This window comes from Ambystoma mexicanum, chromosome 3q (assembly GCF_040938575.1).
Source record: "Ambystoma mexicanum isolate Mex_15411 chromosome 3q, UKY_AmexF1_1, whole genome shotgun sequence".
NCBI lineage: Eukaryota > Metazoa > Chordata > Amphibia > Caudata > Ambystomatidae > Ambystoma > Ambystoma mexicanum.
The window spans coordinates 412,002,126-412,146,304 of record NC_090926.1 but is presented as its reverse complement, the minus strand read 5'-3'; positions in this window follow the sequence as shown (position 1 = coordinate 412,146,304).

Genomic DNA, 144,179 nt, shown 5'->3' with positions numbered 1-144,179 from the left:
GGTGAAAACAGTACCTCACATTTGTGGGTGCACCTACCTGATCGCCAAGGGGAAAGCCTAAAACACAAGTAACACCAAGTCTGTTTTCAGACCGGAATTTCAGACGCTCTGCGGACCGGCACAACATACAGATAAGGGCCTCGGGTGTCCAAAGCACCAAGGAAAACAGGGAACCCCATCCATTTCCGAAAAGAGGACAGCCGTGGGAATCCGTAGAGGTATGATTTGCGCAAATCGCCCCAGAAATTATTACCCAGACACCCCCGCAAATTCCAAAATGTGGGGAAAAAAATGCATTTTCCACACACTTCGCTCGGCTTACCCATCGAAACACACCCCAACAAAACATGGCCTACCGTCCCGCGTTTCCACAGGTGTCCTGATGAAAACGGTACCTCACATGTGTGGGTGCACCTACATGGCCGCCAAGGGGAAAGCCTAAAACACAAGTCACCCCAAGTCTGTTTTCAGACCCGAATTTCAGACTCTCTGCCGACCGGCACACCATACAGATATGGGCTTCGGGTGTCCAAGCCACAAAAGAAAACCGGGAACCCATACATTTCCCAAAAGAGGATACCCGTGGGAATCGGCAGAGGTATGATTTTCCCAAATTGCCCCAGAATTTATTACACAGACACCCCTGCTAAGTCCAAAATGTGGGTAAAAAAATGCACTTTCCGCACATTTCGCTCGGCTCACCCATCGAAACACGCCCCCAACAACACATGGCCTACCGTCCCGCATTCCCACAGGTGTCCCGATGAAAACAGTACCACACATGTGTGGGTGCACCTACATGGCCGCCAAGGGGAAAGCCTAAAACACAAGTAACCCCAAGTCTGTTTTCAGACCGGAATTTCAGACGCTCTGCCACCGGCACAACATACAGATACTGGCCTCGGGTGTCCAAGCCACCAAGGAAAACAAGAAACCCCAGGCATTTCTGAAAAAAGGACACCTGTGGGAATCCGTAGAGGTATGATTTGCCTAAATCGGCCCATAATTTATTACCCAGACACCCCCGCAAAGTCTGAAATGTGGGGAAACAAACTCATTTTCCGCACATTTTGCTCGGCTCACCCATGGAAACATGCCCCCAACAACACGTGGCCTACCGTCCCGCGTTCCCACACGTGTCCCGATGAAAACAGTACCTCACATGTGTGGGTGCAGCTACCTGAGCGCCAAGGGGAAAGCCTAAAACACAAGTAACCCCAAGTCTGTTTTCAGGCCGGAATTTCAGACGCACTGCTGACCGGCCCAACATAAAGATAAGGGACTCGGGTGTCCAAGCCACCAAGGAAAACAGGTAATCCCATCCATTTCCGAAAAGAGGACACCCGTGGGAATCCGCAGAGATATGATTCGCGCAAATTGCCCCAGAATTTATTACCCAGACACCCCTGCAAAGTTTGAAATGTGGGGGGAAAAACACATTTTCCGCACATTTCGCTCGGCTCACCCATCAAAACACGCCCCCAACAACACATGGCCTACCGTCCCGCATTCCCACAGGTGTCCCGATGAAAACAGTACCTCACATGTGTGGGTGCACCTACATGGCCGCCAAGGGGAAAGCCTAAAACACAAGTAACCCCAAGTCTGTTTTCAGACCGGAATTTCAGACGCTCTGCTACCGGCACAACATACAGATACTGGCCTTGGGTGTCCAAGCCACCAAGGAAAACAGGGAACCCCATGCATTTCTAAAAAGAGGACACCCGTGGGAATCTGCAGAGGTATGATTTGCCCAAATCGCCCCAGAATGCATTACCCAGACACCCCTGCTAAATCCAAAATAAGGGTAAAAAAAATGCACTTTCCGCACATTTCGCTCGGCTCACCCATCGAAACACACCCCCAACAACACATGGCCTACTGTACCGCATTCCCACAGGTGTCCCGATGAAAACAGTACCTCACATGTGTGGGTGCACCTACCTGGCTGCCAAGGGGAAAGCCTAAAACACAATTAACCCCAAGTCTGTTTTTAGACCGGAATTTCAAACGCTTTGCCGACCGGCACAACATACAGATATGGGCCTCGGGTGTCCAAGCCACCAAGGAAAACAGGGAACCCCATGCACTTTGGAAAAGAGGACACCCGTGCGAATCCACAGAGGTATGATTTGCTCAAATCGCCCCAGAATTTATTACCCAGGCACCCCTGCAAAGGCTGAAAAGTGGGAAAAAAAACACATTTTCTGCACATTTCGCTAGGCTAACCCATCCAAACACGCCCCCAACAACACATGGCCTACCGTCCCGCATTCCCACAGGTGTTCCGATGAAAACAGTACCTCACATGTTTGGGTGCACCTACATGGCCGCCAAGGGGAAAGCCTAAAACACAAGTAACCCCAAGTCTGTTTTCAGACCGGAATTTCAGACGCTCTGCCACCGGCACAACATACAGATACTGGCCTTGGGTGTCCAAGCCACCAAGGAAAACAGGGAACCCCATGCATTTCTAAAAAGAGGACACCCGTGGGAATATGCAGACGTATGATTTGCCCAAATCGCCCCAGAATGCATTACCCAGACACCCCTGCTAAATCCAAAATGTGGGTAAAAAAAATGCACTTTCCGCACATTTCGCTCGGCTCACCCATCGAAACACACCCCCAACAACACATGGCCTACTGTACCGCATTCCCACAGGTGTCCCGATGAAAACAGTACCTCACATGTGTGGGTGCACCTACCTGGCTGCCAAGGGGAAAGCCTAAAACACAAGTAACCCCAAGTCTGTTTTTAGACCGGAATTTCAGACGCTTTGCCGACCGGCACAACATACAGATATGGGCCTCGGGTGTCCAAGCCACCAAGGAAAACAGGGAACCCCATGCACTTTGGAAAAGAGGACACCCGTGCGAATCCACAGAGGTATGATTTGCTCAAATCGCCCCAGAATTTATTACCCAGACACCCCTGCAAAGGCTGAAAAGTGGGAAAAAAAACACATTTTCTGCACATTTCGCTAGGCTAACCCATCCAAACACGCCCCCAACAACACATGGCCTACCGTCCTGCGTTCTCACAGGTGTCCCAATGAAAACGGTACCTCACATGTTTGGGTGCACCTACCTGGCCTCCAAGGGGAAAGCCTAAAACACAAGTAACCCCAAGTCTGTTATCAGACCGGAATTTCAGACGCTCTGCCGACCGGTACAACATACAGATATGGGCCTTGGGTGTCCAAGCCACCAAGGAAAACAAGAAACCCCAGGCATTTCCAAAAAAAGGACACCTGTGGGAATCCGTAGAGGTATGATTTGCCTAAATCGGCCTATAATTTATTACCCAGACACCCCCGCAAAGTCTGAAATGTGGGGAAACAAACTCATTTTCCGCACATTTTGCTCGGCTCACCCATCAAATCACGCCCCCAACAACACATGGCCTACCGTCCCGCATTCCCACAGGTGTCCCGATGAAAACGGTACCTCACATGTGTGGGTGCACCTACCGGGGACCAAGTGGAAAGCCTAAAACACAAGTAACCCCAAGTCTGTTTTCAGACAGTAATTTCAAACGCTCTGCCGACCGGCACAACATACAGATATGGGCTTTGGGTGTCCAAACCACCAAGGAAAACAGGGAACCCCATGCATTTCCGAAAAGAGGACACCCGTGGGAATCTTCAGAGGTATTATTTGCCTAAATCGCCCCAGAATTTATTACCCAGACACCCCGCAAAGTCTGAAATGTGGGGAAAAAAACGCACATTCCACACATTTCGCTCGGCTCACCCATCGAAACACGCCCCCAACAGCACATGGCCTACCGTCCCGCATTCCCACAGGTGTCCCGATGAAAACAGTACCTCACATGTGTGGGTGCACCTACCTGAGCACCAAGGGCAAAGCCTAAAACACAAGTAACCCCAAGTCTGTTTTCAGACCGGAATTTCAGACGCTCTGCTGACCGGCCCAACATAAAGATAAGGGACTCGGGTGTCCAAGCCACCAAGGAAAACAGGTAATCCCATCCATTTCCGAAAAAAGGACACCCGTGGGAATCCGCAGAGGTATGATTTGCGCAAATCGCCCCAGAATTTATTACCCAGACACCCCTGCAAAGTTTGAAATGTGGTGGAAAAAAACACATTTTCCGCACATTTCGCTTGGCTCACCCATCAAAACACGCCCCCAACAAGACATGGCCTACCGTCCCGCGTTACCACAGGTGTCCCGATGAAAACGGTACCTCACATGTGTCGATGCACCTACCTGGGCGCCAAGGGGAAAGCCTAAAACACAAGTAACCCCAAGTCTGTTTTCAGACCGGAATTTCAGACTCTCTGCCAACCGGCACTACTTACAGATATGGGCCTCGGGTGTCCAAGCCACAAAAGAAAACCGGGAACCCATACATTTCATAAAAGAGGACACCCGTGGGAATCGGCAGAGGTATGATTTTCCCAAATCGCCCCAGAATGCATTACCCAGACAACCCCGTAAAGTCAGAAATGTGGGGAAACAAAGGCATTTTCCACACATTTTGCTCGGCTCACCCATCGAAACACGCCCCCAACAACACATGGCCTACCGTCCCGCGTTCCCACAGGTGTCCCGATGAAAACAGTACCTCACATTTGTGGGTGCACCTACCTGATCGCCAAGGGGAAAGCCTAAAACACAAGTAACACCAAGTCTGTTTTCAGACCGGAATATCAGACGCTCTGCCGACCGGCACAACATACAGATAAGGGCCTCGGGTGTCCAAAGCACCAAGGAAAACAGGGAACCCCATCCATTTCCGAAAAGAGGACAGCCGTGGGAATCCGTAGAGGTATGATTTGCGCAGACACCCCCGCAAATTCCAAAATGTGGGGAAAAAAATGCATTTTCCACACACTTCGCTCGGCTTACCCATCGAAACACACCCCAACAAAACCTGGCCTACCGTCCCGCGTTTCCACAGGTGTCCCGATGAAAACGGTACCTCACATGTGTGGGTGCACCTACATGGCCGCCAAGGGGAAAGCCTAAAACACAAGTCACCCCAAGTCTGTTTTCAGACCGGAATTTCAGACTCTCTGCCGACCGGCAGACCATACAGATATGGGCTTCGGGTGTCCAAGCCACAAAAGAAAACCGGGAACCCATACATTTCCCAAAAGAGGACACCCGTGGGAATCGGCAGAGGTATGATTTTCCCAAATTGCCCCAGAATTTATTACACAGACACCCCTGCTAAGTCCAAAATGTGGGTAAAAAAATGCACTTTCCGCACATTTCGCTCGGCTCACCCATCGAAACACGCCCCCAACAACACATGGCCTAACGTCCCGCATTCCCACAGGTGTCCCGATGAAAACAGTGCCTCACATGTGTGGGTGCACCTACATGGCCGCGAAGGGGAAAGCCTAAAACACAAGTAACCCCAAGTCTGTTTTCAGACCGGAATTTCAGACGCTCTGCCACCGGCACAACATACAGATACTGGCCTCGGGTGTCCAAGCCACCAAAGAAAACAGGGAACCCCATGTATTTCCAAAAAGAGGACACCCGTGGGAATCCGCAGAGGTATGATTTGCCCAAATCGCCCCAGAATGCATTACCCAGACACCCCTGCTAAATCCAAAATGTGGGTAAAAAAAATGCACTTTCCGCACATTTCGCTCGGCTCACACATTGAAACACGCCCCCAACAACACATGGCCTACTGTACCACATTCCCACAGGTGTCCCGATGAAAACGGTACCTCACATGTGTGGGTGCACCTACCCGGCCGCCAAGGGGAAAACCTAAAACACAAGTAACCCCAAGTCTCTTTTCAGACCGGAATTTCAGACGCTCTGCCGACCGGCACAACATACAGATATGGGCCTCGGGTGTCCAAGCCACCAAGGAAAACAGGGAACCCCATGCATTTTGGAAAAGAGGACACCCGTGCGAATCCACAGAGGTATGATTTGCTCAAATCGCCCCAGAATTTATTACCCAGACACCCCTGCAAAGGCTGAAAAGTGGGAAAAAAACACATTTTCTGCACATTTCGCTCGGCTAACCCATCCAAACACGCCCCCAACAACACATGGCCTACCGTCCTGCGTTCCCACAAGTGTCCAGATGAAAACGGTACCTCACATGTGTGGGTGCACCTACCTGGCCTCCAAGGGGAAAGCCTAAAACACAAGTAACCCCAAGTCTGTTTTCAGACCGGAATTTCAGACGCTCTGCCGACCGGCAAAACATACAGATATGGGCCTCGGGTGTCCAAGCCACCAAGGAAAACAAGAAACCCCAGGCATTTCTGAAAAAAGGACACCTGTGGGAATCCGTAGAGGTATGATTTGCCTAAATCGGCCCATAATTTATTACCCAGACACCCCCGCAAAGTCTGAAATGTGGGGAAACAAACTCATTTTCCGCACATTTTGCTCGGCTCACCCATCGAAACACGCCCCCAACAACACGTGGCCTACCGTCCCGCGTTCCCACACGTGTCCCAATGAAAACAGTACCTCACATGTGTGGGTGCAGCTACCTGAGCGCCAAGGGGAAAGCCTAAAACACAAGTAACCCCAAGTCTGTTTTCAGGCCGGAATTTCAGACGCTCTGCTGACCGGCCCAACATAAAGATAAGGGACTCGGGTGTCCAAGCCACCAAGGAAAACAGGTAATCCCATCCATTTCCGAAAAGAGGACACCCGTGGGAATCTGCAGAGGTATGATTCGCGCAAATTGCCCCAGAATTTGTTACCCAGACACCCCTGCAAAGTTTGAAATGTGGGGGGAAAAACACATTTTCCGCACATTTCGCTCTGCTCACCCATCAAAACACACCCCCAACAACACATGGCCTACCGTCCCGCATTCCCACAGGTGTCCCGATGAAAACAGTACCTCACATGTGTGGGTGCACCTACATGGCCGCCAAGGGGAAAGCCTAAAACACAAGTAACCCCAAGTCTGTTTTCAGACCGGAATTTCAGACGCTCTGCCACCGGCACAACATACAGATACTGGCCTTGGGTGTCCAAGCCACCAAGGAAAACAGGGAACCCCATGCATTTCTAAAAAGAGGCCACCCGTGGGAATCTGCAGAGGTATGATTTGCCCAAATCGCCCCAGAATGCATTACCCAGACACCCCTGCTAAGTCCAAAATGTGGGTAAAAAAAATGCACTTTCCGCACATTTCGCTCAGCTCACCCATCGAAACACGCCCCCAACAACACATGGCCTACTGTACTGCATTCCCACAGGTGTCCCGATGAAAACAGTACCTCACATGTGTGGGTGCACCTACCTGGCTGCCAAGGGGAAAGCCTAAAACACAAGTAACCCCAAGTCTGTTTTTAGACCGGAATTTCAGACGCTTTGCCGACCGGCACAACATACAGATATGGGCCTCGGGTGTCCAATCCACCAAGGAAAACAGGGAACCCCATGCACTTTGGAAAAGAGGACACCCGTGCGAATCCACAGAGGTATGATTTGCTCAAATCGCCCCAGAATTTATTACCCAGACACCCCTGCAAAGGCTGAAAAGTGGGAAAAAAAACACATTTTCTGCACATTTCGCTAGGCTAACCCATCCAAACACGCCCCCAACAACACATGGCCTACCGTCCTGCATTCCCACAAGTGTTCCGATGAAAACGGTACCTCACATGTTTGGGTGCACCTACCTGGCCTCCAAGGGGAAAGCCTAAAACACAAGTAACCCCAAGTCTGTTTTCAGACCGGAATTTCAGACGCTCTGCCGACCGGTACAACATACAGATATGGGCCTTGGGTGTCCAAGCCACCAAGGAAAACAAGAAACCCCAGGCATTTCCAAAAAAGGACACCTGTGGGAATCCGTAGAGGTATGATTTGCCTAAATCGGCCCATAATTTATTACCCAGACACCCCCGCAAAGTCTGAAATGTGGGGAAACAAACTCATTTTCCGCACATTTTGCTCGGCTCACCCATCAAAACACGCCCCCAACAACACATGGCCTACCGTCCCGCATTCCCACAGGTGTCCCGATGAAAACGGTACCTCACATGTGTGGGTGCAGCTACCGGGGACCAAGTGGAAAGCCTAAAACACAAGTAACCCCAAGTCTGTTTTCAGACCGTAATTTCAAACGCTCTGCCGACCGGCACAACATACAGATATGGGCCTTGGGTGTCCAAGCCACCAAGTAAAACAGGGAACCCCATGCATTTCCGAAAAGAGGACACCCGTGGGAATCGGCAGAGGTATGATTTTCCCAAATCGCCCCAGAATGCATTACCCAGACAACCCCGTAAAGTCAGAAATGTGGGGAAACAAAGGCATTTTCCACACATTTCGCTGGGCTCACCCATCGAAACACGCCCCCAACAACACATGGCCTACCGTCCCGCATTCCCACAGGTGTCCCGATGAAAACAGTACCTCACATGTGGGGGTGCACCTACCTGAGCACCAAGGGGAAAGCCTAAAACACAAGTCACCCCAAGTCTGTTTTCAGACCGGAATTTCAGACTCTCTGCCGACCGGCACACCATACAGATATGGGCTTCGGGTGTCCAAGCCACAAAAGAAAACTGGGAACCCATACATTTCCCAAAAGAGGACACCCGTGGGAATCGGCAGAGGTATGATTTTCCCAAATTGCCCCAGAATTTATTACACAGACACCCCTGCTAAGTCCAAAATGTGGGTAAAAAAATGCACTTTCCGCACATTTCGCTCGGCTCACCCATCGAAACACGCCCCCAACAACACATGGCCTACCGTCCCGCATTCCCACAGGTGTCCCGATGAAAACAGTACCTCACATGTGTGGGTGCACCTACATGGCCGCCAAGGGGAAAGCCTAAAACACAAGTAACCTCAAGTCTGTTTTCACACCGGAATTTCAGACGCTCTGCCACCGGCACAACATACAGATACTAGCCTCGGGTGTCCAAGCCACCAAGGAAAACAGGGAACCCCATGCATTTCCAAAAAGAGGACACCTGTGGGAATCCGCAGAGGTATGATTTGCCCAAATCGCCCCAGAATGCATTACCCAGACACCCCTGCTAAATCCAAAATGTGGGTAAAAAAAATGCACTTTCCGCACATTTCGCTCGGCTCACACATCGAAACACGCCCCCAACAACACATGGCCTACTGTACCACATTCCCACAGGTGTCCCGATGAAAACGGTACCTCACATGTGTGGGTGCACCTACCCAGCCGCCAAGGGGAAAGCCTAAAACACAAGTAACCCCAAGTCTGTTTTCAGACCGGAATTTCAGACGCTCTGCCGACCGGCACAACATACAGATATGGGCCTCAGGTGTCCAAGCCACCAAGGAAAACAGGGAACCCCATGCATTTTGGAAAAGAGGACACCCGTGCGAATCCACAGAGGTATGATTTGCTCAAATCGCCCCAGAATTTATTACCCAGACACCCCTGCAAAGGCTGAAAAGTGGGAAAAAAACACATTTTCTGCACATTTCGCTCGGCTAACCCATCCAAACACGCCCCCAACAACACATAGCCTACCGTCCTGCGTTCCCACAGGTGTCCAGATGAAAACGGTACCTCACATGTGTGGGTGCACCTACCTGGCCTCCAAGGGGAAAGCCTAAAACACAAGTAACCCCAAGTCTGTTTTCAGACCGGAATTTCAGATGCTCTGCCGACCGGCACAACATACAGATATGGGCCTCGGGTGTCCAAGCCACCAAGGAAAACAAGAAACCCCAGGCATTTCTGAAAAAAAGGACACCTGTGGGAATCCGTAGAGGTATGATTTGCCTAAATCGGCCCATAATTTATTACCCAGACACCCCCGCAAAGTCTGAAATGTGGGGAAACAAACTCATTTTCCGCACATTTTGCTCGGCTCACCCATCGAAACACGCCCCCAACAACACGTGGCCTACCGTCCCGCGTTCCCACACGTGTCCCGATGAAAACAGTACCTCACATGTGTGGGTGCAGCTACCTGAGCGCCAAGGGGAAAGCCTAAAACACAAGTAACCCCAAGTCTGTTTTCAGGCCGGAATTTCAGACGCTCTGCTGACCGGCCCAACATAAAGATAAGGGACTCGGGTGTCCAAGCCACCAAGGAAAACAGGTAATCCCATCCATTTCCGAAAAGAGGACACCTGTGGGAATCTGCAGAGGTATGATTCACGCAAATTGCCCCAGAATTTATTACCCAGACACCCCTGCAAAGTTTGAAATGTGGGGGGAAAAACACATTTTCCGCACATTTCGCTCTGCTCACCCATCAAAACACGCCCCCAACAACACATGGCCTACCGTCCCGCATTCCCACAGGTGTCCCGATGAAAACAGTACCTCACATGTGTGGGTGCACCTACATGGCCGCCAAGGGGAAAGCCTAAAACACAAGTAACCCCAAGTCTGTTTTCAGACCGGAATTTCAGACGCTCTGCCACCGGCACAACATACAGATACTGGCCTTGGGTGTCCAAGCCACCAAGGAAAACAGTGAACCCCATGCATTTCTAAAAAGAGGACACCCGTGGGAATCTGCAGAGGTATGATTTGCCCAAATCGCCCCAGAATGCATTACCCAGACACCCCTGCTAAGTCCAAAATGTGGGTAAAAAAAATGCACTTTCCGCACATTTCGCTCGGCTCACACATCGAAACACGCCCCCAACAACACATGGCCTACTGTACCACATTCCCACAGGTGTCCCGATGAAAACGGTACCTCACATGTGTGGGTGCACCTACCCAGCCGCCAAGGGGAAAGCCTAAAACACAAGTAACCCCAAGTCTGTTTTCAGACCGGAATTTCAGACGCTCTGCCGACCGGCACAACATACAGATATGGGCCTCAGGTGTCCAAGTCACCAAGGAAAACAGGGAACCCCATGCATTTTGGAAAAGAGGACACCCGTGCGAATCCACAGAGGTATGATTTGCTCAAATCGCCCCAGAATTTATTACCCAGACACCCCTGCAAAGGCTGAAAAGTGGGAAAAAAACACATTTTCTGCACATTTCGCTCGGCTAACCCATCCAAACACGCCCCCAACAACACATGGCCTACCGTCCTGCGTTCCCACAGGTGTCCAGATGAAAACGGTACCTCACATGTGTGGGTGCACCTACCTGGCCTCCAAGGGGAAAGCCTAAAACACAAGTAACCCCAAGTCTGTTTTCAGACCGGAATTTCAGATGCTCTGCCGACCGGCACAACATACAGATATGGGCCTCGGGTGTCCAAGCCACCAAGGAAAACAAGAAACCCCAGGCATTTCTGAAAAAAGGACACCTGTGGGAATCCGTAGAGGTATGATTTGCCTAAATCGGCCCATAATTTATTACCCAGACACCCCCGCAAAATCTGAAATGTGGGGAAACAAACTCATTTTCCGCACATTTTGCTCGGCTCACCCATCGAAACACGCCCCCAACAACACGTGGCCTACCATCCCGCGTTCCCACACGTGTCCCGATGAAAACAGTACCTCACATGTGTGGGTGCAGCTACCTGAGCGCCAAGGGGAAAGCCTAAAACACAAGTAACCCCAAGTCTGTTTTCAGGCCGGAATTTCAGACGCTCTGCTGACCGGCCCAACATAAAGATAAGGGACTCGGGTGTCCAAGCCACCAAGGAAAACAGGTAATCCCATCCATTTCCGAAAAGAGGACACCTGTGGGAATCTGCAGAGGTATGATTCGCGCAAATTGCCCCAGAATTTATTACCCAGACACCCCTGCAAAGTTTGAAATGTGGGGGGAAAAACACATTTTCCGCACATTTCGCTCTGCTCACCCATCAAAACACGCCCCCAACAACACATGGCCTACCGTCCCGCATTCCCACAGGTGTCCCGATGAAAACAGTACCTCACATGTGTGGGTGCACCTACATGGCCGCCAAGGGGAAAGCCTAAAACACAAGTAACCCCAAGTCTGTTTTCAGACCGGAATTTCAGACGCTCTGCCACCGGCACAACATACAGATACTGGCCTTGGGTGTCCAAGCCACCAAGGAAAGCAGGGAACCCCATGCATTTCTAAAAAGAGGACACCCGTGGGAATCTGCAGAGGTATGATTTGCCCAAATCGCCCCAGAATGCATTACCAAGACACCCCTGCTAAGTCCAAAATGTGGGTAAAAAAAATGCACTTTCCGCACATTTCGCTCGGCTCACCAATCGAAACACGCCCCCAACAACACAAGGCCTACTGTACCGCATTCCCACAGGTGTCCCGATGAAAACAGTACCTCACATGTGTGGGTGCACCTACCTGGCTGCCAAGGGGAAAGCCTAAAACACAAGTAACCCCAAGTCTGTTTTTAGACCGGAATTTCAGACGCTTTGCCGACCGGCACAACATACAGATATGGGCCTCGGGTGTCCAAGCCACCAAGGAAAACAGGGAACCCCATGCACTTTGGAAAAGAGGACACCCGTGCGAATCCACAGAGGTATGATTTGCTCAAATCGCCCCAGAATTTATTACCCAGACACCCCTGCAAAGGCTGAAAAGTGGAAAAAAACACATTTTCGGCACATTTCGCTCGGCTAACCCATCCAAACACGCCCCCAACAACACATGGCCTACCGTCCTGCGTTCCCACAGGTGTCCAGATGAAAACGGTACCTCACATGTGTGGGTGCACCTACCTGGCCTCCAAGGGGAAAGCCTAAAACACAAGTAACCCCAAGTCTGTTTTCAGACCGGAATTTCAGATGCTCTGCCGACCGGCACAACATACAGATATGGGCCTCGGGTGTCCAAGCCACCAAGGAAAACAAGAAACCCCAGGCATTTCTGAAAAAAGGACACCTGTGGGAATCCGTAGAGGTATGATTTGCCTAAATCAGCCCATAATTTATTACCCAGACACCCCCGCAAAGTCTGAAATGTGGGGAAACAAACTCATTTTCCGCACATTTTGCTCGGCTCACCCATGGAAACACGCCCCCAACAACACGTGGCCTACCGTCCCGCGTTCCCACACGTGTCCCGATGAAAACAGTACCTCACATGTGTGGGTGCAGCTACCTGAGCGCCAAGGGGAAAGCCTAAAACACAAGTAACCCCAAGTCTGTTTTCAGGCCGGAATTTCAGACGCTCTGCTGACCGGCCCAACATAAAGATAAGGGACTCGGGTGTCCAAGCCACCAAGGAAAACAGGTAATCCCATCCATTTCCGAAAAGAGGACACCTGTGGGAATCCGCAGAGGTATGATTCGCGCAAATTGCCCCAGAATTTATTACCCAGACACCCCTGCAAAGTTTGAAATGTGGGGGGAAAAACACATTTTCCGCACATTTCGCTCTGCTCACCCATCAAAACACGCCCCCAACAACACATGGCCTACCGTCCCGCATTCCCACAGGTGTCCCGATGAAAACAGTACCTCACATGTGTGGGTGCACCTACATGGCCGCCAAGGGGAAAGCCTAAAACACAAGTAACCCCAAGTCTGTTTTCAGACCGGAATTTCAGACGCTCTGCCACCGGCACAACATACAGATACTGGCCTTGGGTGTCCAAGCCACCAAGGAAAACAGGGAACCCCATGCATTTCTAAAAAGAGGACACCCGTGGGAATCTGCAGAGGTATGATTTGCCCAAATCGCCCCAGAATGCATTACCCAGACACCCCTGCTAAGTCCAAAATGTGGGTAAAAAAAATGCACTTTCCGCACATTTCGCTCGGCTCACCCATCGAAACACGCCCCCAACAACACATGGCCTACTGTACCGCATTCCCACAGGTGTCCCGATGAAAACAGTACCTCACATGTGTGGATGCACCTACCTGGCTGCCAAGGGGAAAGCCTAAAACACAAGTAACCCCAAGTATGTTTTTAGACCGGAATTTCAGAGGCTTTGCCGACCGGCACAACATACAGATATGGGCCTCGGGTGTCCAAGCCACCAAGGAAAACAGGGAACCCCATGCACTTCGGAAAAGAGGACACCCGTGCGAATCCACAGAGGTATGATTTGCTCAAATCGCCCCAGAATTTATTACCCAGACACCCCTGCAAAGGCTGAAAAGTGGGAAAAAAAACACATTTTCTGCACATTTCGCTAGGCTAACCCATCCAAACACACCCCCAACAACACATGGCCTACCGTCCTGCGTTCCCACAGGTGTCCCAATGAAAACGGTACCTCACATGTTTGGATGCACCTACCTGGCCTCCAAGGGGAAAGCCTAAAACACAAGTAACCCCAAGTCTGTTTTCAGACCGGAATTTCAGACGCTCTGCCGACCGGTACAACATACAGATATGGGCCTTGGGTGTCCAAGCCACCAAGGAAAACAAGAAACCCCAGGCATTTCCAAAAAAAAAAAGGACACCTGTGGGAATCCGTAGAGGTATGATTTGCCTAAATCGGCCCATAATTTATTACCCAGACACCCCCGCAAAGTCTGAAATGTGGGGAAACAAACTCATTTTCCGCACATTTTGCTCGGCTCACCCATCAAAACACACCCCCAACAAAACATGGCCTACCGTCCCGCATTCCCACAGGTGTCCCGATGAAAACGGTACCTCACATGTGTGGGTGCACCTACCGGGGACCAAGTGGAAAGCCTAAAACACAAGTAACCCCAAGTCTGTTTTCAGACCGTAATTTCAAACGCTCTGCCGACCTGCACAACATACAGATATGGGCCTTGGGTGTCCAAGCCACCAAGGAAAACAGGGAACCCCATGCATTTCCGAAAAGAGGACACCCGTGGGAATCTTCAGAGGTATTAGTTGCCTAAATCGCCCCAGAATTTATTACCCAGACACCCCGCAAAGTCTGAAATGTGGGGAAAAAAATGCACTTTCCACACATTTTGCTCGGCTCACCCATCGAAACACGCCCCCAACAGCACATGGCCTACCGTCCCGCATTCCCACAGGTGTCCCGATGAAAACAGTACCTCACATGTGTGGGTGCACATACCTGAGCACCAAGGGGAAAGCCTAAAACACAAGTAACCCCAAGTCTGTTTTCAGACCGGAATTTCAGACGCTCTGCTGACCGGCCCAACATAAAGATAAGGGACTCGGGTGTCCAAGCCACCAAGGAAAACAGGTAATCCCATCCATTTCCGAAAAGAGGACACCCGTGGGAATCCGCAGAGGTATGATTTGCGCAAATCGCCCCAGAATTTATTACCCAGACACCCCTGCAAAGTTTGAAATGTGGGTGAAAAAAACCACATTTTCCGCACATTTCGCTCGGCTCACCCATCAAAACACGCCCCCAACAAGACATGGCCTACCGTCCCGCGTTACCACAGGTGTCCCGATGAAAACGGTACCTCACATGTGTCGGTGCGCCTACCTGGGCGCCAAGGGGAAAGCCTAAAACACAAGTAACCCCAAGTCTGTTTTCAGACCGGAATTTCAGACTCTCTGCCAACCGGCACAACTTACAGATATGGGCCTCGGGTGTCCAAGCCACAAAAGAAAACCGGGAACCCATACATTTCATAAAAGAGGACACCCGTGGGAATCGGCAGAGGTATGATTTTCCCAAATCGCCCCAGAATGCATTACCCAGACAACCCCGTAAAGTCAGAAATGTGGGGAAACAAAGGCATTTTCCACACATTTCGCTCGGCTCACCCATCGAAACACGCCCCCAACAACACATGGCCTACCGTCCCGCGTTCCCACAGGTGTCCCGGTGAAAACAGTACCTCACATTTGTGGGTGCACCTACCTGATCGCCAAGGGGAAAGCCTAAAACACATGTAACACCAAGTCTGTTTTCAGACCGGAATTTCAGACGCTCTGCTGACCGGCCCAACATAAAGATAAGGGACTCGGGTGTCCAAGCCACCAAGGAAAACAGGTAATCCCATCCATTTCCGAAAAGAGGACACCCGTGGGAATCCGCAGAGGTATGATTTGCGCAAATCGCCCCAGAAATTATTACCCAGACACCCCCGCAAATTCCAAAATGTGGGGAAAAAAATGCATTTTCCACACACTTCGCTCGGCTTACCCATCGAAACACACCCCAACAAAACATGGCCTACCGTCCCACGTTTCCACAGGTGTCCCGATGAAAACGGTACCTCACATGTGTGGGTGCACCTACATGGCCGCCAAGGGGAAAGCCTAAAACACAAGTCACCCCAAGTCTGTTTTCAGACCAGAATTTCAGACGCTTTGCCGACCGGCACAACATACAGATATGGGCCTCGGGTGTCCAAGCCACCAAGGAAAACAAGAAACCCCAGGCATTTCTGAAAAAGGACACCTGTGGGAATCCGTAGAGGTATGATTTGCCTAAATCGGCCCATAATTTATTACCCAGACACCCCTGCAAATTCTGAAATGTGGGGAAACAAACTCATTTTCCGCACATTTTGCTCGGCTCACCCATCGGAACACGCCCCCAACAACACATGGCCTACCGTCCCGCGTTCCCACACGTGTCCCGATGAAAACAGTACCTCACATGTGTGGGTGCAGCTACCTGAGCGCCAAGGGGAAAGCCTAAAACACAAGTAACCCCAAGTCTGTTTTCAGGCCGGAATTTCAGACGCTGTGCTGACCAGCCCAACATAAAGATAAGGGACTCGGGTGTCCAAGCCACCAAGGAAAACAGGTAATCCCATCCATTTCCGAAAAGAGGACATCCGTGGGAATCCGCAGAGGTATGATTCGAGCAAATTGCCCCAGAATTTATTACCCAGACACCCCTGCAAAGTTTGAAATGTGGGGGGAAAAACACATTTTCCGCACATTTCGTTCGGCTCACCCATCGAAACACGGCCCCAACAAGACATGGCCTACCGTCCCGCGTTACCACAGGTGTCCCGATGAAAACGGAACCTCACATGTGTGGGTGCACCTACCTGGGCGACAAGGGGAAAGCCTAAAACACAAGTAACCCCAAGTCTGTTTTCAGACCGGAATTTCAGACTCTCTGCCGACCGGCACACCATACAGATATAGGCCTCGGGTGTCCAAGCCACCAAGGAAAACAGGGAACCCCATGCATTTCCGAAAAGAGAACACCCGTGGGAATCCGCAGAGGTATGATTTGCCCAAATCGCTCCAGAATGTATTACCCAGACACCCCTGCAAAGTCCGCAATGTGGGGAAAAAAATGCATTTTCTGCACATTTCACTTGGCTCACCAATCAAAACACGCCCCCAAAAACACATGGCCTATCGTCTCGCGTTCCCACAGGTTTCCTGATAATAACGGTACCTCACATGTGTGGGTGAACCTACCTGGCCGCCAAGGGGAAAGTCTAAAACACAAGTAACCCCAAGTCTGCTTTCAGACCGGAATTTCAGATGCTCTGCCGACCAGCACAACATACATATATGGGCCTCGGGTGTCCAAGCCATAAAAGGAAAATAGGGAACCCCATGCATTTCCGAAAAGAGGACACACGTGGGGATCCGCAGAGGTACGATTTGGGCAAATCGCCCCAGAATTTAGTACCCAGACACCCCTGCAAAGTCCGAAATGTGGGGGGAAAAAACGAATTTTCTTCACATTTCGCTCGGCACACCCATCGAAACATGCCCCCAACAACACATGGCCTACCGTCCTGCGTTCCCACAGGTGTCCCGATGAAAACAGTACCTCAGATGTGTGGGTGCACCTACCTAGGCGCCAATGGGGAAAGCCTAAAACACAAGTAACCCCAAGTCTGTTTTCAGTCCGGAATTTAAGACACTCTGCCAACCGGCACAACATACAGATATGGGCCTTGGTGTCCAAGCAATCAAGGAATGTGTGGGTGCACCTACCTGGGCGCCAAGGGGAAAGCCTAAAACACAAGTCACCTCAAGTCTGTTTTCAGACCGGATTTTCAGACTCTCTGCCGACCGGCACACCATACATATATGGGCCTCGGGTGTCCAAGCCACCAAGGAAAACAGGGAACCCCATACATTTCCCAAAAGAGGACACCCCTGGGAATCCGCAGAGGTATGATTTGCCCAAATCGCCCCAGAATTTATTACCCAGACTCCCCCGCAAAGTCCGAAGTGTGGCTAAAAAATGCATTTTCTGCACATTTCGCTTGGCTCACCCATCGAAAAACGCCCCCAACAACACATGGCCTACATGGCATACTGTCCCGCGTTCCCACAGGTGTCCCGATGAAAGCGGTACCTGACATGTGTGGGTGTACCTACCTGGCCGCCAAGGGGAAAGCCTAAAACACAAGTAACCCCAAGTCTGTTTTTAGACCGGAATTTCAGACGCTCTGCCGATCGGCACAACATACAGATATGGGCCATGGTTGTCCAAGCCACCAAGGAAAACAGGGAACCCCATGCATTTCCAAAAAGAGGACACCCGTGGGAATCCGCAGAGGTATGATTCGCGCAAATTGCCCCAGAATTTATTACCCAGACACCCCTGCAAAGTTTGAAATGTGGGGGGAAAAACACATTTTCCGCACATTTCGGCTCACCCATCGAAACACGCCCCCAACAAGACATGGCCTACCGTCCCGCGTTACCACAGGTGTCCCGATGAAAACGGAACCTCACATGTGTGGGTGCACCTACCTGGGCGCCAAGGGGAAAGCCTAAAACACAAGTAACCCCAAGTCTGTTTTCAGACCGGAATTTCAGACTCTCTGCCGACCGGCACACCATACAGATATAGGCCTCGGGTGTCCAAGCCACCAAGGAAAACAGGGAACCCCATGCATTTCCGGAAAGAGAACACCCGTGGGAATCCGCAGAGGTATGAATTGCCCAAATCGCTCCAGAATGTATTACCCAGACACCCCTGCAAAGTCCGCAATGTGGGGAAAAAAATGCATTTTCTGCACATTACACTCGGCTCACCAATCAAAACACGCCCCCAAAAACACATGGCCTATCGTCTCGCGTTCCCACAGGTTTCCTGATAATAACGGTACCTCACATGTGTGGGTGAACCTACCTGGCCGCCAAGGGGAAAGTCTAAAACACAAGTAACCCCAAGTCTGTTTTCAGACCGGAATTTCAGATGCTCTGCCGACCAGCACAACATACATATATGGGCCTCGGGTGTCCAAGCCACCAAGGAAAACAGGGAACCCCATGCATTTCCGAAAAGAGGACACCCGTGGGGATCCGCAGAGGTACGATTTGGGCAAATCGCCCCAGAATTTAGTACCCAGACACCCCTGCAAAGTCTGAAATGTGGGGGGAAAAAAATGCATTTTCTTCACATTTCGCTCGGTACACCCATCGAAACACGCCCCCAACAACACATGGCCTACTGTCCTGCGTTCCCACAGGTGTCCCGATGAAAACAGTACCTCAGATGTGTGGGTGCACCTACCTAGGCGCCAATGGGGAAAGCCTAAAACACAAGTAACCCCAAGTCTGTTTTCAGTCCGGAATTTAAGACACTCTGCCAACCGGCACAACATACAGATATGGGCCTTGGTGTCCAAGCAATTAAGGAATGTGTGGGTGCACCTACCTGGGCACCAAGGGGAAAGCCTAAAACACAAGTCACCCCAAGTCTGTTTTCAGACCGGATTTTCAGACTCTCTGCCGACCGGCACACCATACATATATGGGCCTCGGGTGTCCAAGCCACCAAGGAAAACAGGGAACCCCATACATTTCCCAAAAGAGGACACCCGTGGGAATCCGCAGAGGTATGATTTGCCCAAATCGCCCCAGAATTTATTACCCAGACACCCCTGCAAATTTTGAAATGTGGGGGGAAAAACACATTTTCCGCACATTTCGCTCGGCTCACCCATCGAAACACGCCCCCAACAAGACATGGCCTACCGTCCCGCGTTACCACAGGTGTCCCGATGAAAATGGAACCTCACATGTGTGGGTGCACCTACCTGGCTACCTGGGCGCCAAGGGGAAAGCCTAAAACACAAGTAACCCCAAGTCTGTTTTCAGACCGGAATTTCAGACTCTCTGCCGACCGGCACACCATACAGATATAGGCCTCGGGTTTCCAAGCCACCAAGGAAAACAGGGAACCCCATGCATTTCCGAAAAGAGAACACCCGTGGGAATCCGCAGAGGTATGATTTGCCCAAATCGCCCCAGAATTTATTACCCAGACTCCCCCGCAAAGGCCAAAATAAGGGGAAAAAACCCATTTTCTGCACATTTCGCTCGGCACACCCATCGAAACACGCTCCCAACAACACATGGCCTATTGTCCCGCGTTCCCATAGGTGTCCCGATGAAAACGGTACCTCACATCTGTGGGTGTACCTACCTGACCGCCAAGGGGAAAGCCTAAAACACAAGTAACCCCAATCTGTTTTTAGACCGGAATTTCAGATGCTCTGCCGACCGGCACAACAACCAGATATGGGCCTCGGGTGTCCAAGCCACCAAGGAAAACAGGGAACCCGATGCATTTCCGAAAAGAGGACACCCGTGGGGATCCGCAGAGGTACAATTTGGGCAAATTTCCCCAGAATTTAGTACCCAGACACCCCCGCAAAGTCCAAAATGTGGGGGAAAAAAACGCATTTTCTGCACATTTCGCTCGGCACACCCATCGAAACACGCCCCCAACAACACATGGCCTACCGTCCTGCCTTCCCACAGGTGTCCCGATGAAAACAGTACCTCAGATGTGTGGGCGCACCTACTTCTGCGCCAATGGGGAAAGCCTAAAACACAAGTAACCCCAAGTCTGTTTTCAGTCCGGAATTTCAGACGCTCTGCCAACCGGCACAACTTACAGATATGGGCCTCGGGTGTCCAAGCCTTCAAGGAAAACAGGGAACCCCATGTATTTCCAAAAAGAGGACACCTGTGGGAATCCACAGAGGTATGATTTGCTGAAATCGCCCCAGAATGTATTACCCAGACACCCCGCAAAGTCAGAAATGTGGGGAAACAAAGGCATTTTCCACACATTTCGCTCGGCTCACCCATCGAAACACGCCCCCAACAACACATGGCCTACGGTCGCGCGTTCCCACAGGTGTCCCGATGAAAACAATAGCTCACAATTGTGGGTGCACCTACCTGATCGCCAAGGGGAAAGCCTATAACACAAGTAACACCAAGTCTGTTTTCAGACCGGAATTTTAGACGCTCTGCCGACCGGCACAACATACAGATAAGGTCCTCGGGTGTCCAAGCCACCAAGGAAAACAGGGAACCCCATCCATTTCCGAAAAGAGGACACCCGTGGGAAACCGCAGAGGTATGATTTGCGCAAATCGCCCCAGAAATTATTACCCAGACACCCCTGCAAAGTTTGAAATGTGGGGGAAAAAAACACATTTTCCGCACATTTCGCTCAGCTCACCCATCGGAACACGCCCCCAACAACACATGGCCTACCGTCCCGCGTTCCCGCAGGTGTCCGGATGAAAACGGTACCTTTCATGTGTGGGTGCACTACCTGGGCGCCAAGGGGAAAGCCTAAAACACAAGTAACCCCAAGTCTGTTTTCAGACCGGAATTTCAGACGCTCTGCCACCGGCACAACATACAGATACTGGCCTTGGGTGTCCAAGCCACCAAGGAAAACAGGGAACCCCATGCATTTCTAAAAAGGGGACACCCGTGGGAATCTGCAGAGGTATGATTTGCCCAAATCGCCCCAGAATGCATTACCCAGACACCCCGTAAAGTCAGAAATGTGGGGAAACAAAGGCATTTTCCACACAAATCCCATGCACTTTGGAAAAGAGGACACCCGTGCAAATCCACAGAGGTATGATTTGCTCAAATCGCCCCAGAATTTATTACCCAGACACCCCTGCAAAGGCTGAAAAGTGGGAAAAAAAACACATTTTCTGCACATTTCGCTCGGCTAACCCATCCTAACATGCCCCCAACAACACATGGCCTACCGTCCTGTGTTGCCACAGGTGTCCCGATGAAAACGGTACCTCACATGTTTGGGTGCACCTACCTGGCCTCCAAGGGGAAAGCCTAAAACACAAGTAACCCCAAGTCTGTTTTCAGACCGGAATTTCAGACGCTCTGCCGACCGGTACAACATACAGATATGGGCCTTGGGTGTCCAAGCCACCAAGGAAAACAAGAAACCCCAGGCATTTCCAAAGAAAGGACACCTGTGGGAATCCGTAGAGGTATGATATGCCTAAATCGGCCCATAATTTATTACCCAGACACCCCCGCAAAGTCTGAAATGTGGGGAAACGAACTCATTTTCCGCACATTTTGCTCGGCTCACCCATCAAAACACGCCACCAACAACACATGGCCTACCGTCCCGCATTCCCACAGGTTTCCCGAAGAAAACGGTACCTCACATGTGTGGGTGCACCTACCGGGGACCAAGGGGAATGCCTAAAACACAAGTAACCCCAAGTCTGTTTTCAGACCGTAATTTCAAACGCTCTGCCGACCGGCACAACATACAGATATGGGCCTTGGTTGTCCAAGCCACCAAGGAAAACAGGGAACCCCATGCATTTCCGAAAAGAGGACACCCGTGGGAATCTTCAGAGGTATTATTTGCCTAAATCGCCCCAGAATTTATTCCCCAGACACCCCGCAAAGTCTGAAATGTGGGGAAAAAAACGCACTTTCCACACATTTCGCTCGGCTCACCCATCGAAACACGCCCCCAACAGCACATGGCCTACCGTCCCGCATTCCCACAGGTGTCCTGATGAAAACAGTACCTCACATGTGTGGGTGCACCTACCTGTGCACCAAGGGGAAAGCCTAAAACACAAGTAATCCCAAGTCTGTTTTCAGACCGGAATTTCAGACGTTCTGCTGACCGGCCCAACATAAAGATAAGGGACTCGGGTGTCCAAGCCACCAAGGAAAACAGGTAATCCCATCCATTTCCGAAAAGAGGACACCCGTGGGAATCCGCAGAGGTATGATTTGCGCAAATCGCCCCAGAATGCATTACCCAGACACCCCGTAAAGTCAGAAATGTGGGGAAACAAAGGCATTTTCCACACATTTCGCTCGGCTCACCCATCGAAACACGCCCCCAACAACACATGGCCTACATGGCCTACTGTCCCGCGTTCCCACAGGTGTCCAGATGAAAGTGGTACCTGACATGTGTGGGTGTACCTACCTGGCCGCCAAGGGGAAAGCCTAAAACACAAGTAACCCCAAGTCTGTTTTTAGACCGGAATTTCAGACGCTCTGCCGACCGGCACAACATACAGATAAGGGCCTCGGGTGTCCAAGCCACCAAGGAAAACAGGGAACCCCATGCATTTCCGAAAAGAGGACACCCGTGGGGATCCGCAGAGGTACGATTTGGGCAAATCGCCCCAGAATTTAGTACCCAGACACCCCTGCAAAGTCTGAAATGTGGGGGGAAAAAAATGCATTTTCTTCACATTTCGCTCGGTACACCCATCGAAACACGCCCCCAACAACACATGGCCTACTGTCCTGCGTTCCCACAGGTGTCCCGATGAAAACAGTACCTCAGATGTGTGGGTGCACCTACCTAGGCGCCAATGGGGAAAGCCTAAAACACAAGTAACCCCAAGTCTGTTTTCAGTCCGGAATTTAAGACACTCTGCCAACCGGCACAACATACAGATATGGGCCTTGGTGTCCAAGCAATTAAGGAATGTGTGGGTGCACCTACCTGGGCGCCAAGGGGAAAGCCTAAAACACAAGTCACCCCAAGTCTGTTTTCAGACCGGATTTTCAGACTCTCTGCCGACCGGCACACCATACATATATGGGCCTCGGGTGTCCAAGCCACCAAGGAAAACAGGGAACCCCATACATTTCCCAAAAGAGGACACCCGTGGGAATCCGCAGAGGTATGATTTGCCCAAATCGCCCCAGAATTTATTACCCAGACTCCCCCGCAAAGTCCGAAGTGTGGGGAAAAAATGCATTTTCTGCACATTTCGCTCGGCTCACCTATCGAAACACGCCCCCAACAACACATGGCCTACATGGCCTACTGTCCCGCGTTCCCACAGGTGTCCCGATGAAAGCGGTACCTGACATGTGTTGGTGTACCTACCTGGCCGCCAAGGGGAAAGCCTAAAACACAAGTAACCCCAAGTCTGTTTTTAGACCGGAATTTCAGACGCTCTGCCTGTTGGAATCGAAATAATATTATACCTCCACACACATTGTTTGAATGTGTGTTGGCCTACGCCAAGTTGTCTAAAACATTGTGTAAATAGATTCCGCGGCAAGGTCTTGACCTTAACAAAAACAGGGTAAATCGCCATCTTGGATTTAGCCGCCATTTTAGGTTCTCTTGTAATGTGGAAGTCACCCTGAACACCAAAATGGAGGCCGAATGACATTTCGAGTGAGATTCTGGCCGTTGTGTCCTCCGCACACATGAATAAGTAATATGCCTGCAGGCCACTTGTTGGGGTCACGAACTGAGACCTTGTCCTATCCCTGACCTATGTGTAAATGAACAACTGTATCAACGGAACTGATCAAAATGCATACATTATGGGATTGACCTGGCAAGGAACCCTAGGCCTGGTCCTAAGAATGGTTAACCCGCGAGGGGGTTGGCCAGAGCAGGATAAAGAGTATAAAAACACAAGTATCCCAATGTACGGTCTCTCACACTAACGCAGTGAACTCTCGTTGAAGTTCGTTCTGTTACTCTGAGAGCCGAATAGCTATCCGTTTGTCAATTGACTTTTTGGTAACTGTTGTAGCTTTTGAATAAAGCACTTTGTATGTTCTTTGTAACCTGTGTTGGTGTGTTTCCTTTGGGCTTCCCGGCCTCATATCAATTTCTTTGTTTTCACATGCCGATCGGCACAACATACAGATATGGGCCTTGGGTGTCCAAGCCACCAAGGAAAACAGGGAACCCCATGCATTTCCAAAAAGAGGACACCCGTGGGAATCCGCAGAGGTACAATTTGGGAAAATCGCCCCAGAATTTAGTACCCAGACACCCCCACAAAGGCCAAAATGAGGGGAAAAAAACACATTTTCTGCACATTTCGCTCGGCACACCCATCGAAACAAGCCCCCAACAACACATGGCCTACCGTCCCGCGTTCCCACAGGTGTCCTGATGAAAACAGTACCTCAGATGTGTGGGTGCACCTAACTGGGTGCCAATGGGGAAAGCCTAAAACACAAGTAACCCCAAGTCTGTTTTCAGTCCGGAATTTTAGACGCTCTGCCGACCGGCACAACATACAGATATGGGCCTCGGGTGTCCAAGCCACCAAGGAAAACAGGGAACCCCATACATTTCCAAAAAGAGGACACCCGTGGGAATACAGAGGTCTGCCTTGTGAAAATTGCCCCAGTTTTTATTAGCCACAATCCCCGACAAAGTGTGATATTTGGTGGGGAAAAAACGCAATGTTCATTTTGTCTGGGGTCCTGGGTAATAAATTCTGGGCCGCTTCGCGCAGGTCAGACCTCTGCGCATTCCCACGGGTGTCCTTTTTTTTGGGAAATGCATGTGGTTCCCTGTTTTCCTTGCTGGCTCCGACACCCTAGGCCCAAATCTGTAGGTTGCCTACATGAACAAAATGGGATGTGCCGAAAGGCTTGGGGCTACCGGTGGGTTAGCCTTTTCCTTTTGCACTCCCGGTAGGTGCACCCACACATGTGAGGTACCTTTTTCGTCGGGACACCTTTGGGAACGCGAAAAGGTATGACATCTGTTGTTGGCGACATGTTTCGGTGAGTGGACACAGAGAAATGTCTCTGAAATTGGCTGGAAATGAAGACAATTCTCAGACATTTCACTCTGGCCACCCACCGAAACACACTGCCAACAACACACGGCCTACCTTCCCACGTCCCCACACATGTCCCGATGAAAATGGTACCTCGCATGTGTGGGTGCACCTACCGGGGGTGCAAAAGGAAAAGGGTAACCCACTGGTAACCCCAAGACTTTCGCCACTGCCCATTTTGTTCATGTGGGCAACCTACAGATTTGGGCCTAGGGTGTCGAAGCCAGCAAGGGAAACAGGGAACCCCATGCATTTCCCAAAAGAGGACACCCATGGGAATCCACACATGGCCAAAGTGGAGGGGAGGCCCATCTCATGTAGCCCTCCCCAGGGGCAGATAATGGGGGGGGCTGTCCTGCACTCCTCCCTGGGCTCAGGCGTCCGTCCCTAGGAGCAGATATCTGGTCCCAGGGAGGGCTGCATGACATGGCACCCACTCCATTGCGGGTGGGGAGACGGGGTCACCGCCCCATCCCATTAGAAAATTCTCTGTCCCTTTGGGGTGCCCCACAGCCCCCCTAAAATGCGTTCCACCATTTTCCATTTTTTTCTTTGTTTACAAAACTTGCCTTGGCGCAGAGGGGCACATTGGTGTGCCAATCTGGCGCCGGGGTGCCCAAACCTTACTGCCCCACCCACTGGGGGGCCTGTCCCACCATTTTTGTTGGCCCTCTCCTCACCCACACCGAACAGAGGTGTCCCCCCTCTGATCGGTGTGGGTGAGGTGAGGGCCACCACAAATGGTGTGACAGGCCCCCCGATAGATGGGGCAGTAGGGTTTGGGCACCCTTGGGGCGGATTGGCACACTAATGTGGCCATCTGCGCCAAGCGAACTTGGGTAAACAAAAAAAATAATACAAAATAGTAGGCTGCTTTTTAGGGTGGGTTCAGGGCACCCTACATTGCCGGCAAATGTTCTACTGGAATGGGGGGTGGCCCTCTCCCCCCCAACCCAAATGGAGGGCCCCACCTCATGCATCCCTCCATGGCGTCAGATAGGGGGTCCCCACCTCATGCATCCCTGCCTGGGGTCAGATGCCCCTTCCTAGGAGCAGATATCTGCCCCCAGGGAGAGTTACAAGGGGTGCCCCCTTTCTACTTCAGTTGGGGGGAGGGCCACCCCTCCTTTCATTCAGTAAAAAATCCATGGTGGCTAGTGGCCCCCCACCCTCACCCACACCCCCACACCCTTTTCCCATCATTTCTTTTTTTTTTACATTCCCTGGGGGCAGATGGTCAGCCATATGCCCCAGGGTTCACATGCATGGCTGTGAGGGGGGAGAGGGCTGTGTACTTGAAGCAGCCCCCCTACCCCCAACTCACAAACGGATTGAAGCTGGTCCAGTGGGTTGCTGGTCACGGATCGAGCGCTCTGCGCCGATCCGTGACCAGCAATGCCTCATGTAGATGGTGTCCTTGGAAAGGGGAGAACCTCCCCTTTTTTTTATAATTCCCTGGGGGCAGATGGTCAGCCATCTGCCCCTGGGTTCACATGCATGTGCCCCCATGCTTTGGGGGTAGGGGGAGAGAGCTGCATACTTGAAGCAGCCTCCCTCCCCCCAACTCACAAATGGATCCATGGTGGTCCAGTGTGTTGCTGGTCACGGATCAGCGCAGAGCTGATGTAGATGCCTCATGTAGATGGTGTCCTTGGAAAGGGGAGAACCTCCCCTTTCCAAGGACACCACTTTTTGCCATATCCCTGGTGGTCTAGTGGGTCCCAAGGCCCCAAACCCCCTTCCCCCTTCCCTCGATTATTTTTTCTTTTCACCCCTGGGGGCAGTGATCATCTGCCCCCAGGGGTCTCTAGTGCTGAGGCCCCATGCTTGGGGGCCACGGGGGGAAGGGGGCTGTTTACCTAGTAAGCAGTCCCCCCGCATCACAAACGGATCTGCATTGATCCGGTGACATTGCTGCCCACGGATCGCGTGCCCTGCGCCCGATCCGCGGGCAGCAATGCCACACAATGGGTATCGTTGGAAAGTGGAGGATCTCTCCTTTCCAACAATACCCGCCTCGATCTCCGGCTTGAAATACAGCCGGAGATCGACGCGGAGAAAGAAGGGCTCTTACCTTCTTTCTTTCACTGCTGCAGTGATTTTACTTTGGGTTTCATGCCGACGTGCTTTACGCACGCCGACGTGTAACTGAAGGTAATCCAGCCCCCTGGCAGTGAGTGGGGACCTCCCCCTCACATAGCCCGGGGGTTGGATTACAGTTTACAGAGTGCCTGAAAGGACAAGCTATCTCGCCCTTGGCAACAGGGAGGTAATCCCAAGGACGAGATAACTTGTCCTTGGCACTAAAGAGGTTAACTTCTGTAAGTTTGTCAAAGTGAATGTTGACAAACTGAATGTTGTTGTCATGTGGAAATGCTTGGAATTCAACAACTGTACCAATTGCTCAATTTATTAAACCTGGTTTTACGTCGAGGTTACATTTTAGAATTACTCTGCAGTTTAGACACAGAGTTGATAGTTTTTCTAATCCAGCTGTGTTAGAGATACAATTCTCTAAGCTATTTAGTTGTGTTGTTGCTTGTTGACACATACGGAGTGTCATTCCGTGCAATACTAGTTTGCCTGTGGAGCTGATATGCACTGTGGGTAGCGTTTCTTTTTTCAACATGGTATCGCTGAATTGGCTACAGCTTGCAAGTCTTGGCATTAAGCACATGCATTTTATATTTTGTTCAGTTAATTGTTCCATGACATCAGGGATAGATGCCTTTTGTCCAAAAAGCTCATGGATTGTTCTAGTTTCTAAGATGGATTTTATATCTTTAGTAAGCAGAACATTTCTAATGCTTTTTAAAATGTTATCATAGTTTAGATATGCAGTTTGTGGCATGCTTTGAGTTAGTTCTCTGTAGCGAAAATGTTGCCAGTGATTTATATTTCCAATGCTGCCGAGTGTATAACAGCATTATTTGTGTCCTAATGATTTGAAAATGAGATTACCTTTTACTGGTGTTAACTATCGGAGGTCTCCAAATGCAGTAACATGTTTTCATCCAAACAGTTCTCGGTAGTCAGTTTTTAGGATTTCTTGCATTCTGAGATGAATTAAAGCAAGCATGAAGTAGTTGGAAATCAACCTTCCTTCATCAATCAGGTGGACTTTGATCTATTTCAGAATTCTGCCTACTTTAGTAGCAGCTCCTGTTGATAATTTCTAGTATTCTAATTTGTTTTGGTGTTATAGAAGTAGTCAGTGTAAAGTTATACCTTCTATGTCTTAGGCAGCTAGACCTGTGGGAGCTGTTACAACAGCTGAAAGGTCGTTGTTTGTTAAGTCTTATAGAAATGTGCTGATCATTTTAATTTAGAACGTTTTGCTAGAACCAGCATGACCAAAGGTTTATCATGTTTACAATTACAAGTTTTAGTTTCATATTTAATTACATGTTCAATTTCTTCAGTGACTTCTACATACATGGAGAGTTAGCTCAGTCATGGCTATTTCTGCTTCATTTATAATGAGTGGTTTTCTGGGTGGTTCTAGGTTTACTGTAAGAGAAGGTTGACTGCCATCAGGAGTGCCTTCATCTAGTACAGCTTCAGAATTTCCTCTAGTTGGCGGTCATTGCCCAACATTTGTTTGTATTGTTTAAAATGGACATTTGTTATACTGCTTTCATTTGCCTTGGATGCAGCTTTAAATGAGACATGGTCATCAAATAATAATTCTTTGTTTCTCCAAGGTCTGAAAAGTTGTAGTAGGGCCATGTGATAAAGTTCTCTCTGTTGTGGAGTTTAAATGATAACTTTATATGATTAATTAGGCTGGGCTTGGTAATGCAAAAAATATATTGAAATGAGAAAAAGGTTTACTCAAATGCACCAACTCGAGGTTTAAAGTATATGTCGGTGAGCCAAATGAACTTCCAGTAACCAAATTTATGGTCATGTTCTTGTTTGAAAAAGAAATATCTTCTTTCCATATAGATGATGATTTTCAAAGTTCTTTAATTTAGTATGTAGTCATAGAAAACAAGCTAAATATTTCTACCCTGGTGTTATCTTCACATCTGGTAGTGGTAGTTAAAGAAGCAAACACATTTTGTCTGCCCAAGTGTTATTATCACACCTGGTAACTTATAAGTAGATTCTCACTCAACACGTGTTTCCCCATTGAAAGTGTCAATGTTTCATCAGGAGAGAGAATAATTTCTAACAGAAAGGAATAAAGAAAGAGAAAGAAGTGCAGTTATTACAGTTTTCCTGATTTTTATACATGTTGTTTTTGTCAGATTTAATAATAGGTAAACAGTGGTGTCATATTCAACAATCTGACTCACCCTTTATTATTTTGAAGTACAGTTTTAGATGTCTTGGGTATTTCCAATTTGGTTTATCTTGACAACTTCAATAATATTCATTTGGTTTTACTTTGTTGCTTCAATACTGTTTTCCAAATATTTGTTTGTTAAACTCACTCAAGATTTAAGCAACTGTTGGAAAGAGAAGACTGGATAAAGTTTCTGTTATGGTTTTAAAAAACTTGGAGACAAGTGTAATTTTTAGTTAAACAAATGGAGCTACTGGAGAAAGTCATTATTGCTTACCTGTTGGTTAATCTGAGTCCAGGATGGGGCATAATATGTCTTTTATGCCTTTAAAAGCAGAAGGCCAAGCAGCTGGGCTGGTTGCGTGGCATTTGCATTTGTAACTGGGCTATTTATAGCCAGAACAGTGCGCAGTGACGTCATCACGCCGCACGCAATGTATTTTGGTGCATTGCGATTATGTCATCGCGTTTACAAGGCGTTCAGCGGCCATTTTTGAGCAAAATGCTTTAAGACAGATTACTTTTGGTGGAGATGTTTATATTGTCCTGTCAAGAGATATTTCAGTTAACTATAGATCCAATATCCAAGGTATTGTTAAATTAGATTTAATAATTAGTTTGCAATTATTGGTTTCTCCCATTTCTTGATATTTAGTGAATTGATCATTAAGAAATTAGAGTGCGAGGGGTGACAAAAAAGGTCAAATTTAACTTATTAGAGATAGATGTACAGGATAAAATTGTGCGACTTCTGATAAGGAACAAAATGGATTGTATATAGATGAAAATAGATTACTTCTGATAATGAACAAGAAAGGGATGTATTTTTGTATACAAAATACATAATTTTCATTCTAATTTCTGCAAAGCAAACATGTGTGTACTTAGAAAAATGGTTTCATTTGATTAAGCATACCTGTATCAAATTACAAAAAATTCAATTACAACCAATTATACATTTCTGTGTCACAATTCAAACCTGAAACACGTGTCCATGATGCAAATCCATCTGCATTCCTGTTTGTGTAACAGTTCTTCCTAGTTACCTCCTCTGGGGGGTAAATTAACTTTCTCCAAGCCAAACATTTTTAGATTAGAAATTTCAAAAGGTGGGTGATCTTCAATCATGTGTACTGATATGGGGGATCTAAGGTCCTTGTTTCGGATGGCTCTTAGGTGTTCAAAGATTCTCACCTTAAGTTTTCTTATTGTGCTGCCAATATGCAGCTTACCACAGACACATTCCATTCCATAAACAACATATGTTGAGTTGCAATTTATTAATTGATTGATTTGTTTTGTTTTTCCATTTGGAAGTTTGATTTCCCTTTTTCCTTGATTTAAGAATGGGCATAATTTGCAATGTACACATTTATAAGTACCCTTGATAGAGGTTTGAAGGGGGGCGTGGCCTGATGTCCGAGGAGTGAGGACGCAGGCTCCCTGAGCTCCGGCTAAGCCACAGCAGTCCGATCCTTTTCTGGGTGCTTCTGCCCACAGACACCATATACACTGCAAACCACCGACGACTGAGGCGAAGAACCGTGCTTTCCACCCTACTCTGACAAAAATCGGAGCCTGAGAAGCCTCTGCCGCGATCCGGCCTGGCTCCCCCTCCTCCCCGTGCGAGGCGCACAAGATGGCGGCCGCCTCGCGCTGACGGACCCGTGGCGCATATCGGGGCCGGGAACCAGCGACCACAGACCCAGGCAGACCAAGGCTGCTTTCGAGTGCCCCCCTGCTGATGTCCTTCCCCGGGGGCACGGGGTGAACCCACGGGCCGGCCACTAGAGCCCACAAGGACGCCATCGGGAACCGGAGGGTGCCCCTCCCCCCATGACCAGAGCGCCCCAGATAACGGCTGAGGGCCCGCGCTACGGAAGATCATTGTGCGGCTGGCACACACAAAGACGACGGAGCCGGCGGCGCCTGGGGACCGATTCAGACGGACCACACCGACTGCGCGCCGAGGAGCGGCGCCGACCCCCATCTGGGAGGCGGCGCCCCACCAACGCATCTGGTGAGTGTCCCCCCGATCCACGACCCGAGAGCCCGGTGCACCTGTTGGGGGGCGACGCCGCTCCGCGCCAAGGCGGCGCGTGAACACACGGTGACGGACCCCACCAGGACCACCCACCCCACCATCCGACAGCCACCTCAACATCGGGGAGCCGCTCCCCGGGACGGAGCCTCCTCCATCGGCGGTGCAAGTGGCCGTCGACCAGCTGCCTCACGTCACTGCATCATGATACCGGGTTCCAGGACGGTCACCTCGGCATAGGGGAGCCGAGCATCCGCTCCCTGAAGAAGATCCTGCTTTACCGATGGGGCCGGGGTCACCATCCAACCACCCAGCCCCACAGCACCAGAACATTGGAGCCCATCCGCGGCGCTCACGGACAATCCCCCTTGGGGCCTGCGCAGGTCCCATTGCCAATCCCCTCTCCCTGACAAGTGAGCCCACAGCCGTCAAGGATTACGGCCACTCCATAGAGGACGAATTAATCAACCGGACCCCGTGGACCCACGCTAAGGAGCGCCCCCACCGCTCCAACCGTATATCACACCACTTGAACAGTGTCATTTCAAGACCCCCACAGAGGCCCTTCAGCAGCATACACCACCCCAGAAGGGGCATGTCCATGGTCCCTGATGCCGCTCCTGCCACTGACGCAAGACGCTACCACGCCTTAAGGTCCAGACCATCACGGTGAACGGCAGAACCATACAATCGTACACTGGGCCGAAGCAAGCTCTGAGAGTCCACACACGCTACTTCTCTCAAGGGGAGCTACAGACACGCCGCATTACCTAGCGCGACCAGGCAAAGGAGAGATGGCCGCCGCAAGGAACAAAGCCAAGAACGCCACCCTAGACCCCTTCATAACAGCCAAGCCTCACCCCACTGCCCAACCCACCCCAAAGAGCTCAGCAAATCACGATGGCCCAGAGGAAGAGGTCAGGCATAACCAACTGCTTGAGGCGATTGCAGCCCTGAGAACATTCATCGACACAAAAATAGGGGAGGTTACGGCCGATATCCAACTCATAAGGCAAGACGCCCGCAACTTAACAGGGCGCGTCACCATCATTGAATCCTCCCAGAAAGACATTTCGGACGAGACGTCGTCGCTGCAGAAAGAGGTTGCAGACCTCAAACGTAAAGTGAGCTCCCTGGAGGCGAGGTCCGAGGAAGCAGAAGGTCGGGCCAGACGAAATAATATTAGGATTCTGGGCGTACCGGACGGGACAGAGAATATGGACCCGACAGCCTATGTAGAATCCCTAATACAGCAGGAAATAGGGGCATCGAACCTCTCACAGGGTTTTGCCATAGAGAGAGCTCACAGATCTCTTCAGAAGAGGCCTCCTCCTGGATCCTATCCCCGCCCCATCATCGCTAAGGTCCTAAATTTCGGCGACCGCGAGGTGATCCTGAAATTCTCAAGAGATGGAGGAGAAATAGAGCGGGGCAACTCAAAGATCACCATATACCCTGACTATACCCAATCGGTGCAGAGAGCAAGAAATTCCTTCGTCCCCATCAAGGCCAGGTTGAGGAAACTAAACCTGAAATACATGCTCCTATACCCCTCACGATTGAAAATAATCCACAAAGGGCGTGCGATATTCTTAGAGTCACCAGAAGCAGCTACCATGGGGATGGAACACAACAACCTGGCTGAGGTCCTCACAGAATCCACATCTCAGAAACATAATGAAAGCAGCCAAGGTTGATCGCTTACTGACATGGCTAGGGCACCCATGCCCCTTGCATCGCACCCTAAACCAGATCGAAGCTACACTTCTACTGAAGCAAAACTACTACGTGAGAATGCTAAATGACTGCAGGGCTCACCTGACCTCCCGCCCATGGACACAGACCACAGACCCGCCGATGACCAGTGCAGGCCAGTTGCCTGCACGCAACCACTCGCGCCAGAGACCCGGACTAGGTCAGACAGCGCGAGAGCCCCCGAGCACTGCACCCCGGTGACAGAAGCTGGGTGCGTTAGTTATAGTTACTTTTTTCAAGTTGTTATTGTTTCGACTGTTCCACCTCAGATGAACAGTAGATGGTCTGGTCTGGACTTCGGACCAGAGGCTAGGTCTGCCCATCCCACACAGGCGGAACAACATGTATCATATGATGCGACACATGTAACATAGGAGGAAGGGGAGGTGCTCCCCGCAACAAGGAACCCACTCATGCAATGGCAGCAAGACTCAAGTTAATCACATGGAATGTCAGAGGGATGGAAACATACATACGGAGAAACCGAATATATTCATACCTGAAGAGGAAAAGAATATCACTGGCCCTCCTTCAAGAAACACACCTCACCATAGAGGCCACAGACAAGATGGTGAACTACTGGGGGGGCCAGGGCAACGGCGCATCCTTCTCAAAGTACGCAAAAGGAGTCTACACGTGGGTGAGTCCAGAAACAGCGTTTCAACAAATGGGGACGGAACTGGACAAAGAGGGCAGGTATGTAATAGTGTGGGGCATGCTTGAGAACTCCCCACTGTGCATAGTAAACTCATACTTCCCTCAACACAACATACCCTCTCACATCAAGGAGCTATGTGCCAGATTGCTGCACTACAGAGAATACACGTTCATATGGGGGGGAGACTTCAATTCCGTCATGAATGCTGAGCTAGACAGATCAGTAATGCCACGCATACCTAACAGCGCTTCTCCAGGGCCCCTCTCCAGGATGGTGGCAGACCTACACTTAACCGACATTTGGAGAGACCTCCACCCCTTCGACAGATCATACTCATTCTACTCGGCTCCCCATAACCTCCACACCAGGCTAGACTATTTCTTCATCGCCAATGAGCTAACCCCACAAGTAGAATCGGCAGAATACATGGGCAGATCAATATCGGACCACTCCCCCTTACTGCTGCAGCTCTGCTTCAAGGGCCCTCACCCACCTATCCCGATGTGGCGCATGCCAGTAGACGCCCTGACCGACCCCGCATTCAAGGAAACCTTAGGAGAAAGGCTAGAAGAATACTTAATGATAAACAAGGGCTCGGTCGGGAAGTGGAGTACACTCTGGGAGGCGTTGAAAGTAGTGACAAGGGGAGAGATAATCGCTGATGCAGGCGGGATCAGGAGGCAACTAAGAAAGGAACTGGAGGCAGTGGAGGAGAAAATCAAACAACTCGAAAGCGACGGCCCATTGACCACTGAAAAGGAATCAGAACTGAAATCGATCAGGGAAGACTGCAGGGCGGCATGGGAAAGACTCTCAAAGTTCGACTTCTCTGTGCGCACCCTGAAGGCCCACAGGGAAGCAGACAAGCCGGGCAGAATACTCGCATGGTTATGCAGAAAGGAACACCCGAGACAAGCCCTCAAGAAGATCAAAGACAGGAACGATATGACCCGCAGGACACAACAAGAGATCAATGATACCTTCACGGATTTCTATAATGAGCTATACGCTCACAAGATCGAGATTCCCACGGCAGATATAAAAGACACGCTGGCCGAAGTAGGACTACCCAGGCTGAATCAAGAACAAAGGGACAAACTGGGAGAACCCATCACTGAGGACATCACGGATGCGATCAGATCCCTCTCCACAGGCAAGTGCCCCGGGACAGATGGCCTCATCCCAGAATTCTACAAGGCCTATGAGGAGACCTTGTCCCCTGTTCTACATGCAGTATAAACGGAGGCATATGAGTCGGGCACTCTCCCCAATACCATGAGAGAAACCCTTATCGTCCCAATGCTCAAGCCAGGCAAACCAGCCGACAAGTGCGATTCGTATCGCCCACTGGCGCTCCTAAACTACGACGGCAAAATATTAACAACCATATTGGCCAAGAGGCTCTCGAGGGTGATCGGATCTCTGGTGCATGAGGATCAGAATGGTTTCGTTCCGGGACAAAACACCTTCGCCAACCTCAGGAGGCTCCAACACATAATAGCACAGACGACCGAAAGCGAGGAAGACCTAGCAGTACTCTCACTGGATGCCATAAAAGCCTTCAATTCTATTTATTGGGAATGGCTGGGTGAGACTCTGAGGGAGTTCGGGCTCGGAGAACACTTCATCCGTTGGATCAAGGTCCTCTATAGTGACCCAGTAGCAAGAGTAAAAACAGGCGCCGTGGTATCGAGGGCCTGGCCCATCCAGAGGGGTACCAGACAAGGATGTCCGCTCTCACCAATGCTATATATCCTAGGTCTGGAACCAGTGGCAATATACTTTAGGAAGCAGTTTTTCGACGCTGGCATTAGCATTGGTGGGTCGGACAACATTATCTCTCTATACGCAGATGACGTCCTCCTATATCTGCGTGACCCCCTGGAAAACGCCCTGATTGTACTTGATGTCTTAGATAACTTCGCGAAATACTTGGGGATAAGATTCAGTAGGCAGAAGTCATGCTCGTTCCCACTTGCAAGACTAAGGGGTAAACCTGTGGAGGAGCTCCCTGAGGTCGGGATCCGTTGGCAGGTGGACGCCTTTCGATACCTAGGCCTTGACATCACACACACACCAATATCCACCCACAAGTCCAACACGGAGGCTGCAATGAGCGGAGTGCGTAGATCCATACAATTCTGGTCAAAGCTCCCGCTCTCCATGATGGGCAGAGCTGCAATATCCAAAATGATAATTCTCCCCAGGTTCCTCTACTACTTCACCAATGTGACATACTACATTCCTCCATCCTTCTTCAGGAAGCTGGAATTCCTGATTAGAGACTTTCTCTGGGGACGAGCTAGGCACAGACTCACACTAAATGTCCTCACACTCACCCACGCTGAGGGTGGCATCCAACTCCCGGATTTCCAGAGGTATTTCTTGGCGGCTCAATCGACACATCTAGTAAAATGGCTTTCAGACGAACCTACAGCAGAGTTGAATCTTCTATCCGAATTCTCTGCACCGCTACACCACAAGGAGTTAATTTGGAACACCTGAGTAGGGCCGCCCAACCCACCCATGATACTAGAGGTGGGGAGACGGGTATGGAGCAAGGTGAGATCCATAGTAGGACTGCAGCACTCATACACACCCGACATTCCCATGCTGGCGGACGTTTGCTTAACCCCAAGCGACCTAGCAACAATGAGGAGATGGGAGAGTCATGGCCTCTTCACATGGGGGGACATGTTCTGCGACGGACTCTTCAGGGACTTTGAATCACTCCAAGAAAGGGACGGACTTCCACCGGGTCAATTCCTCTGGTACCAAAAAGTGAAACATGTAGCCAAAGAGAACTGGGTCGAATGGCCCGAGGAGCCAGAGACACATCCCCTCCTGAGGGAAACATATGAACTCAGCGACGGCTGGAGACCGACATCAAGGTTGTACACCCAAATAAACAACAGAACCAACCCAAGGAGCGCACGGCTGAAGGAAAAATGGGAGACAGACCTGCGGATCGAAATCACAGAGGGCGAATGGTCGAGTGCCCTGATATACCCAAAGGAGATATCTAGGAATGCCAGGTTTAGACTGATCCAACTGAACATACTCTACAGAACATACATGACCCCACACAGGATATCCACGTTCAACAACACAGTCGACCCAAAATGTCCCTGGTGCTCCTCAGACCTGGCAGACATGATCCACATGTTCTGGACCTGTCCCAAATCTCAGAAACTCTGGCATGCCACTGAACAAACCTGCAGGAACGCTGGCCTAGAGACATACGAGTGGACACCCAAGGAGTGCCTATTGGGCACCTAGCCAAGACTAAATAAAATCAAGCACCTGGCGAAGCTTATGGACATGGCCTGCGTGTTAACCAAGAGGACAATTGCCATGGCCTGGAAATCCCCAGCAGGCCCCAGGTATGAGCCCTGGATTAAAGAGATGGAGAGGTGGACCACGGCTGAAACCAGAGCCTGGGAGGAGGGGAACAGACGGGGAGGCGACGACGTGAGCAACGCGCTAGAGGCTTGGAGGTCCCTTCTGAGAAACATGATCTTTTCAACGAGCTATAAACCTCCCTGAACCTGTCCCCCTCGAACACCAGAAGACAACAAGCAGAAGAGAGCAGCCCATCACACCTATGCGCTTCACTATGTCTCCGCCCTGAGTGGGCAAACGCAGAGAACTGGCTCCGGACCCGCGCCCCTAACCTGGAAACATGGAACACGAGGCCCTAGTAAATGGTGGGACAGTCAATGTTGTTACTTTGTTTATTTATTTGTTATTACTTTTTTTTTTTTTTTTTTGCAAATTAATTGGCACACAATATGTGCATCAGATGATACAACCCAAGGTAGTTGCCCAACAGTTTTTTCTGTATATGCATATTTATAAATGCCAATAAAAACATTTAAATATAAATTGATAGAGGTTTGAAAGAAAAGGTTTCTTGCATTTGGTATTGGGTTACGAAAGCTTGGGCTAATAAGGTTTTTTATGGTTGGTGCTCTCCGAAAGCAGATACTTGGAGAGTTATCCATCTGTGAGAAGAATATTCCACTTTTCTGACAATATCCGTTTAATTTTCTTTGCTTCAGTGCTGTAGGTAGTGATGAATTGAGTTTTGTGTTTGGTGGTATCAGTTTTTGGTTTATCAATGAGTAGGGATTCTCTAGAAACTTTCTCTGCTTTATTTATGGCTGTTTTTATGGTCCTTGAACCATTGCCTCTTTGTTTAAATATTAAGAAAGCTTTCTTGAGATTATCTTGAAAGGTGAGAGGTGTTCTGCAATTTCGTTTTATCCTGAGGATCTCCCCATACGGAATGTTTTGAATGGTATGTCTTGGATGATTGGATGTGGCAAAGAGGAGACTATTGCCCGCCGATGGTTTTGTAAAGAGTTTTGTTTGAATTTGTGCATTTTCCACAAATCGTTCCAAGTCTAAAAATTCTATATTGGTAACACTGACCAATTTTGTGAAAGAAAGGTTGTATTCATTGTTGTTTAAATGAGTGACATAAGTGTCCAGATGTTGGGTGTCGCCATTCCAGATTATCAAGATGTCATCAATAAAGCGACCCCAAAATGTGCCATTTTTACAGAGAAGTGGATGTTTCCAGGCATGCTGCAGTTTGAAGAAACCCATAAAAAGATTTGCATAGGCAGGGCAAATTTTGACCCAGTTGCGGTGCCATGAAGTTGTTTATATAGAATGTTGTTGAAAGTAAAGATGTTGTTGTGAAGACAAAAATGAAGCATCTCCATAATCATTTTGTTTTGTTCTAGAAAGGAGACTGATCTGGTGTTCAGAAAGAATGACGTGCTTTCCAAACCTTTGTTGTGCTGTATGCTGGTGTATAGTTGGACTAGATCTAGGGTCACAAAAAAATAATTTTCTTCCCATGGGATGAGGTTGATTTGTTGAATTATATGCTTTGAGTCTTTTACAAAAGAAGCTAAGTTGGTTGTCAGAGGCTGAAGATGTGTGTCAATATATTGTGAGATGTTTTCCTTGATAGATCCAATTCCATTGATTATTGGTCGGAGTGTTGGAAAATATTTGTATGCCTTATATACCTTAGGCAAAAAGTACATTGCTGCTTTGATGGAATTTCTGCTTAATAGTCCATAATATTCTTTTTCACTGAGAAGATCTTGTTCATGCCAAGTTTTTACTTTGTCGTTCTATTCATTTTCCAAGTCTGATAAGGGGTTATGCACTTATTCCTCATAACAGTCTACCATGCTTAAATGTTTTAGAACTTCCTTGATGTAGTCTGTTCTGTTGAATAAGACCATTTTCCTCCTTTGTCAGCCGCCTTTGTTAACACAGATTTGTCCTCTGCCAGTTTGTTTATAGCTTATCTCTCTGAAAGGTTTCAATTGCATTCTCAGAAGAGAAAGTATGTGTGACTACTGATTTAGGTTTAAGATTGGTTTCTACTGATAGGCAAGTTGATATCCCTTGCTCTTCCAAAAATATTTCTTTAGTATAATATTGATCTTCGTCAATGTTTAGTAGTTTTTCTAGGCTTCCTTCACAAGTTGAGAATGAATATTTGCCAGTAGTCTCATCTGGCATAACATTGTTTTTATAGGAGTAGCTTTGGGCTATGTCATACAGGCAAAGGTTTTCCAAAATAGTAGTTCTGTTTGGATAGTATGTGTCAATTACATTGTTTTTTAAAACATCCTGGCTGTTGGGACCATTTGTGGCTATTGTTTCTATTTCTGGCAGCAGCCTTTGTTATGATGCAACTGGACAAAGGTTTAGCCAGACAATGTTTTCAGATTTTCTGTATAAGGGTGTACCTTTTAAACGATCTACAGCTATTCTGTTTGTGACAAAATTTTCATACCAAAGCTGTACAATATTTGTGACAATATTTTGTGAGATGATATGTCAACCCAAAGGTCTTTTAGCTCTGTCTTTTCCAGCTTTGGTGTGACAAATTGTGCAACTGTAATGAAATTGTCTGCAAAGCATTGTATGTCTATATTTGCATTCCAAAAGAGGGCAATGATTGCATTGTAATCATTCATGTACTTGGATGTATCGTCTCTTTTAATGTTTTATACGTTTTTAGGGCATTTCCCTATAACACTGTGTCTAACAGAAGACATCAAGCTAGTTACTTGTCCTTTGGTGGAAACTCATCTTGAGAAGCCAAAGTAATATTTGGTATAGTATTTACCTCTGTTTTTTTATCGCTGTTGGCAGTATTTACTACACTTATGTTTTAGGAAGTGTAAGATGTACGTAGGACACTATGGGCCTCACTACACGGTAGGCGGTAAACCATGGTGCTATCAGCACCATGGTTGCCGCCGGTACCATACTGGTACCACCATGGAGGAAAGGGGAATTACCACCCCATTCCAAAGTTGGCGGGGCGGTAATTCCCCCTTTCTCCATGGCCCTTCCCCATTCCCATTTTTGCCCCATAGGGCATAATGGGAATGGGGAAGGAGCTAATTACGGTACCGCAAATTGTGGTACTATAATTAGCACTAAGGTCCCTTTGCGGGTCCCAACTTTAACGGCTGGTCTACACCAGCCGTTAAGGTCGGGTCCCGCAAAGGGACCTCATAGTAAGGCGGTAAGGGTTAATGGTCACCGGCACCCTTACCGTTAACACTTACCGCCTTCCATGTAATGAGGCCCTATGTGTGGTTTCTGAAGGGTTGTCACAGGTAATACATTTTTGAATAAATACTAAAACAGTTAGCATCACTGTCATGGCCACATTTGGGAGATTCCTTTACCCATAAAAGCATATGGTTCTGTTGGCTCCTCTGGATTGATAATCTTTTCTCCAAGTGGAGGGGTAGTTTTATTGCAAATGAAGTGCAGCAAGGTAATGAAGTGATGGTGAAAGCATCTTGGAAGATTGACAGGGTCAAAGGAACAGAGTTCTCCTGGTGTTTTATATCTATTCCCTCTTATTTAGGCTTGCAGTGCGTAAGAAGTCATGCAAGTCATCTCACGCATAATCTGCACAATTTAAAGAAACAAACCATTGTTTAATCCATTTTAGAAACTAGACCTAGCATTCAACGTACATCAGCATGATGCTGGAACAAGTATTCTTTTGTACCATGCATGTTTGCCAAGAGATTTGTGATACTTGACTGAAAAACATCATCTTTGTCTTTTATCTTATGAAGCATTTGGGGGCTGACATGTTTAAGAAATGAGAGCCTGTTTTTAATGTTCGTGCAACTCCATAACATAGAGTTGCTAGTTTGCTTTGAAACAGGAGGTGGAAAATGTATTCTACATGTTGTCTGAATCTTAACGTGATATTATGATGCTCTAATGTGTGTGGATCTTTAATCATATATTCCTCCTCTTCCTGTAGGAAAGAGTAGAGGAAAATAATGTGCTTCTACACTTTTCTCCCATTTTCTCATTGAGCATTATTTGGCTTGAAGCAGTTGATACGTTTTGAATGCATCTTATATGGTGTCTTTGAAATTGAGTGGGCGTCTTGTAAACTGATCTAAAATGTTGGCTACAGTAACAGGATCCACATGTTCAAATTGTTCAGTATGCAGAGATTTCTCAATTATTTGGGTGGTTTCTCTTAAGTTTTCCTCTATATTTATATCTCTGTATTATTCATTGTTTTCTTTAACATATTGAAGTGCTTGTCTAACATTTTTTAAGTCGACTAGTTCTTGCCAAATTCTGTTTACTTTTGTTGGTACACCATTAACCAGTACAATCAAAGACTCCTTTATTTGCCGTTGTACTCCTAGAGTTTATACATTTTCTTTAAGATCTAATTGCAAATATACTACTTTGACAGAAATGCCTTTTAGCAACTCGGATGGAGTAAATTTGGCAGTTTTGGTTTGAAGGCGTATTATATCTTAAAATGTGTGTACTGTTTGGATTATAGTGTTCCCATACAAGTTAAATTGTTGGAGAACTTTTGGAAGTGTGAATATTTGTAAGTTATTAGTGATAGCCTGTGATGACATTTGGTTATATCAAGCTTTGTATTGCAGTATGTACAAACTAATGAGGGGTCTGTTATTTTGTTTGCATGTGCTGCTGTTAGATATAAAGCTAATTTGAACAATTGGAATTCCTCATTGTATTGTATTTTGTAGGATGAATCCTTTTTTGGGCTCTTTTTATAAAATGTTACGTGACAACAGACACATACTTTGTAAGGTATTTCAGCAGATGTGTTTTGAAACGTTGCTATTTCTGTTTTGTATGTGTTTGTAAGGAGGTTGGTGTTTGTGAGGTTTCCGTTAATGTTTTCTAGAGTTACTGAATTTTATAAGTCAACTTCAGTTCCAAAATATTTACTTTGGATGTGTTCTATTTCTCAAATGAGTTCTTTGGATCTTCCATGTAGGAGAATTGTATTTAATTTTTGCAGTTCTGGAGCTGGTCTTTTTGCACATCTATGGATAAGGATTCATATAGCAGAATGGTGTGTTGCTAACATTTTGATGTGATGGAAGGAGCTTTTGCAAGCAGTTCCTAAAATTCAAGCTAATGAATGTCCTTGCAGTCCAGTGTGGATGTGTTCTGGGCGGGAGTCCATGGTTTGTAAAGTTTTTATTCTACTTTTGTCTTTTAGTTTCACATAGTGATTGATGAATTGTCGTAAATATTGAAGGGATTGTTGGTGTGTGATACATATTGAGCTGCATGTCTATTTGTAAAATGATAAGTTTGTTTGGGCAAAGGGAACATTTTGGTTGAATGATTATTGGGAACTTTTTTATTTAAGATTTATTTTGCCATAATGGTGTTTCCTACTACTTCATTGCCTCACCCATTATTCTTTATTGGAATTAGGTTTATTTTTTCTTATTTATAAACCTCTTCATTTAAATGTGGTTTTGTGCTGCTTGTGTGTAACCATTCACCTTCACAGAAGTTTAAAAAGGTATATATATATATTGACATTGACATTGTGCACATTTATAAGTACTTTTTGTAATTTAGTAAGTGTTTTTATTCTGTTTAAAATTAATAAGAACATCATTTTCATTAGTATAAATGCACTGTCAATAAGAGCTTCCAGGATTAGTTTTCTGTGGAAGTTTTTAATGGTAGAACGTGACTTTTCAGATGTCATTATGAGATTGTTAAGAACTCTACGGTGGAAATCTTTTTGTAAAATTAATTTTCTTGTATGTTTTACTCTGGCTACTATATTCACATTGGTGAACAGTGTTAGGTTCATTTTTAGGTCTGCTTTTATCTGTACATCTTTTTTTACTTTACATTTTTGCAAGAGGGGGCTGCCTTTTTTTTAGTGCTGGCTGGTTTACCTTCGTTGAGTGAGGTTACTAGCAGTTCTGTTTTAATGTCCATATATATATATATTCAGTGAAAAAACTTTGTCAAAGGGACGTTATGGTTCCAAGTAAAACCGAAAAACCCTTGAAATTCGCCAGTTATGGTAAGCTAAGCAACTCGCGCCACCACCATGCACTGCTAAGACTAACACCCAGGACATCAAAGATGGCATCACAAATGTCATTGATGACATCACTGATGACATCACATGTGTATGTACTTTTCATGAAATATGTGTACAAGGGATTCTTATTATAATGTTGCGAAACAAGTGTCAAGGATCATTGCAATAAATATCATACCCTAATTAGTGCATTGAATGATGCATTGAAATAAATAGCATTCTATTATGGGGTTCTATCTAGTACACTAAGCTACTCATACAGAAACATAACATTGTGTGCAGTGTACAAGATGAAGGTATACTATTCGTAATGTTCATATGTTGAATAATGAAATGATAATTGTTTTCTTAATAGATTTTTGTGTACTGTGAAATATGTAATAAGTAGCTAATAAAACACATGTATTACATAATTGCATTACTATAGACAAAACACAAAGACACAAGAACACATACCAATATGGGTATATACAAGGAAAGTGAAGTTAGCAAAAAAGCACAAGTAGTAGCAGAAACAATTAATAATTTAACTGATTATTTTCATGCAAATAAATGATTGCTCTGTTTCAAAGCTGCTATTTACCTCAGGTATATGTATCACTTGATGTGATTGGACCCTAAGGAAAGTAGTGTGAGTACAATGTATACAAATATGACCATATACAGGGAAAGTACAGCCATAAAAAAAAAAACAACAGAACTATCAGAAAGTGCTGATAAGTCTATTGATTATCTTTATGCACAAAAAGGATTGCTGTCTTTCAAGCTTGTGTCTTCCCGTATGTATATGTTTCATATGATGTGACTGGACTCTAAGGGAATTACTGTAAGAACCTACTTGAAGGATACGTCTACAAATAAAATAAAATGTTTAGTTTCTGACTGTTACTGAAGAAAACCATGTGGCCTAGATATGTCAGAAAAAGAAAAAAGAGTGAGCCAGACATGTGATGTCATCAGTGATGTCATCAATGACATTTGTGATGTCATCTTTGATGTTGTGGGTGTTAGTTTTAGCAGTGCACGGTGGTGGCACGAGTTATGGTTGCTTATCTTACCATAACTGGCGAATTTCAAGGGTTTTTCGGTTTTACTTGGAACCATAACGTCCCTTTGACAACGTTTTTTCACTGAATTTCATAGGTTTTTAGTAGCGCAACTTAACCATAACGTCCCTTTAACAAAGTGTTTTCATTGAATTTCATAGGTTTTTATTAGTGCAACTTAACCATAACGTCCCTGTAACATTTTTTTTAACTAAATTTTAAAGGTTTTTATTAGTGCAACATCACCATAACATCCTTTTCAATAGATGAAGACCACTAACATCTTATGTCCTCAAAGTGGGAACGCCGGGTGGTAAAAAAAACAAAAAGATTTTCCTACTGTAGGAAGGAAAATCTTTTACCAAGATGGCCGCCATGAAAAGGGAAGGCAGGGTGTATAAAGAACACAAAAGGGCATGAACGGGGCTTTGGGGTGAACAGGGGAGACACATGGGCATGAGCGGGGGGTGAGAGGGAACATGGTACAAACGGGGCATGAGCAGGGGGCGGGGGGAAAAGGAAGGAAACACGGGGCATGAGCAGTGGTGGGAGGAACATGAGAGAGACACGGGGCATGAGCAGCGGGTGGGCAGGAACATGAGGGAGACACGGGGTATGAGCGGGGGGTGGGGAGGAACACGAGGGAGACACGGGGCATGAGCGGGGGGTACAGGGCACACACGGGACATGAGCGGGGGTGAGGGGAAAGGAGAGAAACAAGGGGCATGAGCGGGGCTGGGGGTAACATGAGGGAAATGCGGGGCATGAGCGGGGTTTGGGGGGAGCACGAGGGAGACACGGGGCATGAGCGGGGGGTGAGGGGCAACAGGAGACAGACACGGGGCATGAGCGGGGGGTGGGGCCAACAGGAGAGAGACACGGGGCATGAGCGCGGGGGGTGGGGAGAACAGGAGACAGACACGGGGTGGGGAGAACAGGAGACAGACAGAGGCATGAGCGGGGGGTGGGCGGGATGGGAGAGACACACGGGGCATGAGCGGGGGTGGAGGAAAGGGAGAGAGACGCGGGGGGAGGGAGAGAGACACACGGAGCATGAGCGGGGGTGGGGGGGAGGGAGAGAGACACACGGGGTATGAGCGGGGGTGGAGGGGAGGGAGAGAGACACACGGAGCATGAGCAGGGGTTGGGCGGGAGGGGGCGAGACACACAGGGCATGAGCGGGTTTGGATGGGAGGGAGAGAGACACACGAGGCATGAGCGGGGGATGGGGGAAGGGGAGAGAGACACGGGGCATGAGCGGGAGTGGAGGGGAGGGAGAGAGACACACGGGGCATGAGTGGGGGTGGGGGGAGGGAGAGAGACACATGGGGCATGAGCGGGGGTGGGCGGAGGGGGAGAGACACACGGGCATGAGCGGGGGTGGGGGAGGGAGAGAGACACACAGGGCATGAGCGGGGGGTGGGGGGCAACAGAGGAGAGAGACACGGGGCATGAGCGGGGGGGTGGAGGGGACAGGAGACAGACACGGGGCATGAGCGGGGGGTGGGGGGCAACAGGAGAGAGACACGGGGCATGAGCGGGTGGGGGGAACAGGAGACAGACACGGGGCATGAGTGGGGGGAAACAGGAGAGAGACACACGGGGCATGAGCGGGGGGTGGGGGGCAACAGAGGAGAGAGACACGGGGCATGAGCGGGGGGGTGGGGGGGTCTAGGAGACAGACACGGGGCATGAGCGGGGGGTGGGGGGCAACAGGAGAGAGGCACGGGGCATGAGCGGGGGGTGGGGGGAACAGGGCAGGAGAGACACACGGGGCATGAGCGGGGGTGGAGGTGAGGGGGAGAGACATACGGGGCATGAGCGGGGGTGGGGTGGAGGGAGAGAGACACACGGGGCATGAGTGGGTGGTGGGCGGGAGGGGGAGAGACACACGGGGCATGAGCGGGGGTGGGTGGGAGGGAGAGAGACACATGAGGCATGAGCGGGGGGTGGGGGGAAGAGGAGAGAGACACGGAGCATGAGCAGGGGTCGAGGGGAGGGAGAGAGACAAACGGGGCATGAGTGTGGGTGGGGGGGACGGAGAGAGACACATGGGGCATGAGCGGGGGTGGGCAGAGGGGGAGAGACACATGGGCATGAGCGGGGGTGGGGGAGGGAGAGAGACACACGGGGCATGAGCGGGGGGCAACAGGAGACAGACACGGGGCATGAGCGGGGGGCAACAGGAGAGAGACACGGGGCATGAGCGGGTGGGGGGAACAGGAGACAGACACGGGGCATGAGCGGGGGGCAACAGGAGACAGACACTGGGCATGAGCGGGTGGGGGAACAGGAGACAGACACAGGGCATGAGCGGGGTGTGGGGGGCAACACTAGACAGACACGGGGCATGAGCGGGGGCTGGGGGGCAACAGGAGACAGACACGGGGCATGAGCAGGGGGTGGGGGCAAATGGAGACAGACACGGGGCATGAGCGGGGGGTGGGGGGCAACAGGAGACAGACACAGGGCATGAGCGGGGGGTAGGGAGAACAGGAGCCAGACACGGGGCATGAGCGGTTGGTGGGGGGCAACAGGAGTCAGACACGGGGCATGTGTGGGGGATGGGGGGCAACAGGAGAGACACGGGGCATGAGCAGGGTGTGGGGGAACAGGAGACAGACACGGGGCATGAGCGAGTGGTGGGGGAACAGGAGACAGACACGGGGCATGAGCGGGGGGTGGGGGGAACAACAGACACAGGGCATGAGCGGGGGTGGGGAGAACAGACGCGGGGCATGAGCGGGGGGCAACAGGAGACAGCCACAGGGCATGAGCGGGGGGTAGGAGGAACAGGAGACAGACACGGGGCATGAGCAGGGGGTGGGGAGAACAGGACACACACACGGGGCATGAGCAGGGGGTGGGGGGCGACAAAAGAGAGAGACACAGGGCAGGAGCAGGTGGGGGAACAGGAGACAGACACGGGGCATGAGTGGGTGGGGGGAACAGGAGACAGACACGGGGCATGAGCAGGGGGTGGGGGCAACATGAGATAGACACGGGGCATGAGCGGGGGGTGGGGGGAAGAGAACACAGACACGGGGCATGAGCGGGGGGTGGGGGGCAACAGGAGACAGATACGGCACATGAGGGGAACAGGAGACAGATACGGGGCATGAGCGGGGGGTGGGGAGAACAGGAGACAGACACGGGGCATGAGCGGGGGAAGAGGAGAGAGACACAACGGGCATGAGCGGGGGTGGGGGGAGGGAGAGAGACACACGGGGCATGAGCGGGGGGGTGGAGGAGGGAGAGAGACACACGGGGCATGAGCGGGGGTAGGCGGGAGGGGGAGAGACACGGGGCATGAACGGGGGGTGATGGGAAGGGGAGAGACACACGGGGCATGAGCGGGGTGGGAGGAAGGGGAGAGAGACACACTGGGCATGAGCGGGGGATGGGGGAACAGGAGAAAGATACGAGACATGAGCGGGGGTGGGGAGAACAGGAGACAGACACGGGGCATGAGTGGGGGGTGGGGGGCAACAGGAGAGAGACACGGGGCATGAGCGTGGAGTGGGGGTACAAGAGACAGACACGGGGCATGAGCGGGGGGTGGGGGGAAACAGGAGACTGACACGGGGCATGTGTGGGGGGTGGGGGGCAACAGGAGAGACATGGGGCATGAGCAGGGTGTGGGGGGAACAGGAGACAGACACGGGGCATGAGCGAGTGGTGGGGGAACAGGAGACAGACACGGGGCATGAGCGGGGGGGTGGGGGGAACAACAGACACAGGGCATGAGCGGGGGTGGGGAGAACAGACACGGGGCATGAGCGGGGGGCAACAGGAGACAGCCACAGGGCATGAGCGGGGGGTAGGAGGAACAGGAGACAGACACGGGGCATGAGCAGGGGGTGGGGAGAACAGGACACACACACGGGGCATGAGCAGGGGGTGGGGGGCGACAAAAGAGAGAGACACAGGGCAGGAGCAGGTGGGGGAACAGGAGACAGACACGGGGCATGAGTGGGTGGGGGGAACAGGAGACAGACACGGGGCATGAGCAAGGGGTGGGGGCAACATGAGATAGACACGGGGCATGAGCGGGGGGTGGGGGGAACAGAACACAGACACGGGGCATGAGCGGGGGGTGGGGGGCAACAGGAGACAGATACGGCACATGAGGGGAACAGGAGACAGATACGGGGCATGAGCAGGGGGTGGGGAGAACAGGAGACAGACATGGGGCATGAGCGGGGGGAAGAGGAGAGAGACACAAGGGGCATGAGCGGGGGTGGGGGGATGGAGAGAGACACACGGGGCATGAGCGGGGGGTGGGGGAGGGAGAGAGACACACGGGGCATGAGCGGGGGTAGGCGGGAGGGGGAGAGACACGGGGCATGAACGGGGGTGATGGGAAGGGGAGAGACACACGGGGCATGAGCGGGGTGGGAGGAAGGGGAGAGAGACACACTGGCATGAGCGGGGGATGGGGGAACAGGAGACAGATACGAGGCATCAGCGGGGGTGGGGAGAACAGGAGACAGACATGGGGCATGACGGGGGGGTGGGGGGCAACAGGAGACTGACACGGGGCATGAGTGGGGGGGTGGGGGGCAACAGGAGAGAGACACGGGGCATGAGCGTGGAGTGAGGGTACAGGAGACAGACACGGGGCATGAGCTGGGGGTGGGGGGAACAGAAGACAGACACGGGGCATGAGCAGGGGTGGGGGGCAACAGGAGAGAGACACGGGGCATGAGCGGGGGGTGGGAGGGTACAGGAGAGAGACACGGGGCATGAGCGGGGGGTAGGGGTGTACAGGAGGCAGACACGGGGCATGAGGGGGGGTGGGGTGCAACAGGAGAGAGACGCGGGGCATGAGCGGGTCGGGGGAACAGGAGACAGACATGGGGCATGAGCGGGGGGCAACAGGAGAGAGACACGGGGCATGAACGGGTGGGGTAACAGGGACAGACACGGGGCATGAGCGGGGGCAGGGGGCAACAGGAGAGAGACAGGGCGCATGAGCGGGGGGTGGAGGGAACAGGAGACAGAAACGGGGCATGAGCGGGGGTGGGGGGAACACAGAGATTGACACGGGGCATGAGCGGGGCGGTGGGGGGCAACAGGAGAGAGGCATGGGGCATGAGCGGGGGTGGGGGGAACAGGGCAGGAGAGACACACGGGGCATGAGCGGGGTTGGAGGGGAGGGAGAGAGACATACGGGGCATGAGCGGGGGTGGCGTGGAGGGAGAGAGACACACGGGGCACGAGCGGGTGGTGGGCGGGAGGGGTAGAGACACACGGGCATGAGCGGGGGTGGGTGGGAGGGAGAGAGACACATGAGGCATGAGCGGGGTGTGGGGGGAAGGGGAGAGAGACACGGAGCATGAGCAGGGGTGGAGGGGAGGGAGAGAGACACACGGGGCATGAGTGTGGGTGGGGGGGACGGAGAGAGACACATGGGGCATGAGCGGGGGTGGGCAGAGGGGGAGAGACACATGGGCATGAGCGGGGATGGGGGAGGGAGAGAGACACACGGGGCATGAGCGGGGGGCAACAGGAGAGAGACACGGGGCATGAGTGGTGGCGTGGGGGGGTACAGGAGACAGACACAGGGCATGAGCGGGGGGCAACAGGAGAGAGACACGGGGCATGAGCGGGTGGGGGGAACAGGAGACAGACACGGGGCATGAGCAGGGGGCAACAGGAGACAGACACTGGGCATGAGCGGGTGGGGGAACAGGAGACAGACATGGGGCATGAGCGGGGGGTGGGGGGTATAGGAGACAGACACGGGGCATGAGAGGGGGGTGGGAGGCAACAGGAGAGAGACATGGGGCATGAGCAGGGGGTGGGGGAACAGGAGACAGACACGGGGCATTATCAGGGGGTGGGGGAACAACAGAGATAGACACGGGGCATGAGCGGGGGGTGGGGGGCAACAGTAGACAGACACGGGGCATGAGCGGGGGGTGGGGGGCAACAGGAGACAGACACGGGGCATGAGCAGGGGGTGGGGGGCAAATGGAGACAGACACGGGGCATGAGCGGGGGGGTCAGGGGCAACAGGAGACAGACACAGGGCATGAGCGGGGGGTAGGGAGAACAGGAGCCAGACACGGGGCATGAGCGGTTGGTGGGGGGCAACAGGAGTCAGACACGGGGCATGAGTTGGGGGTGGGGGGCAACAGGAGAGACACGGGGCATGAGCAGAGGGTGGGGGGAACAGGAGACAGACATGGGGCATGAGCGAGTTTTGGGGGAACAGGAGACACACACGGGGCATGAGCGGTGGTGGGGGGAACAACAGACACAGCGCATGAGCGGGGGTGGGGAGAACAGACACGGGGCATGAGCGGGGGGCAACAGGAGACAGCCACAGGGCATGAGCGGGGGGTAGGAGGAACAGGAGACAGACACGGGGCATGAGCAGGGGGTGGGGAGAACAGGACAGACACACGGGGCATGAGCGGGGGTGGGAGGCAACAAAAGAGAGAGACACAGGGCAGGAGCAGGTGGGGGAACAGGAGACAGACACGGGGCATGAGTGGGTGGGGGGAACAGGAGACAGACATGGGGCATGAGCGGGGGGTGGGGGGTATAGGAGACAGACACGGGGCATGAGAGGGGGTGGGGGGCAACAGGAGAGAGACATGGGGCATGAGCAGGGGGTGGGGGAACAGGAGACAGACACGGGGCATTATCAGGGGGTGGGGGGAACAACAGAGATAGACACGGGGCATGAGCGGGGGGTGGGGGGCAACAGTAGACAGACATGGGGCATGAGCAGGGGGTGGGGGGCAACAGGAGACAGACACGGGGCATGAGCAGGGGGTGGGGGGCAAATGGAGACAGACACGGGGCATGAGCGGGGGGGTCGGGGGCAACAGGAGACAGACACAGGGCATGAGCAGGGGGTAGGGAGAACAGGAGCCAGACACGGGGCATGAGCGGTTGGTGGGGGGCAACAGGAGTCAGACACGGGGCATGAGTTGGGGGTGGGGGGCAACAGGAGAGACACGGGGCATGAGCAGGGGGTGTGGGGAACAGGAGACAGACACGGGGCATGAGCGAGTGGTGGGGGAACAGGAGACACACACGGGGCATGAGCGGTGGTGGGGGGAACAACAGACACAGGGCATGAGCGGGGGTGGGGAGAACAGACACGGGGCATGAGCGGGGGGCAACAGGAGACAGCCACAGGGCATGAGCGGGGGGTAGGAGGAACAGGAGACAGACACGGGGCATGAGCAGGGGGTGGGGAGAACAGGACAGACACACGGGGCATGAGCGGGGGTGGGAGGCAACAAAAGAGAGAGACACAGGGCAGGAGCAGGTGGGGGAACAGGAGACAGACACGGGGCATGAGTGGGTGGGGGGAACAGGAGACAGACACGGGGCATGAGCAGGGGGTGGGGGCAACATGAGATAGACACGGGGCATGAGCGGGGGGTGGGGGGAACAGAACACAGACACGGGGCATGAGCGAGGGGTGGGGGGCAACAGGAGACAGATACGGCACATGAGGGGAACAGGAGACAGATACGGGGCATGAGCGGGGGGTGGGGAGAACAGGAGACAGACACGGGGCATGAGCGGGGGGAAGAGGAGAGAGACACAACGGGCATGAGCGGGGGTGGGGGTAGGGAGAGAGACACACGAGGCATGAGCGGGGGGTGGGGAGGGAGAGAGACACACGGGGCATGAGCGGGTGTGGGCGGGAGAGGGAGAGACACAGGGCATGAACGGGGGGTGATGGGAAGGGGAGAGACACACAGGGCATGAGCGGGGGTGGGAGGAAGGGGAGAGAGACACACTGGGCATGAGCAAGGGATGGGGGGAACAGGAGACAGATACGAGGCATGAGCGGGGGTGGGGAGAACAGGAGACAGACATGGGGCATGACGGAGGGTGTGGGGGGCAACAGGAGACAGACAAGGGGCATGAGTGGGGGGTGGGGGGCAACAGGAGAGAGACACGGGGCATGAGTGTGGAGTGGGGGCACAGGAGACAGACACGGGGCATGAGCGGGGGTGGGGGAACAGAAGACAGACACGGGGCATGAGCGGGGGTGGGGGGCAACAGGAGAGAGACACAGGGCATGAGCGGGGGGTGGGAGGGTACAGGAGACAGACACGGGGCATGAGCAGGGGGTGGGGGGCAACAGGAGAGAGACACGGGGCATGAGCGGGGGGTATGGGGGTACAGGAGACAGACACAGGGCATGAGGGGGGTTCAACAGGAGAGAGACACAGGGCATGAGCGAGGGGTGGGGGGCAACAGGAGAGAGACACGGGGCATGAGTGGGGGGTGGAGGGAACAGGAGACAGAAACGGGGCATGAGCGGGGGTGGGGGGAACACAGAGACAGACACGGGGCATGAGCGGGGGGTGGGGGGCAACAGGAGACAGACACGGGGCATGAGCGGGGGGTGTGGGGCAACAGGAGACAGGCATGGGGCATGAGCGGGGGTGGGGGGCAACAGGAGAGACACGGGGCATGAGCAGGGGGTGGGGGGAACAGGAGACAGACACGGGGCTTGAGCGAGGGGTGGGGGAACAGGAGACAGACATGGGGGCATGAGCAGGGGATGGCGAGAACAGGAGACAGACACGGGGCATGAGCTGGGGCTGGGGGCAACAGGACAGACACGGGGCATGAGCAGGGGGCTGGGGGCAACAGGAGACAGTCACAGGGCATGAGCGGGGGGTGGGGGGCAACAGGAGACAGACACGGGGCATGAGCAGGGGGTGGGGGGCAACAGGAGACAGACACGGGGCATGAACGGGGGTGAGGGGCAACAGGAGAGACACGGGGCATGAGCGGGGGGTAGGGGGAACAGGAGACAGACACGGGGCATGAGCGAGGTGTTGGGGAACAGGAGACAGACACGGGGCATGAGCGGGGGAAGAGGAGAGAGACACAACGGGCATAAGCGGGGGTGGGGGTAGGGAGAGAGACACACGAGGCATGAGCGGGGGGTGGGGGAGGGAGAGAGACACACGGGGCATGAGCGGGGGTGGGCGGGAGAGGGAGAGACACGGGGCATGAACGGGGGGTGATGGGAAGGGGAGAGACACACAGGGCATGAGCGGGGGTGGGAGGAAGGGGAGAGAGACACACTGGGCATGAGCAGGGGATGGGGGGAACAGGAGACAGATACGAGGCATGAGCGGGGGTGGGGAGAACAGGAGACAGACATCGGGCATGATGGGGGGCGTGGGGGGCAACAGGAGACAGACAAGGGGCATGAGTGGGGGGTGGGGGGCAACAGGAGAGAGACACGGGGCATGAGTGTGGAGTGGGGGCACAGGAGACAGACACGGGGCATGAGCGGGGGTGGGGGGAACAGAAGACAGACACGGGGCATGAGCGGGGGTGGGGGGCAACAGGAGAGAGACACAGGGCATGAGCGGGGGGTGTGAGGGTACAGGAGACAGACACGGGGCATGAGCAGGGGGTGGGGGGCAACAGGAGAGAGACACGGGGCATGAGCGGGGGGTATGGGGGTACAGGAGACAGACACAGGGCATGAGGGGGGGTTCAACAGGAGAGAGACACAGGGCATGAGCGAGGGGTGGGGGGCAACAGGAGAGAGACACGGGGCATGAGTGGGGGGTGGAGGGAACAGGAGACAGAAACGGGGCATGAGCGGGGGTGGGGGGAACACAGAGACAGACACGGGGCATGAGCGGGGGGTGGGGGGCAACAGGAGACAGACACGGGGCATGAGCGGGGGGTGCGGGGCAACAGGAGACAGGCATGGGGCATGAGCGGGGGTGGGGGGCAACAGGAGAGACACGGGGCATGAGCGGGGGGTGGGGGGAACAGGAGACAGACACGGGGCATGAGCGAGGGGTGGGGGAACAGGAGACAGACACGGGGGCATGAGCAGGGGATGGCGAGAACAGGAGACAGACACGGGGCATGAGCTGGGGCTGGGGGCAACAGGAGAAAGACACGGGGCATGAGCAGGGGGCTGGGGGCTGGGGGCAACAGGAGACAGTCACAGGGCATGAGCGGGGGGTGGGGGGCAACAGGAGACAGACACGGGGCATGAGCAGGGGGTGGGGGGCAACAGGAGACAGACACGGGGCATGAACGGGGGTGAGGGGCAACAGGAGAGACACGGGGCATGAGCGGGGGGTGGGGGGAACAGGAGACAGACACGGGGCATGAGCGAGGTGTTGGGGAACAGGAGACAGACACGGGGCATGAGCAGGGGTTGGCGAGAGCAGGAGACAGACACAGGGCATGAGCGAGGGGTGGGGGCAACAGGAGACAGACACGGGGCATGAGAGGGGGTGGGGGCAACAGGAGAGACACGGGGCATGAGCGGGGGGTGGGGGGAACAGGAGACAGACACGGGGCATGAGCGAGGGGTGGGGGAACAGGAGACAGACACCGGCAATGAGCAGGGGCTGGGGGGAACAACAGACATGGGGCATGAGCGGGGCGTGGAGAGAACAGACACGGGGCATGAGCGGGGGAATGGGGGTCAACAGGAGACAGACACGGGGCATGAGCGGGGGGTGGAAGGAACAGGAGACAGACACGGGGCATGAGCAGGGGGTGGGAAGAACAGGAGACAGACACGGGGCATGAGCGGGGGGGTGGGGGTCAACAAGATAGAGACACAGGGCATGAGCGGGTGGGGGGAACAGGAGACAGACACAGGGCATGAGCGGGTGGGGGGAACAGGAGACAGACACGGGGCATGAGCAGGGTGGTGGGGGGCAACAGGAGATACAGGAGATAGACACGGGGCATGAGCAGGGGGTGGGAGGAACAGGAGGCAGACACGGTGCATGAGCAGGGGGTGGGGAGAACAGGAGACAGACACGGGGCATGAGAGGGGGAACAGAAGACAGACACGGGGCATGAGCGGGGGTGGGGGGAAGGGGAGAGAGACACACGGGTCATGAGCGGGGGTGGGGGAAGGGGAGAGAGACACATGGGGCATGAGCGGAGGGTGGGGGGAGGGAGAGAGACACACTGGGCTTGAGCAGGGGTTGGGGGAAGGGAGAAAGACACACGGGGCATGAGCGGGGGGTGGGCGGAGGGGGAGAGACACACAGGGAATGAGTGAATGAGTGGGGGGTGGGCAGGAGGGGGAGAGACGCACGGGGCATGAGCGGGGGTGGGTGGAAGGGGGAGAGACACACAGGGCATGAGCGGGGGGTGGGTGGAAGGGGGAGAGACACACGGGGCATGGCTGGGGGGGTGGGCGGGAGGGGGAGAGACACACGGGGCAGGAGCGGGGTTGGTGGGGAGGGAGAGAGACACACGGGGCATGAGCAGGGTTGGGGGGAGGGAGAGAGACACACGAGGCATGAGCAGGGGGGTTGGGGGAAGAGGAGAGACATGGGGCATGAGCAGGGTTGGTGGGAGGGAGAGAGACACACGAGGCATGAGCAGGGGGGTTGGGGGAAGGTGAGAGACATGGGGCATGAGTGGGGGTGGGGGGTAGGGAGAGACACACAGGGCAAGAGCGGGGTGGGCGGGATGGGAGACACACACGGGGCCTGAGCTGGAGTGGGGGGGAGGGAGAGAGTCACACGAGGCTTGAGCGGGGGGTCGGGCGAAGGGGAGAGAGACATGGGGCATGAGCGGGGAGTGGGCAGGAGGAGGAGAGACACACGGGGCATGAGCGGGGGTGGGGGGAAGGGGAGAGAGACACATGGGGCATGAGCGGGGGGTGGGCGGGAGGGGGAGATACACACGGGGCATGAGCGGGGGTGGGGGGAAGAGACACATGGGGCATGAGCGGGGGTGTGAGGAAGGGGAGAGAGACACGGGGCATGAGCGGGGGTGGAGGGGAGGGAGAGAGACACACGGGGAATGAGCGGGGGTGGGGGAGGGAGAGAGACACACGGGGCATGAACGGGGGTGGGAGGGAGGGAGAGAGACACACGGGGCATGAGCGAGGGGTGGGTGGGAGGGCAAGAGACACACGGGGCATTAGCGGGGGTGGGGGTGAGGGAGAGAGACACACGGGGCATGAGCGGGGGTGGGGGGAGGGATAGAGACACACGGGGCATGAGCGGGGGGTGGGTGGGAGGGGGAGAGACACACAGGGCATGAGTGGGGGGTGGGTGGAAGGGGGAGAGACACACGGGGTAGGAGCGGGGTTGGGGGGAGGGAGAGAGACACACGGGGCATGAGCGGGGTTGGGGGGAGGGAGAGAGACACACGAGGCATGAGCAGGGGGGTGGGGGGAAGGGGAGAGACATGGGGCATGAGCGGGGGTGGGGGGGAGGGAGAGACACACAGGGCAAGAGCGGGGGTGGGCGGGATGGGAGAGAGACACACAGGGCATGAGCGGGGGGTGGGGGGAGCCAGAGAGACACACGGGGCATGAGCGGGGTGGGGGAAGGGGAGAGAGATACACGGGGCATGAGCGGGGGGTGGGGGAGGGAGAGAGACACACGGGGCATGAGCGGGGGTGGGGGGGAGGGCGAGAGACACACGGGGCATGAGCGGGGGTGGGGGGGAGGGAGAGAGACACACGGGGCATGAGCAGGGGGTGGGGGAAGGGAAGAGAGACACACGGGGCATGAGTGGGGGGTGGGAGGAGGGAGAGAGACACACAGCGTTCGTATGCAGGCAGCATATCCCACTCCTTGGCCCTCCGCTGGCCACCGTGTGCCGATGGCGTGAGCGGGAGCCTGGGGGCTGGAAGAACAGGGGAGACACGGAGCATGAGTGGGGGTGGGGGGACAAGAAGGACACACGGGGCATGAGCAGGGGTGGGAGGAACAGGAGACAGACACAAGACTTACTGTGCAGGCGGCGAGGAACAAAGATGGCGGGCATCTCTGAAGCTAGACGCACTGCACGCTTTTAATGCATCCAATGAGAGAGCATGTCAGATGTCCGCGGACATCATGCAAGCTGCTTGCCCAATCACTGTCCTGTCCGTGGAGCGAACAGTGAAGTGTGTCTACGAAGCAAACACAGATATCACTAATTTATTTCACTTACATTTTTGTCATTTTTTTAAAAACTACTGGACGGATTTACACCACATAAAGCAAAGCACGCTTTTGGGACCAAGCCGCTGCTCCTGCTGGTGTAAATCCGTCCAGCGGTTTGGGCTGTAGGCGTGAGCAAAGTTTTTTCCCATTATGTCTATGGGAAAAAAAAAGTTTTGGGACCCCCCCTATAACTTTGCCCCCCCCTGTGAGAATCCTCACCAAACTTTGCAAAAAAATTCAGAGTGACCCATATACTTTTTTTTGCAAAGTTTGGTGAGGATTCGTCCAGGGAGAGCGAAGTTATAAGCCGCCCAAAAAGTGCTCTTCCTATGGAAACACCAACTTAACCATACCTACATGGCCACTAATGTGGCCATGTAATCCAAGTCAAATGTTGTGTGTAGATGTGTGGGTTTATGGCAAAGTGTTGTTCCTTATGTAATTCCATACTGTTTTACCAATCTGCACCAAATTTTACATAGTTAACTGCTAAGACCCTCAGGACAGTACTGGCTGCATGAAATTTGGACACCCCACTCCTTTCCTGGATTTCAGCAAAACTCTGAATTTGTTTGTGTATTTGTGGCTTTGCAAAGCGTTGTTCCTTATACAATCCCACACCGTTTCACCAATTTGCACCAAATGTTGCATAGTTACCTGTTTTGACCTTCTGGACATTACTGTCCACTTGTCAAAAGGACACCTCATCCTTTTCCCCAGATTTCAGCACAAGTCAAAATGTGTTTGTGGGTTTGTGACTTGCCAAAGCATTGTTCCTTATACAATTACACACTGTTTCACCAATCTGCACCACATTTTGCATTGTTACCTGTTAGGACCCTACAGCCATGACTGGCTACATAACATTTCGACACCCCACCCCTTTGCCTGGATTTCAGCACTTTCACACATGAGACAGTTGCCTGAGATTGGTGAACCATCAATGTCGTCGTAGAAGGACCAGACTCAACACAAGAAACAAAAGTGGACCTCAAAAACCATGTCTCAAGGCCCTAGGATGCAGAGATATTTGCACTGCAATGCACCACAATGAACTGCACCATTCCAGGGTGAGGTGACAGGTGGGGAGAGAGCACAGAACGTCCCACTTTGTAGCAGAACACCAACTTTCACCTCCCTCTAAAGTCTGCTCTGGGGTATGTTAGCCAGCCAAACATGCCCATTTTCAGTGCAGTTTGCTTAAGGGTGCAAAGTATATGATGCGATAAGCGAATTGGAACAGTAACCTACAGTATGATTGATTTTCAACAATTGATGAGAGTGTTATCATGTTTGTCTACAGAACCTGTTTGCAGAACGAGTACTTGTGCTAGTTTTCTATAAATTGTTTTAGAAGCGGATGACTATATGGCTTGTTCGCATTTGTATCTGCACTTTTTCTTTGTTTTCTACAGAGTTGATTTTTAGTAGGCATTTTTTTGTCTGTTGAAAAAAGGAGAGTTTGTGTTTGAAAATTGTGGAATGTTTATGCATGTATTATGCATGGGTGTGGGGGTGTTATTGTAGAGATGATTAACGTGCTGCACGATTGTGTAGTGGGATGATAGGTGTGATTGGGAAGGTTGTAAAAGTAAGAAGCTGTATAGGTGTGATGCCATTGGGTAAATATGACATTGAAATCGGGTGCTGGTGTATAAAATAAGTATATTCATGAGATGGTGAATGGGTAAAACAGTATTCATAGAAGAATGTGTTGACCAGTAAGGCTGTTAGTGAGTAAAGTAGTGGTGGTTTAAGTTAATAACTAGGAATAGCATGATGTGTTGAGGAAAACAGTGGTTGCTGCAATAGTGTATTGGTATAAGGGTTGTGTGGGTGTAATTGAAAAGGGATGAGGAAGAGTGTGCATGTGTGCTAATGTGTGTTAGTAATATGCAATGCAATTAGTGTGAACGTTGTTGTGTTGGAATAACGGATTTAAGGTGGATAGGGGTATGGAAGAATGAATAAATGAAATTGTGGTATAGAAGTTGATGACAGATGGTTGTGTTGTTAGGCAGTAAGGAACTGGTGATGTATTGAATAAAGAAAATGGTCAGATAGGATTAGAAAGAGTGTGAATGCTTTAATAGAATGAGTAATTGTGAAATATTTTTGAGTAGACAAGTATACTTCAGGCTAATATATAGTGAATTTACATTGGTACACAATAGAGAGATATATATGCTATATTAATATGCTTACATTGTAGGACGTGAAGAGTTTTCTTTGTTTGGTAGCTGTCGTTGCAAATCTACTTTTTTCCTGTAATTGTAAAAGAAATTGAATTGTTATATGTGGTAATGGTGAATTAGTTTCACTAACAAAGGTTGTTATTTATTAAGATAGGAGGAGTTATTCAAAAAAAGAGGGAATATAGTTGTGTTATATGTGGAGTGCTAGAGTATGTTAACTATGTTGTTACAACAATTACACTATGAAAATTGCAGTTTGGCATATTATAAGCAACAGGGCAAAAATTGGCATAGTGTATAAAAAAAACATATTTAGTTCATTTTTGCAGCACAGGAAGTTTTGCAATAGGGCTAATATGGAATGGTATTAGCTGTAAAGCAAGGTTTGCCTTGATTCAAACATGCAAGAAAAAGATATGTTTTTGCAGCAAGGCAATATTTGTCCTGGTGTTTTTAATATGAAAAGTGCACTTGTCGTGGTTCATTGGATTTGTAACGTGTTGCAGTGTTTTTAATTAGTAGTACAAACTGTGGCCTAGTGGTAATACTGTGGAACATTGCAGTTGCAGCAGTGTATGTTTTTAGGATATAGTGTGTTGTAGTAGTGGTTGAAAAGACTAGTCTTTTTGTGTAAGGAAAATTGTTGCATATATGTTTCCATGTTTGTAGTAGGAATGTATTGAAAGGGGAAAAATGTGTACATACATTGGCACTATACACATATATCTGAGCAGATGGTGAATGGTGGCATTGTAAGGGATGTGATGGCAAAGATTGGACAGTAAGATTTGGGGCCCTTGGCCATGTGGGGCATTATAAAAGTTGAAATAAATAAATAAGCCCCAATTTGAGACTTCTCTGGCTAACTTGCCATCTCTACGTGTTGGCCTTCATTTGTTCTGTGTGCGCCCTGAGGCCCTTGGGCATGTGAAGCATTATGAAATTCTAAATACATACATAATTAAATAAATAAATATGATATTTATTATTATAAGGGAAAATGCTGTTTTATTTTTTTTTCCTTTTAGGAGCATTTTGTTGAAAATATTGAAATGCATATGTGCATGTAGAGGTGCAGTGTGTGTTTCTTTTTTCTACAAGTAAAGGAAATGCTGTTGCAAAAGATTTGAGGAACACTGATAAGTGACAATTAGTGGAAGGAAGCCCAATATATGGCAGTACATGTAAGTAACTGGCACTTGATGTGAGCAGGTACTGAATGTTGCAATACATGGCATTTTATGGCATTGGTTAAAAATAGAATATGTTAATTGATATGCTTATTACAGGGTAAGTGGTAACAGAATTCCTTACATATACACATATAAAGGCTTTGAAACAAATACTTAAAAAAAATATAAGCATGCCTGTGCTAGGTTGTGTTAGATGTAGATATTGTTGAATCTTCAAATAGAAATCTTGGAGAGTGTTGCAGTAATGTTTGATGCAGGAGGCTGTGGATGAGAGGAGACCCGCACTCTGATAGTTGACATGTACATCTAAAGTGTTGAACTGAGGTGATTGGGTTACATGTAAAGTTTTTGGATGTGGCTGGTGTATGGATGAATGACTGTTTGAAAGTAGGCAAAACACATACAAGTAAAATCGCCAGAAGGGCTGTTCTGTGCAACAGTGTCTGCAGACATCCCAGATAGTCTGGGAACTTGCAGGTGCCATCCGGGTCTTTTAATGATGCCTGGCATGGAAATAGGACTGTAGAGACCACAGGCAGTTGCATTGTCCATGGAAATTGGGAGATTAGCCAATTAGATTTCATGGTTATGGAGGAGGAGTTGAAGTGTACAAGAGCACAGGATAGCAAGTGGTTTCTTTCTTGTCTGAAGTAGTGAAAAGATGATTATGGATAGGAAGAAGCAGAGTGTGTGGATGCTCAGAGATTCATGGGTACACTGGTTAAAGGTTCGCACCAAGCACTGTGGAATTTCTGCAAAATCTTGGTTTGGAAGAAGTGGAAGTTTCCTGGTATGGAGTTCGAGGATTAAACTGGGTGGGAATGTGACCATTGTGCATGAATATGATTTGCTTTAAGCATCCTGACATTATTCTAATTCTTTGTGGGGGCAATAGTTTGAGGTATCTGACTGTAGTGTCCTTGCAGTTTTTCCAGGAAGGACATGTATAAAAGACTAATGGAACTTTTTCCAGCTTCAAAGATTATTCTTTCACGCATTACGCAAAGGCAAATGTGGAAAGGTTCAAACATGTTTTGTCAACAAATTGAAAAATCTATGCAGAATGTTAATGAAGCTTTATGTGCTTTTTCACATGATGCAGGAATGGTGTCTTTCCACAGTGACAACATAAAGTTTGATAGTTAAATGTTAAATGTTAAAGGTATTTGTACCGCGCACCGTCACCAATGAAATTGGTCCCCAGGCGCTCAGGCGGATCTGTAAACGATAAAGGTGGGATGGTTAGTAAGGTGAAGAAGGGAGTAGGATAGTGAGAGGAGTGGTGTTCTGTTGGCAGCATCAACTCGGTATACACCAGGTGCTGAGCTTTGGTGCGGGTATCGGATCGGAGTCAGTCTGCGTGTGCTGTTGTTCCGGTTTATGTGTTGTTGCAGTCTTGTGCAGTGCGTGCGGCTTGTTGTGCGAGAGATGGTTGTGTGAGTTTTTTGAGTGAGATAAGGATGCAGAGTTTGAGCTTATATTGGTTAGTGGGTTACCTGACCTTTACCATGCTAACATTCACAGCTCTGTCCGAGTGCGGCACCTGTCGGCATCCACATTCCCATCCAGATGTGGTGCAGGCCAACGCCCAGGACTCCATCCCGGCGTGGTCATGCCAGCACTCACACTGCCACCCAGACGGGACGCAGGCCAGTGTCCAGAGACCCATCCAGTTGTGGGCATGCTAACATTCACAACTCCATCTGAGCCCAGGCCAATGCCCAGGACTCCATCCAGGCGCCGTCATGCCAACACTCACACTCCCACCCAGATGCGGCGCAGGCCAGTGTCCAGAGAGCCCTCCAGTTGTGGGCATGCTGACATTCACAACTCTAGGTGTGGCACGTGTTAGCATTCATGTTTCTTCTAAGTGTGGGCATGTTATCCTTCAATCGATCCTATCTAGATGCGACGCAGGCCAACGTCTATTTAGATGCGTCTGTTGGTCTGCATATGTTCGTCCGGTACGTACCAGTGGGGGAGTCAATTGGGCTTTCGTGTGGGTCTAGATATAGGTCAGTCTCTGCAGCCTTCCTTTGTGGCTATTTTCCATGATGTCTTATGCTCTGTTGAGTGGTCGGTTCTTTGGTTTGAGTGTGGGCATTCTAGTGCATCTCCGTTGTGGTTATGCCTTGAAGAGCCATGATTTGAGGAGTTTCCTGAATGCTAGGTGGTTTGTTGTATTCTGTATATTCTTAGGTAGGTAATTCCAGGGTTTGGGTTCCTGGTGAGAGAAGGACGATCCTCCGAGTTTTTTTCTGTTGTAGGGTTTTGGTTCCAGGCGTATGTCGGTGCTTGATCTTAGTGTTCTTGTCGGTTGGTGTAGGTGTAGTTTGTCGCTTAGGAATTCTGCGCCTTGTTTGTGTATTGCTCTGTGCGTGATGCACATGGCCTTGAACTTTATTTGCTGTTTCAGTGGTAGCCAGTGTAGTATTTTTAGCGCGGGTGTGATGTGTTCTCTTCTGGGTAGCTTGAGGAGGAGTGTGAATGGTTAGTGAGTAGTGTGAATAGCTTTCATAGTGATGGAGTTCATTAGACAGATGTAGTTAATTGGATTTTTCTTTACAATGTTCAGAATGCCTTGAAACCATTTTTGTCAAAATAGTGAAAAGAGAACATGTGAAATATATAGTAAAGCATCCGTTTGTAGGTATAGAAACCAAAAACACAAAAAAAGGTTTGAAGCAGTTTTTACAAAGTTATAAAAATCAAATAAGTACAGTACAGCATGTATTAGTATAGTACATAAACCAAAAAAAAAAAGAAAAGGCCTTTAAAAAAAAAAAGTTAAGAGCCACCATTGTTGAATGAAAATAAGTATGTTGGGTTTAACCCACCCACCCTTTAATTCCCCATGAGGTCCACGGATAGTAAAACTGTCCACGGACTGCATAGTTGCGGAAAAGGGGATGATTATTTTTTGATGGTAGAATAATATGAGTGGGAAGTGTGAAAGCCATAAGTATAATAAGATAATTACAGTTCATCTTAACATTTGGTATGGCAGAGAAAAGGGGTTGGGTCCAAAATATATTACTGTCACCTTTTCTTTGCTATGCAAATTGTCTACAATTTAAATTAACATAAAATGTAATGCTATTGAAAATGTTAGATATTCTTATAGAGTCTAACTACTTCAAATCTAAATATAAAGTAGATGGAGTCTATAAGATTATTGTTTTCTGATTCTATTTTTAAGGAACCTTTCTTTTGTTTTTTGTTTCTTTCATTTATTTATTTATTTTTCTTTTTTTGCAGAGGGAAAGAGAGAGCAAAGCAGAGAGAGATGGAGGGAGTGAATAAAAAAGGCAGGGAGTGAGAGAAGGGGCACCAACCACTGTAAGTGAGAGAAAGCTGGCCTAAGGAAGATGCACAGCTGCAAAAAAAAACTAAGGTAGGGAGCAATCCTTTTCATGCGCCTTCACAGCGGCCCCAAAGGTACTTCCAGTCCCCCCCTGCAGATGTTTGTGTCACAGTGGAAAACAAAGTACTGTTGACCACACTAGGTTCAGGTAATTAGGCTCCTGTATCGCCTGTGAGATGGCAGGAGGAACCCTCTGACCCATTGTGGTGTCCCAAGTGGTGACAGGAGTGGACGAGGAAGGTGTAGTGGCTGAAGTAATCCTTCTTCCCGAGTATGGGATCACCTTTCTCAGATCTGTTGGGTGGAAGGTGCAGGTGTGACGGTGCCTGGAGGTAGTACCTAAGGAGTACTGCCCCTTTTGGCCATGACTGTGTACAATTTTGCACACAGTGCAGCACACTAGGGCAGCATGAGCCTTTGGTACTCATCCAATGGTGGTAAAAACCCTCCACACTCATGACTGGTTCTGCCAAACGGCATAGTAGGCACTTCCTCCACTACATCTTCTTTGTCCTCTTACTCCTGCATGCACTCTGCTGCGGGTCCCCTGGTCATCTACTCCAGATCATCCAAGTGGTGTTGATGTTGGCCCCTGGGGATGAGGGATGGCCATTGCAGATGCCATGATAAAGGTGGTGCTGCTCTCTGTAAAAACTGTTTCTCTCTGAAGTTCTGCCAACTAGAGAATGACTAACAGAAACGGGTGGTTTACTTTGGAGGAAATGTCCATGGACTACTGTCCTGTCCACGAATTTTGGTGCCCAAAAATGGCCTTGAAAAGTTGTGAAAAGTTTAAGAATGAAATGGGAGTGGTACTGTGAGCTGTGGAAGGGTAGAGTTTTCACATGAAAGTCTCTGAAGTGGCAGTAAACTGAATTTAAATATGTCTGTGAAGCATGAACATGGACCGTGGACACGTCATCATGCTGCACGGGCGCCGTCACCTGATGATGTTTAGGAATCTCTGCAATGACGCTACGAGACTGCGGTCTTCTGATACAGGAAAAAGTGCACATAAAGTTGCAAAATGTTTATATAAGCAATGACAGCGGTTCTAGGAGGTGTACAAGGGCGAAGTTTCAATGTTAAAGTCCCGATTGTGACCAGAAATTGAATTTAAAGATGTCCGCAAAGCACAGACATTGATCGCTGACACGTGATTGCGCCACATGTGCGTGGTCATTTGATGACATCCGGGCACATCTACTGGCATGTCACAATATCCACATATTACCACATGACTTATAATGTGGCATGCACACAGGGTGGCATCTGCACCCCGACAATGATGTTTGCAGACCAGGCGGTACGTTTACAGACACCAAAACATCCATACTGCACAACTGGTATGTAAATATGCAAACAAGGACAAGATTATAGTCTGCAGACATGAAAATGGCGCTGAAAAAAAACATGTTCGCATCACATTTCTTTATTTACATAATATATTTACAAAGAAAATCATTTGTGCGACTAATATACAGATGCCATTTATAATTAGTCATTTCAAGATATGGATGGGGAATCTGAGTAGGAAACACAAATACCGGAATTTGGAGGTTATATAAAATCATCATCAGGATAGGGAAGGAGATAAGCTTCGTCAAGCCGTTTGTCATTTATGTATTCTGTATTTGATTGAGGTGATTGCTGGGAGTAAGTCAGACAGGTACAAGTAGGGCAGTGATAACCCGGATGTATAATTAATCACAAGATTTTTGACATAAATTACAAGTTCCTTAAAGTCATTGCTAAGTTCATTTAAATTTGAAGACAAGTTCATGATTTCATTCTGTTCAGTTGGGGATCGGGATTGTCTTTCTGGTTGTTGACATGCTTCATGATTACTCTGTGGTGTGGTTTCCTGATCTACATTATGTACTATATTATGTACTATGATGGGTTTGCTTATTCATTTCAACCAGCAAAGAAGGTACCCTTAGGCCATCCTTTTGGTGGACTGTTAACATTAATTAAATCTGCCAACATAATTTCAATAATGGGTCAAGACAACATTTGATTTGGGATAATGGCTATGCACAGTAGAATCGTGTTTGGTCATAGGACTAACTTATTCATTTTGAATGTTACAAGTTCTTTAAAATCATTGCTAAGTTCATTTAATTTTGAAGACACCTTCATGATTTCATTCTGTACAGTTGGGGATCGGGATTGTTCTTCTGGTTGTTCACATTCTTCGTGATTACTCTGTGGTGTGGTTTCCTGATCTACATTATGTACTATGTTATGTACTATGATGGGTTTGCTTATTCATTTCAACCAGCAAAGAAGGGGCCCTTAGGCCGCCCTTTTGGTGGACTGTTAACATTAATTAAATCTACCAGCATAATTTCAATAAGGGGTCAAGACAACATTTGATTTGGGATAATGGCTATGCTCAGTAGAATCTCGCTTGGCCATAGGACTGACATATTCATTCTGAATGTTCACTGGAATGCTGGTCTTGGTGAGTTAAGCATATTCATCAAAGAGGTTACAAGTTATATCAATGAGTGGTTGGACAAATGGGAAGGTGGACTAATCCTCTTCTCTGGTGATTTGAATGCCTCTTGTCTCCCATTGCAACCAAGAGGAGCTGGAGGTGAGAGAAAAGAAGGAAAAGAGCATCATGGCCAAGTTTGGTCTAAGACCTAAAAGGCATTGGCCTTGTAATGTTATATGGAGCCCGTGTGGGGGATGTTCTGAACCACTTCACCTGGTGCAGCGGCACACATTACTCAACATTTGATTCTACAGAATTTAGTGATCACTGCACTTTATCGGCCACATCCCGATTGGGGGTAGTGGGTTTGGTCCATATTACAGTACTACAGGTGTGAGAGTGAATCTGGCTGGGAATACAATTAGTTGCAAAGCATTAGCAGTCGCAAAGGTGAATATCTTTATTGCTGAGTATGTGAACTTGAATTCACGCCTAAACACTTATTTAAACACTAAACACTTTTCTGTAGACAACATTAAGGACACTGTAGAATATTTATTAGATCAGAGTCTGTGTACCCAAATAACAATCCTTAGGGCTGTGCAAAAGAAACATGTGCACAACTATGATGGTGAAATTGGGGCAAGGAAAAGACTGTTGAGAGCAGAAGTCATAAAGATTAACATACCTTCTGAACTCACCACACTCCAAAAGTTGAGGTGTAATCAAAAACAGAAAAAAACATATACAAACTGGCTTAAAGGTAATCGTCCTTTGAGGAGTCACCGGGAGGCTGAAGTTATGCTCTTCATTTTATTAACAAAATATTCCAGAGCATTTTGGCAGGCTATTAATGGGGTGGACAACCCAGATTCGAATAGTATCTTAAAACCCAATTCCAGAGCAAACTTTGGTGAAGCATTATAAATCTTTATTTGCTCAGCCTGTGGGTGTGAATGGGTGTGTGAATCAGAATACAGAGTTTGGGAAGGAAGAGTGGTCCTTATCTGTTAATCCTGTGGACATTGTGGAAATAATTGGTAAAATTAGCTCATCAAGAGCTTGGGGGCCTAATAAGCTCTTGAATCGGTTAAAGGACATCCATAATTGTGGGCAGGGATCTTGGCTACCGTATTCGATCAGATGTGTTCTCACAGAGGGTTCCCTTATCCTAGCCTACTGCTTTTATCCTACCCATCTTTAAGAAGGGACTTATATCAGACCCACTTAATTATCAGCCTTTTGCCATTCTAAATGCTGACAGCAAGGTCTTTTCTGTCAGGACTACAGGCAGACAGAAACATGGACAGGCAGGGCACAGGAGGGTTGTGGGTGCTGTTTTGGGTACTGTTGTGGGAAAGTCAACTTTTCAGGGAAGCTTGCAACCATACAGAAGGCTGCTTTGCCCCATGTGCAGGAAACAGAAGCTAAAGACTGCATTACCCAGCAGCCGGCGTCTAAAGACTACAATACCCAGCATGCCAAGGGCCAAGTTGGACCAATCAGGGACCAGGAAGGGCGCGGCAGCCCCATCACGCATGCGCAGAGCCCCAAGCACGGGGCTTGCGCTTGAGACTCCATGCCGAGAGGACGTGTGGACCGGAGCTCTAGGAAAATCATACGCAAGGGGCCCAGCCCCACCCGAGCAGCAGCCCGGCCCCTCGCCTACATGAGATAAGTACCTCTCCTTGCTAAGCGCCCAAGGGGATCGAGGGGGAAGTGCAGGGGGCGACCACAAGCCCATCCAGAGCCCCTGCACTGATGCGAAAAGCTAAGTGGGCATAACTTTTGCGCCCTACGCTCCAGTCGTACATTCTTTGGGGAATATTAACCCGTGCGGGGGCGCATTATCATAGGGGTGTTTCCGCCTCCTGGACACCACAGAAGGCCTGCGAGGTGAAAACATCGTACTGAAGAAATCTCGTTACGATCTTGGAAATACGATCGATCACGAGGGTCTGCAGGAGGACCGCTCGTGAAAAGTTCCTACGGAACAATTTGCAGTGGTCTGCAGGAAGACCGCTGTGCAACATCTTGCATAGAACAATCTAGGCCCTAGGGGGCATTTTTATGTGTGTGTGTGTGTGTGTGTGTGTGTGCGGATGTCGCATGAGGTGAATGCTGATAAATACCAAGGGCATGTTTTAATGCTTGTCATTTTCTTTTAGCCTGCATCTTGAAGACAACACTTCAGACGTGCTCAAGGACGTGACCGCCCTTCACGGACAGGACTCAGAAGACCAGACCTAAGTTTGCATGCTAATTCTTGGTACTGGTCTGTTTATTTAGGGTAGTAAGGGCGTTCTTATGTGCAAATTGGTGCTTATGTAAGACTAGCAAAGTAAGGGCTGAGGACACCTGAACTAAAGTGCGCAGCAATCAGTCTACCCTAAGAATTCCCCATTCGTACCCATAACCTCTACCTTACCCTCAATCTGGTTTACCTAACTTCCCCCTACCTATCCAACCATCGAGACCCTAACCCTCCTTCCCTGCTCTGGTCCAGGAAACCCGTGTAAGCTCTGACTTGCGGGCTCCGTGACCAAAGTGGGGGTGGTTGGTACTGCGCCGCTCCTGCGCCTTGGAATTTGGCCCTCGTGACATTTTCAGCCTTGATGTTGGGGCATCTGGAAGAATGCCAATCAAAGGTGGGGAGAATCTCGAAATAGCAGACGTGGTTTCGTAAGCATCTGGGCAGCAGCATTAATGGTTTTATTTTGAAAGGCGTAATGAACCAGGCTCGGTCTTCAAAATATGACTCCATCTTTCTCACATGATTGACCTTTATGCCGCCTTTGACACAGTTGATCAGGGCTTGTTATCATCTAAACTAAACAAATAGGGAATTCCGGAGGTTCTATTGCATCTTATTATTGGTCTACATCAAGGCTCAAATATCCAAGTCAGATTGAAACAACAATCACGTTTGTGATGTGTTGTATAACCAGCATTGTATGTAAAGAATCTCACACATACCTTTCATGAACTGTCCTGGTTATCTCCAGTACGTCGCCTTTTGTTTCCGACTTTGTTTCACTTTTACTTTTTTCCTCTTTTTTAGGTAATTTTAATTTGTTTTACTTTTACTTTTTTTCCTCTTTTCTAGCTGATTTGAATTTGAGGGCATTCTTAGATTCAACACCTTGAACTTTTCTCGTTCACGGTTCGCTCCTCCTCATTTTCAACTCTTCTTGAGGTTATCATTGAGTTGGAGCGCATGACACAGCTTGTCTATCACCGCCCCCCCCATCCGGCTTTCGGACTCTATCTTTTTAAGAGCACATTTTTACTAATTCTCAATACGTTGCCATCCTTCACCATTAAATATTGTTTACTATATTATATGAGTAAACTGAGCAGCGCTTTATTTCGAGCTGTTGATAGTACCGTCTTTACATTCTTAATTACTTTTTTAGTTTGAGCTGGTGTACTACAGTATTGACGCTAACAGCGCGCACCATAACGCTGGTTCCTTTATACTCACTATGTTCATTAGTAGCCTCTCTACTATGGCCGCCGCATTCACTACGGCTTTTGACGTTTCCTTAGCAACCTAAGGTAAACAAGTATAAGTATTAGGCATGCGCAGGGAGCGCCCTTGTGGCGTCCCCCGTGGATTCAGTCGCATGCCGTTGCTGGGTAAGATACTTTCCCCCTCTGGACACTGCACAATAGCATTTAGAGACACTTGTGCTCTGCAAACTTATTACGTATCAGTGAGCTAATAACCACGGTGCATGTCTCTTTCAGACCGAGTCTGCACGTGGTTAGCAACGCTTTTCAGGAATCATTACCCTGACGACTTCTTCAAGATTTGAATTTATGCTGTTTTTACGGCAAGGTTAGTGTATTATCATTTGAATGATTTCACTAAACCGTAGAGAAAGAAATAGCTCATTGTTTTTTCTTTGTTTTTTCTTCTACCTCTCCTCTCTTTACTATTCGTTCTGGTTTTTCATCATCATGGTGATTTAATGATATGCCAATCCAACTACACAAATGTTACGGCTTTGCACGTATGTATTGTTGCTTTTTTTTACCATCATATACGATATTGTTATGTGTTTATGTCTTTACATACATATAATCGATCACGTTTTGGGTTATCGATTTTGGACATTTATGCTTTTTGAATACGGGGTACTTACACCGGTATATTGGAATGCTGCAACCATGATAAAGTACTTGCTGATTGATTTGTTTACTTGGTTTTTTTGCGAATTAGCCTGACGAATGTTGTATTTTTACTTAACTACTGTTGTTTATATGTTATGAATTGCAGGTAATAGATTTGTTTGTTTGTTTATTTCTGACATTCGGATCACAATAATTTGAGTATGAGCTGGCCCTGACAAAGGAATTCAGTTTACGAAATGCATTGGCCATTTTTGAGCTCACCCTGCACATCTGCTTTCACTAAGATGTACAATTGCTAAATATTAAACTAAGAATAAACAGCCATAATTTACAACAATTTGATGAAAACTGGTCATTTCTCTTGATCAAACAACACAGAATAGACACACCACGTTGTGGTGATTGGGAGTGCAGCCAGCACCGCTGGCTTAACGGCCTTGGTCTATAACCTCTATCAACGGTAAGACAGACACAAGTGACCACTGTACAAGGGTGTCTATTGAATTTTTGCAAAGGTATGATAAACGATTATCTAAACCTAAATCTAAGATGGGAGCAAGCTACGACCATCAAATAATAATAATGCAGTCCTAGTGGAGTCTTTTCAAAATAAAAGGGCCTATACTAAATAACCCATTGCAAATCCTTACTTCTAAATACAAATAGTGTGGGGTTCAGTTCATGAAAAAGAAAGAAGTGTTCACAAAATGATAAGTCAGGATAATTGGCCCACTGTGCTCCATTCTCCACATTTTCAGCATGGGACAAAGCAGTTCACTCGAGCAAAGCGCACACTCTGGCTTCTGTGGCACAAGGATACAGTTCACTCTTCAAAGATCAGGACATTCTGGGTTGAAGCTTCTTTACTCTTTGTAAGACTGTACACTTGAAAGGGCTTGTTGTGCAAAAACAATAAATAAACATTCTTTTCCTTTCAAATGTATTCAAAGTTGGGTGTTCACCCTGGATCCCACTCAGCCGGGCTCAGATCCTTTTCATAAGCTCCAAGTAAGATCCCCCTCTTCTGCTCTCAGATACCTGTTAAACCGACAGTAAGAGAATTATTTCTCGACTGACTCACGGTTCACCCCGGATCCACCTCTGCCGGGCTCAGATCCCTTTCTTTTGGTCGATTAGTATACCTCAGCTGGGCTCGGACCAATTGTGATTTGCATTGTGATTTACATTACAAAGACTTTCGAATGTGCACAGGGTTTAGCTTGGCCCGTTGCATGTCCACCTCGAATTTGTTATTCCTTTTTCTCGCACTCAGTATCAATTGGAAACCTGACAGAGACTTTCGAATGAGCACCCACGTGGTGCCAGAACACTGTATGTGTATGGTATCATTTTGTTGTCCAAATGTAAAGTTCAATTACTCCTTTGGTTCCAATTATTTAATGTTGCTCTTTGCAAATGCCTCACAAACTGTTCTCTTCATACAATGTTGCTGCTTGCAACCTTGGTTCAAAACACAAGCTGGTTTGCTATCAGCCTCTCCTACTCATCGGCTGCGCTGTCTTTTTTTGATGCTGCTTTGTTGTAGGAGACATGGACATTACCACAGCGGCAATCTCTGCCCCCCCCCCCCCTTGGTTATCAACATGGGTGAGCCCCAGGTACCTCCAACACACTTTGCAGGTTTGATCATCCTTAGTTCCTGGTCTTCAATTTCTTACTTTCCAAGGCTCACAAAGATAACAGTCTTTAGAGCTTACAGGTACTTCCCTCCTTGCGACTCTCTCTGGTCTCGTCGTCTTTCTCCTTGTATTAAACTGCCATCTTGGAATTGTTGTTTCGGCGTATGGTTTGCCTTGCTCACAGTGTGTATTCATACTCCATCTTTCATCCATGAAGGGAAGCTTGATGGAAGTCAGGTGCGTGTAATAATCTGTAATTGCCTGTTCTTGCCTGTCCATGGTGTTGGGACATGTCTGGTATACAGCTCTGGTGTTAGTCCATTGTCGCTCACAGTGAACTGTCCGTGAGAAAGTGTTTGTGTCAGAAAAGGGGGGGCGGCAGGTTGTACTCCTAGGTATCCTACCTGGTAGGATTGGGAAAAGGTGTTATTGGGAAGGGGATACCGCGTCTCACCCTCTGATGTCCAACCTCTATTCCCTGAAGACCCCTCATTCAGGTGACACTCCCGCACTGCTCCACCCCTAGGAATTGGATCCACAAGCAATGACCGTGTCCTGGCCACCTGGATGACAGATCCCCAGGGACTAGCAGGTGAGACACCTTCAGGTTTCTCACACTGCACTCAAAAAAGCCTTCAGTGGTTGATCACAGCATTTTTGAAATTCGCAGCTGCACACTCCCTGAAGGTGAACCCAAATAAGACTAAAGCGATGCAGTGTACTATACATAAGATTGCCCCAAAATATAGGTGGCATGTCATTGCAACTCTGATTGATATAGTAGATGACTTTTTCTGCCTGGGTTCTCCTATCTCGGCCAAACCTCATAAAGAGTACATCATCGTCTGGCTTAGAGCATGGATGAACAAACTACTTAATCAGTTGCATTGAATTTACACTATTTATGGAAAGTTTTCTCTAATTCCGACACTGAGATATTACGAAGGCAAGATCATCCCGAAAATGTTATATGGGTTGGAAATAACAGATTTTTGGGTGTTGGACTCTCTACTCTGGAAAGTTTAATCTGGAAAAATTTGTGGAGAATAACAAACCGATCACCTCTTGAAGTGATACAATATGAATTGGGAATTTACTCTCTGAAAGCAAGGGCCAGTTGGACATTTTTACATTTCTATTATAAAATGTTTAACCCACCCAAGGAATCTCTCTTTGTTCATTCAAAAACAATGTTGACCTTCTGCAGCAACCTTCTTGAAACAATTGGGTCCATTATGAATTAATTAGTTACAAATCTGGGGAGAGTAAAATCTAATTTGCTTCATAATGATTGGGCATTAACTATGGAGGAGATAAAAGCATATAAATCCATGGAGCACCTTTGTGGAGATTTTTTTTAAAAAGCAGGTGTTCCTGCCCCTTATTTATCAGTCTATAATCACATTAGAATTAGAGGAAATTTCTTGTGCTTTAGTTTGAACCTACTTCCCACGCGGGAGATTTTATTTCGATATGGTCAGGCATTTTTGAAATCTAGAATGTGCAGATTTTCTCAGTCAGCAGTAGACATTGAAACACTTAAGCATTTAATCATATCCTCTCCAACATTGACTATGAAAAGAACAATCTATTTTTATAGATTTATCGATAAGTTTGCACGTTCAAGTGAAGAATCGATTTGGCAGTTTTGTCTTTATCTGGCAGGACTACTGCTATTGTTATTGCGGCATTCAATTTCATGGACACAGTTGCTTTACCATTCCCTATGACAATAGCAATATGCACTTCATTAGGAACTTTTTTTGGTTTTATCATGTTAGAATTAACCAAAGTGATTTGATTTGAATGTACTGTAGAACTGTAGAAGAAAACTAGTTGGAATATGTTTATGTAATCCTTGCCTTATGATCTTTGTTTTATTTCTTTTTTATTTTTATGTATAGCCATAGCTTAATAATGGAAACCATTCTTTTGGGATGTCATTAGGTATTTTAAATGTTTCAAAGTGGTATCTAATTGTATGAATGATCAGGATGTGAACTCGGTTTTACATGCTTTTGTTAAAGGTTATTTTATAACCATAAAACAATTTTTAAAAATGAGTACTGGAAGAAAATTAGAAATTAATATTTCAATAAGTTATTAAATTGCACGTGAAGACGATGTTAAAGGGAATGAATGCTGGCCCCATTTGGCTCACCCCACTTGAATGTTGTTCTGTTTCTAAACCTGCATTGAAAGTTAAAGCCAAAGCCGTTTCTAGGGCTAAATGGGTGTCCACAGCTTTTGACCTAAAGAATGGTCCCGAATGATTGGTTATCAATATGTTGGGGAATTGCAAAAATATCCTGGATGAGATCCACCACCCCCGTATGAACGCTCTCTTTATTTGCGTTTTGAACCAGAATTTGTATATACGGCGTGTTACACTCGATCTTGGCCTGTTTTTAACACTGGTTTGTGCCCCCATTTGTAAAGCAGCTGACAAATCTCTCCTGCACTTTACATTAATATGTCCTGCTTTATTGCCCTTGAGACAGAGGTATTTGATACCTATCTTCTTGTTCCTGCATTTAATAAACACACGCTATGCTATGTTGCTTTTTTCCTGTTCCTTGGATTGGAAGGTTATTTTTTCGATTGCAAGATTTGTCCATCGTGCCTGGCTTTTTAGAAGCAAAGTACTGAGTTGTGTATGAGAAACAGGTGGAGCTTCCTGAGCGTCTGGGAGCCTGCTCTCCTTCCAGGAGCCCCCCTGTGTGGAGACACTACATTTTAGGAAATGTTTGTCTTTTTACTGTTTTATCCAATTCGCTTTTGCATTCAACACATGTGATATTGTATACCATTCCTGTGTATGTTTTATTTTTCCTCTCTGAATTGAGCCGTTTTAGTTTTGTATGTTTGCTAATGGTTTAACTGAATAAAGCACTTTAAAATTTATAAATTACATTATGTGTTTGCATTGAAAGATATATTCTTTACCAAAATAGATTTCATCATCACTCAATTCTTCTTCAGGAAAGTACTCCTCTAGCCACTATAGTGTGTTTGCCATTTCTGTCAAAGTAAAGAATGGTGACATTTTCTTGTGAGAAATGTTAATATAATGAATGGTAATAAAAGTTTATGTATTTATTTTGTTAATAGAATGCCACAAAATGCTCTGCTGTCCCAAGTACTTCTGGGTTTTGTTGATGCTACCTGTGCTCTTTTATGCTGTCTACTGACTCTAAAGCTACTACCATTGGAGGAGAGTGTAATTTTTAGGTGTAATGAATAAGGTAAAAGGAACTTGTAGGAAATTAGGGTGCACTGGTAAAAAGCCCATGCAATTTAGTGAAACAACTTTGTTAAAGGGATGTTGTAGTTAAGTTGCACTAAATAAATATTGTGAAATTCAGTAAAAACATGTTTGTAAAGGGATGTTATGGTTACAGGTAAAATTGCAAAAACCCAAGAAATTTGCCAGTTATGCTAAGCTATGCAACCACAACTCGCACCACCACCATGTACTGCTATGACCAACCCAGGACATCAAAGATGACATAATTTGCTCCATGGCTCTGTGGACAGTCTGGATAGTAGGACATTCTCTAATAGGGAGTGTATAGCCTGCTCGCATTGCAGCGGTCTGGTACTATATAGTTCTTCATAGAAGGTCTGGACCCTCTCATTAAGTATTAGCTAAGGTTCTCCCTGGATGGTCACCCTCCCCATATTTCCTAGTGGCTATAGACTAGGAGAAGTACTTTGTTTCCCTCTGGGCATGTTCTCGAAATTGCTGTAGGGTGAAAATTGCTTTAGGGTGGTGTGATTGCCCGTCAACGTCACTGAACTAGGAGCTGAAGCATATGCAGTCTCTAATGTCTTAAGTTTCTCCTCACAGTTCAATAAATCGTGACTAACATTCTTGAGGACCCAGCAATCTCTATAGATGGCCAACCCTCTGATGTACACTTTATCATTGACCAGCAGAGACTAGTAAGATATATTAGAGGACACACAGACAATAAACACCAACTGAATTCACAAGATGAATGAAGATATATGCGAATACCAGTGTTTATATTCATTTCCTTGCAAGCATGATTTGATTGGATCCCAAGCACATACCACTAATTGATTATATCAAAGTCTTAATCGCTGCTTTGATAATGCCTTAAAGGGTGACACTCATGGCCATGCAGTCAGCAAACAACATTAATGTTTACATTCGTTTTCTGAGTGGCTACAAATGTTGACTTGTACATTGTTCAAAGTTTTTGAGACTAGTCTGATGGAATTAACTTGTCACCTTACTAACAAACACACATCTTATCCTTTTGATTTGCTCAACATTGTTCTTGAGATTAAAGAAGTTTTATGAGAAACTTCACAACTGTTTTGTGTATATCCTTTCGTAAGAGTGCTTGCCTGGGGGATTATTTTCTGTCTGTTTACTTTAGGAATAAGAAAAGGCTCTGTGCTAGCATCCCCACAGTGTAGCGGCTCATTAATATTTGTGTACTCATATATTGATGTTAGGAGTAGAGTGGCACAGCTAGTTCCAACAATTATTTTCATGTTTCTAGTCTCCATAATATGTTACGCCTTTTCATAACAAGGTAACATGTAATCACTCTCTCTTAAACATGCAATATATAATATCCAGGCTGGGTTAGAATCTATGACCAGATGAAGAAGTATGTGACATAGAAATAGGCAACATACTGACTAAGGCTTCCGTTTATCTGGTATTTGTGTTTTTGCCATTTCTGTCTGTATTTATCCATATTTATTTCTTGGTCTTTTTTTCTGTATGTATCCACATTTTTGTTTTTGTGATATAACAAGACATTTTGCAACCAATATTATTCTGAATTTATTCAAATAAAAAATGCATTCATTAAAACACACACACAGCCATACAGGAAAGAAATGCCAACTCCAAACAGTTGTTTCTGCAATTGCTGCTGACTCAAGATACATGCTGTGAAGAGCTGTAATGATATTTTTAATGCAACTTTTTCACTGTTCGTGCTGCCATTCTGCAATGCGATTGGACCTATGATGCATAGTTGACAGCAAAGGAAACCAAGCCGAAAAAAAAAGTGTCTTTTTTTCCCCATTTACATAAATAAATACAGACAGAAAGCAGATTGATTTCCATGTGTAATTATGTATAGAAATCAGTAGAAACTGAAAACGGGGAGCCTTAATAATGAAAAATCATTGATATTGGTGGACGTGAAAATAATGACTCTAGCACAACCCCTTCCCACGCTTCCCCCCCTCCCACACACACACACATATGTGCCTATGTGAGGCAGTTTCTGGGCTATTGTGAGCCACTTCAATTACTTGCAGTAGGTGTCTATTTAAAGGTTGTTGGAAGGAAGTTATTACTTCCTTCCTCCAAACCCACTAGCTCTTTGTAAATACCCCCGATTTGGAGCCACTGGCTTTACCTGCCTTAGCTCTGCCTCTGCACTGCCTCTGTTAGGACATCCACTAAAGAGAGTGGCAGAAACTGCTGCTCGAGTCAATGAATGTGAGAGGGTGTTAGTGGCTCTCAGTAGCTTTGCTAGCTCTGGCTGGTGTTAGTCCCTTCACATCCTCTTTCCAGGTATAGGGGACGGCAAAGAAACTTCCTTTGGTTGACTAAATTGACAGGCAAATGTAGGGAAGTCCTTTGGAATTTGAGATTGAGATGGGAACGGGAGTGGGCCAGTCCCACCATCCGCAAGCAGGTGGTACACTACCCAAAACACCATTTGGTGTATCAGGAAATCCATCTTGTGAAACTTCTTTAACAGGCTGATGGACGCCAATGGGCTGCCATTAGGGCCTTATACAAAAATGAGATGGAGTAGAGATGCGGTAAAAGTTTTTCGTCCACAACATTTTCTAAATAGGGTCTTTATTGAACTTTCCAGCTGGGAGTTTTAACCCATTTTACAGGCCCAACGTTGTTTAAAATGTCAATTTCTCACAAACTGCCCAAAAAAGATCCTTCCCGTACTACTCAGTGTGCAGTGTAAAGTCATTCATTGCGTTTCATGAATGTGTGCCACATAGGTTCCTCAAATAACTAAGCAGGTACAGTACTAGCATAAAAAGTGCAAACTTTATTCAAACACAGAAAGACAACACATGCAGAAGAAGTTGAATGGTCCCTGACATAAAACAATGGTACCATGTGGGTATCATTTGGTGCCATAGTTGTCTCGGGAGGATAGCTCAGGGGCAACATGCTTGCCTTGGAAGCAAGACGACATGGAGCAACACAGGTTCGATCCTCTGGTCCGCTCTTAGAAACCTCTGGGTATTAAGCGTGTTATAAGTAACCTATCATATCATCTCATATCAGGGCAAAATCATTGAAAACTTCCATCCCACACTGGACAGTTAACATCATGGTCAGCAGCATTGCAATCTACTATATTTCACCAAATAGGGGCAATATGGGAAGCAGCAAATCCAAAATCCCTCACAGTTCCCCATAGGTCACAGTCTAGGCAACAGTGCCTCAAAGTTTCCAATAGTACAAGCTTTCCTCACAAATACAGCACACACAGCTCGTTTCTGCATAGGACACGCATTGGGCTTCCTTCAGAAACAGAACAGTTACATGACCAGGGTCGGACTGGGACAAGAAATAGGCCTGGAAACCCACGACAAAGTGTCCCACCCCTTGCCTCAAAAAAGTGTTCCACCCCTTGCATCACGACCCTTGATCTCTGATGACATCACCGGAAGTGATGTATTTTGACCCCACCCAAAAGTGACCTCCCCGGGAAGCAATGAAATACAACCTTTCAACCCTTGACAAAACAGGAAGTGGGATCAAATAGCATTGTTCCTAAGTACACTACGAGAAAATATGGTTATGATTTCACTAATGTGATATACATTTCATACAAGAATGGATCACCATATGTATCATTAAAATCTGTGCATATAGATCCATATTGTCAAATTACTGTGAATGCAAGCACACATCCAAGGGCAAATGATAATATGTTATTGTATAGCACTTACACTTAAGCTCTTTTTTATAGAACAAATATGCATGCAATATCACCCAACCTTTGTTGGTACTCATTTATGGACCTCAGAAGAATGAAAGGCTGAGATGCACTTGCTGGGATTCGAGCCTGCAACCTGCAGATCACACACACATCGCAGCAGCAAGTGCTCAACCTGCTGAGCTAGCATATCAGCTATTGTAAAATAAGCAATTATTCTGTAGTTGATACCATTAAACTGGTAAATAAGATTTAACAGCAGACCAGTTAAGTTCATCTGCAGGTCTGGTGAAAAGTTGGCCACATGTCAAGCCTGCATGCATCTATTTTCAGCCTCCAGAGGTTGGCAAAATAGGGAAAGCACTGCACTCACAGGCCATCCCATACTCTGAGCACTCGTTACCTCATACTGTATGAGTATGCAAACAAACATCCTGAACAGCATTCCAGGGAGATGGGAAAGATAGACACATTACAACAAATCATTAATTCTGGCACAATGAAGTCAATGGCCACTTGATGTGCCATGGTAAAATATTTCTGCACTGTACAGTAGCTTTTAGGCACAAGGATTTTGTCAAGTGACTGAGGACACCGAGATGGAACATCTTGTGATGATTGTAACAGAGACAAGGGCAGAAAAAAACATGCTATTACTGCAACTTGCGAAATGCAAAATACATAGGGCCTCATTACAACCCAGGCGCTAACGGAATGAAGGGGGCCGGTACAGGACCGGCCCCCTTCATTCCGTCAGGGCCGATTACAAGCATCCCATCGCGGGACCCGGATCGCACGCCTGGTAAAACCAGGCATTCATTTCGGGTCCCGCGAGGGGATGAAGGAGGTAACAACGGGACACTCATAATGTGCCCGTTGTTACCTCCATCCCCATTCCCATTGGACCCTATGGGGGCTCAAATGGGAATGGGGAATGGTTCCTGCAAGGAGGAATTACCGGGTCCTCCTATGTCGGAATGACCCAGTAAGTCCCCATTGCAGGAACCCGGTAAACCAGGCGGGTTTGGTGGCAGCCATGGAGCTAATAGCTCCATGGCTACCGCCAAACTCATAATGAGGGCCATAGTCCAATATCCTGCTCTAAAATAGGTTGTTTATCACTAATATCACTAGTACAACAGCACAGCCTCTCCAGAAGTGGTGGCACGGTGACAGCCACCGGCCCCTCAACTTTGCATGCTGCAGCACCATGTGAATGAAGCATGCATCATAATTTATGATGCACACATCATGCATGCAAATCAATCATCAAAGTAAGCTAACATACATTACCTTGCTTTGATGAATTATGCTGTTGCGGGTGTTATTCTTTATTTCAAATTCTTTTGTTTCCCAAACCGGCCCAGGCATGGGCAGAAACCAGCCCCCATGGATTGCACATGATTTCGGCCCTGCCACCGGCCGAGTGGCCGATGGGCCAATACGACATTGGGCATGACCAGCATAGTCTTTTCTAAAACAGGTACAACATAGAGCAGGCTATTGCAAGCTTTCCTCAAAATGCACCAGGAACCACATGGGTAGGGTTGGTGGACGCTTTCCACAGACACAGCATGCGCAGGGTCACTGAAAGCTTCCATAACAACCAGATATGCATACAGCATGGAAAGGGCTAGTGTTAGATTCAATCTCAAACAGATTCAACATTTACACAAGAAGAGCAAACTTCTCTCACAAACGGTTCAGCATGGTCAAGTGGAAATTGCCTCACAAAAAAAGTCAATGCAATCACCCCTCACAGCTAAGTACAGAGTTAGCACTGACAGGCCAGTACCTGTTTCCTTCACAAGTGGGTACATGGACAGCATGAGTCAGGCCAGGTTGGTTTCCCACACAAACAGATAGAGTATGTACAGGGTCAGGGGCAGTGTAAGGCTCACTCACAAATATGCACAAGTTCAGCATTCGAAGAGCAACTGATTGTAGGGGCTGTGCACACTTTACTCACATTGGTACATTGATAGCACAAACAGGATATGTGCAAGCATCCTCACAAACTGGGGCAGGTACAGCATGTGCAAAGCCAGTGCAGGCTTTCCTCCTAAACTAGCACTGGTGCAGAATGATCAGAGCCAGGGCAAGCTGCCTCAACGGGCAACTTACACAGCATTGGCAGTGACAGTGTTTCACTTGCAAAGAACAAGTACATCATGAGCTCTATATCCACACAGCCTGCTAGCTCCCATGCATGCAGAGAGTTTGACTTTCATATGACACTCTGACGTAGTCATCGGGTCTTAACAGTAACTGTGTGCTGGCTAAAGAGTGGGGCAGGTACACGGAGGAGCACTTTTCAAACGTGCCTTCTTTATCCTTTCATCAATATCTCTTTTCCAGACTTGCTTGTGTGGAGTGGAAGAGCCAGGTGAAGAAGATGGGGTGGTATTTGCAGCTGTTGTGTGACTGCACAAAATGCACCCACGTACATACACATACACTTGCCCATTGAAATAATTCTCCCCTGCCAGGTCTGTCCAGCATACCCACTAGCCACTCTTATGCTGTGCACGGTGATGGGAGAAAGTCCTAAGACTGCAAGGCAGTGCAGCTTGGCTGGAGCATATGTTGACCTTTGGAGAGCAAGTGCACTACAAGCAACGTGCCATCAGTGTGCTCAATGTTGAATAGCACCCCCAGTGGATTATCAGTTTCTCTGACCCTGTTTTAAGTGACATCAATTTGGAGGGGCAGACCTTTTTTCCATCACAAAAAATGCTAGTATGACCTTCCAATATGTTCAATGTGTTTATCACGTGTCACTGTAAGTTCAATGATTGTCCAGCATTGTAACATCAGGAGAACCATATAAAACGTTGAAAGGGTGAGTGCTGTCCATTTACCATCAGCATGCACATATTTCCAGCCAGCATGGATTTATAACCTGCCCAGGATTTAAACATACTGGTAAAGCCAGCAAGGCTTGACCTCTACAGTTCAGTAATGCTTTGAAAATTAGCACAAACAATTGTACATTGATTGGGCATCTATGTTAACTTTCCAAAAATAATATATAATGCTTGCTGCTGTGAATTCACCCAGATCCAAACAATGTCAACTTAAAATAGTGTGTGTGCCCAAAATAAACTCTATTTATTCATGAAGTACATAAAGTTGGATGAATAAATATACATTCCTTTCACTTGAGAGTAAAACGCTGCAACAAATCATGTTGTCGGGGGGAAATTCTGCCGGGGTCAGCCGGGCTGTCCGTAGACCTCCGGGCAGGGAGGCCCCAACTCCTCCCGTATATCCCAAAAGAGATAGAGTATGAGACACACGCAAGAAGCAAGGTGATTCTGCTGTTTATTAGAAAAAACGGCAGGGATGGGTCAAGGATCGTATGCGTCCGTCCTGACACACACACAATCGTGGGGCTTGCAGGCCCTTTTTACCTTAGTATGACGCGCTACTTGCGTCACCTTAGAAAGTTTAGCAAATAAACTATTTCCACTCTGGATTGGTTACTCGAGTGGTAGGGTTAGTATAGCATACATATAGAGAACGGTGTTAGTGGTTGAGGGTTAGTCAGGTGATATACTTGGGCTGACCCTTCAATTTGATACATGAAAATTGTTACATGAAGACCTCTGAGGATTGGTCAATGTTAATGGCATCAGTGATAAGAGCCCCATGTTCTGATTGGTCCGCTCGCGAGCCTCCCAGTCTGGGACTATCGCTGTTCCCAGCTCGCGGTGCACCTGTCATTTGCAACAATGTTTTACTATGGGTAGGTGTAAACAATGTTAGGATTTATTCATATGTTGGGAGATCGACTACTCCCACTGCTGCAGATGTCCAATGAGTCTTTAAATTGTATCTGCCTGTGTCTTGAAACATGGGATTCAGGCGTCTCCTTCCTCCTGGGCTTGGCATCCTGTCAGGTTTGGCTTTGTCACGTGAGGTGGGACCGTGTTTGAGGCAATATTCAGCACAATTAATATTGTTTTTCCCACTGTGTGCCTGGTTTATCTTGCAGGTGCAACCTTGGCGTTGGCTTGCGGCGTGCGAGATTGCAACATCGTGCCCTTGGCTGTGTGCTTTCGCCGGGCTCATTCTGCAGGGTCAGCAACCGAGCTCTTACTCATTCAATGTTCATGGAAGCTTTTGCTTGCGGCCTACTTGGGCCTGGTGCATAGGTGGAACCGTTTGATGCAGAGCGCTTTAGGTTACGGTATCATATTGCTCTATCCTCAGTATCGTGTCTCCGTTATATTCTTCATTATGGTACATGGTTCTTAGAAGAAGCGTGAGCAAGCCTTTTTAGATAAGTTCATTATGCGTCTTGCGTTTCTGCATTTTGAGAGCCTATGTGGAAAATAATAAAGATGCACGTCCGTGGGTATGTCTGTCGCCTACGTCATAGCACTGAGTATGTTCTTCGTGTGGATTGGTGTGGGAGTGTCCGGTGTGCATGTTTGCGCAGGTGTGCTGACCGTTGGCTAGGTCGTCATGGCATCTCTAACGGCGTGTAGGTTTAGTCGAGTTGATCCATGCCGCAGGTGTCGGCATGGGCAGGGCGGGCTGCTGGGCAGGTAGGTAGGCACATCCGTATGTTCCTGTACCAGGGTATTTGGTCGTCTGGTAGATAGGCAAACTCCTCTCGTGGCGGGTGTCTAGGCCATGATCCTCTAGGCCAAGCGCGAGAGGGGAAGGGCGGGAGCCTGTCCTTCCATTCTCCCACTTCAGTCCCCCCTCTGGTCGACTTGTCGACCACAAACATATCCTTTCCTTTATCTCCTCTCACTCTCCATATTTTAGTTATTCCTCCCAAAGTCCATAGTGGTTAACATGGTCTTCAAATGACCAATACATATATGCACAGGTTCCTCCAGGAGTGCAGTATACCCATTTCCCTATGTAGCTCCTTGGGTTTCTTGGGTTTTCAAGCTTCACAGATGGTGGGTCCAGGTGGTTGGTGATGATCTGGTTGCGCAACTTCTCTCTCTCTTTTATGATTGTGCCTGTGTGTTGGCCGTCATCTGTTGGCATCAAGAGGTGCATACCAACCATTTCGATCATCTCGTCTGTGGTGCGTGCCTTCCGGGCCTTCCAAAATCTTATTATGATCAGTGTAGCTCCAGCCAAAATATTACATCCAACTATAATCTTCAGTCCATCTGACAGCCAAGATGGCATCCATGACCATAATATTGAAAACCAGCTCTCATCCTTTTTCACACCTTTACTTTCATCCATCATTTTTAAGTGCATCTGGGCCAATTGTAAAACTGCTTCTGTCAGTGTACCATTGTCAGCATCGTTGGCAGGGATGAATGTGCAGCATGATTGTCCTATCTTAGAGCAAACTCATCCTCCCAATGCTGTGAGGAGGTCCAGTACATATCTGTTCTGAAGTGCTACCATCCTCACAGCTCGCAGTTCCTCTTTTATTGCGTTGAATCCATTTACCGTAGAATTAATAGTCATCATTAGTTCCCATCGAGTTATCTGGAGCCATTTTGCGTTTGCGTAAGCCTGTAGTCCTGGATGTATTATTGAGGAGAAGAACATTGCTGCTCTGCTGAATAGTCTGTGTTCTGGTGGAATTGAAGTGAGTGCTGTTTCCGACCTTCCCCATAGGTAATTTCCTGTCAGAGGTTCTCCTTGTCTTTTCTTTCTATTCAGGACAGTATTATTGCCGTCGGTTTTGCTCTCTGGCCCCTTCTGAGGTTGTACAGATCTCTTCTTCCTCTTGTTCCCTTCATCCATTTTGGGGAAGTTCGCCACATTGACATGTTTCTGGGGTACCACTAGTGATGGTACATTAACATGCAACATTGTGCATATACCATTCCACAGAGGGGGCAGTGTGTGGTATGCCTTTTTTCCACAGGCCCAGTAATGGTCCATTACTACTGCTGTTCCTGCTCCCCCCTCAGGTAACTCCATCACGCTTTCACAGTTGGTGTTGTATCCTACGTCCACCTCCCTTTTATGTTGGTAGCATACCTTAGGCGCAGTTAGCAGCAGTATTGTTATTGGGTCTTCATCCTTCTCCATCCACGTGAGCATGGGTACGTACTTGACCCAAGTCGCCCAACATCTATGGTCGTGTCCATCAATAGTTGAAATATTTTCTCTTGTTACCATGTTGCTGCCAACCACTCCTATGTCCCATTTGTTGTTCATGTACATCTTCCCTGTTATTATCACCAGTGGTCTTTCTCAACATCCGTTTTTACCAGGGACTTCAGTGGCGTACCAATCACATGGTAGGTACTGTAGTGTTACTTTCTTTGTTTCTCCTTTTTCAGGACCACTTGTTATGTACCTGAATCCTTCAGCATGTAAACTGCTCTTGTGGTAACTCAAATAAGTCTTGAGGAAGTTGTTTTCATATGGATATGTATCTCGTGTTTTCCACACCAGTTGCACCACTGTCCCTTGAAATCTTCCTTTCGTCTGGAACAGTGCCAGGTATATTATACATCGTGCTATTTTTTCATCTATCTCCGTGGCAACAAATGTTCGGGAAGCGCTCATGGCGTATGGGATTAATGAGCAAACGTAGCAGCTGTCTTCTGTTGTCTGCTTACCTATGTGGGTCATGTGTTGGTACCATATGTTGTTTGAGATGTGTGCTGAATCTTGTATGTAGTTGTCAATACCTTTATTATCTGAGTATGTGCTGCGTTTAACTCTATTTTCCTTGTGTGGGATTTTACTAGTACCACCTGACGTAACACCTGTTGCAGCTGGGGGTGGGGGTGTATTAGGTTTGGGTACAGCAATAATATTGATAGCATAGCTGTACTGCCCTACAGAGGCAGCCACGAACCCGGTATCATTAAAATCCCTATCAATTTTATTACAGATGCTGATTTCACCGGCATTTTGCTCTTAGCTTGCTGCAGTCCGGCAGCTTATTCTTGCGACGTTACAGTTGCCCGCCTAAAACGCTTAATATGCTTGTTATTAGTGTTAGTTATCGTTTTTAAGCTCTCCCTATCAAGTAGTCATTCAGTGCCCAGGCGAAGAGCTGTTCCCACGCCAATCTAAGCGATCTATCTCTTAGGGCAGGCAAGTATGGTTGGAGGTGGGGCATTGAATGTTCTATGGCCAAGAGGAATGCTATGTAGTAGACACGTACCCTCCTTCTTTTCAGGTACGTTGGCCTTTTTATTTCATATACAAATTGGTGTGACAATTCTTCCGGGTAATTATCGTCTGAGGGTACCATCTACTCTTGGGCAGTGAATTTGTTAGTTATCTACTTTCTTAGTAGTACAATAATACGCTGTACCTGCATGTGCGAGAGAAAAGAAAGAGAACATTCAGGTGTTTACATGTGTATATGTGCAAGACAATGTGCTTCAGTTCAGTTATCACGCAGTGGGTAGGAGGTCAATGGGCAGAGGGTTTGGGGCTCAACTGGCGGAAGTCTCTTTGCTCTTTAATCGTGTAACCATGGGGTGGGCGGTATGGGGATCACCCCTTTCTTTTCTAGTGGTTGTCTCTGGGGAATCTGAGGGGTGGCAGGGTATGGGGACACTTAGGCCGTTAGTTGTGGTAGAAGCCTCTTCCTCCGTTGGTGACGCTGTTGTTGTTCTTCCAGTGGCCCTGTCGGTGGCGCTGGGGCGGGTCTGGAGTTTGTAGATCTTTACGTCGTGTAGGTGGTTCCAGGCACGTTTGTCCTGTAGCTTTACTGCTCTCGTTGATACCTCCTCTACCAGATGGGGGCCAGTGAAGCGTGGGCTGTTCCACTTTCTGTTGAAATTGCGAAGTAGTACGTGGTCACCTTTAGCAACTTTGTACAGTCTTTCCTTTTCCAATTCTTTATCCGCGTCTTCTTGTTGATCGCTGTTAGACCCGCCCCGCGTGCGCTCGAGCTGTTGAGACACAAACACTACACTAGTAATCAAAGAAGACACATATTGGTACATTTCATCACCAAGGACATTTGCAGTACTCTCGTGATCGGTAAATGCTCTTGATGTTGGCGTTAGGGGAAGGCGCATTCGACGTCCGGTAACCACCTCGTGAGGGGTGAGGTGGTGGTCGGAACCTGGTCTATTCCTTAGCTCAAATAGGGCTAGTGGAAGGCAATACAACCAACTCTTCTTTGTTGTTTGCTGTATCTTTGCAATTGCCTCCTTTAATAGGCCATTCAGGCATTCACATACACCGTTGGCCTGTGGGTGGTATGCACATGCAAATTTATGCTTGATGTTCAGTAAGGATGTGATGTGCTGGAACATTTCGTTTTCGAAATGTGGGCCATTATCTGACCGCAGTACCTCGCACACTCCCCACCTGGGGAAGACCTCCCTCACTAGGAATTTAGCTGCTCTGAATGCATCTGGGTGTGAACAGGGCCCTGCTTCAATCCACCTCGAGAATGGGCATACTACTACAATCATATACCTATTTCCTTGACATACGTTGATCATATCAACATAGTCAATATGGAGATGTCGGAAGGGTCCCTCTGGCCGGGGTATAGTACCTCTTATCACCTTCAGAGTGTGACCGGCCGTAAACTGTTGACATGTGAGACAATTGCTGATAAAATTTGACACATGGGAATTTAACTCAGGGCAGAACCAGTCTTCCCTAATTCGTGTTGCTATTACATCCTTGCCTGTGTGGGCTGGGTGGTGTAGTTGGCTCAGGGCGGTGTTCAATAGTGCCAGTGGTATTACAATCTTTCCAGTGTCACCCTGGCACCATAGTGCGTCAGTTGGTTACATTGTGCATCCTCTTTTTACCCATATTTCTTTTTCTGCCATTGGTGCAGCCGCTTGTAGCTCCATTATCTGTGTGGCTGGGAGATGGGTGTACCCTTCTCTTATCAACATCTCCTTAGCCATTCCCCTCCCTCTCCCTCTCTTTGACTCTGGGGGGTTCCATATCTCACCAAAATATGCAGCATACTTCGCATGTGCGTCTGCTGCTGCATTCCCTTTGAAATGTGGTCTTCACCATTGGTGTGTGCGGTGCATTTGATCAAAGCTAATTCTTGGGGGTCATTTATTGCTTCAATTAGTTCAGCCAATAGGAGGGCATGTTGCACTGGAGTGCCGTCAGCTCTCCTAAACCCTCTTCTTCTCCATTTCGACAGCCCTGAGTGGACAGTGGACGTAAAATATGCGCTGTCGGAATATATGGTCACTCGTTTGTCAAAGCTTTCCTTCAACGCCAAGATTAGTACAATTAATTCTGCTGCTTGAGCGGAATAATGCTGTGGTAGTTGTACACATTTCATTGCCACACACACCGGTACCTCCATCATTTTTACCACTGCTGCCCCAGTCCTCCTTATACCATCCCTTTGGTCGATAGTTGATGACCCATCAATGAACAGGAGCTCACCTCCCTCTAGTGCGTTCTCTTCAATCTTTCTAGTACATGAGTACATTTCAGTGATTTGCGTACAATCGTGTGCATAATCTCCTTCCTCAATTACTTCTGCTAGGAACCTTGCAGGGTTGACCGTGCTACATCTAACAATTGATAGTTCAGCTCTGGATAAGATGGTCTCATAACCTGATGCCCTTTGCGGGGTTAGGGTGGACTTAGGTTTATTCAATATTTCAAATAGTGCATGTTCCACAAACAGTGTAGTTGGGTACCCCATGGTGATTGCTGATGCTTTCTCTACCGCAAAAGCAGCTGCGGCGAGACCTTGTTCGCAAGGGAAATGACCTAACATCACAGGGTCTAAGTGGCCGCTGTAAAATGCTACTGGTTTGTAGCCCATGCTTGTTTTTTGAGCCAACACTGCTTTCATTACTGCTGAGTCGCAATGTGAAAATATAAAGAATTGTCGCTCATAGTCTGGGGTTACCAGTACCGGAGCAGTTGATATCGCATCTTTCAGTTCATCAAAAGCTTCTTTCATTTCCATTGTCCACCCCCAACTTTTTCTCCCCTTTATTAGCTTCCTTTAACTCCTCAAACAGGGGTCCTATGTATGAGCTGTAATCAAATACCCATGCTCTACAGTAGTTGCACAGACCCAGGAACTGCTGCAGTTCCCTCACTGTTTGTGGCACTGGCGTTTTTGAAATGGCCTGTGCTCTTTGTGGTGCAATCTTTCTTCCATGTTGGGATATGAGCTGACCAATGTAAAGTACCTGTTCTTGACAGTACTCTAACTTTTCCATGTCTACCTTGTAACCTTTTTCAGCCAATATTGTCAGCATCTTTAATGAGTCCTCTCTGCATGTTCTTTCGTTTGTACTGCAAATTATTATGTCGTCGACATACTACAACACTGTGCTTTCCACTTCAATGTTACCCAAATCCATCTGTATTATTCTGTTGAAGATTGAGGGTGATTCACAGTACCCTTGTGGCAATCTGGTGTGTTTCCACTTTGTGTTTCTGTAAGTGAAGCTTGTCAGATCTTGTGAGTCTGGGTGCAATGGTATTGAGAAAAAAGCATTTTTAAGGTCGATCACTGTAAATCGTGATGCTTCTGCTGGAATGCCACACAATATTGTGGCCGGGTTTGCGGCTATGGGTTATTCTGCTTCTACTATGTTGTTCAAGGGCCTGAGATCCTGTATGAAGCGCCAAGACCCTCCTCTAGCCTTGCGCACTGGGTATACAGCCGTGTTACATGGTGATTCTGAGGGGACCAATATGCCATTATCTATAAGGGTCGTTATGGTTTCATATATGCCCTCATCTGCCTCTTTTGATAGTGGGTACTGTTTCACTCTGGGGAGTATTGCACCTTTTTTCAATTTTATCCTTACTCCCCCTATGCTTTTTATGCACCCTATGTCATAGGGGCTAGTAGTCCATAATGGTGTGGGTACTTTTGTCATATCCTCCTCAAAGAAGGGAACTGGGGTGGATGTGGGTGCCTCAAGTGCCATTGCAATTTTCTGTGCCACTTGTTTGTACGCCACTCTTAGCCATATTTCCACACTCATCATAAACACCATTTCACCTTCCTCCTTTTCTTCTGAGAACAGCTCCTCATCTGACACCTGGGTGAGTCTACATCCTTCTGCTAGTGCTATCACTGCCCTCCATGCTCTTCCTTCTCTGTCCTGGGCATGTACCGCAATGTAATCAGCTGTTGCTATAATGCTCTCAATGTCCACTGGAACCACCTTTCCTTCTGGTTCATTGGCTGGTGTTTCTGGTCTGAACAAATAGGCTGCTGGCCTCCTCCAGATCTTTCCCTCTATCCCTGGCATCCATGCAAATGCCATGTCTGTCCCGTACTGGAATAGTTCGCCATCTACTGGCTCAGCCCTAATTGCTGTCTGTCCGCAGTATGCTTGCATAATCTGTCGTGCTGTGAGCATGTTAATTCCTGGAGTAGAGCAAATTATGCCATCCTCCGTAAAGGAGATCGTCATATTCAACCTGTTCATGATGTCTCTCCCCAGTATATTTACTGGTGAGGCACTATAATATAAAAGTGGGACTGACATGTCATAATCTTCTATAGATAAGGGAATGTTATCAGTAAAGGGAACCAACCCTCTAGCCCCAGAGAATCCTTGGGTGTTCATGGCTTTGCCCGACATCTTAAATTTACCTTCCCTTATGCAAGACCGGGTCGCCCCGGTGTCAACAAGGAATGATCATTTTTTGTCACCTATCGTTACCTCTATGCGTGGTTACTCCGCACTATTAGGTGTTACTGACAGGATGGGACACACCAAGGCCATCTGTGGGCTGTCCTATTGAGGGTACAACGATTGACCTTTTCCTGTGTAAGGGTTGTGTCCCAGGACCGTCACCCTACCCAGTTGTGTTTGTTGTGCTTGGGGTTGTTGTGTTATCGCTACCTGTTGTTGTGGCAGTGAATATGTCTGTGGCTGTTGTTGTGTTATTAGTTGTTGCTGTTCATTTCCCTGTTGCAACGTCTGCTGTTGCTGTATGCCCTGCTGTTCCTGTGTGGGCATTGGTTGTCCCTGTTCACTCCATGATGGTGTTCCTGGTCTTACTCTACACGTGCGTGACATGTGCCCTACTAATCCACAACTCCAACACACCGGTGGTTCCCTACTCTGCCATGGAAAGCTTCCTGTGTTGTCCTGGTATACTGGTTGCCCGGTGGGGTAGGAATTTCTAAGTCCTCCCACCTGCTGTTGTGTGTTATATCCGTATCCTCTCCCTCTCATAATTCCTCCTCTTCCCCTGTTATAATTATAATACCCAGCTCCTGGCATTGAGTATCCTCCTCCCATGTTGGTCGTGTATGGTTGGAGTGGCGGCACCTGTTGTGTTATAGTCTGTGAGGGTGGTATTTGGGAGGGATCTTGTGCAGCCACTACTTGTGTGGGGCTTTGGGTCATTGTTGTAGGTGTAGTTATTAGTGCCCCTTCCATTGTGTATTTAGTAAGTTTTTTCTGTACTAATTTAGCCTCTTCCGTTTTCCTGTCCTCTTCCTTTTGTTTCTTTTTTCCTTGCCATGTCCTGCAATGATGCACTATTGTCAGTTGTATTTCTGGCCATGCTTTTGCTTCCATTCCCACTACTTTCTTCAGTTGTTTTTGAACTCCTTCTGGGAGCCCTTGTACTAATATATGATAAAATATTGCTGGTGTTTTGTCCCATTGTTCTCTAGTTTCCATGCGCCACTTCTCTTGGATTTCCTGGATATAATCAACAGGATCTTCGTCCTCACGCATTTTGCGTGAGGTGATTGCTCCTATGTCTGATGTGTCTGGGTACTGTACCCTCAGTGCCTGCCATAGTGCTTGTCTGCAGTTTGCGAATGGTGCCCCATCGTGCGATGTGTTTGCTATTGTTACCCCAGTGAATCCCGCTCTCTTCCAAATGTCATCCGCTGCATCCCCTAATATTGATATTAGAAGGCCCTTTACATCTCCTACTGCCAGTTTCTGTCCTGCGGTGTGTTTTTCCATTTCATATATCCATTTACCCGCACCTCCACTTAATGATGGGCGCCTGCACTTTATATTTTCTTTGTCTGTATGCTTCCAAGGGACGTATTGTGGTCTAACTCCTCACCGCTCCAGAAGTGGCATTAATTTGTGTCTCGTTTTACCCCTTGGGTTCCATAAAATCGAGTCCTCACACCCCTCCTCTTCTTCCCTCTCTCCTACATTGTCAATTTCGTCCATATTTCCCCTGCTCGTAACTCTTTCTTCTCCATCTTTTCCCCTTCTTCCATCATTTCCTGTATTTAATGTGGGCGTGTGTATTCGTCCTTCCTGCCTGCGTCTAGGGAGGTCTCTAAGCCTACCTGCATAGGGTGTCAGTTCGTTTGTGAAGGGCGCGAGTTTGATTGTATGTAATGAGCGTGAGGTGGTTGAGCATGTAGGGTGGGATGGGGGAGGGTGTGATGGTGACGGTGTGGCTTCATGTGTCTGTCTTTCCGCTATTCCTTGCTCTTCCTCCTCACTTCTCTCCAGTTCATCCTTTCTCCTACAGATCCATGGTGAGTCTGTATTGGTCCGGGTGGTGTATAGTTTATCTAGACTTTCCCTTTCACTGTTTCTTCCTTCCTTCTCCATTCCTTCTTCTTCCTCACTACAAAAGTCATTCGTAAATGGCAGCCCCCACTCTGTCTTTTTCCCCTTGATTGTTATTGTTTTTAAGTCTATTAGGTCCGGTTCTCCCTTTTCTTCTTTACCAACCGCTCCCCTTTGCGCTGATGTTGTTGCTACTTCTGTGTCTCTATATACATACCCCCTTACTTCACTCTCCCCTCTCCTATCTTCTCTTTCCCCTTCATTTCTCTCCTCCATCTCTCTACCAATTTCCTCCCTTTTCCTTTTTAATTCCTCCATTACTTCACTACTCATCTTTTCCAATATCCTTTCATCCTCTTTCTTCCTTTCCCATCTCACCCTCTCCCTTTCTAATATACTCTCTATCACCCTCCCTTCTTCGTATTTCTTAGTCGTTTCTGATAGTAATCTCTTCTTCCACATTGCCAATTCTTTTTCTTTCTCTTCTTCTTCCCTTTTCCTCTCTCGTAGCACTGCTCTTGATACCCTTTCTGCTGCTGCTTTTACCCTTTCAGCTTCTCTCCTTTGCTCCTCAGTTCATTCCCTTATTCTTTCCAATTCGTTCTTACCTTCTTTCCTTTCCCTCGCTCTCTCTCTTTCCTCCCTCTCGAGCTGTTTGATCAGTTCATTCTGCTCATCCCTTAACTCTGCTAGTCGTTCCTCCAAAATCTCTTCCTTTTGTCGTAACAGCTCTTCCCCTCTCATTCCACTCTCCCTGGTATTATCCTCGTCTATTTTCCTTACTACCTCCTTCTCTTCTCCTGTTAATGAACCTCGTAATTTTAATAGTATCTGTGCAGCTACCCACTCATCATGTCCTATTTCCACAGTTTGTTCTTCTCCAGTCCTCCCCTCCCCTGCTGGCATCTTCCTATGAGCCACATATGGTGGCGGGCTGTATGCCGGGTTCGAGTACCCCTCAGCTGCCCTTAACTGTCCTCTTTCTATTTCTCCTAATTCTCTTAAAGGGTACAACCCCCCTCCCTCTGTTTTCACTACCTTTGCTAGGGGTATATCGTTGCTCTGTTCCTTCTTTATTTCATTTTCTTTTGAGTTATTATTCTTTTCTCCTCCCTCCTGTCCGTTCCCCGTGTTCTTTGGGTCTTCACTCCCCTTTTCCCCATTCTCTCCTTCCTCCTTAATCTCTTTATCTTCCGGTATTTCCCCCACAGTGAACATTCCATTTGGTCCTGGTCGAGACCCTTGTAACATCCTCCATAAGTTAAACACCTCCACGTGGTGTGTCAACTTCTTCCCTTTGTATGTATTATGCAGATGGTTTAATAGTGAATGTTGGGTATATGGATCGAAGCTACCATTAGGCAGCCAAGGTGTTATCATTTTGTTGTCCGTCCCCTGTGTCCATTCTATGCTATACTTGATCAGTTTCTCCCTATGGGGTGACAGTGTTGTACATATGTGTTGTAGTGAGGTAGTGAGGGTGTTCCCCCACCCTCCCGATCCTGTCCCGTGTGACATAGTAGCGCTTCACTTGTTATCCTTCCCCTATTTGGTAGCTATTATCTTACTAACACTTACAATACACAGCCTTATACCTTTACCTGGCCCCATAAATTTGGGGACATGCGATAGTCTGCTAAGGAAAATTATTAAAATATAGTATTTACATTTTGTATATTTTCTTCTTTCTTTCTTCCTTTACACAACACCCTTACGGCCCCCTGCGGCCGAGGTGCACGTAGCCCCCTGCGGCTGCGTACCCCTTGTGACGTTCTTATACAGTCATCCTATTTTCATTTGCTCCTCCTCCTTCTTCTACACTTGCCGTGGCCGGCGTTCTCCGTTGCGCAGCCACGTCCCCCGTTTCGCCTTTCCCTGATCAACTCATTACCGTTTATCTCTGTTTCCATTCCATTACCACAGTTCTCTTCCCCACCACTCTCAGAAAGAAAGATGCCTTGTGGTCGGGATATCCTATGAAAGCCCTACTGGTGACGTCACCGATCTCTTCGAACTACTGGTAAGTTCTTCATATATTTTATTTTTTTTTAAGTCCAAAATACACTTGCAATCTACCCCCGTTAACCTCACAGCTGTCTTCCTGTCACTCCTGGAACAAGGTAATCAATAATATAATCGGACTGCGCACGCTGCGTCGCCTCGCGTGTGATACGCCCCTCGACAGGAGGGCTTAACCAGCCAATTATCTTCCGTATTGGGCAACTAACTAGCTACCGCCTAAATGGAAATGTCATCTACCTATCGAGTTTCTTGCTCGAACAATAGGGATCCTCATCTACTCATTGATCAATAAATGCCAAATCGTAGGAAACCACACACACACACCCTTACACGTAGTCGCAACCTAGGCCAATCAGTGTCTACGAGCGGCCGCACGTGATGTTTTCGTGCTCCACCCCCTCTCTCACGTAACGTAGCCGACTGCCCTCGCACTCGTTCGGCTACCATTCATTTCATTGCCAACACTAAATTGTCAAACCTTCGCCGCGCACCTGTGCAACCCCTCCCACCTCCCGTATTTAATTCCTCCCCCTCCCTCACAATTTCACATTGCTTGTTGTGCGTGACATGCTCACCAAGTTCTCTTGATGCGGGGCCGCTCGACTGCGTGCACCCCTCCAAGCGGCTCGCCACCTCTCCTCGTCTGGACCACGTCTGGACACTCGCCAACCGCGGGCGGGATACTTCTCAACCGGCTCCCGAAGGCCAATATCCGGATTGCGCTGTCCGGTCTTCTCGCAGTTCCGCGATGGTCCTGTAGTCCTCAGAATGGGCAACGGCAGAGGGGGCCGCACCGCCGGGCCTCCTCGCAACGGGAGTACCTGGAAAAATAAAATAGAAAAGCAGATCTTAAACAGATCTCAGCAGTGCCTCCAACTTGTCGGGGGGAAATTCTGCCGGGGTCAGCCGGGCCGTCCGTAGACCTCCGGGCAGGGAGGCCCCAACTCCTCCCGCATATCCCAAAAGAGATAGAGTATGAGACACACGCAAGAAGCAAGGTGATTCTGCTGTTTATTAGACAAAACGGCAGGGATGGGTCAAGGATCGTACGCGTCCGTCCTGACACACACACAATCGTGGGGCTCGCAGGCCCTTTTTACCTTAGTATGACGCGCTACTTGCGTCACCTTAGAAAGTTTAGCAAAAAACCTATTTCCACTCTGGATTGGTTACTCGAGTGGTAGGGTTAGTATAGCATACATATAGAGAACGGTGTTAGTGGTTGAGGGTTAGTCAGGTGATATACTTGGGCTGTCCCTTCAATTTGATACATGAAAATTGTTACATGAAGACCTCTGAGGATTGGTCAATGTTAATGGCGTCAGTGATAAGAGCCCCATGTTCTGATTGGTCCGCTCGCGAGCCTCCCAGTCTGGGACTATCGCTGTTCCCAGCTCGCGGTGCACCTGTCATTTGCAACAATGTTTTACTATGGGTAGGTGTAAACAATGTGAGGATTTATTCATATGTTGGGAGGTCGACTACTCCCACTGCTGCAGATGTCCAATGAGTCTTTTAATTGTATCTGCCTGTGTCTTGAAACGTGGGATTCAGGCGTCTCCTTCCTCCTGGGCTTGGCATCCTGTCAGGTTTGGCTTTGTCACGTGAGGTGGGACCGTGTTTGAGGCAAAATTCAGCACAATTAATATTGTTTTTCCCACTGTGTGCCTGGTTTATCTTGCAGGTGCAACCTTGGCGTTGGCTTGCGGCGTGCGAGATTGCAACATCGTGCCCTTGGCTGTGTGCTTTCGCCGGGCTCATTCTGCAGGGTCAGCAACCGAGCTCTTACTCATTCAATGTTCATGGAAGCTTTTGCTTGCGGCCTACTTGGGCCTGGTGCATAGGTGGAACCGTTTGATGCAGAGCGCTTTAGGTTACGGTATCATATTGCTCTATCCTCAGTATCGTGTCTCTGTTATATTCTTCATTATGGTACATGGTTCTTAGAAGAAGCGTGAGCAAGCCTTTTTAGATAAGTTCATTTTGCGTCTTGCGTTTCTGCATTTTGAGAGCCTATGTGGAAAATAATAAAGATGCAGTCCGTGGGTATGTCTGTCGCCTACGTCATAGCACTGAGTATGTTCTTCGTGTGGATTGGTGTGGGAGTGTCCGGTGTGCATGTTTGCGCAGGTGTGCTGACCGTTGGCTAGGTCGTCATGGCATCTCTAACGACGTGTAGGTTTAGTCGAGTTGATCCATGCCGCAGGTGTCGGCATGGGCAGGGCGGGCTGCTGGGCAGGTAGGTGGGCACATCCGTATGTTCCTGTACCAGGGTATTTGGTCATCTGGTAGATAGGCAAACTCCTCTCGTGGCGGGTGTCTAGGCCGTGATCCTCTAGGCCAAGCGCGAGAGGGGAAGGGCGGGAGCCTGTTCTTCCATTCTCCCACTTCAATGTGTAGGGTCAGTATTCAGAGGTAGCCCTTCCAGCATCGTCTAAAATGATATCTATCAGGTTGTTCATGCTAATAAAAATATGTCAGAGTAAATTTGCTGCAAGCACAGCACACTTTGACCTTTTCTGAGAGGCCCTTTAATTCATTGTTGCTGAACTTGCGCCCCGTTTCCCTCTAGGCCCTCCCTGTGAGGTGTACTTCATGCTCTGCTGCCAGACGTTCCAGGAGGGTTCTACCCTGACTTTTGACTTGGTCAGTGTGAGTGCCCCAGTTCTGACCACGTTATATCATCAACATTTCTTCCAGATTGGTCTCTGTGCTTTAATTTGAGGTTGATTGTGTACTGTGCTGCTTAAAAACATGTGTAAGTAAGCAATAGCCCTGCTACTGCCTGGTATGAGAATCCTGGAGATGTGAGCCCTGTGATTTGCAACAGGGCACCTCCTAGATGCAGGGGGAAATTATGCAGCTACTTTAACTCTGATTGGTTTACATATGTGTTGTACTACATGAAAGATGAGGGAACACTCTGCTCTTTGGTGCCCCTGCTGGCCAGCAGCCTAGGAGTGGCTTAGTTAGCCTAGTGCTTGCACTGTCCCTGGCTGTCCCCATAGTCGATACAGTTAAATCCATGAAAGGAATGTCCTATAAGGCGCCTGCCATCTGACCCTCTGCCACTTCCTTGATCAATTTCTAACACTAAACTCGTTCACAGTGATCTTGGAATGAAATACACAAATCAAACGTAACTCAACCTGACAACAATTTTGCTGATTCACTATCCAAATATTTTCCATGACCCCCACTTCTGCCACAATCTCTCCACTGTAACCATAATACATGTTATTTTCTAACAACCCTTTTCTGCATCAGCCTCCTCCCCCTAATGTTGTTTCCCTGCCCAAAGTACTGTACCACAGGTTGTCGATTACCACATTTAGTGCATGCATGCTTATATATACAGTACACAATTGTGAATGAACTACTGTTACAAGCCCACTGTGCCCCACAAATCCTAACTTCAAAACACCCCTTTTCACCCACCCCTCTTGGGTATGCCATCCTTGAAATGATGGATATGGGATCGGAAGACAACTTGCCTTACCTTATGGAAGCACGCTTTTTGCCTCGCTGCTGAAATCCATTGCAGCCATAATTCAGAGTCCAGTTCTCTCCATGCTACAGAGAGATCCTCCCCTAATTAAGATCTAAATTCCTCATCATCTCAACCATGTAAGACCCCCAAATCCAACCCGAGATTTTCTTATCACATCTATATATTTAGCAAGTTAGCTCCGGGAAACTTTGACAATATATACTGGCATACATTAGAATGGACAGCATCCAATTCTACATCATTGTCAGCAGTCTAGACCACCTAGCCAATTATACAACACTCTCCTGCTTGGCTCCTTCTTTGCATCTCACCTATCTATGTAATAGATTGAACATGTCCACAAATTCTCCAGCCCATATTGTCCCCTCAACAGCCTTTATCAAATGTGTCCACAGTGGCTTTGCCATCCCCAACTATGCCAATGTGCCTTCTTTAGTCACCATGCTTTCCTCTCCCTCTGCCTCTCCACCATCAGTTGCCTCTAGCCCACTTGCGTCCTTTCTCAAAGCACTTCTCCTTTCATCTGTGCCTCCACTGAAAGTGCTCCTTTGCTCTCATTGCCCACTAGCAACACCACATACTCTATCTAATATGTACTCTTCTCTGCCTGCCTTTTACCTGATGATGACTTCACCATTCCAGACCACACTTCACTTTTCTTTTGTTTCTCACCTGTCCATTGGTATCTTTTTAACATTTGTTCTGTCTTGTTTCCCCTACACGTCTCCATAACCAAGACCATTATGTAAAGCTTGGGTTCTCTAATGATGACTCTGACATCTTGGGATGTACTAGTTACTTCTTTAATTAAGTTCTTGTACAATTTATTAAGTACATCAAGTCAGGTACATTCAAGCTTAGGGCAACACGCACCAGCTTCCTCTCTAGGGATCTACATCTCTCCAAATGACACACTCAGAACTTCCACTCATACATCAACATTCTCACAGGCTGCATTCTGTGTCACTCACACCAACATTCTACGCATTCTACTAAAGGTACAGGGAAGCTAGGTCTTTACACATTACTCCCCATTATCACCCTCATCTCCACTCACACCAAACACCATTCTATATATGGCAATTTCCACTCACACCAAACATCATGTAGTAACTTCTTTTATCTACTGTCCTGCGACCACACTCCTCATGATTCAACCACCCTGCTCCATGCAGGTGCCTTCCACTGAAAGCGCTATGAGGTGAACCACAACCTCTGTTCACCTCAGCCCGCTCCCACTGGGTCCTGCTTCCCTTCAGTGTGTTCTTCCTCATGGGTGTCCCACCACATGTCACCTCTGTTCTTTGCTGGTGCTGTTGTCTGCTCTGGGGACTATTCTGACTCATATCCCACCATCACCCATTCACCGCTACACCTTCCTTCTCCATCCATCAGACTTCCACTCGGACATCCCTTTCTAAACATGAAACTGAGCACCCATCATCCAAGGAAGATAAGGAAGTGCCCTAGACCATTTTGTTGTCTAGGGCGCCAACATCTTGAGCCTCAATCGTCGTTCTGCCTCTATTCCTGCAGACACCACAGGCAGTGTCTGAGCACTTTGCAAGCCCATTTTTGCCAGCCTCACTGCACACACACTGTCACAAAAACAGGATCAGGTCATCAAGAAGTTTTATAGAACACAAACAGCTGTGGTGTGGAGTGAGTTCTGGTTGCAGCCCAAGCATGCCCAATGCATAATACATGTGAGTAGTAATTTCACAAATCAGGGAGCAACCATCATAACTCAGTCTTGAAGCACAACATGCACAGACTGTGCTGGACAAGAGATGATGTAAATCACAGCACATGTACAGAAAACAACCAATCAGGATATCGCCGGTCTTTCAACTTGAAAGATAGGCTATGAACTAATATAAATAGCTCATAGCTACGACTCTTTCCAATTCCTAGAAAGCAACTAGGCCTACAGTCAGAGCATTGCATTGCAACCTTAGCATATTGTCTCTGTAAATGGTTCTTGACAGTCCCCTTTGTGTCTTTCTCAATCCACTGTCCCACATTAATCACAATCAGCAATTCTTCCTCTAATTTCCACTATGATAACTTCTTTTGCTTATACCATATGGAAGACCTTCACCCCTGCGCCCTATCTGAGTAGGTATAGATTGCCTCTGTATGGTAGTACCTGCCTTAGTCTCCACCATAAGATGCATGTCCATATTGTTCTGTCGGTTTCTGCTGCCTCCTACCGCTTCAAACATTATACCCCTTCTCCCGGGAAGCCTTGGGCACTTGACCTTGTCCTGGGCCCCTTAAACATTCTGTCCCTTCCACAACTCCTGCTTGTCCAATACTCTTTTGAGACCTCCTTCCTGACCGATTGGAACCCTTCTATTTTGGAGATCTAGAGGCTATGACTGGAACATTCACTCCCTGTGGAAGTGGCACTCTTGTCAGGCCTACTCACTCCCCCCACATGCTGCTACTCCACACAACTATGAGAACTTTTTCCCAGCTTCTAAAAAATAAATCAGACTTTGCAAAAGAGCTATCGGTTATGTGAATCACTTGCTTGTATTAAAGGAAGGATTAATGCTTTCATTGATTTTATAATATTGTGATTATAATATTGTAGTTGGGGTTTTATGTAATGTGGGCCTAGCTAGGAAGTGCAAAGGGTTGTACAAGTCATTCCAGGTAACTCATGGGATAAGCGTTATTACAAAATGTGTCAAGACATTTCCAGGCATGAGGGTGGTTTTGAAGCAGAAATGGAAGGAGCGCATAGATATTGACGGACAAGTAAGGTCTCAAGTTCCCTAATAGACTGCAAGAGCATTGGTGTGGCTTGGATTGCCACCAGGGTTGAGTTCCAGTAGGCCGAGGTGTAGCAAGAGAAGGCATATTTCCTGTTTTTCTCCTTGTGTGCCAATCTCATCTCAAGCCTATCAATGGCCTGGCTCCTGGATTAGCGCAACTCACCTTAGCTACAGAGTTTTAATGCTGCGTAGGTAGGTGTGCATGGAGTGGTTGCCTTATAGGTGATGCAGGCAGTCTTTAAAGGTATTCTGGATTGGAAGGCAAGGCAGCTCCCTTAGGATGAGTTAGGGGTCATGCCACAATTCATTGGGGGACCCTAAGTGAGGCTAGCTGAGCAACCGGAACACCTGAAAGCAAGTCATTTCCCACATCAATGTGGGAGTTTTACCAGGGCTTGGATTGTGGTTCTGAATCTTCTTATGTTCAGGAAGAGAGTTCGCTAGCACCAGGCAATATGAGCCTTTTTGTTGATACAGTGTTGGAAGCAGAGAGTGCTGTCTATAGAGAACCCTTGCAAATTTGGCATTCTAGACTAGTTGAGGTGGGAAGCTGTGAAGGTGCATATCCTTGAGCCCTCCTTGAATGGTATCTTGTTTACATTGATTACAGAGTAGGATGCATTCCAATTAAATCACAGAGATACAACCACACTGCGCCAATATGTACCCCAATATTGTTTTGATTATCATTTAACAGAGACAAAGAAACCTCTTAGCCAGCCTACGCGTGTTTCGCGCATTGCTCTTTCTCAAGGTCTGTGCTCCCATTGGTAAAAAAATCCACCCTAAGACGATTGCAAAAGAAATGCGGGTGATTACCCAGTAGCTTATTCTATAAATCTTTGCGATTGCAATGACTGTATGTACTGCCTTTCGGCCGTGGCGTCTGTGGTTAGCTAAGGGTGGATTCTTTACCAACGGGAACACAAACCTTGAGAAAGAGCAGTGCTCAAAATCTGTGTTAGCTGGTTCAGAAGTTTCTTCGCCTCTTTAAATCCTAATTAAAACAGTAGTGGGGGAATGTTCTCGCTCTACACCTCATTCTTAGCTCCTATTATTTCCTCTTTTGGCATCTCGTACCATTTCTATGCTGATGACACCCAGCTCTTCTTATCCTCCTCTTTCTCTCCTGACATCCATGATAAACTCTCTTCTTGCCTCTCGGCCATTAGATCTTGGATGTCCTCACACTTCCTTACTCTGAATGCTGACAAAACTGAACTCCTTTTCTTCCTGCCAACACTGTTCCTCCTCCCTCCCCTCCCCTCTTCATTGTCTTTCCCCCATCCCAGCTTTCCTTCTCTCCCCATGCCCGTAACATTGGTCTCCATATCGACCCTCTCCTCTCTCTGTCTCACCACATTTCTCTCACTGCTAAATCCTGTCGCTTTCACCTCTGCAACATTAGTAAAATCCGACCCCTCCTTACCTTCCACACCACTAAACTCTTAATTATCTCCCTCATCTTCTCCAGGCTCTTCTACTGTTCCTCCCTTCTCATCAGACTCCTCTCATCTCTCCCCTCTTAAAGCCATCAACCACTCTGCCATCCGCTCCCTATGCCTTTTCTCACCTCTTGATTTTATCTCCTCCTCCCTCACCTCTCTAGGCTGGCTCTCTTTTCACTCCCAGCTCAAGTTCAAGTTCCTCTGTCTTGTTTTCAAATCACTCTATGGTCTTGCCCCCCCTACCTCTCCACCCTTCTTTCTTTCCACACCCCTTCTCGCTCTCTCCGCTCTGCTAATCTTTTTCTACTCTCTCCTCCTCCTCCTCCACCCTGCACCCCCTCCCGCTTCCGCTCCTTCCAACTCCTTGATCCCTTCCACTGGAACCACCTCCCCCTTCACATCCGCTCTTCTCCCTCCTACCCTTCCTTTCGCTCTTCCCTAAAATCTTATCTCTTCCACTCTCCTCCCTAAACATCCCATGTTCCTTTCCTCCTTCCTCCCTTCCCCACTACTCTCACCTCTTACTACTGCTCTTCCTTACCCTTTCCATCTAAACTATCTCCTTCCTCCCTTCCCCCTGCTCGCATCTAGCCTCTCCTTTTCCTCTCTTCTTCCTTCACATTCCTGCATTCCCTCTTTCCCACGTCCTTAACTCCTCTAACATTTACAACTCCCTTGCACACCTCTCCCATCCCTTCACCCTCCTCACCCCTGCAATTTTGTAAGTTGTTCTTTATACTATTTTCATGTTGTGGTTCAATTGTCATCTCATGCTTGCTCTATTGTTTATTTGTTCTCATGTAAAGCACTTTGGAGTAAAGGGCTATATAAACTCAATAAAATACAAATACAAATACAAATGTTGGCGCAGTGTGGTTGTAGCTCCGTAATTTAATTGTTTACTTTCGTGGAACTGTAAGAAGAGGCTCCACACCCTGACACATCCACCTGCAGCCTGCGCCCTATAATCCTATGTGCACTGAACTATAGTTTACAAGCGCTGGGCTTCCAGTTCTTTTCTGCTTCCAGATTTGTATACTTTCATAGGATAAATTAAATTTTATGGAATTGGGCTACAGATATGTGCTTGGATGGAGGAAAAATAATTCCTGAGGCGTGAGATGGATGTGTGACTTGATAGGGGTTCTTGCCCTAGGAAGGATGATTCAGTGTCTATTTAAAACTAAAGAAGAGAGGGCAAATTTAATCTTGATATGGGGAAGTGTGAGGAATGTAACAATCTGCAAAGGGAATGTGCGCTCACCTCCTGCTTTTTTGATTTTTTAATAATGAAAATGAATGATGGGAGACCAACCTCCGAGAAATGTGTGCAGCCATTATGCAACCATTTCATCTGCTTCCTGCACAAAATACATTGTCACGTGTACTCCGGGAAGATACAGCCTACAGGCTGGAATGTGACACCCCCGGTACATCAAAGCATCTCAAGAAGAGGGAAGGCACACCTTCCTACAGCCATGGGCAGCCTAATTTAAATATCAAAGGTGCCATGAATCTGCTTTCCCTTTGTCTAATGTGGCTGGTGGCAGTCCATACTAACGAGATCATTGAGGCAAGCCTGAAAGGGCTTTGTTGCTGGATAGACAACTGGAAAAGCGGGACTAACAACCCTTTGGTATGCAATGTGTCAACTTGAAGCTAGTTCCCATCTCTCTGTATGAAAGGCAGTGAATGGCCTGGCGGGGTCCAGCAGCTACCACAGGTGTCCCTGCAGAGCAGACCCCTTTCAGAGGGAAGAAGCATGTGATTTAGGGGAGACAGGAAGTCTGCTCCCAGCACAAACTTCAATGGAGACCTGTGGTTTATTCAAGAGTCACAGAGGGCTCAGTTAACCAGAGAGACACTTTGTTCTGCAACAGACAGGAAGATGGGTGGGACTTAGGTATATGTTGTCAAACCTTTTCTGTCCTGTTGCAGAGCACTCTGGTCCTGACCTCATGCATAACAGAAGATTGTTGGTGGGGACCCAGGATTGGTTCGCTGTTGTGGGTTTAGCCTGCACCATTCACTGTGGCCCATTTGGTTTTAAGAGAGGGCTGAAACCCTCACTTGACAGATTCTGACAACTTTGAAAGGAGTAAGAAAAGGACGCATGTGGACCCGGGCTGAAGGTATAGTCTACATTACATCTTTCGCCAGTGAAGGAAGGCCAGGAGTTCCGAGAAGGAAGCAAGATCCCTCCCCTAAACATCTTGTCGGTAGCACCAGCAGAGTTACTGCAGGACCCGTAATGAGGCCCATTGTCATGTTTAATTTTTTCATCAAGTCTCATCCTAATATATTACCTGGTGTCTGCCGAGATTACAATTGTGGCATAGACGTGTTGTGTTCTCCTATCAAGATTGATAGTTTTTTCAGTGAAAGGAAAAAAAAAAGCTCATAACCCCAGAATATCCCTCTGCATTCATGGCAATGGCAGGCATTTCATACTTCCCCTATTGAACACAGGAATGAGTTTGTACTTGCTGTGTTTGGATATGCGCTTGCTGTGATTGCCCTTGTGTCAACTGCACTTGAAATGTAACTTGCTGCACTTTCTGTATTTGCAGTGCATGTGTATGATTCTGAGTGTTATCTTGCACATACTATTCTTGTGGCTCTGTATTGTAGTGTGGAGAATAGCCTCTCCCCCCTCCTGGAGCTCGCCAGTTCTGTTCCATGGACTCTTTGCTTCTACATGTTCGGGTACTATGTCCTATCCTCCGACAATTCCAGCATTGCTGCGGCTGCCCTCCATTAAATCTTCCTCCTTCTTGAGGGTTTTGAATCTACCTCCTCCATCGCCAGGTACATTCCCTCTACCTTGTCACAAAAAATGAAACCCACTTTAATCTATAGTATACCCTATTTGGCTTGGTTGTGCTGGCTGTACCTCTCATGTTGCCACACCTTCACCACTTGTCAACACTGCTCCTTCTGTGGTGAATTTTGACAATTTTTTCTGAACCAACTCTTCCATTCCTGCTTTCTACTCTCTGCCTTCGTCTTATTTTTGTCTTGTAACAATGGACAATAATGTACAATAGTCAACTGTTTTTCTGGCCATGGCTTCGCTTCCATGCCTACCTGCTTCATTATTTGCTGTTCCACTGGCTCGCGTTGGCCCTGACATAAAATATGATTGAAAAATACTTCTGTTTTATTCCACAGTACTCTCATCTCAAGAAGTCAACATTCTTGAATCTGTTAAATAAAGGCAGCAGGATCTTTGTCCACAAGCATTTTCCTTGTCATAATCACACCCATGTCTGATGTGTCAGGATATTGTACTCTAAGCGCACGCCATATGTCTGCTCTGCAATTATTAAATGGTGCTCCATCATGTGTCGTGTTTTGTGCTGTGACACTCACATATCTAGCTCGTCTCCAAATGTCATCAACTCTCTCCCCTAGAATGGCTGCTAACAGGCCCTTTGTAATATACTGCTAACGTCATACTCGCTGTCATTCTATCTAACTCATGAATCAATTTTCCCTGCACCTGCAGTCAAACGGGGTAATTTACATTTCAAATTATCTTTATCCATTTGTGGCTACAGAACATATTGTGGTCATCCTCCCCTTTTCCTAATAATGTGAATTGTGAAATCCTGGTCCAAAATCGTACCCACCTACACTTCACATCTTCCAGGTGGGGCTAGTTTCGCCCGTTCGTCTCAGTCCTGGTAACAACCTTAATCTGCTTACATACGGCAAGGATATATATCCCCTGCACTGCGCGACCATTCTTGTTCAATGTTCTATGATTGTTATTACGTCAACCAATCTACCCTCATTTGCCTACATAAATCCTGAACCCTGAAAAGGGAGGATCAGTTACTCCATTGAGTAGGTCATCCGTAATAGTTGAGGCAGTAAGGTTGTAATTTTTTGGCGAGCACAGTACCTATGTGCTCATAATTTAATCATAATTTCAGAATCATTAGAATCTAATCATCTTTCAATATTTCTGTCTACCTGCTGGAGTAAAGAAAGGAAACCAATCAAACTGACTCACGACAGGTTAAACAGAGAACGCAAGTGTTTATATATAAATGTCTCTCTGTATTGCACTGTTGACTCCACAGTGCGGTGTATAGACAGTAAAAGTTGTCACAAGGTAGTAATTCAAAAACAACAATGATACAGTTTGAGCTATAGAAATGGTCGGGTAAACCAAACCAGGTTAATCAAAAGAATGTATAGAGTCATTGTTGTTTTTGAATTACTACCTTGTGACAACTTTTACTGTCTATACACCGCACTGTGGAGTCAACAGTGCAATACAGAGACTTTTATATATAAACACTTGCGTTCTCTGTTTAACCTGTCTTGAGTCAGTTTGGTTGGTTTCCTTTCTTTACTCCAGTAGGAAGACAGAAATATTGAAAGATGATTATATTCTAATGATTCTGAAATTATGATTAAATTATGAGCACATAGGTACTGTGCTCACCAAAAAATTACAACCTTACTGCCTCAACTATTACGGATGACCTACTCAATGGAGTAACTGATCCTCCCTTTTCAGTCGAGATATTTGACCTGGGATATTATCCCGTGAGGAGTGCAGCATTGGGTTCCTGGTCGGCAACGTCCAGGGTGTGTTCTGTGCATACTCAGAGCTTACCCAGTTCTTGTTGGCCATCGTGGTGACATTCTGACTTTTCTGTAAAATCCTAAGAATGTTCCAGCAATTAGACAACTTTTGGCAGCAATTCTAGAACAAATCAAATTGTTACCTGAACATTCCTTTGAGCATAGAGATGGTTCTGCTTGATGAAGACTTTCATAGAGTAATTTTATTGATTCTTTATCTTTTTGTTCGCACGCATCCTCATCTTGTTGGACGGTGCACAAACACTTGTGCTTTCCTGAGGGATCCCAGAAATCGACCTGCAATAAATTGGTTGATACGAGAACTTTGCATCTTTGTGAACAAACCAATGATCTTGTCTAATGATGATGCTCATAAACTATGTGGCATGGTCTTCTGCTTCTTGATTGAACAGTGCCCACATATTGTGGGTAGGCAAACTGATGGGCTTACATTTCTGAGAGATCCAAAGAATAAGCTTGCCCTTAATCAATTGCTACGAGACATTATGGAACAGATTCATCATTTGTACGACGTTTCTTCATGAACTAGTGAATGATGTTGTCAAAGGAAGATGTCCATTATTTAGTGGCACTAATATACTGTTACCTACTGGAAGCACCTACCTTGTCTGTTGAAAGGACGACACATTTGTCTTCACCAGGAACCCTATTAATCGTCAAGCAATCAGCCAGTTGCTTGTGGAACGCTTGGAAAACATAGAGCAGCTGTCAGAGTGGTTATAAGATTGCCCGAATAAGCATTTTTCTTTACTTAAAGTTAAGTACAGGCAAATCATTTGGTCCATAAACCACTTAGCTATTCTAGAAAGAGAGAGGTGATGATGATCAGCATCTTCACGTTGTTGGGGCATCTTTTATTGGTGCATAATGTATGCCTGCCTTATGTTTTTTGTCATCATTCTGATCATGGTAATACATGCTGCATACGTAATGGATCCCAAAAAAAGGGAGAGTTCCCTTTGTTTACTCTACTCCTAAAGAGAAGGGAGGAGTCCAAATTGCAAGAGATCCTAGGCTGTTTGTGATTGTTCCTACTCAAATAGCTTACGTGAAAGCACCTGGTCCTGTGGCAAATGTCACTAGACATCCTTATTCAGGAAAAGGTGTCTAGGATGTTATTCTTGAGCATCAGATACAGATGATTAGAGAGGGACAAAATAAGTCTTCTGTAATCATTCCTACATCAGTGGTACATGTACAAACACCAATTGTACTGACTAATGTGCCTATGATCTCTCCAGTAAGAAAGAGTTATGCTGATATAATGCATGATATATTCATTGAGCCACATGTGGCAAGGAGGAGACCTAAGAGATATGCACCAGAGGATGATTATAAATTGAACAATTGTCGAGACAGCACAGCACACTTAGGAAACAATGTTTGGTATCAGCATATTAAAGAGGAGGGAAAGAGTTATCAGAGGAGGACTGCTATGTGTGTGCACTCCTGCCTTATAGTTTTGGGAAATCCAAGGTCTTCATAGCCATTGATGTCAGGAATAAAGAATGGGGTAGATGTGGGGTGCTGCAATACGTGAGTAGACACGGTTGGGCAGCTACAGGGTCAGAAACTTCAATTCCCAGCAGACCCTGGTCGTTTCTATAGTCCTGTATTACGCACGCTTTGCCGGCTGTTTAAAATCAGGAAGGCTTATCAGCCGGCAACGGCGCAAGACAGGTGTGGCTTATTTTGGTGTGGAGGAGGATGAAGGAGGTTTGCTGTGCCCAACGGCAGGATGATTTACTGACCAGCAGGAATTTGCAGGTCGGAGAGGGGACACGATGCCAGAAGTTTCCTTTGATGCAGCATCTTCTGCGTCTGGGTAGTCCCAATGGGGCTCCCGGGCTAAAGCGAAGTGCTACGGGGAGCGGGCGCTGTGATTTATGACCTATTAGTGGCTCTCATTTCTAAAATGTTGGGAATCAATTATCACGGCATGTGTTTGGGAAAGCAAGGTTTTCTTCCATTGGAGCGCACGTGCTAGAAAGACACCTTTTTTGAATTCTGATGTGAAACACTGATTGTTCTTTGATAAGGGGGCATGAACTTGGCATGAGAAAGGAGAACTACTATCTTAGAAGACACAAAAACAAGTTGTGGGCAATATTTCTAGTGCTGTTAACTGGGACTGTCTACAGTGTGCTAACCTTTGTGTATGTTCATGTGCTTCTGCTGCTTTGCCCAGAAGGGCCATGTGTTTGTCTTTTCATGCAGGGATATCATTCCCTTGTTTGTTTGCATTCCGCTTGAAAACCTACCTGCGCTCTATGTGTTCATGAAATGTGGTGCATGTATTAAGGTGTGCCTAACTATGTCAGTAGCAGTGTGGGGGTAGGTTAATGTGCCTTGCAAGAGTGCGAGGAAGCAAATACGGATTGATGTGTTAGGAGTGTGTTTGTCCTGGTGTAGGCAGGTTAGGTTTTACCCTGTGCTTCCCCACTCCTATCCAAACTAGGTGCTCCCTCTTCATTTTTCCGGTGTTCCTAGTTCACCTATTCCTATCCACAACCTCTCCCTAATCCCTCTTCCCCCCATTGGCTGCCACGTGGTGTCCTGTGTCTATAAAATCAGGTACCTGTGCCAACCACGGTGGGAGGGGTCGATTCATTCGGCTTCTGTGGTTCGGGAGAGAGTGTTGAACTCTCTTCCCTAATAAGGTGTGATTGTGACATATGAAATAGATGTCCAAACAGCACACTGCCTGTCTCACATAGCACTCTGTAAGGCGATAGGCCAGTTTATGGGCTGAACAACTTATTTAGCATGGGCAACTTAATGGACAGATCCAGATGAAGATGACTGTGCAAGACACAATGACCAGAGCAAGAGATAAGATATGAACAGTCTGGAGTGAAAGGAGCTGGAATCAAATGGGAAGTGAACAGAAGATTGGAACGCCCAGGAAACACTAAAGAAGAAATTCATAGATGGAAGGAAAGAGGTCAAATGCAGTTCTGGGGATCAGTACTCTCTCCAGATGGCTGGGAAGAAGGCGTATTAATCTGTAGAATGTGGGTAGTTATTGGTCATTACAAACCAACCATTGACATTGTACAGAATGGATGCAAACCTTTATGGCCAAGACTTGCTAAATTGCAAACCTGGGTTGAAGACAAAGGAGGACCTATGTAGATAGTGCCCCTGGAAAGTGAAAATCTGTGCTTCAGATATAAAGGCAAAAGAAAAATGGGAGACAATCAGAACTGTGGATGAATTTTTGATGTGCCAGGAATGAGCGCTGGGAAAGCAGTGATAATGGATCACTACTCGGCTTGTGGATCCAGAGCTTACATGAAGCTGCCCAAGAAATTGGGAGGACTGTGTTCTAAGGTGAATGTCCATGTTCCAGCATTGGTGATTCCAAAAAGTGATCCGAACATTGGTGAATCCCAGAAAGATGCACATCTAATGAAGAAAAGGTCTGCAGAACTTTTAAGTCAACTCTCAGCAAAATCAGTAGAGGGTTTTGAATCAATTACATATGAACACAGACCAGACTGTTCAGTAAGACCTCATCGATATTTAAAAAAATCTTCATGCCAAGGATCCAGATTGATGCAAATACTAAATGGTTGCAGATTACCAGATGGGATCTCCTGCAGAAGATCAACACAACTATAAAAGGATTCAATGCAATTAAGAAGGAGCTGAGAGCTGTAACAGTGATGACTCTTCAGAATAGATATGTCTTGGTTATGATTACAGCTATGGATGGAGGTGGTTGTGCAAAAATTGGAGAACCATGTTGCACATTTGTACCTTCTCACGATGATGAGAATGGCACCTTGCCAGAAGCCATATCCATGTGGACAGACCTACATGTCCAGATGATTGATGAAGTAGGAGACATTGCTGATGTCAGTTGGTTTGTTGCAGTTTTCTCCTGGGTTCCACAGTAGATGGCAGATATGTTCAAGTTTCTTGGAGCCTTGTTGGTGATGATCATGCTTGGAGTTTGTGTGATTAGGATACTGATCTCACAATGCAAGAAGACTGCAAAGAAAGCTGTAGGAAGGAAGATCATGATTGATGATGAATCAGGATGGATGACTAAAGAGTTGACAGATGAAGAGATCACAGATTACGTGAAAGCCAGCATACATGCACCTGAAGGTACAAAGTTCCTGTATCCCTGACATCGGAAGAAGTAGGTGAGAAGATGGATTTACTGTAGCCCTACTGGACACTGCAGTCTCATAACATTGAGCATTGATGAGCATGTGAAATCAGCAGGAGGCTTGAAAGGAGTCATGAAGATTTGGGTTCCAAAGAAACAGTTTTTTAGACGAGGATGTCTGGATGTAAAGATTGATAAATAAGTGGTCAATGAATCGCCCAGAGGGGGGGGTGTGGAGGTACAGTCAAACATCCTTGCTCCGAGCTCTGCCCCTATGTTGCCTATATGTTGGGAACCATAGATGATGGCATGTGCAGTTATAGTCAGTGTACCAATACTGCAGAGAAACATTGAGACAAGATATCCATTAAAGAAACCCTATCTAAATGGACAGAGACATAGAACTCTTTTGGATGAAGTGCCAGAAGAAATGTGTATTTGAACAGAGAAAGGAGCCTGATGAAGTCACATGAAAGGGAGTTGCCATATCTGAAAGCTGGATGGACAGAAGCAACATAACAAGTATTCTCTAGAGACTTAAAGAATAGACTGTACAGATGAGCAACATTTCGAGCTCGAGATGAAGATGCTCAGTCTACAGAAACACTGAGGAATATGTAAATCAGTTTACACGTGTACAGTTGCTAGAAATGCAAGTAGAGCAAAGTATTCTCAAGGCTGGCTATGTAGTGAAGTAGATTGCGGCAATGGGCCAATGTATATACATTCCACACAGACTTTAGCAGGCCGGAAAATTAATGAACAAGAAAAAGACACTCAAATTAGTTGCGCAGTTGGAAATTACCGATGGCATGGCAAGTTTCATAGACGATTGGGCTGGCTCAGAACCAAGGGAAAAAAACACAGTGTAAATGATGCCTGTCAAGAAAGCTACAACGAATGTGAGAAAGGAGCATGCTCTTGTTTGAAGTAGTATGAAAAAACTGTAAAGGTTTCTACAGGTCATCATTAAAAAGTATTAAATACTGCAAAAAAGCTCAAAAAGAGTGGTGTTAAAGTCACATGGGTGAAATCAGAATAGCTTGGGTCAGGCTTTACCGAAACTAAAAGACACAGAGAAGCTATCCTCCCTTTATTTCCCAGACAAAGTCCACAGCTATAAGGCCAATTTCAAAAGCTAATTGTCTGACAAACTGAAGGAGTGTTGACAGAGAGTGGGTTAATTGGAGGGGGGGCATGATCAAACCAAGCTTCCATGCACCTGGGATGGTAGCCAGTGTGCTGCTAGCATGAGGAATATTCCAGAAGGCTACAAGGGTGCCACACCAATCATAGTGGGCCATATAATGAAGAGCCCTAAAGTCTGAAGCCCCAATGTATCATCGTGTATTTAGTGACGACAATAGTGACCAATTATTGGGGGTGGGTTCTGATGCCTACCTGACTTAAGTACCCAATCATATTTAAGGTGGGCCACCCCGTCACACTTTTCAGTGTCTTTAGTCCCTTTGTAGCATGTAACACACTCACTGCAGATTCCAGATGGAGTGGGTGCTTACAGGACTTGTTCTTGTAATTTACTCAGTCACTTGTGCCTTTCTTTTGTTGTAGATCTCAGTGGAATGAAGTGATTGCATCCAGAATGTGATCCTCAGAGCAATCTCCCCAGATGTGGTCAAGTCTGGGGTCTGAAGTGAATGTGTTGCGTGCTGCAAGGGGACTAAACAGACTGAATATGAGGAACACATTCACTCCTGATAGAAGTTATGAGTGAGCCAATCAAGTTGCCATTGAAGTTAGCTCTGAAATCCTACAGCTGCACTTAAGCCAACCAACCCCTGTTTCAATGGTGTAAGCATGGGGCTGGCTCAGTGGCAACAATGGGATGTCGGGCAAGGAGCTGACTCACACAGTAATGGGAGGAGGAGCCATTGGACCACTGAAGAGAGTGGCAGGCCACTGGCGTTTGCCTACTCTCCCTGCTATGCAGACAACTTCATTGAAGGAGACATGCTGAACCACTAATTGTTATGACTGTATTCAAGCAGTATGGATTTACAACATATAATTTTAGGTTAGTTCACAGAACCCTTCTCTGATGGAAGTTAAGTACAACCCAATGTGATGGGGAGAATTCCTGGTTCCACCCTTGGCCCTGAAACGGATAGCAGGGAAAAGGGTAAAACCGGGGACACCCTCCTGGAGAAAAAAACATGTGAAGGGAAGAGAAGATGGGTGATCAGGCATGGAGATCAGGAAAATCTAATTTGAGCTTCAAGGATGGGCTTGCTAGCCTTTCTGCGCTGTGCAGGGAAAATCAGGTCTTCTGAGGTATTTCAAGGTTCAAAACAGCTCCCCTGTAGGGATAGAGAAGGATAGAAAAAGGGGGTTAGGGTCTGCAATATTCACATGGGAGGATTGGATAAGGAATCATAAACTGGTTCGAAGAGATTTCAAAAAAAGGGGAGCTTACCCTTTGAGATGGCTGCCACTCTTTAATTGGATTAATGGTGCACGAGTTGCACAGGCTGCATACCGAGGCACGAGCTGCGTGAGTTTGTAGAGTTGGGTGATGCAAGTGTTGCATAAGAATTAGTGTAGCACTGGGAATGCTATAAGATTGTCCCTTCCGGGAATTGGTCTAGAGGAAATCTTCTTTAAATGCAATATGTCACTGCTATTAGAAAACGGACTGAACTTTTCTGGCAGACCGATCAGAAAGTAGTCTTGATAGAAATAATCTTCTTGTGGAATAATCCCGTGGTGAACACATCTTGCTTGCATGTCCGAGATTAACATAGATTGTAATAGTAACAGGATTATATGTGGCAAGCACCAGCGGCTTCCCAGGGCAAAAGGAGGCGCAAGGCAAACACTGTGTGCTTCAAGAGCAACGCAAAGAAATGCCGATGATCTGCGTCCAGCGCTGTGGGCTTCCCATGTCTGAGGGAGCCGCGGGGCAAATGCTGTGTGCTTTAAGAGCAACATGATAAATGCTGTGAGTGACTGGGACAACGGAGCAAAGCCATAATTTTTTCAGAAGTTAATGCGGAAAAGCTGCAAGACTTCTAAGAATGAATATAGAGCAGTGAGAGAAGGCACAAGGAAGGTGGGAAGGGTGAGGTAAGAAAGAAGAAAGAAAAAGGCACTTACTTGATTGAGACGTATGGTTGTTTTGAAAGCTACCAAATTTGAAGTAACGCGTCGTCTTTTGTTGAAGGAGTTTTTTTTAGGGAGGAGACCAGCGGCCATATTGGAAACAACTAGACCAACAGAGTGAAACAGGGAAATTGGGCCTGAGAGTTTCCATGTTGGTTGGGAAAAGAAAGGAACTATTTATGTAATTTCAATCTCTTCCATAGAGAATATCGATGCATGACACTAATGGAACTTGGTGCACCTTCTGCTGTCAACAAGTGACTGCTTTTCAGAACTCAAGATATCTTTTATATGTTTTAGTATAGATAGCTATGGCTAAGAGCAAGAACTCTCTTCATCCACATACAAACAAATATCTTATGTTGTTTGAGGTCTAGTGCTGTGCTGCACTGTATCAGGGCCATCATCACTGACCAGCATTGTGATGTAAGTTTGAAATCTATGCTACCTTTCACCTTCTTCAAAAAAAACAATCTGCACGTGGGATTTTTGACAGAATACCTCTTAATGCTTTGCTGTCTTTCTTGGAATAATTTCTAACCTCTCCGCTGACCAACAGCTGGTAACATAGCTCAGCAAGTTAGGCTCTGAATTCGGATGTCTGAGTATGTGATTAATCAAAGTCCGGGTCACTAGTGGTACAGGGATACATATTGGTTTCTAAACCATAAATCAGCCACACACCTCTAGAACACCAGAAGGGATCCGAACAGATTAGAAACACAAGCAAACTGTAAACTTCCTTGTCCAATTTGGACGGAAAGGCAGGCTTATCTCTGCACGGTCATGGATCGCTGGTTAGTTGCAACACAGCGAAAATACAATTATTATCCAATGATAAAAGGGACTGTCCAGTCAAGGTTATATACAAACATTTACTTTATTTTTATTCAACAGACAGTTCTAGCGCACTACAAAATACAACCCGCCCTGTAAAGGAATGCAGAGGACAGACAGATTCAAGAAGGAAAAAGGATGCACTCTGGATATTGATAGGAGGGTAGTTGGTAAAGTAATTAATAGCAATAGTTCAAGGATACATGGTTTCAACACAAAGGGATCAGTGGGTCATAAAATGTCACTAGGGGCCTTCTGAGAAGGACCAGGGGGACAGAACCACAATGTACCTTGTGCTTGTAGAAGTCCTTGGTGCTCGATAGCGTCGAAGCGGTTTCAGGGCGCTTTGAATCTCCTGCAATAGAGTTCAAGATGGGAGATAGCTGCAGTTATCAAGGGGTAGGCATTTTAGCGAGCGAGGCTAGACGGACGGCTGCAGGCTGGCCTACACAGCGACTCGGGTCAGGAATTGTTGTCTCAGTGCTGGTTGGTGGGTCTGAAGGACTGGTTGAGGCATCTCGGGCAGCGTGAGCAACTGCGGCATAACAACATTCAGCGGTGCAAACAGTTGCAGCTTGAGGGGCACGACTGGCTCAAAAAATGTCCTTTAAGATGGATGGCAGTAGATTCTTGTTGATGCACTCCTCCTAATTTCTTCACTGGGCTTGTGTCGTCCTTTAAGGCAGATGACCCAAAGCTGAGGAGAGTGTTACAGGCAACAGCTTTGTCCTTGGTTTGGTTCAGAGACTCTCCAGCACTTCCCACCTAGGAGGTTTGCTTGCAGAGCCTAGCAGGACACTCTGTGTGCTGGCTGGGTTCCGGTTCTGGAGCTGCTGTAGGGTCCTTTGTATTCAGTACCTCCCTATGTTCCCTTGAGATGTTTAGGGGAGTGATCTTTCTTCCCTCTTTGGAAATCCTGGCCTTCATTCACTGGCAGAAGCTTTAAGGCAGACTTTACCTTCAGCCAGGGTCCAAATTAGTTCTTCTTGTTACTCCTTGCAAAGTCCTCAAATTATCTGCTCTAAAGAGGGGCTCAGACCTCTTTTAAAGGCAAATGGGCCACAGTGATTGGTGTAGGCTAATCCTACGTTAATGAACCAATCCTAGGTCCCCACCAACAATCTCCTGTATGCATGAAGCCATAACCAGAGTGCTTTGCAACAGAAAAGGTAAAGGTGTGATAACATGTAATACTAAGTCCCACCCATCTTCCTCTCTGTTGTGGATCAATGTGTCTCTCTGGTTAATTGAGCTCTCTGTGGTTACTGATTAAAGCGGCAGGTTTCCTTGAAGCTGTGGCGAACCCACTCTTTTGGTCTCTGCCAAACTACATACTCGTACCTTATGACTGGGATCCTCCAGCAGGGATGACTACTTTAAATACATAGTTCCAGACATGACAAGTGACTGCCCTTGATGCTGAGAGGAGGGAGCTGGCTTCAGATGAACACAGTGCATATCAAAGGTTGTTGGCGTTTTCCTGTCCTTTGTTAGTCCTTCGCCCAGGCCTCCCGTGGACCTGTTTGAATTAACTCTGATTATTATGTGAGGCTGTCACTAGCAGCTAACAAAGGAAAGATGGATCCATGGAGCCTTTGTTAGTTAATTGGGCTGGCCATGGCAGGGGGAAGGTTTTGCCTTTGCCCATCTTCGATGCCTTGATGTACTCTTGGGTTTCATATTCTAACTAAATATAACAGGGGGACGGCGCCTTAAGGCTGTCTCCACCCAGAGTACATGGGTCTATGTGTATGTCGTGTGCTGTGAGCATAAGAAAATGTGTGCAGATTAGGCCCACACGTTTTCCAGAGGTTGATCTACCATCATTCAATTTTTATCAAAAATGTCAAAAAGGCCCAGGCAAGCACACACCCACATTGCAGATGGTCGAATTCCTCGCAGAGTTCCTGGTCCAAATCCTGTCAGAGATATCCAAGCCCTTTATCCTAACAGAGTTCATACTTTTAGTACCAGTAACTAGTATAGTAATGTCAATTATTACAGCAATTAGAAGTGGGTGAAATCCACCATGAAGTGCTTTATAAAACATGTAATAATATTAGTGATTTTAATGACATTACCCCCGCACAGGAACATTCTACTCCATCCTCCTTGGCGAGTCACTGGGTGGAGCAGTGTGCTTGTTAACATGGGTGGGTTGCGTCGGGCATGGTGGTTGCCCAAAGGCATCCTCTCTGGACAGAAGTAGATAGCATATGTGCACACTTCCTTCTTCCCTATTCCAGTGTCAGGTTTTCCATAACCAGAAGGCATGGGAGGGAGTAAATACAAAAAGGTGTTGTTGGGGTACGGTAGGCTTGCATAAAAAACGTTGAAGTCTACTGCACGAGAGAAGCTCATCTAACCTACCCTGTTGGCAAAATTATTAACACAAAATGTATCACTTACCACAGTTTATATAGACTTACCGCCATGTTCCGTGCCCTGGCAATGCCAACCGACCACAATGCACCCCGACATTGTGCACAACATACAGCTTCTACTTCTCAACATTTGAAACATCTCCTTAGAGTCAAAAGGGGGAGGGGCGGTATGGAAGATAATACAGAGTCCTCCTTCTACACACAAGATGACTGTGAAGGTGAACGCACTCAAATAGGTGTTCCTCCACCCAGAAAACGAAACATAGCACACTTCCTACTTCCAAAGCCTACCTACTAGCGACATGTGATTCCCATTACATGTGTATGTATGCATGTGATTTCTCCAGCGAGGACGTACATGGCAAGCTGTGTAGTGCCGGGAGAGGAGGGCAGAGGTACGTGGTAAGGGGTAAGTATTTTACAAGGGCATGCATGCACCCATTGCTGGCTTTTAAAACGAACGCCCCTAGCGTCCAGGTGCACATCGCGCCCAGCAGAGGGAGCCCTTAAACTCAACATTAGACCTCAAAAACCCAACACGCATGGACCCGACTTTTAAGACCAAGAAATTGGACATTCAACAACACAAAAGAAGGACTACAAAACTCCCTCCACGCCCTGCCACTTTCTGCCCTCTTTAATCCTCCCACCAGTGCCTATATATTGTGCGGATTTATCTGTGGTTGCCAACAGGTTAATAACAGGGGAGCTGTAGCTTTGTTTGACATGGCATACCTTGCTATAGTTACTGGCTTCTCAGTGACTCTCTGTGGCACAAGCAGTGGGTGGTACCTGGAAGGGTGGTGAATCAACCCCATCCTCAGATGGCAACATTGTGAAAATATTTCGAGATCTGTTTATCTTATAATTGTTGGCAATACAGCGGTGTCGCCCACTTCGACGTTCACCGTCCCTTTCCCCAAAACTGGGACGTGGGTTTTTGAAACTCTTGGGACAGGTAGAAAGTGGGGGACAGTGGACCAAAGTCAGGGACAGTCCTGGCAAAACCAGGACATCTGGTTACCCTACAGAAGACCCAATCCTGGCCCTCTTTGGCGACCACCCAGGTGAAAGCCACACATTAATGTTCCGTCATCTGCCAAGGTATGCAGTCCGGTGCACACCCCAGACCTATATCAGCGGCAGCGGGTCATGCAAATGGTAGAAGATCCAATTGCCACACACCTTGTCATGTGCCACAACACAACATAGCCATCCCGCTCCCGTCAAATTCCTTGTCTTCTTTACCACAGGCGCAAAGAAACCTACGTTTCAAGAAGGGGGAAGGGCTTACCCTGCAAATCTTGGGGAACATTGATTTGTGTGCTGGACATCTAACTTCTTTATGCATTCTAATGAGACTATTCTAGTGCAACTTCAATGTTACAAGCAGTTAACTCTCTTCTTTAAGTCTGAAAGCACCATGTGAGAATGAACGGTCTCCTGTCCGCTCTCTACCCTTTCTACCCTTCCAATGACTGCCGTGGCATGCAAGTACTAAACCCACATCCTGATTTCAATTGCCTAAACATGTATGCATGTGAATGCAGGTGCAAACAGTGACATGCTTTATGTTAGTAATTGCAGTGCCCCTGTTAATACACATCAGTGCCCTGTTCTGTCTAGCTGTGGCTCTGTAGGTCAGCCAAGTCGAGTCAACATAGCCCACAATTTCAGGGGGTGGCTGAGGCACAAGTTGTTGCACCACTGTCCTTGACGTCCCCTGGCCCCCTCCCCTACAGGCCCCGCCACAAACTGTCCTATCACTGTGCCTCCTTACACCCACTGCTTCCTTGCTGATGAAGAGGAATCGTTCAGTAATGATCTTGTCGTCAGAGTTAAGTGCTGGCTGTAATGAAGCCCCGTGTCTGGGCCGCTCCTCTCCCTGAGCCAATAATTCCAGCATGGAAGGAGCTCGCTGCCTCTGATCGTATTAGGCCCCTGCTGGGGAATCGGCAGAGGAAGGTTGAAGAAAGACGGTTTATTCCCCCTAAATGCGTCAGCATCCGTGAAATAAAAAGCAGGCATGCACAGGATCCGTCCTTGAAAGGCTCGGGGCCCCCAAAGCAGAATATCACGGGATCAGTCCTTGCTGACAGCATGACTCTTCGAAACAACTGTTAGGGTTGGGTCAGAGTCAGTGCAGAAATGGGTCCGAATAACACACAGCGGTGCTCCGGAAAAACGTGTCTTGCTGGAGCGCTGCCCTGTCTCCAGACCCAGGGGCTCATCACAGATCTGTTCTGAAGCCGATTTATCGCACAAACTAGCAACCTACGCTTCAAAGAGCAGACCATATTCAGTTTCCCGCGATGAGTCTTTTGGAAGCAGTCCACTAGCTGTAGTGTGGGTTGCTTACCCGTGCGATAGCTCTGCTTTAGAACAGATCTGTCTCAGGAACAGGGGCTAGTTCAGGACAATCCCAGCGAGATCTGTTCTGAAACCGAGTTATTGCATGCACTAACCACCCACATTTTAATAGAGGTGGGAGAGCCAGGCCGGACTCGGGCTGACTGGGTCAAGTGGCTCATTGGTGCTCGACCCGAGGTCATGGGCGGTGCCAGGCTAGCACTTGGGAGGGCTAAAGCCCGGCAACTTTGAGGCAGCTGGCATCACTCTGCTGTGATGGCCAGCCCGGGCTCAGACGGCAAGAACCTGTCATATTTTTCACCTCGGAGAGTGGTGCATTTACTAATTTTTCAACTTCAGAAGTAAGCAAATACACCGCTCTCCGAGGTCGAGAAAACCACCATTAACGTGACTGTAGGCAGCAGCAAACGTAGAGGCAGAGAACAACAGCTTGTCCTGGGGATATTAACAGACCCCCCCCCCTATGGTGAAGCTAAAGGATTAAATGCTGAGTGCAGCTTTTACATGGCCCATGCCTTTCAACAATTACCAATAACTAAAAAAAAAAGCTTTTTTGTTGGTGCATACGCAAGTATTGTATGCGTGCATGCGAGGGAGGTTGTAAGTGGGAGTATGCATGCAAGGAGGTGTCTGTATATGCACTCATATGTGTTAATGCAGTGAATGGTGTACATGGGTGCGACTGCGCGTGTGAATGTGAGGGCAGTGTAAATGTTCTGGGTGCTTGCGTGAATAACAGATAAACGGTATGGGTGCATACATGGTGGGTGATTGTGTATGAATGTGAACGTATCTGTGTGTGTGTATGTATCTGTGTGTGTGTATCTGTATGCATCCGAGGCTGTGGGCCTGTGGAGGGGCATTGGAGCATGAACATTTTTTGACATGAACATGGCATGTTTTACTGGCATTCTGGGGCAAAGCAAAGCCAACTTGAGTATTATTATGTGACGGTGGGGTTGGAGTGGGGGCAGGTACCACAATGGGGCTGACTGGGTCCTACTGTGGCATGGAATGTTGTACTCTCATTAATGGCAACACCAACATGATCACTGTTGTTACATGGGGGAGGGCATATTACATTACTGTGGCTTGCTTTTTACTGGTGTTAAAGTTTAGGCAACATAGGTGTTCTTACATGGAGGGAGGCAGCATGTGTGCAGCCCGCAAGGCAATGTTTGTTACTATTGCATAGTCATTTCTTACTGGCGTTACAGGACAAATACAACATGATGAGTACAAGATGAGTGTTCTTATATAGGGGTGGATGTGTGTAATGATAATGATATGCTATTTATATAGCACTTTCTTCAAAGCACTATACAGAGAATATATTTACATACCATTATGTGGGGTACATTTACCAGCCCAGCAGAATTCCCCTGCATCACCAAACTGCACTTCAGCAGTTACCAACAGAATGGCTGTGCTGGCTCTGTTGAGTACTATTGCCTTGCATCAAAACTGCACTTTGCAGTCACAGAAATAATGGCTGTGCTGTCTTTACCAGGCACATATGGGGCGAGATGAAACAAAGAACACCCCAAGAATTGCTGCATGTCATTTTCTTCATTTGCATCAAAAATAAGAATTCAAAAGCAGCCTAGTGCAGTGCTGCTATGCTGCCAGCTTAAAAAACTTCCAACCAAAGAAAAGGAAATGGCCTGCGTTTAAAATGGCTTTGTACTGATGTCATTTCCATTTTTCAACATGACACAGTTGGTTCCAGTAAGACACATTCATGACCATTTATCTTCAGGCCTTACACCAGCAAAGGAGGGCAGTCCTCCCTGAAAGGCATTATGTGTCAAGGAAAATCTGTGAAATAGCAGAGGAAATGGCTCCAGGCCGCACAGCAAAAGTTTTACTTTTGCAACAATCTAACACAGTTCAGACTTTTCATAAAAGGTTCTCTCTCTCCTTTTGCTTGATGTCAGTTTCAGAGAACCCTTGATTGGACAGATTTCTGTGTATTATAAATTGACTAGGGCTATAAATAATGTTCAGACTATAGATGGGAGAAAAAGCCGCATTTGTAAAGTGACATCCAAGAATATTAACCCATGTGTAAAAGGGTGCGTTTGCCAAGCAAGAAAATGCCTTTTAAAAAGTGAAATGTTAAACTAAGGCCCTGTGCTTGCATAGAAATATGATGGGAGCTTGCTCTAAAATGAACATGAGATTTATTCCTAAAATGACTGGTTTCTGAGATAGAAAGCAAAAAAAAAAGAATGTATGTGTTTGAGGCCAGCAGAACAGGTGTGGCAGGCCCTGGCTTCAAAGGGCCCTGTCTCCCCTGGGAACAGAATCACCTTCCCCAAATGGACCAGCCCCCTGGAAACTATGAATGGGCCAAGTTGGAGAATCTAGCACCCTCGTCAGATGAAGCAGCATTGCTCCACAAGTGTGAATTCCTGGTGACATCTCCCCTCAACTAAAACTGAAGGACTTCAAAGGCGAATCCATGGCAACACTGCGCTAAGCTGACTAGAGCCTGACTTTTTGCTGAGGGTTGTAAGGAATGCCCATATTTGGAAAACAAAGCTAGCCCTTTTGATTTCGGAGACTGTTCAGATCATGACATTTATTTCAGTAATCAAAAAACATATTAATGTGAAATTATGACTGTTTAAATGTCGTGTACCATTAAAATAAGATGTAGGTTTTTCTAGCAAGTTGGGGAAGCAAGCGCCAGGAAAATGACATTTCTGGGGAAAGCATACATGGTACAGTTTTGAAAATGAATGAAAACATGCCTTGTGATAATACGTATACATATATAATATGTTATTTATAATGCGTATAATACCCAGAGGTTTCGAAGCGCAGACCCGGGGATCGAACCTGTGGTGCTCCGTGTCGTCTTGCTTCCAAGGCGAGCACATTAACCTTGAGCTATCCTCCCGAGACATAGAATCTACATACAATTGTAGGATTTGAGGTGAAATGTTTTTCCATGGAAATGGAAAACAGATTGCCAAAATGACTAAACAGGATCACACCGTTTTGGGATTTGAATGGTATATCCTGTGTACAATATGGAATCTGCCTATGTGATTTTCAAAAGCGTAACAACTGTAAAACGGTGCATTTTTGTGTCATAGCTGATTTTGGCAAAATTAACTGTGGGATGGCCATGTACATCATAAAGCACACACCATAAAACTGATGTCATGTCCCTGAGTCCAACCAGCTGACAGGGAGGAGGCGACTTCCATAGGCTGACCTATCCGATTTAGAGGTATGTCTATCTTAGATCTGCCCACATAGTAAAGATACTTGGATGTCATCTGGCCTATAAAGGCAGAGACATTCGAAGTTCAGGACAGACCTTCCAGAAAATATGACAGGCAGACATTCAAGAAAATCCAGCATTTATAACTCAACATACAGAGATCGAGATATTCTCCATTAACCCTGCAATATTCCATATTCCAGAAGCCAGGGCAGAGCTAGCTGACTCTACCCAGGCTGAACCTCTGATCCAGAATTAATACCCTACTAAAATCCTAATAATTCAGGGAGAAAGGGGGAAAAGATGTGGTACCCTTTTTGGGAGTATCCTGTGACCAGACTGGCTTTTGCCCCGCTATGTGCTTGCCCAGCTGATGAGCCTTGATGACTCCAGTGACCAGACTAGGCCCAGCTGTCCCCTTTCAGGAGAGCCCGCCTCTGTACAGAGACCAGACCTTGCCTCGCTGTCCAGAAACCCGGTTCGCTGTCCAAGCTACCCCATTCAAGTGCTTGTTAGTATTTCCCTTCCCCAGTAACCACAAACTGCATCCCTTGCTTTGTTACCTTGCATTATATCCAATCCCATAGAGATCCTATAACTACCTTAGCAAAATCCTTAACATTATCAGAATCCTCGGTGCACCCTGTTCTTAGGAAAATCTGTAGTGATCTCCATGTGTTAGCGCTGTTCCTTCACAATCATTTCAGTCTGTTGTATATGTCCTTAGCACTATTTGGAATAAACTAATTAAATTCCCATCTAAAGAGACACACAGCTTGAAGTGGTTGCAGTAGCAAAGTAACCTGTTTCGCGGGCAGCGTTCCTCTTTTCTAGCCACGAAAATATAGTCTAATTTCCTTTTCAAAGCGAGTTTCCCTGTGCAACTGCTTGCATTTTAAAAAACGAATTGTCCTTCCCCTTTAATAATCCCATACTGTCATTCATTCAGAGTTACCCTTTCACTTTCATATTCTACCTGTGAGGTGTCGTTGTACCTTAGCATCAAAACCACATTCCGATTTTGTCTGTTTAGCCCATTTTCCAAGCAATGTTGCTATTTTTAACTTGTGAAACCAAGCAAATGCCATTTCTCCATGTGTGATTTTGCTGCACTGTATTTCCTTCCAAAGTTGATTTTCTGAACTGTATGCCCATTGCTAGTACATTGCCTTGTAGTTTGCTAGTTTTCTGACTTCTTTGATACTGCTATACCTATGTTTGCCTTATTAATTCAACCGCACATGTAAAACAAGCATTTAGTGATTTAGAGTGCTATTTTGCTCAATTTCAAGTGTTTTCAATCCGATTTCGCCTCCCATTCAGAGGTGGATAGTCAGATTTTTATTCTGTTTCTTGCCTAGTATACCTGAATCCTTGCTACTCCTTTCTACCTACACACAAATCAGTTAAAAGGGGTTTGAGGGGGTGTTGCAGGTGGAAACATTCATTGTGGTGCTATCAGAAAATACCACCCGAAAAGTTATCATGCCTTTATTCAATTGTGCCCTGTATATCTTATGTTACAAGGTCAAACTAAGTGAATTTAGCAATTTACAATGTAATTATCACCACACTGGTGATTGCTGCCCTATATTAAATTTATATGTATTTGTAAATATTGTATTATTACCCACCGGCCTGGTTCATGGTCCATTGCGACCCGGAGTGTTTGTAAAGGGGGCTGAGAGACGAATTGGGTGCCTTCTCAAACTGAATTCGTAATAAATAAAATAAAAGTGTTTTAATTGTGTGCTGCATCCCCGGCCAGTAGAGAGAGTCCTGGTCTGGAGTGTACCGTGCCTTTAACATCCTTAACAATTATCACCCACCCAACTGAAGATGGTACTCATTAATCGACCTCAGAAGGATGAAAGCCTGAGTTGGCCTTGCCGGGATTTGAACCTGTAAATCACACTCACACTGAGGCCGACTGGTATGAGGCGTGGCATACAAATTTAAATAAATAAATCACAACAGCAAGTGTTCAACACACTGAACTATCTTACTGGCTAGCCAGCAAGGACATGTGTTCTTACTGTTGAATTGCATGGTATTACCAGTGTTAGGTCCAAAGGCAACATAAGTATTCTATCATTGGGGTGGGGACATTTGTGCAGCCTGCAAAGACATTTAGTTTTACTGTTGTATGACATGTTTTACTGCCGTTGGGGAGCAAAAACAACGTGATGAGAGTTCTTATATGTAGAAGGGGGAATTTGTAGGGCAAGCAAGGATATGTTTTAGTGGGTAAAGGCATTATGAAAATACATTCGAAAACGCTCCTGTGCATTGTTTGTGACTTGACATCTAATGGACTTTATGTCTTACCCAACAAAACCGATTGTAAACTTTGGGGATTTTTACCTAATTTATCACTGAAAGTTTACTGTAAATTGCACCATTTCAAATAAAAAAAAAAATTAAAAAAAACCCATGCCTACCCCCTGATAGGTTAGCCCTGGCTCCCTATGTTTGGTCACTTCTGTGCATTTGGCTGGGGACAGAAGAAGCCCCCTTCCTTCTGCAGGCTTTTCTTAGTGTGGGCCCTACTACACTAGCTCCAAGCCCTACCAGTTACACAATCCTGGCTAAGCCTCTGGTGAGGTGTGGTGAGAGATGCCTCTAATGTGCAAAAGGAATGCGTAATATCTACTCAGCGTCTTGTGCTCGTGGGGGATGGGGATGAAAGGCGCTGGAAGTGGGTCAATAGTGTTATAGGTTTAATGCTCCCTCTCACTAACAGTTTCCAATGCTGCCAGCATGGGCATAATTATAGGGGGCACAGGGGGTTTTGTCCCCCCAACTTTTGTGGCATGCCTTGGGCCATATTGTGATCGCAGGCTGTGTAATTGGGGCCAGGCTGGCTAAGCTCTGTTTTATTTTCTGCTTGTGGGTGCCTGTTTGGCGGTGCGTGGGCTGGGCCAGTTTCTGTAGGCTTTCAGTTCCCGGATAGTAACAATGTACGTTATTTCACTGGCTGTTTGTCAGCCAATGAAATTCGTTAGTGTGAGTGTGTGGGGAGATGACGGGCACGCTGCTGCACGCATGCATGTTTGTGGGTGGCAACCTTCTGGAGTGTTCTTGTGGAAGCAAGCTCTGAGGCACCCTGGTCCCTGAGAGGCACGTGCGCGCAGTGTTTCCCCAAAGGTGACAGTCGGTGTGTGACTTCTGCCAACTAATCCTTGTCTATGTTGCGGCCTTGCAGGCAAACGAACAAAGATTCAATCATACAGCAGATAGGCTTCTCACCCTGTTTTATTGCAGCGTGTTTGTGCCCCTGTCTCATATTTCTAAGGTGCTCGTGCCTTTACAAGTCTCCCCTGTCACCTCTCCCTCACGTGTGTCTCGCTTTCTCTCTTTCAGAAATGGACATGGATAGGTGTTTTGAGAAAGTAGGGGTGCAAAAGAAGAGATATGGGGTAGAGAACTACAGGGGGTGGGGGAGGGCAGCGGGGGGCAGATGTGGGTACAGAGGAAAAAGGAACAAAATGGAGCCAGTGACTGGGGAGACGAGGGGTAGTCTGTGGAGCTGGAGAGGCGAAGCGCAGAGCTGACTCAAACTGCACTGGCCTCGTCCTCTTTCAGGCTTTCTGAGCTAGGACTGTCTATGAGTCCAGTGTGCCAGATGTGCAGCCTTCATATTTCAGCTGCCTGTTAGCCTGACCTAGTCTCCCCTGCACCTCCACACCCTACAACGCTCCCGCCTGGTCTGGATCTTCAGCCCAGAGCTCTGCATCTCCTCTGCTCGTCATCACTTGCAACTTCCCGTCATCATTTTAAACACCCACAAACCCTTGATGCTGTGAGAAAAGGCCCTGCAGTCCTCGTCCCCTTTCATTTGAACTAAAGTTGGCACATTGTATCAGTTTGTTGAAGGTTGCATGCATTCACTCGTTACCTTAAAATAAAAGTGTATGACTATACACTGAAATTTGAATCTAGATGTTATTGTGTTTATGCCAATATACTGTAATCCGATTCCAGATATGCCTACAGATAGACAAAGTCTATGGTTAGGACATACCCTGTAACTCTGTCTGCCAGGCGTAGATATGATTCTGACTCCTCTTGATTCCATCTACTGAAATGATATCTAGATGTACCTATGGTTAGACTAGTAAGCCGTTTAGGGCTGCTCTTCACACTTGTGACCGATATCTTATAACTACATTTGACATGTGTAGATATAACTCTAATCTTGCTGCATATGCAGAAATAGAACCTAGATGTGTTTATAGTTAAAATAAAAAACTGCTTAAGCTTGCTCTTATACATATGATTGCTATAAATAGCCATATCTGTGACTGTAGCCATACCTACTGATACCTAAATTTGAACATAGTTTAAGATTAGATACCTCTCAGACAACTACCTAAATAACAGCAGACTTTGCTGTATCATATGACTGAACTCAGGCGTGCCTATAGTATTAACTTTAGCAACTGCCTAAACTCTTCAGAGTGCTATCATACCTGGGACTACCACCAGATCTATCACCCACACAGATATAGACTTTTCGCATAACACATCATGCAACTCACACTGTCTAACCCAGTACACCTGTGCACCTTACTTACATTAGCGATACTCTACCCAATGTCTTCACTAGGAGGTACATTAAATACTCCCAATAATTACACACCACTGCCCATACCAGTCAGCTATTAACATACCCTACCATACCAAACCACACTGTGCAACATAGCCTCTAGAAATATTAGACTAAGGGCACGACTACCTAGAATTTTTGACCCCCTCATCAGATATGAGGCCAATATCCACCGTACCAAAACTGCTTCCGATACCACATCCAAAGACAAACACGACATATATAACAGTTTTAATAACCCACAGGCTAAAAGAGTTAGAACCACTTGCTGACAAACAGTCCCACCTCCCATAACCAGATCTATACCTAAACTGAAAGGTGCATTAATAAATGCCAGATCATTAGTCGCTCATGCCATAGAAATATTTGAAGACATTTCCACTGAAGACTACGATTTCTTAGTGATTACTGAAACCTGGCTCCATGAAGCGTCAGGTCCAGCACTATCCTTAGCCGTTCCTAATAACTACACTATCCTCAGAATGGATAGATGTGAAGCTCGAGGCGGTGGTCTAGCTATTATCGCTAAAACCGAACTTGACATGAGACTATCTCCTTCACTTGTCATTGACACCAGCAAAATAATGTCCATTAAAATACCCACAGTCAACTCTCAAACATTGAACATTCACCTGATATATAGACCCCCAGGTCTCATCAAAACTTTCATAGAAGACCTATCCATTATTCTCTCAGAAAACCTAAAAGACACATCCCAAACAATACTGCTCGGCAACCTTAATATTGGTTGCAGTGATATCAATGACCAGTAAGCTACAGCAGCATCTATCATCCTGATAGAATTAGGCTTCACTCAAAGAGCGAATGAGCCAACTCACATCAAAGGGAGAATCTTAGATTGGGTTGTGATCACAACTGCAACATTTCTACCCTATCTCACCCCAAATCTGGACAGACCACCATTTGATATCCTTCTCAGTGGATATAAAAATGCCCACCACACAAAAGATCCTGGCACCACCTATACTCACCAGAAATAAAAAGAACATGACAGTAGACAAATTAATCCCCAGCATCTTGCCTACCCTCAACACTTTACCTGCTAACTCAGATGCCAATCTCTTAGTTGTATAACACAACAACATTATGAACAAAACTCTTGACAACTTTGCCCCTTTAAAACCCAGAAACAGCAAACCTTATAATCACCTGAACAACTGGTTCACCCCCCACTTAAAAAACCTCAGACTAGTAAAAAGAAAATGTGAAAATACTTGGAAATGATACCCATGGCCAGAAAACAAACTGAAACTAATCAACATTTCATCTCAATATAAGAAAGAGATCCTTCTAGCTAAACTAGAGACATATAACAATAGAATTACTCAAGCAAACTCTAGCATGAAAGAGTTATTCTCTACACTTAGAGAACTTGAAAGCCCCATAACAGTCCAAGATAATTGTATCAAAGACAAAACATGGTGTTCTGAAATCTAGCATGCACTAACAAACAAAGTCCTAAACCTCCAAAAGAAAATAGAATTAAAGAAAGAGATACTAGCCACTATTGCACAGCCTAAAACTACAGTACCATCCAAAACCAAACACCACATCCAATTTCACTTCTCTAAAGTCTCTATAATTGAGGTCGAGAATGTAATACTTGAACTTAAACCGTCTAATTGCAAAAGCGATCTATGTCCAGCCCAATTGATTAAAGATGCTGCTAGGGATCTAGTGCCATTTATCACTAAGCTGATCAATGCCTCCTTCACCACTGGCATTATTCCCAGTAACTTAAAGGAATCCTGGGTACTCCCACTCCTTAAAAAGCAAACCTTGGACCCAGCTGTACCTACCAATTACAGACTGATTACAACCGTACCATTCTTGTTGAAGATTCTGGATCAGGTAGCATACATCCAAATCCAGAATTTATTTCCTAGAATCTAACCAGTTATTAGGCTCCCGTCAATCCAGTTTCCGTCCCTTACATGGCACTGAAACCGCACTTATAGTTCTCAAAGACCAAATAGACAAATTAAGAGATAATGGAAAACCTGCGTTTCTTCTCCTCTTGGACCTATCTGCGGTATTCGACTTAGTGGATCATAAAGTCCTATGCAACCACTTGGATTCAGCAGCCCACTTCTCCAGTGAGGCAATAGCATGGATTCAATCATTTCTCAGTGACCGCACCATTAGGGTCTTCTCACCATCTGCAGCTCCCAACCCTATCCCCATCACTTGTGGAGTGCCACAGGGCTCTTGTGTATCACCAACTCTATACAACATCTTCACTAAACCTCTGTTTGATGAATTGGACCATCGGGGTATCACCTACACTAATTATGCAGACGATACCCAGATCCTCCTCCCTCTTACAGGGGTTTACAGTGAGGATCTAGCAATAGTGAATAAACTCTACAGTATCGTTCAGGCATGGATGGCCACCCATGGCCTCTGCCTGAACGATGATAAAACAGAACTACTTATTATGGGTACTGCACCCCTTCTCAACAAACTAGACACAAGTTACTCTTCCTTCATCATTGATGAGAATCATATTCAAGTAGCTAAGGAAGTAAAAACATTAGGTTTATACTTAGACTCTACACTCTCATTTACCAAACAGGTAAACACCTTAGCCTCATCAACAGCATATACATGTAAACTCATCAGAGCAGGTAAACAATTCCTATCCTTGAACAGCTGTATGACCTTAGCCAGAGCTTTGAATATCTCTAAATTAGACTACTGTAATGCCCTGTACATTGGAGTGACTAAATCTACTATTAACAAAATACAGATACTCCAAAACAATGCCTTTCGAGCTGCACTGAGTATCACCAAGAGAGAACATATCTCTGACACTAGAAGGAAGTATAAATGGCTTTCTACTCATGAGAAAATTAGACTTAAAACTGCTACCCTCACTTTCAAAAGTCTCAATAACAAAGCCCCACAGTACTTAACAGACAGATTCTCCAGAACTACTTCTTCCAGACTAACAAGACTAGCACATACTAATCGCCTTCTGGTACCCCAATACAAGCTCTCTACTATTGGAGGCTCTAGCTTTTCTGTCAAAGCAGCCCAACTGTGGAACGAGTTACCTACCTCACTGAGAATGGAACAACCCTCACTAAATTTAGACAAAATCTAATCATTTGGCTAATAGAGACAAATGACAAATGAATGTACAAATCTGTTCTTATGGTATATACTTCTGTTTTTGCCTATAATTGTTATGCCTATGTCTATACTGTTCATCTAAACTCCCTTTCTGTCTAATCCTGCTCAATATTGACATTCTGTAACTTGTAACTTTGCAATAAGATGTATGTTTTCTTATGCTTTTGCGCCCTTATAACCTCGGGTCCGGTGCGCAAAATAAATACTAAACAAACAAACAAAAGGCGAGCACCCTTGTTTCTGGCACCTTATTCCTTGAGCATTCCTCAGTGCCGACTGCCCACTCCACCCCGCCCCTTCTTTCAGTTATCCTGATGTCCCCCCCAACATTTTCAGCAAAATTACTCCACTGGCTGCCAGCTAGCCCCCCCCCCCCCCAATGTTGTGGCTGGCTCTGCCCCTGAGCCAGGTGCGAGCTAATGAGCTCTTGGAACCGAGCCTACACCGGACCCTCCTCATATCCATCTGCTCCCCACGAGATGAACGTTTTTTCCCCTTTTTTTGTGAAATTTAAGACTGCTAGTCAATGATCAATGGGTGTGCAGCCTCTCCTGTTCTCAATCCCCATCCCATCCCCAAAATAATGATTTTTTTTTAAAATCAAATGTTTGGGGCGATACCCCTGCAGCCCCACAATTTAATTTATACCCTAAGCCCGCCCCCTCCATGTATTTCCAATGAATGCACGACAAATCGATTAAAAAGAATTGCTGTTTTGTGACTCGTCGCCATTTATCACTAAGCTGATCAATGCCTCCTTCACCACTGGCATTATTCTTTGAGACTCCTTATTTTGTACCGATACAGTCTCTCCCGGTGCCCTCTGCCAGACTAAGGGACACTTCTTTTGAAATGCAGTGCTCTCCTCTTGAAAAGGTGCCTTATTACCTATTACCTTTTAGCACCTCGTTATGGCTTTTGTTGTCGTCATGTTCGAGCCTGTGCGGTGGGTGTAACCACAACAACAAAGGTCTCAGTATGGTTTGGGGTGATGAGATGCATCTGCCTGGAGAGGCCATCTTGTGCCTGCAGCAAACGGCACTCTTCTTTCCAAGGGGACCCAGGTGGCTGTCCATGTCCGGGAAGTTTCTGAAAGTAGTTGGTGAGCCCAAGCTGGGGAAGGGGCTGTCAGCAGGGGTGACGTGAGACTAACCTTTCTGCACGTCTACCATTTTACAGTGTGTGGCTAAATTAGACATTGCATGATTATGTAAGCAGCCTCGAACCCCACTCCTGCTCTACCGCTCTCCTGCCTGCTTACCCAACATTCAAATATTATTACATGGCCTGGTGTACTAGCAAACGTGAGAACAAGTTAAAATGTGGATACAATTGAAATGGCTTCCCTTGTCTATTTTAGGGAACATGTTAAAAGCAAAATATGTATTGAAACATTGTTAAACCACTACTATTGGACGGCTGAAGATGATTCTGAGCCAATTTCGAAATTATGTATTGGGAGCCCCTGACTTTCAGTTATAAAAATCCACAGGCAGTGCTGGAAAAAGGGATTTCATTCTTTGTTTTGTTTTACTCTAGCAATCTAACTAAAGGGTTTTGGGGTGCAGGGCTTCATGGGAGCAGGAATGGGGCTGAGTTATGGTATGCAACTGACAGGCTTGGAAAGGGTGGAAAGGGTATTCAAACAATGCATTTTAGAGAGATGACTTGGTTTAAAAAATCACATAGAAACCTACCTGACAATATACCCAAGCAACATGAACACAATTGTAGATGTATTTTCCCCATGCTGAATGAAAGTCTACAATGAAATCACCTTGTCCGCCCCCCCCCCCGTGCCCCACAATCTGATGCAGCATTGAAACACCAGTGGTTCCCCTACCTCTCCAGCATTCCAGCAGCATCCATGTATATTCTCACCTCCCACAACAACACTGCACACTAATATGCAAAGGTCTGGAGTGCCATTTGTTTCTCATCCACACGCCTGCCTCCCTCCTGCAGTGTGTAAGTGACCTGCAAGAAGTTGCCATGAGTTAAACAAAAGGCAAATGGCTTTGTGGTGGGTAATATAAGAAGTGTCACTATATTTGGCTGGGAAAACAGTAGACTCTAGTAAGTCAACAGTGATATTGTGGGCATATTTCACTTTAGGATATATTCACTTCCTGTGGCATCACTTTCCATTTGTTTGAGATGTTCTGCAGGTCCACGGTTTTTTACTCTTGTCATTCTGTATTCGTGCACAGCGTTTGTAGTCGTTGTTTCCCACTATAAACGAGGGCCTACGATGTAGGCCAGCAAGTTAAACGATCACATCTGACGTCTGTGGGCAGCCTCCAGAATATAAGGACACATCCTGGCAGGCTGACTCAGGACTTCATCTAACTGAGGATGATAGATTGACATCCATTAGGCTGGATAATAATAAACCGGATTATAACAGCACTAAAAAGGGGAGAAATATTGATGAAATCCTATACAATGCTGCAGTGCCAGTAAATAGCTGTATAGAACCCAGACACATTATTGACATCTTACACCTGACATGGGGGAACTTGAGGTCTCTGCAAAGTCTCAAGTTCATGCATCCATGGCAGTCACCTGCTGACAGTCAATGTTTGATACACTCATGCAACTCACAGTTCTGCATGATCTGACTACAATGTGCAATTCGCCCCAAACAATGAATTATAGGGAAATTACCCTTGAGTGTGTGTGTTAAGTATTAAGAAAATAAGAAAAGGTGTTCACTTTTTAGTTCAGTCTGTTGTCCTTTTTTTTTTTTTTTTTTTACGTACACGTCAGAGTGAGCAAACAGCTGTGTACAACACGTGGGCTTTTCGATTTGAAATTTAGATGTGCCTGGATCACTGTGAGTGGACAAGCATTTACTGCATTGTCTGATACTGTTCTCAATATGACTGCAAAGCCAATGTTCTGAGAGTAGTGCCTGCCCTTTTGAGTGGATGGGATGAAAAATTCCAAGCACCCGTGGCATTGGCATGTATTATGTTTTTATTTATTTATTGTTTGCTTGTTAGGCGCTTATGCAGCAAGTAACATACTGTTTCAGGGAACAAGGGATAAAAGCACATTACAAACACAATATTTAAAGCAGTGGAGGGAAAAAAGAACAAACAAACCTACTATGCCTTGTAAGTATTCAGAACGTGCAAATGCTGCAATGCTGCAAGGTAGAGGGCAGATATGGTAAGTGCTGGGGAGTCTGAGCTAATGGGTGAGCTACAGATGAAGTGCTTGGAATGTTGAGTGCTACACAGCCTGGAGCCCTGTTAGTTGTAAGTGCGAACCAACAGAGCAGAATGTGTGCCAACGCAAGTGCTGCAGGTAGACAGGAGCGGAGGCGATGAGTGTGGGAGGTCAGGGGCCCTGAGGATGCAGAAGGGACCGGACACCAATCAGAACTGTGGGATTAGCAGAGGAGGGAAGATGGGAAGGAAGAGGTACAGAGGAAAATCTTGAGGAACTTCCTGAATTTAAGAAAGTCCTGCTCAAGGCGCAAATCGAGGGGGAGGCTGTTCCATAGGAGGGAGCCAGCTGTTTAGCGAAATGCTTTACACACAAAGAGTTAGTGGTCTAGAGGTCTACTGGAACTCCAAAAGTTCCTTCGAGAGGGAGAACTTGGTCTACGGAAGCCATGTAAGCTCTAGCAGAGAAGCTTTTACATCTGTTGGTACTGTTCTTCAGCTCAAACACCCAAAAAAAGCACTGGCGTATTTTGTGATTCTGGCGTTCGAAGAAATGAGCGCGAGTCAGTCTAGCAATCCAAGTGTCACTGATGAGTGATTCCATGGCCAACTTGCCCTGGAGATGCTTAAACTAATACTTTGAAGAGGAGTAACTCTACAGAGTGGGGACTATTCATGGGTTGATGTCCCTCAAACAGTTCTTGATAGATTATGAAAGTATGCGTTCACTCTTTCTAAGGTCATTGTTTTTTTACACGTTTTCACACAGCTCCAAAGTAAAGAGTTGTCATTTAACAGATGAAAGGGCAAATCAACTGCTGAATGCATTACATGTTGCTTTGCATTTTACGGCTGAAATCATCACAACAGCATTGAAGGCCTTACACTGGCTGCCTCGATCCCTGTGCATCATGAACAAGGATTACAATGGCAAGCCCCCCTACCACCTCCATGCTTTCATAAAGATGTGTGCCCCCACTCAAACCTTATGATCTTCAGTGGCCAGAAGACTGCCTGTTACGAATCAACTTCCGGGGCACCAGTGGTCCAGGGATGAATATGGGTTTCTAAAAACTCAATCAGCCCCGCACCTCTAGTCCCCCAGAAGGGATCTGAACAGATTGGAACACAAGTCAATTATGAACCTCCTTGTCCAATTTTGGTAACGTGGGTGGCACGGCAGGCTTATCTCCGCAAGGTTGTGGATTGCTGGTTAGTTGCAACACAGCGAAAAAAGACTGTCCAGTCAAGATTGTATACAAATATTGACTTTATTTATATTCAACAGACAGTTGTAGCGCACTACAAAATACAATCCGCCCTGTAAATTAATGCAGAGGACAGACAGAATCAAGAAGGAAAAAGGATGCACTCTGGATACTAATAAAAGGCTAGTCGGTAAAGTAATTAATAGCAATTATTACCCAATGATAAAAGGGATTGTCCAGTCAAGGTTGTATACAAATATCGACGTTATTATTATTACAACAGACAGTTCTAGCATGCTACAATTACAACTCACACTGTAAAGGAACACAGAGGACAGATATTTTCACGAACGAAAGTGATGCACTCTGGATACTGGCAGGAGGGTAGTTGGTAAATTAATCAGTCTTATTGTTCAAGATTATTTGGTTCCAGCACCAAAGGGGTAAAGGCGCAAAACTGTCTTTAAGGGCCTTCGGAGAAGGACCAGGGGGGCAGAACCACAATGTACCTGGTGCTGAAGAGGTTCTTGGTGCTCGACAGCGTCAAGGCAGGTCCAGGGTGCATCGCAGCCTTTGAGACAGAGTAAGTGGCGGGATATAGCTGCGGGTACCAAGAGGCAGGCAGTTTGGCAAGCAAGGCTGGACGGACCTCTGCAGGCTGTCTGGCGTGGTGGCCCGGTGCCAAGAATCGCTGTTTCTGTGCTGGTTGGTGAATCTCGAATGCTGGTCAAGGCGTCTCAGATGGCTCTGGTCACTGTAGCGTGACAACAGTCAACGGTGCAGCCGGATGCGGCTCAAAGACTCGACTGTTTTGAAATTATCCTTACAAAGATGGTCACGGGATGATGCTTATGTGGCTCTCTTCCTAGGTTCTTCCATGGGCTTGTGTCCTTTCAAGGCAGACGGCCCAAAGCTCAGGAGGGTGTAAGCAGGCAACAGCCTTGTCCTTTGTCCAGAGACTCTCTGGCACTTCCCACCTAGGAAGTTTGCTGTCAGAACCTAGCAGGGCACGCAGTGTGCTGGCTGGGTACCGGTTCTAGAGCTACTGGACCGGTCCTCTGAGTCCGGTATCTCCCCTGGTTCCCTGGCAGATCTTTAGAGGAAGGATCTTGCTTCCCTTTTGGAACTCCTGGCCTTCCTTCACTGGTGGAAGATGTAAGGTAGGCTGTGCCTTCAGCTCGGGTCCAAATGAGTCCTTCTTCTTACTCCTTACAAAGTATTCAGTTGATCTGCTAAGTAAAGGTATTCAGCCCTCTTTTAAAGCCAAACCAAATGGCCCCAGTGATTGATGTAGGCGAAGCCTACATTAATGAACCAATCCTGAGTCCCCACCAACAATGTTCTGTTATGCATGAGGTCAGGACCAGAGTGCAACAGGACAAGCAAGGGGCTAAGATATACCTAAGTCCCACCCAACTTCCTGTCTGTTGTAGATCAAAGTGTCTCTCTGGTTAACTGAGCCCTCTGGGACTCTTGATTAAAGTGCAGGTTTTCCCTTGAAGTATGTTCTGGGAGGAGACTTCCAGTCTTCCCCATACCACATGCCTTGCCGCTATGAAAGGGGTCAGATCTGCAGGGGTTTGCCTACGGTAAGGACTGGACCCAGACATGCATTTCACTGCCTTTCATACAGAGGGGTGGGAATTAGCTTCAAGGTGACACATTGCACACCAAAGGGGTGTTAGTCCCACCTTCCTGTTGTCTCTCCAGAAACCAAGCCCACTCAGCAGGCCTTCCTCAATTATCTCTCATTAGTATGCACTGCCACCAGCCGGAGAACAAAGAAATGCAGATCCATGGAGCCTTTGATATTTTTATTAGGCTGATCATGGCTGGAGGAAGGTGTGCCTTCCCCCTTCTTGGAATGCTTTGATGTACCCAGGGCTGTCACATTCCAGGTAAATATGACAGGGGGAGATGGCACCTGTAGGCTGTGTCTTCACAGAGTACTGGTGACTATGTGTTTCGTGCGGGAAACACATGAAATGGGAGTGGAATGGCTGCACGCATTTCTCAGAGGTTGGTCTCCCATCATTTATTTTCAGTTATCAAAAAATCATTAAAGCACAGGCCAGCGCACTCTCCCCTTGCAGATGGTTGAATTCCTCACATGCCCCCAGCCTCAACATGTGAACCACCACCCTACTGAGGGTCTGGTTCGTTATCAAGGCAAAAGTACTGGCTGAGGCCATCTGCATTTCCATGCTAGGAGCCTGGACTGTATTGGATGCCCATCGTGTAGGGATATGGCCCACCTCAAAAGCTTAGGGTTCTCCCCTTGCATGGCCATTAAACATTGCAGAGGCCTGTGGTCCATCTGGATAATAAAGTGAGACCCAAAGATGTAGGGTTTCAGCTTATTATGGCCTACACGACCACATACGCCCTTTTTCTATGACAGCCCAGTTCCTTTTCCCTTTTTGTCACCCGCCTGCTAATGCAGGCCACAGTTTGCGCTACCCCTTCAGAGTTCAGCTCTGCTAACGCTGCTCCAATCCCAAAATCACAGGCATCTGTCTGGATAATGAATTCCTGACCATGGTCTGGCCCTTTCAGAACTGGGGCCCTGCACAATCCCTCCTTAAAATCCTGAAAGGAGGTTTGACAGGCAGGGGTCAAAGTTACCTTCTTTGGCATCTTTTTAGATGTTACATCATTTGGGAGCATTGCAATGGACCCATACTCTCTGATGAACGACCGGTAGTACCTAGTGAGACCTAGAAAGGATCTCACCTTTGCTTCAAAAGGTTTTTTCTTACCTTCACTGACCAGGTGGCCTAGGTAAGTCAGGGTACCCTCTGCTTTCTGAGAATTTGTGGCCTTGATAGTCAGGCCTGAATTATGCAACTCCTGAAGCAATTGTTTCAGTTGAGACACATGATCCTCCCAGGTGTGGCTGAACACAGCAATGTCGTCTAGATAGGCAACGCTGACATTTTCCAGTCTGGACCAAACCTGGTTAACCATGCTCTGAAATCTGGCAGGGGCATTCTTCAATCAGAAGGGTATCATGGTTAACTGATAATGGGCCTCATTACAACACTGGCGTTAAGGGGTTAATGGTGCCGTATAAGGCTGCAGCGCCGTTAAACCCTTAACGCCCGATTCACACTTTAATGCCTGCTTTTTGCAGGCGTTAAAGTCCAACCCGCTAAGGGACCTTGGTGCTAATTACCGCACCGTAATTTACGGTGCCATAATTAGCGCCTTCCCCATTCCCATTGTGCCCTATGGGCCACAAATGGGAATGGGGAAGGGCCCATGGTGAATGGGGAATTACCGCCCCACCAACCTTGTAATGGGGGCGGTAATTCCGCCATCCACCATGGCGGAATCCGGCATGGACCATGGTGCTAATAGCACCATGGTCCAACGCCAAAGTCGTAATGAGGCCCAATGTCCTTCCGGAGTTGAGAATGCCGACCTCTCTTTCGCTCCATCTATCAATCCGACCTGCCGATACCCAGATGTGAGGTCAAAGTACTCATGTACTTGGTAGCACCCAACTTATCAATGAGCTCATCTGCCTGAGGAATGGGGTGAGCATCTGTCTTCATGAGAGACTTGAGCCCCCTGTAATCCACAGAAAAGTGAAATTCAGTCTTCCCATCACTGGTCTTTTTAGGGACCAGTACCACTTGGCTAGCCCAGGGGCTCCGGGATGGCTCTATCACTCCTACAGACAACATCTTGGAAATGTCCTCCTTGATGGTGTCCCTAACCTTATCGGACATCCAGTGAATTTTATTCTTTACCAACTTACTGTCACCAGTGTCCACATCATGGGTGCACCAATCTGCACAACCGGGAATCAGCGAAAACAAACCGGAAAACTGTCCAAGTAAACAGCAACAGTCTGTCAGTGGCTGTTCTGACAGGTCAGTTGCAAGGTTGACACCTTCAAATGACTCATCTGTGGCTTCAGTGTGCTGGAGGTCTGGGATGGGATTGGTCTCTTCCTCAGTCTCTCCATCCGTCACTAGCGCCATGACCAAGTCATCCCGGCTATAATTGGTTTTTAGTCGGTTGACATGAAAGACTGTGCACATCTGTTAACATCCTTTCACATCAATGAAATAATTCACCTCACTGACATTTTCCAGGACACAGTACGGGCCAGTCTACTTATCCTGAAGTGAACTGGGTTTGACAGGCTCCATAATCCACATCCACTGGCCTGGAGAATAAACTGCCACTGTGGCCTTTTGGTCGTGCCAGTGCTTCAGCTCCTGACTGGCCTTTAAATTCTTTGTTGACTGTTCCATGTACTTTGACATTCTAAACTGGAGACAGAGTACATAGTCCACCACATCTTGTGACAGGGATGAAGGTTTGCTTTCCCATCCCTCCTTCACTAGACTGAGGGGACCTCATACAGGGTGCCCAAACAGAAGCTCAAATGGGCTAAACCCTACTCCGTTCTGTGGCATCTCCCTTTATGCGAACAGAAGACATGGTAGAAGAATATCCCATTTTCTCCTCAGGTGCTCTTCCAAGCCACCTAACATGCCTTTCAGGGTCTTGTTGAACCACTCAACAAGCCTATTGTTTTATGGATGAAAGGAGGTAGAGAACCCGTGGGTGACTCCACACTCTTCCCACTTACCCTTCATATATGCTGATATGAAGTTTGATCCCCTGTCAGAAATGACTTCCTTGGGGAATCCGACACAGGAGAATATTCCAATCATAGCCTTTGCAACCAGAGGGGCTTTGATGCTCCTCAGAGGGACATCCTCAGTGTATCTCGTAGCGTGGTCCACCACCACCAAAATACATTGGTTCCCCAAGGTGGATTGAGGATCCAAAGGACCCAAAATATCCATGCCTATTCTCACGAAAGGCTGAACTACAGTGGGTACTGGAATTAAGCAGGCCTTTGTGGCAACACCTGAATTGCCAGAAGCTTGACAAGTTAGGCAGGACCGGATAAATTCCTGGATTGACCATTCAGATCTGCACCTGCCTAGTCCTCCACCTCAGGTTCTTGTGCTGGGCCAGGCAACTCTGAAGTCACAGGGTCCCCTGGTACCAAAGTAGGGTCCTCAGTGGCTACTAGCCCCTGTCCCATAGGAGTAGGCAACTCAGTAATCTGTGAAACTGGACTAGGGGCTACGGGCCACACCAGTACTTTCAACAAGCCCTCTGGAAGCACTTCAAGCCCTAAGGCTTTCAAAGCGTTCAAACTGGCATTCTCTTTGGCCCTCAATCGTGTAGTCACTGTGACTATTTCGGGATCAGGAAGAGCATTACCCAGCAGACATGGGACAGGGATAGGGCCTTTCACCGCTACACAGCGCTGGGTCATTACACCTCGCCAGATGAACTCTGCTATCACCAAGGGGCACTTTGTCTTGAAATCAAATCCACTACGCACAATTCAGGCCCATCAATATACTGGCCTGGCTGTACCCTCTGCTGGATGACAGAGGTGACGCTAGCCGCAGTGTCTTGGACCGCAGCAGTTTTGTGTCCATTGATGTACACGTGCTCTTGATAGAGTTGAGCATTATTGGGAACTGGGGTCTCTTCTGTAGATCCGGTACCATTCCCACTCAGTGTAACCAATACACATTTGGTCAATCCTTGGCCTAGTGGGAAATCCTCCTCTGAGAGGCCCACAGTAATGATGGCCTCCTCCAGGAGTCCAAAATTCACTATGGCTTGCTTGGGTAAGCTCTTGCAAGCAGGATCCACTTTCCTATGGCCCAGCACCTTACACACGAAACAACCTTTGGGTGGTGAGAACTCAGGTGTCCCAGTGTTAGGGGTGCATGCGCTCTACTTTTTGGTGTGCATGGCTGAACTAGAGTTTGGGGTTTCCCTTTGCTCTTTTGGGGACCTAACTTTGAAGAGGATCGGGTTGGACCTTTTTCCTTCACATCCTTGTTTACTTTTTTGTCTGCTGATTTCTCTTCCGGTTTGGGAGTGCTCGCCTGAGCTTTTTTCTGGACACGAGTACTCACAAACCTGTCGCCAGCCTTTGCAAGCTCCCTAGGATCTGTGATTGTCTTGTCCTCTAGATCCTGGTGTAGGTCAACCTCAAAATTGTTCAACACATGCTCACACGCAATCAAATTGTACATACCTTTAAATGTTTCAACTTTGTCACCAGTCACCCACCCGCTCAGACATTTGAACAACAAGCGTGTGAACACTTCAAATTTCTGACCATGTTTTTTCCTGCGCTATCTGAAGCTCTTTAGATACTGTTTTGGGGTTATACAGAACTTCCTTAGGAGGGCTGCTTTCATGCTCTCATAAACGGGCCTTTCCTCAGGAGTTAACTGAACAATTACATCAGTTCCTGGGGTCGGCAAGCAACTCATCAGGGCTGCACCCCACAGTACCTCAGCCACCTCCTGCAGCTGGAATGCCAGCTCGAGCACTTCAAACCAGTTGAAAATATCCTTCTCCACTTCATAAACCTTTACTAAATCTTTGGGGATGTGCCATTGGGGCATATCTCAAGCACTCTGTTTTGAGCCACTACTGCTGCCTTCGCTAGAGGTGGATCTGTTGGCCCCTTTCTTCTCTTCAAGCGCCAGCTTGATCAGCTCTATGGCAGCCCTGTCCTGCTCAATGGCGACCTTGTCCCGCTGTTTGTGTTCCTCTAGCGCTAGTCTCCTCGAGAAGGAGCTTTCTAGCCACTACCTCATTAACAGCTGGAACAATTACTGGGTCCCTTAGAGACTGTGCTGAGGCCTGGGACCTGCGGAATGCCACACTAGCCCCTGTCCTCACTGACACTCTCGAGTGTTGAGAAACCACACTTGCCCACCGGCAGGATGATGTTAGAGAAACACTGCTCATGCGGTCGTCCTCGTCATTTACCCCCTCTTGAAGGTCTTGTCCGTTCGGGTACATGAACCTAACCTGTCCCCTGGGGTCTTCTCTCCAACCGCCCTCGCTTCTACCCAAGCTTGGAGGCTGGTAAGCAACTCAGGTTTAATAACCTTAGTGCTCTGGGGAAGTCCCCTCTCTTGACATAAAATGTGCAGGACATCCATGGTCATGCCTTTTATAGTTGCCAAGTCAAGCTCCATGACTGTTACTAATACCTAGCAGTGACTAAATGTTGCCTGCAACAGTATTTTTATTGTTGGGTGACTAAGCTATGCACAAGGCTCCAATTGATCCGACTGCTTGCCACCAATGTGACAAATCAACTTCCAGGGCACCAGTGGTCCAGGGATGAATATCGGGTTCTAAACCATCAATCAAGCCCACAACGCTAGTACACAAGAAGGGATCTGAACAGATTGGAATACGCGTGAATGATAAGACCTCCTTGTCCAATTTTGGTAACGTGGACAGAACGGCAGGCTTATCTCTGCAAGGTCATGGATCGTTGGTTAGTTGCAACACAGCGAAAGTACAATTCTTATCCAATGATAAAAGGGACTGTCCACTCAAGGTTGCATAGAAATATTTATTATTACTACAACAGACAGTTCTAGCACACTGTGATTACAACCCACACTGTAAAAGAACACAGAGGACAGGCAGTTTCAAGAAGAAAATCCATGCCCTCTGGATACCGACAGGAGGGTAGTTAGTAAAGTAATCAGTCTTATAGTTCAAGATTATTTGGTTCTAGCACCAAAGCATAAAAGGATTGTAACTGTCTGTAGGGGCCTTCGGAGAAGGCCCAGGGGGGCAGATCCACAATGTACCTGGTGCTGAAGAAGTTCTTGGTGCTCAACAGCGTTGAGGTGTTTCCAGTATTCGCAGCCCTGAGACAGAGTTAGGGGAGGGAGACAGCTGCGGGTACCAGACGGGGGGCAGTTCGGCAAGCTAGGCTGGACAGAAGTCTGCAGGCTGAACGATGCAGTGGCTCAGGGCCAAGAATTGTTGTCTCTGTGCTGGTTGGCGGATCTGCAATGCTGGTCGAGGCATTTAGGATGGATCTGGTCACTGCGGCGTGACAACAGACAGCAGTGCAGCCAGATGAGGTTCGAGGACTTGACTGTCTCAAAATGATCCTTATAAAGAGGGATGCTGGATGATACGTGTGTGTCACTCCTCCTAGCTTCTTTGTATGGCTCTGGCCCTTTCAAGGCGGACGACCCAAAGCTCAGCACAGTGTTAGCAGTCAATGACCCTGTCCTTTGTCCAGAGACTCTCTGGCACTTCCCAACTAGGAACCTTGCTGTCAGAACCTAGCAGGGCACACTGTGTGCTGGCTGGGTAGGTACTGGTTCTGGAGCTGCCGGACAGGTCCTCTGGGATCAGTATCTCCCTCTGTTCCCTTGGAGATGTTTAAGGCGGGATATTGCTTCCCTCTTGGAAATCCTGGACTTCCTTCACTGATGGAAGATGTAAGATAGACTGCACCTTCAGCTTGAGTCAAAATGAGTCTTACTTCTTACTCCTTGCAAAGTCTTCAGATGATCTGCTATGTGATTGGTTCAGCCCTCTTTTAAAGCCAAATGGGCCCCAGTGATTGGTGTAGGCAAAGCCTA